The sequence below is a fragment of the Oncorhynchus gorbuscha genome, linkage group LG13, assembly GCF_021184085.1.
Source record: "Oncorhynchus gorbuscha isolate QuinsamMale2020 ecotype Even-year linkage group LG13, OgorEven_v1.0, whole genome shotgun sequence".
Taxonomy (NCBI): domain Eukaryota; kingdom Metazoa; phylum Chordata; class Actinopteri; order Salmoniformes; family Salmonidae; genus Oncorhynchus; species Oncorhynchus gorbuscha.
In genome coordinates this window covers 69,549,037-69,692,240 of record NC_060185.1, presented here as the reverse complement: position 1 = coordinate 69,692,240, position 143,204 = coordinate 69,549,037, and the positions used below count along the sequence as shown (strand labels likewise).

The window sequence follows — 143,204 nt, the reverse complement described above, 5'->3', positions numbered from 1 at the left end:
TGATAACAGTCTCCAGTATCAACATTTCCAAGCAAACAAAAACAGGGAGAAGGGAGAATCTGAAATACTCTGAAAGACATACTCTGCCAGAATTCAGCCAACCTTCACAAGACCATAACACATGCAAATATGTCCCCTTTTGTGTTTTACACCTCCAGCAGAGGAATACAATTTCTGAGTGCATGTAATTAAGTTACACTGGTATATAAACTCAAGCGTCCCCTTTTCAGGACCCTGTCTTTCAAAGATAATTCGTAAAAATCCAAATAACTTCACAGATCTTCATTGTAAAGGGTTAAAACACTGTTTCACATGCTTGTTCAATGAACCATAAACAATTAATGAACATGCACCTGTGAGACGATCGTTAAGACACTAACAGTTTACAGACGGTAGGCAATTAAGGTCACAGTTATGAAAACTTAGGACACTAAAAGAGGCCTTTCTACTGACTCTGAAAAACATCAAAAGAAAGATGCCCAGGGTCCCTGCTCATCTGCGTGAATGTGCCTTAGCCATGCTGCAAGGAGGCATGAGGAATGCAAATGTGGCTAGGGCAATAAATTGCAATGTCCGTACTGTGAGACGCCTAAGACAGCGCTACAAGGAGACAGGACAGACAGCTGATCGTCCTCGCAGCGGCAGCCCACGTGTAACAACACCTGCACAGCATTGGTACATCTGAACATCACACCTACGGGACAGGTACAAAATGGCAACAACAACTGCCCGAGTTACACCAGAAACACACAATCCCTCCATCAGTGCTCAGACTGTCCGCAACAGGCTGAGAGAGGCTAGACTGAGGGCTTGTAGGTCTGTTGTAAGGCAGGTCCTCACCAGACATCACCGTCAACAACGTCGCCTATGGGCACAAACCCACCGTCGCTGGACCACAAAGGACTGACAAAAGGTTCTCTTCACTGGCGAATCGCGGTTTTGTCTCACCAGGGGTGATGGTCGGATTCACGTTTATCGTCGAAAGAATGAGCGTTACACCGAGGCCTGTACTCTGGAGTGGGATCGATTTGGAGGTGCAGGGCCGTCATGGTCTGGGGTGGTGTGTCACAGCATCATCGAACTGTGCTTGTTGTCATTGCACACAATCTTAACGCTGTGCATTACAGGGAAGATATCCTCCTCCCTCAGGTGGTACCCTTCCCGTAGGCACATCCTGACATGACCCTCCAGCATGATAATGTCACCAGCCGTACTGCTCGTTCTGTGCGTGATTTCCTGCAAGAAAGGAATGTCCGTGTTCTGCCATGGCCAGCAAAGAGCCCGGATCTCAATCCCATTGAGCACATCTGGGACCTTTCGGATTGGAGGGTGAGAGCTAGGGCCATTCCCCCCAGAAATGTCCAGGAGCTTGCAGGTGCCTTGGTGGAAGAGTGGGGTAACATATCACAGCAAGAACTGGCAAATCTGGTCCAGTCCATGAGGAGGAGATGCACTGCAGTACTTAATGCAGCTGGTGGCCTCACCAGATACTGACTGTTACTTTGTTCAGGGACACATTATTCCATTTCTGTTAGTCACATGTCTGTGGAACTTGTTCAGTTTATGTCTCAGTTGTTGAATCTTGTTATGGTCATACAAATATTTACAAATGTTAAGTTTGCTGAAAATGAACGCAGTTGACAGTGAGAGGACGTTTCTTTTTTTGCTGAGTTTAGTACATTACTGCAGTAATTTATGTCTGAGGTTATATGAACATGACCGAGCATTCAAACCTATTCATTCATCATCGTCACACCCTGACCATAGTTTGCTTTGTATGTTTCTATGTTTCGGTTGGTCAGGGTGTGATCTGAGTGGGCATTCTATGTTGGATGTCTTGTTTGTCTATTTCTATGTCTGGCCTGATATGGTTCTCAATCAGAGGCAGGTGTTAGTCATTGTCTCTGATTGGGAACCATATTTAGGTAGCCTGGGTTTCACTGTGTGTTTGTTCCTGTCTCTGTGTTTGCACCAGATAGGACTGTTTAGGTTTTTGCACATGTATTGTTTTGTTAGTTATTTCATGTCTAGTTCCTTTATTAAAGAACATGAATAACTACCATGCTGCATTTTGGTCCGCTTCTCCTTCACCACAGGAAAACCCTTACAATCATCAATGGCTTCTACCAGGTCCTCCTCACATTTTTGTTTTACATTCTTTGTGTCATCGAGAAAAGCCTTTAACAACCCTTGTTACAGTTTGGAGGTTTGTCAGCCTGCCTTAAAATAGTTTCAATATTTGAAGCATCTGGCTTGTCCTGTGTTTGCTGCACAGAGAGAATAACATGTATCTGCAAAAATTCACCTCGGCTCCGTTACAGACTGGTCTTCCCTGGCTGCCTGACCCTGCTGAGACACGTCACCATCGGATACTGCTAAGACATGATGAGCATAGTGTTGTGTACTGAGGGTGCACCATGACAGGGAAGCCTGTAGAGCTCTTTATTACTGTGTCAGTGTGAAAAGTAGGGAATTAGATAAGGAAACTGACTAATAATGTTATATTGCTATACTGACTAATAAAAACTCACATTGCACAAACAAAAGTCAGAATTATCAGTCTTCAATCGTTTGGCCACTGGTTTCATTTCATTCAGGTCTAGTGTGAATGAGGGAAAAATAATACATACTTTTGGCCATCTCTCTCTCTCTAATGGTACATCAACAGGCGAAAGCTAGCTAAGCTAATTTACTTCTGTTTGGACAGGACAAAAAGGCTACAAACCAACAAACAGCTGTTAGTAATAATAGAAACCTCATATCTCTATCTGACAGCTACAGGCTATAGGTAAACTGGCGGTGGTAGCAACTAGCAAGCTATTTCATTCACCAAAGTCAAGAAGGGATGAACCATTGGTTAGCATTGCATATCATTTGCACTACTAGCCCTGCACTGGGAATAAACACTAGTTTAGTTTTTTCTGTTAAGTTAAACAGACATCAACTAAAGAGTTGCCATTTTCTGCTCTGCTCGCATTTACAACTTGGAGAAAGAGTGCAACACATACAGACGAACAGCAGCTGCCTCTGTTCAAACCTGCCGTGCTAGTCCAGCCAGGCTTTCAGAAGCTTTGCCTTTACCACCGGCAGAAACCTCCAAACCGTCTACTCGACCGCTCTGAGGCGTACTCATGGTTCTAAAGCACACCGGTGCTGTTATTGGTATCACAGTGAAAGTTGTGCCCCTGACTTTCACAGCTTGCTTAAATAATGTCTTGTTCGAGACCAAGGTGGGTGAGATTCTCAAACTGTACAAGTCAAGTGCAGAGGCATCATGACCAAAGTGGGACACAGGGGCACATCCCACCTAAGATTTGACCTGTTTAGAAAATATATGTATTTTTATTCATTTTTTCTGTAATACTACTTGCCGCCTAGATATTTTATGAAGTAGGCTTTAGCTAGCCCAGATAGGTTCCGAATCCCCCAACCTCAAAACTAGCTACCAAGAAGCCATTTCAGACTATCGATGTTAGTAGTAGTAGCTAGCTAGTCTAACTATCTTAGCTGGCATGCCTGCTGGCAAGGGTGGCAGACTTTAGAAAAGCAAGCAATCACTAAATGTACAGAATAAGATTCACATTTCTTTCAATCGCTAACCCAGATTTTAGCAGAGATGCAGAGAAGCATTGGTTTCCAGTCAGGAAATACAGACAGCTCAAGAGATAGGCCAATGCTTAGATATGCAGAAAAATAAACCCATTTTTAACACGCTAGAGATGGTCATACCAAGGAACGTTTAAGTATTTGATTTGGAACTTTAGACCCCTTTGATGAAGTGTCGGTCCTATATCTGAGGTTTATACAGTTGAAGTCGGAAGTTTACATACACCTTAGCCAAATACATTTAAACTCAGTTTTTCACAATTCCTGAATATTAGTACAAATTCTCTATTTTAGGTCAGTTAGAATCAACACTTTATTTTTAAAATGTGAAATGTCAGAATAATAGTAGAGAGAATGATTTATTTCAGCTTTTATTTCTTTCATCACATTCCCAGTGGGTCAGAAGTTTACAAACACTCAATGAGTATTTGACTCAACAGCCTTGGTTTCTCAAATGATTGCCTCGCCTGGTTCACCAACTACTTCTCTGACAGAGTTCAGTGTGTCAAATCTAAGGGCCTGTTGTCCGGACCTCTGGCAGTCTCTATGGGGGTGCCAGTGGGTTCAATTCTTGGGCCGACTCTCTTCTCTGTATATATCCTGATGTCGTTCTTACCTCTACGCAGACGACACCATTCTGTATACTTCTGGCCCTTCTTTGGACACTGTGTTAACTAACCTCCAGACGAGCTTCAATGTCATACAAGTCTCCTTCCATAGCCTCCAACTGTTCTTAAATACAAGTAAAACTAAATGCATGCTCTTCAACCGATCGCTGCCCGCATCTGCCCACCCACCTAGCATTACAACTCTGGACGGTTCTGACTATATGTGGATATGTGGACAAATATGTGGACAACTACAAATACCTAGGTGTTTGGTTAGACTGTAAACTGTCCTTCCAGACTCACACAAAAAATCTCCAATCCAAAGTTAAATCTAGAATTGGCTTTCTATTTCGCAACAAAGCATCTTTCACTCATGCTGCCAAACATACCCTCGTAAAACTGACCATCTTACCGATCCCCGACTTCGGCAATGTCATTTACAAAATAGCCTCCAACACATTACTCAACAAATTGGATGCAGTCTATCACAGTGCCATCCGTTTTGTCACCAAAGCCCCATATACTACCCACCACTGCAACCTGTACTCTCTCGTTGGCTGGCCCTCGCTTCATACTCATCGCCAAACCCACTGGCTCCAGGTCATCTACAAGACCCTGCTAGGTAAAGTCCCGCCTTATCTCTGCTCGCTGGTCACCATAGCTGCATCTACCCATAGCACGCGTTACAGCATATCTCACTGGTCACCCCCAAAGCCAATTCCTCCTTTGGCCGCCTCTCCCTCCAGTTCTCTAATGCCAATGACTAGAACAAACTACAAAAATCTCCCTCACTAGCTTAAATCACCAGCTGTCAGAGCAGCTGACAGATCACTGCACCTGTACATAGCCCATCTATAAATAGCCCAAACAACTACCTCTTCCTCTACTGTATTTATTTTGCTCCTTTGCACCCCAGTATTTCTACTTTGTACACTCATCTACTGTGAAATCTACCATTCCAGTGTTTTAATTGCTATATTGTATTTACTTCGCCACCATGACCTATTTATTACCTTTCCCTCCCCTCATTTGCTCACATTGTATATAGACTTATTTTTCTACTGTATTATTGACTGTATGTTTGTTTTATTCCATGTGTAACTCTGTGTTGTTATATGTGTCGAACTGCTTTGCTTTATCTTGGCCGGGTCGCAGTTGTAAATGAGAACTTGTTCTCAACTTTGCTACCTGGTTAAATAAAGGTGAATTAAATAAATAGATTTGGTAGCATTGCCTTTAAATTGTTTAACTTGGGTCAAACATTTCAGGTAGCCTTCCACAAGCTTCCCACAATAAGTTGGGTAAACTTTGAGCCCATTCCTCCTGACAGAGCTGGTGAAACTGAGTCAGGGTTGTAAGGCCTCCTTGCTCGCACACGCTTTTTCAGTTCTGCCCACACATTTTCTATAGGATTGAGGTCATGGCTTTGTGATGGCCACTCCAATACCTTGACTTTGTTGTCCTTAAGCCATTTTGCTTTGGAAGTATGCTTGCGGTCATTGTCCATTTGGAAGATCCATTTACGACCAAGCTTTAACTTCTTGACTGATGTCTTGAGATGTTGCTTCAATATATCCACATAATTTTCCCTCCTCATGACGCCATCTATTTTGTGAAGTATATCAGTCCCTCCTGCAGCAAAGCACCCCACAACATGATGCTGCCACCCCGTGCTTCACGGTTGAGTTGGTGTTCTTTGGCTTGCAAGCATCCCCCTTTTTCCTCCAAACATAATAATGGTCATTATGGCCAAACAGTTATATTTCTGTTTCATCAGACCAGAGGACATTTCTCCAAAAAGTATGATCTTTGTCCCCATGTGCAGTTGAAAAACGTAGTCTGCCTTTTTTATGGCGGTATTGGAGCAGTGGCTTCTTCCTTGCTAAACAGCCTTATGTTGACATAGGACTCGTTTTACTGTGGATATAGATTATTTTGTACCTGTTTCCTCCAGCATCTTTACAAGGTCCTTTGCTGTTGTTCTGGGATTGATTTGCACTTTTCGCACCAAAGTGTGTTCATCTCTAGGAGACACAACGCGTCTCCTTCCTGAGTGGTATGACGGTTGCGTGGTCCCATGGTGTTTATACTTGCATACTATTGTTTGTAGAGATGAATGCGGTACCTTCAGGTGTTTGGAAATTTCTCCCAAGGATGAAGCAGACTTGTGGAGGTCTACAAATTCTTTTCTGAGGTCTTGGCTGATTTCTTTTGATTTTCCCATGATGTCAAGCGAAGAGGTACTGAGTTTGAAGGTAGGCCTTGAAATATATCCACAGGTACACCTCAACTTGACTCAAATTATGTCAATTAGCCTATCAGAAGCTTCTAAAGCCATCACATCATTTTCTGAAAATTTCCAAGCTGTTTAAAGGCACAATAAACTTAGTGAATGTAAACTTCTGACCCACTGGAATTGTGATACAGTGAATTATAAGTGAAATAATCTGTCTGTAAACAATTGCTGGAAAAATGACTTGTCATGCACAAAGTAGATGTCCTAACCGACTTGCCAAAACTATAGTTTGTGAACAAGAAATGTGTGGAGTAGTTGAAAAATGAGTTTTAATGACTCCAACCTAAGTGTATGTAAACTTCCAACTTCAACTGTAAGAAAGATCAGGGAATTATTTATGTATTTTTGGACAAATATTTAACCCCTTTTATAGGCACTAAATTACTTCCATACACATTGCATTCTGAAAGTATTCAGACCCCTTCACTTCTCCACATTTTGTTAAGTTACAGACTTATTATAAAATGTATTAAATAAATGTTTTTCCTCATCAATATACACACAATATCCAATAATAACAAAGCGAAAACCGTTTATTTGAATTTTTTTCAAATATATTAAAAACAAAAAAACGTATTTACATAAGTATTCAGACCCTTTGCTATGAGACTAGAAATTAAGCTCAGGTGCATCCTGTTTCCATTGATCACCCTTGACATGTTTCTACAACTTCCACCTGTGGTAAATTCAATTGTTCTGACATGATTTGGAAAGGCACACACCTGTCTATATAAAGTCTCACAGTTAACAGTGGATGTCAGAGCAAAAACCAAGCCATGAGGTCGAGGAAATTGTCCGTAGAGCTCTGAGACAGGATTGTATCGAGTCACAGATCTGGGGAAGGGTACCAAAACATTTCTGCAGCATTGAGGGTCCCCAAGAACACAGTGGCCTCCATCATTCTTAAGAAGTTTGGAACCACCAAGACTCTTCCTAGAGCTGGCTGCTCGGCCAAACTGTGGGGGAGAAGGGCCTTGGTCACCATGAACCTGATGGTCACTCTGACAGAGCTCCAGAGTTCCTCTGTGGAGATGAGACAAACCTCCAGAAGGACAACCATCTCTGCAGCACTCCACCAATCAGGCCTTTATGGTAGAGTGGTCAGATGATAGCCACTCGTCAAAAAGGCACATGAAAGGCACAACTCTTTGGCCTGAATGCCAAGCTTCACGTCTGGAGGAAACCTGGAACCATCCCCATGGTGAAGCATGGTGGTGGCAGCATAATGCTGTGGGGATGTTTTTCAGCGGCAGGGACTAGGTACATGACGCCCCTGGTCAAGCTTGTGGGAGTTTCAAATGGAGATCAGCCGTGTCAAGGCTGAAAACGAAGCCCTGAAGGTGAGGAAGTGACTTGCGGGACTTGCGATGCAGTGGAATGAACAGTTGAACCTAACATCATGCCTGCAAAGTAGTTGTAACAGTGTAACCACCACCAGAGAAACTTGCAGCTCCCCACTGGGCAAGAACTGTCTCAATCAACGTTGTTTCCATGTCATTTCAATGAAAATATTAAATGTGATGATATTGAATCAATGTGGAAAACTGATTGGATTTGCAAAAAGTCATCAACGTAAGGGAATTTCATCTTTTTTTCACCCAACTTTTAACCTAAATCCAATAACCTGGTGACATTTTTTGTTGACTTCACATTGAATTAACGTTAGTTGACAACTCCAAATGTAAATCGAAACCAGACAAAAAATGACGTCTGTGCTCAGTGGGTCACTTTCATGACAGAGGCTGTTCAATCAAAATGTACCTCGTACCTTGGGCCTCATGGCTACTCAAGGATGCACATGCACCAGTTTGGACGGGAGTCATCCCAATGGACTTCTAACCAATCTCGTCAAACTGATACTTTCCCCTCCTCATCTCCCTCCCTCCCTCCCTGTCGCTCAGGGGTTTCAAGGGAGCCTAGCGACAATGAACAGGTTATGGACTGCCCTCTCTTACCTCCGGAAAAAGAACAGAGTCATCCAGCTGGATGAGAGTAAAGGAGCGTGGCATGTCATCATTAACAGAGAGGTGAGGTCATCAGGAGGGCAAGGACTGTTCCGATACCAGAATTAAAGCCTTTATGCAGAATACAGTTTCAGAGAGGTTGTGATGCAGTGTTAACTGTTGTGCTTCAGGCTGATGATGCTGAGCTCTATGAGAAGCCAACACCAGCTGAAGACTCTGCTGTGAATCATGTAGAGGAGCAGGTGAATCCAGAAGATCTGTGTAAAACACCCCTCAGGCCATTCAGTATGTGTCAGTTGTCTCTCATTCTGTACTTGTTTGCTACTGAGAGAAGGGAGTTGGCTATCCCCCCCTGTCCAAATCAAATCAAATGTATTCCTCAAATGCGCTGAATACAAGTGTAGACTTTACCATGAACTGCTTACTTACGAGTCTTTTCCCAACAATGCAGTTAAAAGTAAGAACATTTATAAATAGATTTTTTTAAAATAGTATCACAATAAAATAACAATAACGAGGCTATATACAGGCTATATACAAGGAGTACCGGTACAGAGTCAGTGTACTGGGGTATGAGGTAGACACAGAAAGAAAGAAAGAAAGAAAGAAAGAAAGAAAGAAAGAAAGAAAGAAAGAAAGAAAGAAAGAAAGAAAGAAAGAAAGAAAGAAAGAAAGAAAGAAAGAAAGAAAGAAAGAAAGAAAGAAAGAAAGAAAGAAAAGAAAGAAAGAAAGAAAGAAAGAAAGAAAGAAAGAAAGAAAGAAAGAAAGAAAGAAAGAAAGAAAGAAAGAAAGAAAGAAAGTTAAAGAAAGAAAGAAAGAAAGAAAGAAAGAAAGATGACAAAAGCACGTTCCAGGATAGGATAGAATTAATAGACCAATTAATAGCCAGGGAAGAAAGAAAGAAAGAAAGAACCAGATTGGGCATGCTCATAAAGGACCTTGTTGATTTGTTGTTAGAATGTTGCAGTTTTTGTATTATTATTTAAAATGTATAACGTCAGGAAGAACCAGTTGAGTGGTTAGTGTTTACTCAGTTTATCTTTGAGTGGTTAGTGTTTACTCAGTTTATCTTACACCTGCAGAGCTACTCAGTTGAGTGAGTGTGCCAGTCCTGGTCTGACAACCTTAGGAAGTGCTGCCTTGACAATGGCTTTTTATTCCAGTCACAACCGGATTCACAACAGATATATATATATATATATATATATATGGGAGGATTTTCCCCCCTTTCTCAAGCTCATGTCAAAATTCATGTGATCAGCATTTATCAGTGACCTTGACACACAAATGCTGCACAACACGTGAGCAAGGTTTAATTTGTATTTGGAGACAATTCCGTTCACAGTTTTGGGTTTGGGAAGTTAATTAAAATGATAGAAATCTGTTATCAGTGTTTGGAATATGCCATTGTTATCAAAAATGTATGTATATTGTATCTAATTAAAAAGTACCTTAAATATAACATTCTTATCCTTACAAATGTACAGTGTGAACATTAAATGTTGTGTGTGTGTAAACTTAAGGGTAGGTTGTCACAATCCATTGTGACAGATAATAAACTTTCTGGCTGTTCTATAAAGCTTGACTTTAGTGTATTGAGACTGTTGTTCTATTTCAGTCCACTGGAGGGCGCTCAAACACAATACCCACCCTACACGTGTGTGTGCGTGTGTGTGCCTGTGTTTGTGTGTCTGTGTGTCTGTGTCTGTCTGTTATGACTGGTCTGCAAACTAGTTCAAAGATCTTAAATCACCAAATATATATGTTCCACTGTAGATTTTATTTTTCACTGAACAGGGACAGCCGATACAACAACCCATTACCTAACTACCACACCTGCCCACAGACAATGTGTGTGTGTGTGTGTGTGTGTGTGTGTGTGTGTGTGTGTGTGTGTGTGTGTGTGTGTGTGTGTGTGTGTGTGTGTGTGTGTGTGTGTGTGTGTGTGTGTGTGTGTGTGTGTGTGTGTGTGTGTGTGTGTGTGTGTGTGTGTGTGTGTGTGTGTGTGTGTGTGATGACTGGTCTGCAAACTAGTTCAAAGATCTTAAATCACCAAATATATTATGTTCCACTGTAGATTTTATTTTTCACTGAACAGGGACAGCCAATACAACAGCCCATTACCTAACTACCACACCTGCCTACAGACATTGATTGTGAAACAGGCTGATGTGGACGCCCAGTCTCTGCTGTAGAATAGTCTCCACAGTGTCCATGGGCATCCGCCTCACATCATACCCCCGAACCGAGGCCTTCGCCTGGGGGTCCACCGGCACAATCTCTCCACCACTATGGCGGTCATTCCGGCCCACAGCAGCATATGATGGGAAGTAGGGTCTCTGTGAGGCGGGGACACTAGAGTTGTAGGAGGGGCAGCAGTAGGCAGACCACATGTACTCTGGCACCGCTACCCGGTTGGCCATCCAGCGCTCAGAGAGGTATGACAGCGCCCCTGTTACCACATACGCCGGCCCAATGCAGTAGTTACCCATCCGGGCCCTCACCTCAGCCTCCAGCTGAGCCCAGGGGCCAGAGTTTGAGGCTGCCCGCTGAGGGACCACGTTGGTGAGGGTAAAAGTGGCCCGGCGGTCCTCTGGGGCCTGGTGGTGCAGGCTGGGGTTGAGGTGACCCTTGGTGTATGAAGAGTTGATGTAGTCCTGGAGCACCGCCTGGCTGTCCACCACATTCTGGTCCACGGGGCCACTCCGCGGGAAACTATGCATCTCTGGACTGGCACCGGAGAACGCCAACTTAGATCACAGAGAGAGAGAGTGAACACTGAGACTATAACCGACACAGAGAGAAAGTTAGTTCAACTTACACTACCGTTCAAAAGTTTGGAGTCACTTAGAAATGTTCTTGTTTTTTAAAGAAAGCATATTTTTTGTCTATTAAAATAACATCAAATTTATCAGAAAAACAGTGTGGACATTGTTAATGTTGTAAATGACTATTGTAGCTGAAAAAGGCTGATTTTTAATGGAATATCTACATAGGCGTACAGAGGCCCATTATCAGCAACCATCACTCCTGTGTTCCAATGGCACGTTGTGTAAGCAAATCCAAGTTGATAAGTTGTATAAGCGAATCCAACCCACAAAACATCAGTCTCAATGTCAACAGTGGAAGAGGTGACTCCAGGATGCTTACCTGCTAGGCAGAGCTCCTCTGTCCAGTGTCTGTGTTATTTTGCCCATGTTAATCTTCTATTTTTATTGGCCAGTCTGAGATATGGATTTTTCTTTGCAACTCTGCCTAGAAGACCAGCATCCTGGAGTCGCCTCTTCACTGTTGACATTGAGACTGGTGTTTTGTGGGTACTATTTAATGAAGCTGCCAGTTGAGGACTTGTGAGGCATCTGTTTCTCAAACTAGACACTCTAATGTACTTGTCCTCTTGCTCAGTTGTGCACCGGGGCCTCCCACTCCTCTTTCTATTCTGGTTAGAGACAGTTTGCGCTGTTCTGTGAAGGGAGTAGTACACAGCGTTGTAACAGATCTTCAGTTTCTTGGCAATTTCTCGCATGGAATGGTCTTCATTTCTCCGAACAAGAATAGACTGACAAGTTTCAGAAGAAAGGTCTTTGTTTCTGGCCATTTTGAGCCTGTAATCGAACCCACAAATGCTGATGCTCCAGATACTCAACAAGTCTAAAGAGGGACAGTTTTATTGCTTCTTTAATCAGAACAACAGTTTTCAGATGTGCTAACATAATTGCAAAAGGGATTTCTAATGATCAATTAGCCTTTTAAAATTACCAACTTGGATTAGCTAACACAACATGCCATTGGAACACAGGAGTGATGGTTGCTGATAATGAGCCTCGGTAGTGTGCACTGTAGTGTATATGTTTACACATGTTTCCCCCCATCTTTTTACAGTGCTTATTACAGTGCCTATTATATTGTAATAACCAATTCTACCACGGGTATTTACTCTGAGCTGTTGGGTACAAGAAAATAAAAACATAAACTGAGCTTCCAAGCTTCAATTATGATCCAGTCTTTTTGTTCCTGGAAATCACAATTTAAAAAGGGAAACAGAAACAGAATATTTCCCAGATGAGATAACTAGTTCTTTGTTTTAATTGCTTTGTTTGAGAGAAGTCACGCTGCTTAACCACTTTTCTAAGGACTCCTAGCTTCACACAAACCCACATCCACACCTATACACACACACACACATGCACACCATAAATAGTACTTTTTCTTGAATTGAGTGGAATAAAATGGAATAGACCCTGAATTTAATGCACAGTTACACACAGAGACATACTCCTCACCTGTGGTTCATACATCCACTTGTTCCTGGGCCGTTTGCCTCCTCCAGGGGTAAGTATGTAGGCAGAGTAGAGGGTGGCACGGCGTTGGCGCTGGTACAGGCTGGCAAAATGGTACTGGTTCCTGTAGCGCTGGCAGATGGGCTGGTACCCCTCTCCCCCCATGCCTTTTGGGGGAGTCTCCATGTAGAAGAAACGGAGGCAAGGGGTGAAGTCACCCACCTCCCCCCAGACCAGACCTCCAAGACTGGCGAGAAGCATGAGCAGAGCCCCCCTACACGAGACAGACATCCTCCTGCTGAGCACTGGACTGTGTGTGTTATAGAGAAAAGCCTGTGTATCTATCAGCCGAAACTAGTCACTGTCCAATATAGTTTAGCTCAGTCCACTCCTGCCCAACTCAGTTCAGTTAAATTCTCTACAGAGAGCCCTATTCTTCTGTTCACTGTCTGTTGAGGCACCTGTGTAATCGATGGAGAGTGGTCTTCTATCAACCTAGCTTCCAAGGTATTTTATACCCAGTGAGTAGAAACTTAGAGGGTGACACATCCATCTGACACCTCTCCTCCCCTTCTGTTTCCTTGAGATGCGACTGAACTTCCCCGTGCTGACCATAGTGTCTTCTGGGAAATACACATCCCTTCTGGGACACACATGGTCACTACATGATAGAGGTTATCATAGGAACAGAAATTGAAAGAGCCTCTGCATTAAATCTACACACTGGTCACTGAAACTGAGCTGAGTGAAACTAGAGTTACTGGCACCCAAAATGTGACAGAGAGCAGGTTTCATTTGAAGATCCATAGGTATTTCCCCGTTCCCCTTGGTGGAATGGAAAGCTGCTGACATCCTACTGATGGATATAGGTTAAGGTTCAAGTGTGTTTATGCTTTATCAGTTTCCCTTCTCCTTCCTCATAAAGCCTTTAATCAGAGTGCTGACTCATTTACCAGCCTCAGCTTTTCAAGGCAGTGTTCTGGAACGTTTCCAACCCTCAGGACAACACCTGGGTCACAGCCTAGTCACAGACTCCTCTGACACACTCCGGGATGAAAGTAAGCTACTACAGCCTACCAGCCTACTGCCAAAATAAATATTTTTGGAACGCCGTAATGGTAAAACGTGAGCCTATTACAATTACCACAAAATCCCGAAAAAAATACATACAAGTTATTAATCATGATTTATTTATTTTCAACAGTGGACGCGATTCAGGCTACGTGTAGGCCTAACAATCACACATCTCATTACAATACACGTAGGTGTTTTGTAAGACATTTTTCTTTCCATTCATGGAATTGCAGTTGCACAGTGCATTGTTGGGGGTTGGATGCTGGAATTATTTTGTAAATGGACGAATGTGCGCGGGTAGTCTACAGGTGATTGCTTAACAATCAGATATTAACATGACTGGTTGTGTTTTTGCCACATTGGCATAGGCAGAGCGTCCATAGGGCTCGGTAGGACAAGATTTCCCTATAGTCAATTGAATTAAAACTGCCAAAATGATATAGCCTTATTAGCTTACTCCTGCCTATACACAAAACAAAATAATTTAAAACAGGCTACTATACCAGAAAGCATGATTTGGCCACAGAGCTTACACCTGTTGTTTTGGGTCATCCCTGACCTATTAATTGATCATTATATTATTTAATAAAAAAATAAAAAAAAGCTGCAGAATGTATTAAATCGCATAGCATACAGACGGAAGGGCTCGCAGTTTGGGCAACGCGGGAGGCAAATACCAAATTGCAGTTTGTTGAGCTGTGACTGTCAGTCCAAATCAAAGAGACACAGACGGGCGTATCGCAATATTTAAGAATACAAGTGAATACAAAAAAACATTTGGAAAGTAAATGACTATTGCTGTAAAAAGAGTATCCTATCTTATTGGCACCAGTGGAAAACATCGGCCATATCCCCAGTGAGTGCATATTCACTGTCTTCATCATTGGGTCAGTGACACTTTAGTTTGTTTTTGGATGTCATTTTGTATTTCGCCTTGTCGGCAGAGTAGGCTACCGTATAAAGTTACCGTATAAAGTTACCGTATAAAGCTACCGTATAAAGTTACCGTATAAAGCTACCGTATAAAGTTACCGTATAAAGCTACCGTATAAAGTTACCGTATAAAGCTACCGTATAAAGCTACCGTATAAAGCTACCGTATAAAGTTACCGTATAAAGTTACCGTATAAAGTTACCGTATAAAGCTACCGTATAAAGTTACCGTATAAAGTTTGTAGTAGGCTATTAAAACATATTCTGCTAATGTTGCAGAATAGCATGTTCCGTCAGGAGCTTTTGATTTTAAAGAATGTGTAGATAAAAGGCCAAAAATAAATATATCTGATAGGCCATAGCCTAGGTCTACTCTTGGCCCCTACGCATCGCAATGAATAGTATTTTTTGAGTGTTTGAGTTATATTAGCCTAAAATATGACTATCCAATCTAATCATCACATTAGGCATAGTAAACTATCTTACATAAGTCTGCAAATGCGAGGATGCATGGAATGCTTTATTATAAGGGTGTTTTTTAATGGTGAAAATGAGCTTCCCCAAACTTGAAACCCACGAGCCGCGGGTGTTAAAAGGATTTGCATGTTAACGGCGATATGACTAATCTTTATTTTGCCCAGGCTACTAGGCCCAGAGATCATTTATAAAATTAATCGGGATTCTATATAAGTAATTCTATAAGATTACACTCCTAGGCTATAAAACACATGTGTGCGCGCACTTGGGTGTCCCATACCCGTAATAAATAATATCTACTTTCACCCCTGGGCACACATGTTACACTACATTTAGGCAACTCATATAGCCCAGATGCTCCATTTCAACTATCTAGTCCCTTTTAGATTCATGAACGCTTGAGGAATTTATAGAAGTAGGAGCAAGGAGCCTACATGAAACTGGGCCAGAGAGAAACCTGGTTCAGTACGCGGCTAACCGCGGGATCTGTGGACATGTAGACACACGTCTTCACACTCTTCCGTGAAATAGAGGAACTCAGACACTGTCAGGTCAAACAGACCACGCCCTCTCAAATACGGAAGAGTGAACTTTTCCACTGCATCAACCAGCAACTTGCTGAGCTCAACCCCCTTGTCCCTTCAGTGAGCAGACGGCTCGGAATGGCTACTGATGCCAGCGCGCTTAAGGAGCTACATAGCGAGCTCAGCTGTCCCGTATGCCTCGACCTCTTCCGTGAGCCGGTGATCCTCGAGTGCGGACACCACTTCTGCCATGTATGCATTACGCGGTGCTGGGAGGCCAAGTCCGACGAGCACCCGACTTGCCCGCAGTGCCGGAAGACATGCCCTCAGAAGCTGCGCCCTAACTCGCTTCTGTGTAATGTCGTGGACAGCGTGAGGAGAGCCCGATCCATGGATCTGAAACCCGGGGACACGGAGCGCGCGCAGGAGGATACAGAAGAACGACAACGGGGGGGCCAGTATGCCCAGCTCCGGTTTCAGTTTCACCGGTTCTTCTCAGCGCCACGAGCCAGACCTTTGCGAGGAGCACGAGGAGAAGCTGAAGCTATACTGTGAAGATGATCAGCTCGCGATCTGCCTGGTGTGCGGGATGTCCCGAGGCCACAAGACGCACAACGTCATCCCCATCAATGAGGCGTTCGAGAACTACAAGGTAACACTTTGGAACAATATTTAGTATTTATATATCTACCTATATAGGTGTTTTGCTATAGAAACACAGGGACCTGGCGCATTGGAATGCAATCAGGTATGCTAAAACCTGCCCATAAATCTGAAACTGCAAAGTTGACAAAGTTACTATATTAAATCAGATATTTTTTAAAATAAGTTTGGACCCAAGCAAAGAGTGTTATTTAAACATTTTTTTGAAGACAATTGGGTCTTTCACATGGTTAAGTGAAATGACAGTTATTTTAATGGTCAATATCATGTTTTTCATGGAATTGGATGATATTTGAAGGAAAACAGATCAAAGTATGATGACCAACGTATTAAAAGATACTGTTGCTTCTACACTGATCAAGTTTGATCATGAAGTTACTGGTCCCCTCCCCATGTCAAACACGTGGATTCATTATGAAGGGGACAAGGTGACATCACCTTAACTCTCATTTTAATACACCAATGCTTTATGCTTTGTAACCAACATTGGAGAAGGCATGTTTGCAGAGGGGCGTGGTTTATATAGCTAGATAGCTACTCCACTGGTGCCAAAATGTGACTGTAGGGTGTCAGCAAATATAATTGAAAGTCTAGGTCTTCCCTGGTTTTAGGTAGTTAATCTCTGGCAAAGATACTTATCTGTCTGGTGTTAGGTTTACTGGCCTAGGTCTTCATCTGTCTGGTGTTAGGTAGTTACTGGCTCAGCTAGGTCTTCATCTGTCTGGTGTTAGGTAGTTACTGGCTAGCTAGGTCTTCATCTGTCTGGTGTTAGGTAGTTACTGGCTAGCTAGGTCTTCATCTGTCTGGTGTTAGGTAGTTACTGGCTAGCTAGGTCTTCATCTGTCTGGTGTTAGGTAGTTACTGGCTATCTGTCTGGTGTTAGGTAGTTAGGTCTTCATCTGTCTGGTGTTAGGTAGTTACTGGCTAGCTAGGTCTTCATCTGTCTGGTTTTAGGTAGTTTCTGGCTAGCTAGGTCTTCATCTGTCTTCATCTGTCCGGTGTTAGGTAGTTACTGGCTAGCTAGGTCTTCATCTGTCTGGTGTTAGGTAGTTACTGGCTAGCTAGGTCTTCATCTGTCCGGTGTTAGGTAGTTACTGGCTAGCTAGGTCTTCATCTGTCTGGTGTTAGGTAGTTACTGGCTAGCTAGGTCTTCATCTGTCTGGTGTTAGGTAGTTACTGGCTAGCTAGGTCTTCATCTGTCTGGTGTTAGGTAGTTACTGGCTAGCTAGGTCTTCATCTGTCTGGTTTTAGGTAGTTTCTGGCTATCTGTCTGGTTTTAGGGTCTTCATCTGTCCGGTGTTAGGTAGTTACTGGCTAGCTAGGTCTTCATCTGTCTGGTGTTAGGTAGTTACTGGCTAGCTAGGTCTTCATCTGTCTGGTGTTAGGTAGTTACTGGCTAGCTAGGTCTTCATCTGTCTTCATCTGTCTGGTGTTAGGTAGTTACTGGCTAGCTAGGTCTTCATCTGTCTGGTGTTAGGTAGTTACTGGCTAGCTAGGTCTTGATCTGTCAAACTGGGGGTGGCTCATTCAAAACTAGGTTTATCGCTGGTGTTAGTTGTCATGTCAGGTCTTCATCAGTCAGTAGTTACTGCTAGGGTCTTCATCTGTCTGGTGTTAGCTAGGTCTTGTTACTGGCTAGCTAGGTCTTCATCTGTCTGGTGTTAGGTAGTTACTGGCTAGCATCATCTGTCAAGAGATGCCAAATGGGAGACTGGCTAGCTAGGTCTTCATCCTTCTGTAGCTCAGTCTGGTTAGAGCATGGCTAGGTCTTCATCTGTCTGGTGTTAGGTGTTAACTAGGTCTTCATCTGTCTGGGTTAGTGTTACTGGCTTAGGTCTTCATCTGTCTGGTGTTAGGACCACTAGGTCTTCATCTGTCTGGTGTTAGTAGTTAGAATGTATGCTAGGTCTTCATCTGTCATGACTGCTAGCTAGGTCTTCATCTGTTGGGATAGTTAAAGGTCTTCATCTGTCTGTTACTGGCTAGCTAGGTCTTCAATGGCATATATTATTATTATATTATTATTTATTTATATATCATCTGTCTGGTGTTATATTTACATTTAAGTCATTTAGCTAGCAGACTGCTCTTATCCAGAGCGACTTACAAATTGGTGCATTCACCTTATGACATCCAGTAGAACAGTCACTTTACAATAGTGCATCTAAATCTTAAAGGGGGGTGAGAAGGATTACTTATCCTATCCTAGGTATTCCTTAAAGAGGTGGGGTTTCAGGTGTCTCCGGAAGGTGGTGATTGACTCCGCTGTCCTGGCGTCGTGAGGGAGTTTGTTCCACCATTGGGGGGCCAGAGCAGTGAACAGTTTTGACTGGGCTGAGCGGGAACTGTACTTCCTCAGTGGTAGGGAGGCGAGCAGGCCAGAGGTGGATGAACGCAGGGCCCTTGTTTGGGTGTAGGGCCTGATCAGAGCCTGGAGGTACTGAGGTGCCGTTCTCCTCACAGCTCCGTAGGCAAGCACCATGGTCTTGTAGCGGATGCGAGCTTCAACTGGAAGCCAGTGGAGAGAGCGGAGGAGCGGGGTGACGTGAGAGAACTTGGGAAGGTTGAACACCAGACGGGCTGCGGCGTTCTGGATGAGTTGTAGGGGTTTAATGGCACAGGCAGGGAGCCCAGCCAACAGCGAGTTGCAGTAATCCAGACGGGAGATGACAAGTGCCTGGATTAGGACCTGCGCCGCTTCCTGTGTGAGGCAGGGTCGTACTCTGCGGATGTTGTAGAGCATGAACCTACAGGAACGGGACACCGCCTTGATGTTAGTTGAGAACGACAGGGTGTTGTCCAGGATCACGCCAAGGTTCTTAGTGCTCTGGGAGGAGGACACAATGGAGTTGTCAACCGTGATGGCGAGATCATGGAACGGGCAGTCCTTCCCCGGGAGGAAGGGCAGCTCCGTCTTGCCGAGGTTCAGCTTGAGGTGGTGATCCGTCATCCACACTGATATGTCTGCCAGACATGCAGAGATGCGATTCTCCACCTGGTCATCAGAAGGGGAAAAGGAGAAGATTAATTGTGTGTCGTCTGCATAGCAATGATAGGAGAGACCATGTGAGGTTATGACAGAGCCAAGTGACTTGGTGTATAGCGAGAATAGGAGAGGGCCTAGAACAGAGCCCTGGGAGACACCAGTGGTGAGAGCGCGTGGTGAGGAGACAGATTCTGGCCACGCCACCTGGTAGGAGCGACCTGTCAGGTAGGATGCAATCCAAGCGTGGGCCGTGCCGGAGATGCCCAACTCGGAGAGGGTGGAGAGGAGGATCTGATGGTTCACAGTATCGAAGGCAGCCGATAGATCTAGAAAGATGAGAGGAGAGAGAGTTAGCTTTAGCAGTGCGGAGCGCCTCCGTGATACAGAGGAGAGCAGTCTCAGTTGAATGACTAGTCTTGAAACCTGACTGATTTGGATCAAGAAGGTCATTCAGAGAGAGATAGCGGGAGAGCTGGCCAAGGACGGCACGTTCAAGAGTTTTGGAGAGAAAAGAAAGAAGGGATACCGGTCTGTAGTTGTTGACATCGGAGGGATCGAGTGTAGGTTTTTTCAGAAGGGGTGCAACTCTTGCTCTCTTGAAGACGGAAGGAACGTAGCCAGCGGTCAGGGATGAGTTGATGAGCGAGGTGAGGTAAGGGAGAAGGTCTCCGGAAATGGTCTGGAGAAGAGAGGAGGGGATAGGGTCAAGCGGGCAGGTTGTTGGGCGGCCGGCCGTCACAAGACGCGAGATTTCATCTGGAGAGAGAGGGGAGAAAGAGGTCAGAGCACAGGGTAGGGCAGTGTGAGCAGAACCAGCGGTGTCGTTTGACTTAGCAAACGAGGATCGGATGTCGTCGACCTTCTTTTCAAAATATATATAAAATATATATATACAGTACCAGTCAAAAGTTTGGACACACCTACTCATTCAAGGTATTTTCTTTATTTTTACTATTTTCTACATTGTAGAATAATAGTGAAGACATCAACACTATCAAATAACACATATGGAATCATGTAGTAACCAAAAAAGTGTTAAACAAATCTAAATATATTTGAGATTTTTCAAAGTAGCCATCCTTTGCCTTGCTGACAGCTTTCACACTTTTTGACTGGTACTGGTTTTAATTGATGCAATTTTAATGTTTGAGTTGCTTTGTGTATCACCAAATTTGCTTGCGATGATTTTACTGCAACACTGCTCACTGCATCCAAGTTGCTTGACAAAGGCATTTCAAAGAGCTGTCAGTCAAGGCGACCTTATGAATATAAGATCCCCGCCCACTCATCTTGTCTTTTCAAATTTCCTGGTAGTTGGCCATGAGAGAAAAAGTACTTTTCAGGATGACTGTTCAGGACCTTTTAAATCAGCCACTCAGGTCAGTGTGAGTTTATACTCGGAGAGGAATTCAGCATGCCGGTGTCAGGGCTTAGCTCCCAGACATATTAAACCGGTTTTATTTGCCGTGGATGTTTGCTGACATACCTGTCACTGTTTCTACAAATCTTTCCCGTCTAAATTGTAACTTTCTTTGGGTTCATTTGGGTAACTTGTTGAAATGGGTCCAGTTAGTTGTAAATGGATCATGTGAGTTACATTAAGCTTGTTGTCAGAGAGACCACAGAGGATCCAAAACAGTACATTTTATTATTGACAAGAGAGTTAGGCCTAATTCAATCTCTGTATAACGGAAACACACCCTGTTTTATGAGTCGTATTCTCTTAACTTCACTATGTCTCTCTCTCTCTCTCTCTGTGTGTGTCTTCTGCAGGACAAGCTGTCCATAGCCCTGGAGAGAGTACAGCTCCAGACAGGACAGGCTTCTCTCTATCAGGTCCAGACCAACAACAAGATCATGCTCATCAAGGTATACTGACTGCATGTGTGTGCGCCAGCGAGGATATTCTGGTTTGCGGTGCCCCTAGTCCGAACCAGAATTTCTGTTGACCATGCAACATTCTCCTGCCTTGTCTCACCCAAGCACATGCAAATTAGTTTAATTATAAAGGCTCTATCAATATGATTATTTTGACAGGTATCACATCAAATATTGGACTGTTGGGAATGTCTCATGCACAATTGTACTCTGAGATTATGATACAGATTATGGGATTAGTGTTCATCCATTCTTCTCAGAAACATTGCAGACACACACATGTATTCTTACACACCTAATGTAAGCACACACCATGAGTGGCATAAAATACTGGCCTTAGTTAGCACTTAGCAGTGATAAGGTCAATGCAAGAATTTAGAATGGGCCCGGGACTCCCCCTCTGTATTCTAACACAGACTTCACCTCACAAGGTAAAGTTTATAAGAGGGTTGTACGTGTGTCTGAGGCAGATATGGAATGTGCAGGATGTCTGGGTGGCGGTAGAGTCCTGCCTTTAAGATGAACAGAGCACAGTCATGTGGTCCCCATTAACGAGGAATGCCCTGTATGTCTATGTGTCTGTTTGTCTGTCACACACTGACAAACTTACTCTCCGCCATTCACTCGGTCTTTCACTTCCCTCCTCTGTCTCTCTGTAGGGCTCAGGAAGTGAGTAAGGATGTATGTCAACAATCTAGCCATAAAGTGTGTGTGTGTGTGTGTGTGTGTGTGTGTGTGTGTGTGTGTGTGTGTGTGTGTGTGTGTGTGTGTGTGTGTGTGTGTGTGTGTGTGTGTGTGTGTGTGTGTGTGTGTGTGTGTGTGTGTGTGTGTGTGTGTGGTGGAGGTGGTCAGCTGTTCTTGTGATGTATGACAATTTTCTTTGGATTATTTTCAGTAAACTGACTGAGATTTTAACGGAACACTGCGTTTCTCTCTTCCTTACATGATCACTTATTGAAATGTTGCCACATGTGTCTGTTTTGTGCTTCATGTTGTCTTTGTTGTGTATTGTTCTACAGTGCCTGGTTTGTAAAATAAAAAAATAAAAATAAAAATATAAAACTGTATTTTTTTGAAAGTTGGGCATGAAGTGGAATGCAAAATTATTCAGCCCCTTTACTTTCAGTGCAGCAAACTCTCTCCAGAAGTTCAGTGAGGATCTCTGAATGATCCAATGTTGACCTAAATGACTAATGATGATAAATACAATCCACCTGTGTGTAATCAAGTCTCCGTATAAATGCACCTGCACTGTGATAGTCTCAGAGGTCCGTTAAAAGCGCAGAGAGCATCATGAAGAATAAGGAACACACCAGGCAGGTCCGAGATACTGTTGTGAAGAAGTTTAAAGCCGGATTTGGATACATAAATATTTACCATGCTTTAAACATCCCAAGGAGCACTGTGCAAGCGATAATATTGAAATGGAAGGAGTATCAGACCACTGCAAATCTACGACCTGGCCGTCCCTATAAACTTTCAGCTCATACAAGGAGAAGACTGATCAGAGATGCAGCCAAGAGGCCCATGATCACTCTGGATGAACTGCAGAGATCTACAGCTGAGGTGGGAGACTCTGTCCATAGGACAACAATCAGTCGTATATTGCACAAATCTGGCCTTTATGGAAGAGTGGCAAGAAGAAAGCAATTTCTTAAAGATATCCATAAAAAGTGTCGTTTAAAGTTTGCCACAAGCCACCTGCGAGACACACCAAACATGTGGAAGAAGGTGCTCTGGTCAGATGAAACCAAAATTGAACTTTTTGGCAACAATGCAAAACGTTATGTTTGGCGTAAAAGCAACACAGCTTATCACCCTGAACACACCATCCCCACTGTCAAACATGGTGGTGGCAGCATCATGGTTTGGGCCTGCTATTCTTCAGCAGGGACAGGGAAGATGGTTAAAATTGATGGGAAGATGGATGGAGCCAAATACAGGACCATTCTGGAAGAACCTGATGGAGTCTGCAAAAGACCTGAGACTGGGACGGAGATTTGTCTTACAACAAGACAATGATCCAAAACATAAAGCAAAATCTACAATGGAATGGTTCAAAAATAAACATATCCAGGTGTTAGAATGGCCAAGTCAAAGTCCAGACCTGAATCCAATCGAGAATCTGTGGAATGAACTGAAAACTGCTGTTCACAAATGCTCTCCATCCAACCTCACTGAGCTCAAGCTGTTTTGCAAGGAAGAATGGGAAAAAAATTCAGTCTCTCGATGTGCAAAACTGATATAGACATACCCCAAGCGACTTACAGCTGTAATCGCAGCAAAAGGTGGCGCTACAAAGTATTAACTTAAGGGGGCTGAATAATTTTGCACGCCCAATTTTTCAGTTTTTGATTTGTTAAAAAGTTTGAAATATTCAATAAATGTCGTTCCACTTCATGATTGTGTCCCACTTGTTGTTGATTCTTCACAAAAAAATACAGTTTTATATCTTCATGTTTGAACCCTGAAATGGGCAAAAAGGTCGCAAAGTTCAAGGGGGCCGAATACTTTCGCAAGGCACTGTATATCATTCCTGTCTCCGCCTCTGGAAAGCCCGTCATTGTAAATAGTAACTGGTTCTTAAAACCTCTCCAGGGTACGTGGGACGGTAGCGTCCCACCTGGCCAACATCCAGTGAAATTGCAGAGCGCGAAATTCAAACTACAGAATTGTACAAATTTAACATTCTTGAAAATACACATGCAATATGTCAAATTAAAGCTTGACTTCTTGTTAATCCAGCCAAGTTGTCAGATTTCAAAAAAGGCTTTACTGCGAAAGCAAACCATGCGATTATCTGAGGACAGCACCCCATGAAACAAACACAGAAAAATCATATCTCATCCCGCCAGGCTTGACACAAAACTCAGAAATAACGATATAATTCATGCCTTACCTTTGAAGAGCTTCTTCTGTTGGCACTCCAATATGTCCCATAAACATCACAAATGGTCCTTTTGTTCGATTAATTCCGTCGTTATATCTCCAAAATGTCAATTTATTTGGCGCATTTGATCCAGAAAAACACTGGTTCCAACTCGTGCAACATGACTACAAAATACCTAATAAGTTACCTGTAATCTTTGTCCAAAAATTTCAAACAACATTCCTAATACAACTTTAGGTATTTTTTAATGTAAATAATCAATCAAATTTAAGACGGGATAAACTGTGTTCAATACAGGAAGAAAACAAAGTGGAGCTTTCAGGTCATGCGCCCCAACCACAACAGTACACTAGACTCGACCCTCGTTCTGAACAGAGCTACTACTTCATTTCTCAAAGGAAAAACATCAACCAATTTCTAGACTGTTGACATCCAGTGGAAGCGATACGATTTTCAAGCAAGTGCCTTAGAAATCTAGATCCCCGTAGAAAACCCATTGAAAAGGGTTAACCCAGGCCCTGTAGAGGTTAACCCAGGCCCTATAGCCCCCAGTTCCACCACTATTCCCCAGGCGCTAACATCTGTTGACTTCTGTAACCGTAAAAGCCTTGGTTTCATGCATGTTAACATCAAAAGCCTCCTCCCTACGTGTGTTTTATTCACTGCTTTAGCACACTCTGCCAACCTTGGTGTCCTAGCTGTGTCTGAATCCTGGCTTAGGAAAGACACCAAACATTCTGAAATTTCCATCCCCAACTCCAGGATTTTCACCAAGATAGAACTGCCAAAGTTGGGTGGAAGTTGCAATCTACTGCAGAGATCTGCCATGCTATCCAGGTCTGTGCCCAAACAGTTAGAGCCTCTACTTTTAAAAATCCACCTTTCCAGAAATAAGTCTCTCTCTGTTGCTGCTTGTTTACAGACCCCCCTCAGCCCCCAGCTGTGCCCTGGACACCATATGTGAATTAATTGCCCCCCATTCATCTTTAGAGATTGTACTGTTAGGTGTCCTAAACTGGGATATGCTTAACACCCCGGCCGTTCTACAAACTAAGCTAGATGCCCTCAATCTCCCACAAATGATCATGGAACCTATCAGGTACAACCCTAAATCCGTAAACACGGGCACCCTCATAGATATCATCCTGACCAACCTGTCCTCTAAATACACCTCTGCAGTCCTCAACCAGGATCTCAGCGATCACTGCCTCATTGCCTGCGTCCGTAATTGGTCCGCGACCACCCCTCATCACTGTCAAACGCTACCGAAAACACTTCAGCAAGCAGGCCTTTCTAATCGACCTGGCCCGGGTATCCTGGAAGGATATTGACCTCATTCCGTCAGTAGAGGATGCCTGGTTATTCTTTAAAAGTGCCTTCCTCACCATCTTAAATAAGCATGCCCCATTCAAAGAATTTAGAACTAAGAATAGATATAGCCCTTGGTTCACTCCAGACCTGACTGCCCATGACCAGCACAAAAACATCCTGTGGCCTACTGCATTAGCATCGAATGGCCCCCACGATGTGCAACCTTTCAGGGAAGTTAGGAACCAATATACACAGGCAGTTAGGAAAGCAAAAGCTAGCTCTTTCAAACAGAAATGTTCATCCTGTAGAACAAACTCCAAAATGTTCTGGGACACTGTACAGTCCATGGAGAATAAGAGCACCTCCTCCCAGCTGCCCACTGCACTGAGGCCAGGAAAGACTCACCACCGATAAATGCACTATAATTGAGAATTTCAATAAGCATTTTTCTATGGCTAGCCATGCTTTCCACCTGGCTAACCCTACCCCTGTCAACAGCTCTGCACCCCTCACAACAACTTTCCCAAGCCTCCACCATTTCTCCTTCACCCAAATCCAGATAGCTGATGTTCTGAAAGAGCTGAAATCTGGACCACTACAAATCAGCTGGGCTAGACAATCTGGAGCCTCTCTTTCTAAAATTATCTGCCGCAATTGTTGCAACCCCTATTAATAGCCTGTTCAACCTCTCTTTCTTATTGTCTGAGATTCCTAAAGATTGGAAAGCTGCCGCAGTCATCCCCCTCTTCAAAGGGGGAAACACTCTAGACCCAAACTGTTACAGACCTAAATCCATCCTACCTCGTCTTTCTAAAGTCTTTGAAAGCCAAGTTAACAAACAGATCACCGACGATTTCGAATCTCACCGTACCTTCTCCGCTATGCAATCTGGTTTCCAAGCTGGTCATGGGTGCACCTCAGCCACACTCCAGGTCCTGAGCGATATCATAACCTCCATCGATAAAAGACAATACTATGTAGCAGTCTTCATCGACCTGGCCAAGGCTTTTGACTCTGTCAAAACTCAACAGCCTTGGTTTCTCAAATGACTGCCTCGCCTGGTTCAATAACTACTTCTCAGATAGAGTTCAGTGTGTCAAATCGGAGGGCCCAGACCTCTGGCAGTCTCTATGGGGGTGCCTGAGGGTTCAATTCTTGGGCAGACTCTTTTCTCTGTATATATCAATGATGTCACTCTTGCTGCTGGTGAGTCTCTGATCCACCTCTACGCAGACGACACCATTCTGTATACTCCTGGCCCTTCTTTGGACACTGTGTTAACAAACCTCCAGACGAGCTTCAATGCCTTACAACTCTCCTTCCATGGCCTCCAACTGCTCTTAAATGCAAGTAAAACGAAATGCATGCTTCAACCAATCGCTGCCCGCATCTGCCCGCCCGTCTAGCATCACTACTTTGGACGGTTTTGACTTAGAATATGTGGACAACTACAAATACCTAGGTGTCTGGTTAGACTGTAAACCCTTGACTTCGGCAATGTCATTTACAAAATAGCCTCCAACACTCTACTCAGCAAATTGGATGCAGTCTATCACAGTGCAATCCGTTTTGTCACCAAAGCCCCGTATACTACCCAACACTGCGACCTGTATGCTCTCGTTGGCTGGGGCTTCATATTCATCACCAGACCCACTGGCTCCAGGTCATCTATAAGTCTTTGCTAGTTAAAGCCCCGCCTTATCTCAGCTCACTGGTCACCATAGCAGCACTAACTGCTGGAGCACACGCTCCAGCAGTTATGACCAGGTTCACTGGTCATCCCCAAAGCCAACTCCTCTTTGGCCGCCTTTCCTTCCAGTTCTCTGCTGCCAATGACTGGAACGAATGACAAAAATCACTGAAGCTGGAGTCTTATATCTCCCTCACTAACTTTAAGCATCAGCTGTCAGAGCAGATCATTGTACCTGTACATAGTCCATCTGTAAATAGCCCACCCAACTACCTCATTTCCATACTGTTATTTATTTTTTGCTCCTTTGCACCCCAGTATCTCTGCTTGCACATTCATCTTCTGCACATCTAACACTCCAGTGTTTAATAGCTAAATTGTAATTATTTTGCCACTATGGCCTATTTATTGCCTTACCTCCCTAATCCTATTACATTTGCACACACTGTACATAGACTTTTATGTTGTGTTATTGACTGTGCGTTTGTTTATCCCATGTGTAATTCTGTGTTGTTTGTGTTGCACTGCTTTGCTCTGTCTTGGCCAAGCCGCAGTTGTAAATGAGAACTTGTTCTCAACTGACCTACCTGGTTAAATAAAGGTGATTTTTTTATATGTTTTAAGTAACGGTCTCTTAGATGTATTCCATACCCAGTCTGTAACACCAATATCTTTCTCTGTTTCTCCCCACATCAGGAGCGAGCTGGGGACATGGAGGTGCAGGTGAGTGCAGAGTTTGGACGTCTGAGGGAGTTCCTTCTCCAGGAGGAGGAGAGAGTGAAGGAGAGACTGCAGAGGGAGAAGGAAAAGAGGCTCAACCAATTGGATGAGGCCCTCAAACGCACCACAGAGCAAATCAGCCAATTAGAGCAAACCGCCGACCAGCTTCACATCAAACTCCGAGAGGAGGAGAACCCGGCACAACTCAGGGTGAGAGAAGAGAAAGGAAGCGGAATGGAGAGGGGGGAAGGAGATGGGAGGAAATATGGATTTTAGAGGAGGGAGGGAAAGGGGTTAAGGGTGGTGGTGGAAAAAGAACCAGAGGGACTGTGGGAAAGGGAAAGAGGAGGGTAGAAGGTTTCTGAGTAGGAGAAGAAGAGCGTGTGCGTGTCTCGGCATGGCCACATATCTCTGTTTTTCTTTCTTACAGGGAATCAAAGATTTTATTGGAGGGTAAGTTATTAAATCCATGGTTGTTATTTGATGCTACAGCTCATAGAGCTCTTCAACATCCACATGACTCCACATGATTGAATTAAGTCTAAAAAAGGTAACCCAATGTTCCACAGTGTTTCATTCATCTTTATTTGTTCTATAAGGGTACTTTGTAAATTTGATAAAGACTCAGAAACAGGCCTTTCTAGGTAAATTAAACTCTGTCTCTTTCTTTCTCTCTATCTCTCTCTCTCTCCGTCTCTCAGGACAGAGAGTGTGTTTGAGCGCCACCCGGAGGTGAGTGTGGATCTGCAGGAGGGAGAGTTCCTGGGACCACTGCAATACCGCACCTGGAGGAGGATGAACTCTGGGCTTCAGCCAGGTATAACCACAGCCATATAGAGTTAGACAACACACACCGTACCCAAACCTGACCACATTGTAGACCACACCTGAATCCATTGGTCCACAGCTCTCACATATGTGACCACATTTCACCACCGGGTCCACCTGATTGCATTCTATCAAACCTGACTGCACTTAACAGTATCCAACCACACCTATGAGCTGGCCGCATACACCAGGATTAACACTCAACCTCACACCCAATAACTCACACCCAATCATTTGAATGCCTCTGTCTCTCCCTAGGTGTGACAGCAGTGACTCTGGATCCAGACACAGCTTACCCCAGGCTGTGGGTGTCCCCGTGCTGCACCCAAGTCAGTGTGGGGGACATCCAGCCCAACCTGCCCAACAACCCGGAGCGCTTCACCCGCTACAACATCGTCCTGGGCAGCCAAGCCTTCACTTCAGGGCAACACTACTGGGTGGTTGAGGTGGGCACGAAGACGGCCTGGGGGCTGGGGGTGGCGACCGCTTCGGTCAACAGGAAGGACGAGATCAGCCTGTGTCCGGACGATGGCTTCTGGACCCTGGTGATGAGAGACGGGCGGGACGGGAGTGAGTACGAGGCCTGCACAAACCACGAGGAGAGCCTGCTGCACCCCCCTCGCCCCCCCAGGAGGGTAGGGGTGTACCTGGACTACAGGAGGGGTGTTGTGGCGTTTTACGACGCAGGAGATATGAGTCACCTGTTCACATTCTCCGACGCCACATTCACAGAGCCGGTGTTCCCCTACTTCAACCCCTGGCCAATCATCAACGGGAGAAACCGGGAACCTCTTATTATTGTTAGCCCAGACCCGGAGGTGTGATAGAACTGTTAAGAATAGTTATGAACTGTCTGAGAAATAGCCGAGAACTGTTAAAATGTCAGAGAACACTGAAAACCAAATACAAGAAAGTCGAACAAGGTTCGAAAAGCTGTGAGAAACAGCATCATACTCACTAATGTACTAACGATGTTCACTGTTTTGTCAGTTATGTTACCATGGATAATGTTTTTGTGTTTGAAGAGAGCACATGCCAGTGGACTTTAAAGTAAGCCACATGGAAAAAAGAATTGAAAAGTACCTTAAATATAACACTCTTATCCTTACAAATGGACAGTGTGAACATTAAATGACAATTTCATAGTATTATTCTATAAAGTATACATAGTAAGATGACAGTGTATTTGACTTTTTAATAAAAGAGTATATACTGTACATGTGAAAAGGTATTCTACTCATGTACTAACTGACTCCAATAGTAACATAATGAGAGCTGTGTGTGTGTGTGTGTGTGTGTGTGTGTGTGTGTGTGTGTGTGTGTGTGTGTGTGTGTGTGTGTGTGTGTGTGTGTGTGTGTGTGTGTGTGTGTGTGTGTGTGTGTGTGTGTGTGTGTGTGTGTGTGTGTGTGTGTGTGTGTGTGTGTGTGTGGATAACCTTCGGGGTAGGTTGTCATAATCCATTGTGACAGATAATGAACTGTCTGGCTGTTCTTTAGAGCTTGACTTTATTGTATTGAGACTGTTGTTCTATTTCAGTCCACTGGAGGGCGCTCAAACACAATACCCACCCTATACGTGTGTGTGTGTTTGGGGGTAGGGTGGAGATAGGAATGATGCAGTAGCGTAAAGGACCTGGGGGAAACATTGGCTGACTAGAATAAAAAGGTGCTGTGCTACATCCACAATGTGGTCGTTCTACAGATAGATCACACTGTTAGGTTCTAATTTTCAGAGTACAAACTCAACGGACACCATGAAAGAAACCAGGTGTATTCTTAGAGGGTCAATACAGCTGCATTAGACAAAAACATGGTTTCACCTGTGGTAGTATACAGACCCCACTTTGGGTGGAGTCTCCTCCTTATCACTAAACATTGCATCGTTATTGCTAGGCAAGGAGCTGAGTGATATGGGCCTTAAACGATTCCTCCCTTTATCAGTACTGCTACACGTGATAGGTTTTCCCTGCACTCATCCCCTCCCGAGCTTACTTATTGCACCCCTCGTGTCTCTATTATACCTAATGATTAATAATATACCTAATGATTAATAATATAGAAAGCTCAGAAACCAAATCTATCAACACACATGTCATATGTCTGGCCTGTTGTTTGGGAACATGCAGATAATGAACTGTGGCTGTTCTTTACCAGAGCTACCAGAGCTTGACTACGGTGTTTTCAGACTGTTGTTCTATTTCAGTCCAACACAATGGCCAGCCTACACGTCATTCACACACTGGCGGCAACAAAAGAGAACGAGCTTTCGATGATCAAGAGCTGCACTTAAATCACTGATTAAAATCCATGTGTCACGCCGGGGATTTAACACCTAAAATATGGTCACACTACGCCATCTTCTTTATACACGAGGTGAGGTCCTCCGACTAATCTAAAATACACAGGTTCTTTGCGTCAGGGAGTGGAGTATGCCCGGGATATACAAACATGCACGTTTCATTCACAATCCCAATTATTCAAGCAACTCAACGAAGGCTTCTCACGGACACCACCTTCAGCGTCTAGCGCTCCGTACAATCACTGCTGACAAGCACTACCGGGTTCAATCAACCCCTGAGTTCCATCAGTACATAGGTTTTCAAACGTCTATCAATGTATTACATTTCAATCAATAGTCGTGTTATTTCTGGCCAACACACAAAATACATACCCAGGAAGGCATGCCATGGAAGAAGGGGAGCAGGTACCAGTGGTCACGGGCAACCTTGCCATGAACATACGGACAATCCATTGTCGCCACACCCATCCTCCCAAGGCACGCCAACCTGCACATAGTAATAGGATGCCCGGAACAAATGAAACAGACAAACATGTATACCTTGGGCCATACCCTTAATTGGAAATGAGACACCTGGCGCTGACAGAGGCTGCGTTCAACATTTCAACATTTCAACATGTTACACCTTGGCTGTGGCGCTAAATGATTAACCTACCGGACAGAAAGGGGTTCAGATTAGAGCAGAGGTTCAAGGTGGTGCTATAGTACTGAGAACACCACAGGGTCATGTGTCTTAAGTTCGTGTGTGTCTGCGTGTGAGAGTGTGCTGTGTGTGAGCGGGAACAGGTGCGGTATGCGCAGGAAGTGTGTGGTGTGTGTGGTGTTGTGTGTAGGATTATCACCGAGACATTGTTTCAACCTTCTATATCTGACACTTTCAACTTGATAAGCGAGAAGCTACCAGAAGTGTGTGGTGTGTGTGGTGTTGTGTAGCTACCAGAAGTGTGTGGTGTGTGGTGTTGTGTAGCTACCAGACTATTACCACAATACAATATGAAAAGAAGAAGAAGCTGTTAAATACTAATCCCTTCTATATTTGGCGCTGGACATGTATATGCTTGTGTTTTACATCATGTATATATGTGGTATTAAAAGTCTATTGCAACATAAGACCACAGGCTATTGTATCCTCAGATGGGCACACAACTATTCTTAAAGTTGACTTAACGTGGACAGTCGTTTGTTTTTACTTGTTAAGTATGTTAAGTCTACTTACAGTGCATTCAGGAAGGTATTCAGACCCCTTGACATTTTCCACATTTTGTTACATTGCAGCCTTATTCTAAAATGGATGACCTTATTTTGTTCCCTAATCAATCTACACACAATTCCTCAAAATGACAAAGCGAAAACAGGTTTGAAAGAACATTTTTGCAAATGTATTAAAAAATAAAAACTGAAATACCTTATTTACATAAGTATTCAGACTCTTTGAATATGAGACTCAAAATTTAGCTCAGGTGCATCCTGTTTCCATTGATTAACCTTGAGATGTTTCTGTGGTAAATTCAATTGAATGGACATGATTTGGAAAGGCACACAACTGTCTATATAAGGTCCCACATTTGACAGTGCATGTCAGAACAAAAACCAAGCCATGAGTTCGAAGGAATTGTCCGTAGAACTCCGAGACAGGATTGTGTTGAGGCACCAATTTGGGGGAAGTTTTCCAAAACATTTCTGCAGCATTGAAGGTCCCCAAGAACACAGTGGCCTCCATCATTCTTAAATGGAAGAAGTTTGGAACCAACAAGATTTCTGCTAAAGCTGGCCGCCCTGCCAAACCAAGCAATCGGGGGAGAAGGGCCTTGGTCAGGGAGGTGACCAAGAACCCGATGATCAATCTGACAGATCTCCAGAGCTCCTCTGTGAAAATGGGAAAAACTTCCAGAAGGACAACCATCTCTGCAGCACTCCACCAATCAGGCCTTTATGGTAGAGTGGCCAGACAGAAGCCACTCTTCAGTAAAAGGCACATGACAGCCCGCTTGGAGTTTGCCAAAAGGCACTTAAACACTCTCAGACCATGAGAAACAAGAATCTCTGGTATGATGAAACCAAGATTGAACTCTTTGGCCTGACTGTCAAGCGTCACGTTTGGAGGAAATCTGGCACCATCCCTACAGTGAAGCAATGTTTTTCAGCGACAGGGACTCGGAGACGAGTCAGGATCGATGGAAAGATGAACGAAGCAAAGTACAGAGAAATACTTGATGAAAACCTGCTCCAGAGCGCTCAGGACCTCAGACTGGGGAAAAGGTTTACCTTCCAACAGGACAACGACCCTAAGAACACAGCCAAGACAATGCAGGAGTGTAATGTCTCTGAATGTCCGTGAGTGGCCCAGCCAGACCCCTGATCGAACATCTCTGGAGAGACCTGAAAATAGCTGTGCATTGAAGCTTCCCATCCAACCTGACAGAGTTTGAGAGGATCTGCAGAGAAGAATGGGAGAAATTCCCCAAATACAGGTGTGCCAAGCTTGTAGCGTCATACCCAAGAAGACTCAAGCTTGTAATTGCTGCCAGAAGTGCTTCAACAAAGTACTGAGCAAAGGGTCTGAAAACTTGTGTAAATGTTATATTTCTTTTTTTTAATATGCATTTGCAAAAAAATTCTAAAAACCTGTTTTGGTTTGTCATTATGGGGTATTTTGTGTAGATTGATGTGGGATTTAAAAAATATAAATATATTTCAGTAAGGCTGTAACGTAACTAAATGTGGACAAAATCAAGGTGTCTGAATACTTTCCAACTGCACTGTATCGCAAGACTGAATCGGGCCCATAGTAAGTTCATTGTCCATCCCCTCATTAACAAACAAATTAATGATGAAGGTTCTTCTAGTTCATCTGTCTATCTTATCTGTAATTAGATAGCATTACTCCAAGGCTAATCTACATCCAGTAACACAAGCCTTCCGTTTTACATTACTGTTTATCCATCCATCACCTCCCTCCCTCCTCTCTCTCTCTCTCTCTCTCTCTCTCTGTTCAAGGAGAGATAACTCATCATAGGTATACAGGTAGATCTCTAGGAACAAGGAGAGATAACTCATCATACAGGTAGATCTCTAGGAACAAGGAGAGATAACTCATCATAGGTATACAGGTAGATCTCTAGGAACAAGGAGAGATAACTCATCATAGGTATACAGGTAGATCTCTAGGAACAAGGAGAGATAACTCATCATAGGTATACAGGTAGATCTCTAGGAACAAGGAGAGATAACTCATCATAGGTATACAGGTAGATCTCTAGGAACAAGGAGAGATAACTCATCATAGGCATACAGGTAGATCTCTAGGAAGAGATAACTCATCATAGGAACAAGGAGAGATAACTCATCATAGGTATACAGGTAGATCTCTAGGAACAAGGAGAGATAACTCATCATAGGCATACAGGTAGATCTCTAGGAACAAGGAGAGATAACTCATCATAGGTATACAGGTAGATCTCTAGGAACAAGGAGAGATAACTCATCATAGGCATACAGGTAGATCTCTAGGAACAAGGAGAGGACTTTGATTTATGATTGGACTAGTAAACAACCCTGGGTTTCATTTCAGATACATTTCCCAGTGTTTCATAAACATTTCCCAGTGTTTCATAATTCATTTAGCGCCTCACACCACTCCACCTGGGTCCCCTCAAACAGAGCGGCTCAAATCACCTCGCCTCTCTCTCTGGATAATCCTCCTGCCTCGGTCCTTACAACCCTCCAGAATTAAGATCATGGTGGTTTTCATTAGAAACCAAGTGCCACAGTCCAATCGAAATTAGATCACGCATATATGAATAAATATATATATATATATATAGGAACAAGGAGAGATAACTCATATATAGGTAGATCTCTAGGAACAAGGAGAGATAATCATATATACATAGATCTCTATATATATAGGAGATATAACTATATATATATATATATATAGGCATATATATATATATATATGGACAACTGGTTCCTCGTTCGCAGGTTCAATGCCAGCAAATATATATATATATATATATATATATATATATATATATATATATTTTTTTTTTTTTAAGTAAAGAACAGAAAGGCCTGTAATAGCATGTGTTGAAACGGGAGAACCCAGTGCCCATTTTATTCAGAGCGGTATTGGGTGAACATCCCCAGTTCATTCTGGACAGTGCTGTGGCAATATTGAGGGAAAGCTGCTGAGCGCTTTATCAACTGTTTGGTCATGTGAATAGTCTAATTCAGTTGCTATATCAGATAGTGTCACGTCCTGGCATTTGTATTTTGTGTTTTCTATATTATTTTGGTCAGGCCAGGGTGTGACATGGGTATTTATGTGGTGTGTTTTGTCTAGGTTTATTTTTGTAGGTTATGGGATTGTGGTTAGTATAGTTGTCTAGGAAAGTCTATGGTTGCCTAGAGTGGTTCTCAATCAGAGGCAGGTGTTTATCGTTGTCTCTGATTGGGAACCATATTTAGGCAGCCATATTCTTTGAGTGTTTGGTGGGTGATTGTTCCTGTCTCTGTGTTTGTTTGCTCCAGATAAGGCTGTTTCGGGTTTTCACGGTTCCTGTGTATTGTTCATTTATCATCTTCATTAAAGATGTATAAAGATAACCATGCTGCATGTTGGTCCTCTTTCTTTCGACAGAAGAAAACTGTAACAGATAGGGAAATAATACAGCGCTATAATACAGTGGCTTGCCTATGGAAATGTTATAACAGTCCCCTCTGGCTAGATGTAAAGGTACAGGTGGAAACGGCAATACACGCGTGGTTAAGTTTACATTCTGTAATGCTAGTATATCACTCATCTCTCAATGAGTGAAGGAGACTCCGTTACTGAATGATCAATGAAAGCCTACACCCAGTTTTCAATCATTGGATAACAAATACAGGCTGTGATGATCAGTATAGAACTATTGACTATAAAAGTGTGCTGTTTTCAGACAATTGATACAGCTTGTGTCATAAGGGAGCACCAATGCAGGTTGGATTAATTTGCACACAGGGAGGGACCAGGGAACTGGTCACAATATGGAAGCAGTGGGCAGATAAGAGGCACGTTTAATTACCCTGTGTGGACACAACAAATCTTGATCAGATCATCTTGATCGGATGACGACGACCACATGTTAAGGTGTAAACATGGCTTCTGCCTCTCCCTTATCCACCTCTCTAACTATCATTCTCTTTCCGCCGGGCCCTCCTGAGTTATCCCTTTGTAAAATACACCATTCTATTTTTGACCAGTGCAACTCTGGATGTTTTTGTCGTAATGGATCTCTTTTCTCCCGGTCTGAGTTTGTGCTCCCCAATCAATAACTAATGACCAGACAGATAGGGGAGGGAGAGAGACGGGCTTAATGTGATTAATGGAAACCTCATTAGGAACTGGAGAAATGTTTGTTACCATACGCTTATCCTTCAGCTTGAATACTATCAACTTATTTTTCAGCCGGAAAGAGGTTAAGAGCTGGCTAAGAAGGGAGGGGTGAATAGAGAAGGAAAGAGGTTAAGAGCTGGCTAAGAAGTGAGGGGTGAATAGAGGAGGAAAGAGGTTAAGAGCTGGCTAAGAAGGGAGGGGTGAATAGAGGAGGAAAGAGGTTAAGAGCTGGCTAAGAAGGGAGGGGTGAATAGAGGAGGAAAGAGGTTAAGAGCTGGCTAAGAAGGGAGGGGTGAATAGAGGAAAGAGGTTAAGAGCTGGCTAAGAAGGGAGGGGTGAATAGAGGAGGAAAGAGGTTAAGAGCTGGCTAAGAAGGGAGGGGTGAATAGAGGAGGAAAGAGGTTAAGAGCTGGCTAAGAAGGGAGGGGTGAATAGAGGAGGAAAGAGGTTAAGAGCTGGCTAAGAAGGAAGGGGTGAATAGAGGAGGAAAGCGGTTAAGAGCTGGCTAAGAAGGGAGGTGTGAATAGAGGATAAAAGAGGTTAAGAGCTGGCTAAGAAGGGAGGGGTGAATAGAGGAGGAAAGAGGTTAAGAGCTGGCTAAGAAGGGAGGGGTGAATAGAGGAGGAAAGAGGTTAAGAGCTGGCTAAGAAGGGAGGGGTGAATAGAGGAGGAAAGAGGTTAAGAGCTGGCTAAGAAGGGAGGGGTGAATAGAGGAGGAAAGAGGTTAAGAGCTGGCTAAGAAGGGAGGGGTGAATAGAGGAGGAAAGAGGTTAAGAGCTGGCTAAGAAGGGAGGGGTGAATAGAGGAGGAAAGAGGTTAAGAGCTGGCTAAGAAGGGAGGGGTGAATAGAGGAGGAAAGAGGTTAAGAGCTGGCTAAGAAGGAAGGGGTGAATAGAGGAGGAATGAGGTTAAGAGCTGGCTAAGAAGGGAGGGGTGAATATAGGAGGAAAGAGGTTAAGAGCTGGCTAAGAAGGGAGGGGTGAATAGAGGAGGAAAGAGGTTAAGAGCTGGCTAAGAAGGGAGGGGTGAATAGAGGAGGAAAGAGGTTAAGAGCTGGTTAAGAAGGGAGGGGTGAATAGAGAAGGAAAGAGGTTAAGAGCTGGTTAAGAAGGGGGGTGAATAGAGGAGGAAAGAGGTTAAGAGCTGGCTAAGAAGGGAGGGGTGAATAAAGGAGGAAAGAGGTTAAGAGCTGGCTAAGAAGGGAGGGGTGAATAGGAGGAAAGAGGTTAAGAGCTGGCTAAGAAGGGAGGGGTGAATAGAGGAGGAAAGAGGTTAAGAGCTGGCTAAGAAGGGAGGGGTGAATAGAGGAGGAAAGAGGTTAAGAGCTGGCTAAGAAGGGAGGGGTGAATAGAGGAGGAAAGAGGTTAAGAGCTGGCTAAGAAGGGAGGGGTGAATAGAGGAGGAAAGAGGTTAAGAGCTGGCTAAGAAGAGGTTAAGAGCTGGTTAAGAAGGGAGGGTGAGGAGGAAAGAGGTTAAGAGCTGGCTAAGAAGGGAGGGGTGAATAGAGGAGGAAAGAGGTTAAGAGCTGGCTAAGAAGGGAGGGGTGAATAGAGGACGAAAGAGGTTAAGAGCTGGTTAAGAAGGGAGGGGTGAATAGAGAAGGAAAGAGGTTAAGAGCTGGCTAAGAAGGGAGGGGTGAATAAAGGAGGAAAGAGGTTAAGAGCTGGCTAAGAAGGGAGGGGTGAATAAAGGAGGAAAGAGGTTAAGAGCTGGCTAAGAAGGGAGGGGTGAATAGAGGAGGAAAGAGGTTAAGAGCTGGCTAAGAAGGAAGGGGTGAATAGAGGAGGAAAGAGGAGGGGCCAGAGGTCAAGAAAACAGTGGGGCAAATAGGATAGAATACTTTATAATCTGTTTGGAAATGTTCCATGTGTCATTACATTACAAGCATGCAGACATAAAGTAACATAAGATACAGACAGAGTTCAACCCAATTTACACATAATAGATGTAGGTGGTAATACAAAACACAGGAGGCTGCTGAGGGGAGGACGGCTCATAATAAATGGCTGGAATGGACTAATGGAATGGTATCAAACACATGGAAATCGATTACCATTCCATTTATTCCGTTCCCGCCGTTACCATGAGTCCATCCTCCCCAATTAAGGTGCCACCAACCTCCTGTGGTACAAACAGTATGTGGCTAGGTTACATTGATAGTCCTTGTTTATTGAACTGAAACTGATTGGAGACCAGCCGAAGGGATGGAGAGTGATGCTCATCATTTATCCGGGAACTATTTGTGGTCCTTCACTATCCTATAGACTAAGGGCTAAGTACTGTTCTGGAATGAGAAGGAAGAGCAGAGGTGGTTATTACTTCTTTCTAGAAAGCAGATGCTTTCAGTGGAATTAAATATCTGTGGTGATGTCATACATGTCCATGTAAGGAAGAGCTTAGAGTTATGCTCTTAACCAAACTGTGATTGAGCATAGAGTCTGTGTGCTGGGTTAGTTCACGGCACACGGGTATAGTACCAGTCAAAAGTTTGGACACAGTCACTCATTAAAGGGTTTTTCTTTGTTTTTACTATTTTCTACATTGTAGAATAATAGTGAAGACATTAAAACGATGAAATAACAAATATGGAATCATGCAGTAACCAAAAAAGTGTTAAACAAATCAAAATATAATTTTAAATGCGAGATTCTTCAAATGTGCCTTGATGACAACTTTGCACATGTAACGAAATTCGTCTGTTGTTTGAAGAGAGTCAGACCGAAATGCAGCGTGTAGGTTACTCATGACTTTTAATGAAGATAATGTGGTACATGAAATAACTGAAAATACAAAAACAACAAACGAGTGAAACTAATTACAGCCTATCTGGTGACTAACACAGAGACAGGTACATTCACCCACGAAATACAACGCGCACTCAGGCTACCTAAATACGGTTCCCAATCCGAGACAACGAGAATCAGCTGACTCCAATTAGGAATCGCCTCAGGCAGCCAAGCCTAACTAGACACACCCCTAATAATACACACTCCCAATTAATACAAACCCCAATACGAAATACAACATATAAACCCATGTCACACCCTGGCCTACCCAAACATATAACAAAAACACAAGATACAATGACCAAGGCGTGACAGCACACTCTTGGCATTCTCACAACCAGCTTCATGAGATAGTCACCTGGAATGCATTTCAATTAACAGATGTGCCTTGTTAAAAGTTAATTTGTGGAATTTCTTTCCTTCTTAATGCGTTTGAGCCAATCACTTGGGTTGAAACAAGGTAGGGGTGGTATACAGAAGATACCCCTATTTAGTAAAATACCATATTATGGCAAGAACAGCTCAAATAAGCAAAGAGAAATGGCAGTCCGTCAATAACTTTGAAAATATCTTAAAGTGCAGTCGCAAAAACCATCAAGTGCTATGATGAAACTGGCTCTTATGAGGACCGCCACAGGAAAGGAACCCAGAGTTAACCTCTGCTGCAGAGGATAAGTTCATTAGAGTTAACTGCACCCCAGATTGCAGCCCAAATAAATGCTTCACAGAGTTCAAGTAACAGACATCAACTGTTCAGAGGAGACTGTGTGAATCAGGCCTTAATGGTCGAATTGCTGCAAAGAAACCACTACTAAAGGACACCAATAAGAAGAAGAGACTTGCTTGGGCCAAGAAACACGAACAATGGACATTAGACCGGTGGAAATCTGTCATTTGGTCTGATGAGTCCAAATGCGAGACTTTTGGTTCCAACCACCGTGTCTTTATGAGAAGCAGAGTAGGAACGTATGATCTCCGCATGTATGGTTCCCACCGTGAAGCATGGAGGAGGAGGTGTGATGGTGTGGGGATGCTTTTTTGGTGATACTGTCTGTGATTTATTTAGAATTGAAGGCACACTTAACCAGCATGGCTACCACAGCCTTAAGCAGCGATACGCCATCCCATCTGGTTTGGGCTTAGTGAGACTATCATTTGTTTTTCAACAGGGCAATGACCCAACACACCTCCAGGCTGTGTAAGAGCTATTTGACCAGGGAGAGTGATGGAGTGCTGCATCAGCTGACCTGGCCTCCACAATCACCTGACCTCAACCCAATTGAGATGGTTTGGGATGAGTTGGACCGCAAAGTGAAGGAAAAGCAGTCAACAAGTGCTCAGCATATGTGGGAACTCCTTCAAGACTGTTGGAAAAGCATTTGTCATGAAGCTGGTTGAGAGAATGCAAAGGAAAAGGGTGGCTACTTTGAAGAATCTTGAATATAAAATAGATTTTGATATGTTTAACACTTGTTTGGTTACTACATGATTCTATATGTGTTATTTCATAGTTTTGATGTCTTCACTATAATTATACAATATAGAAAATAGTAAAAATAAAGAAAAACCGTTGAATGAGTATGTGTGTATATACTTTTGACTGGTACTGTTTTGTGTGTGTGTGTGTTTACACCCGCAACTGTGTTTGTGTGTATGTTTAGTCATGCCTACATGATGTATTTATCCATGCATGCATGTTCGTGTTTGATGGTGATGACATGTCATGTTTGAATCTGTACTCATCGCCCCTTCCCTCCTCCTGAAAGGCTGACCTGAACACCTCAATGAAAATCCAATTAGCGTTCCAACAAAGGCCAGGGCCGAGGCAGACACAACTTATCACTACACAAAACAGATCACAGACATACAACATGAGACAGGGAAAAGGGGGATGGACAGAGGCAAAGTGTGTGTGTGTGGGGGGGGGTGATGGAGAGATAGGACGAGAGAGATAGGACGAGAGAGAGAGCGAGAGCGAGAGCGAGGAAGTGGAGAGAGAGAGAGAGAGAGAGAGAGAGAGAGAGAGAGAGGGGCAGGAACTCAATCCCTGAGTTGCAGGACACATGATGATAAAACCCCCCTCACCTGGACGAACAGGACGAGAGATAGAGAGAGGCACGCACTAACAACCGCTGAACAGGGATAGATAGAGACAGGGGAAAGGGAGAAAAGAGAAGGGAGGGAAATTAAGGGAGTACAAAGGGAGAACAATTTTATTTAGGAAAAGTTAGCTATTTTCTAATTTTAAACTTGGGAGAGAGAAAGCAAGTCAAAGCAGAATTTAGAAGAGTCCAGACAAAATTACTTTAATAGATACAGAACTAGTCAGTTTGAAGTGTCTGTAAAAAGAAATCCACTCAGGAAAACTAGAAAGGAGAGGGAGGAAGTGAGAGAGAGAGAGTGAGAGCGAGATAGAGAGGGAGCGAGAAAGGGAGGGGGAGAAAGAGATAGGGCGTGTAAGAAAACAACACCGAGATGTTCATGATCATTCCGAAGGATTCTTCCGCCGGAGGAGGTGGTTCTACAGGGATGAGCTCGCCGCACGGGAAAAGCGCAAAACAGGTGTGTGTTTGTGTATGGGTGTGTTTGTGTCGGTTTGTTTTCATGTGAATTAATTACACAATGTATAATTGTATTATCTTCTATATTTGACTAATACCTCTCTACCTCGAGTGAACAACCATAGATGTTATGAGAGGTTTTAGCATCTCTTGGAGTTTAAGATGATATTGGGTGTATATAAATGAGTGTGTGTGTGTGTGTGTGTGTGTGTGTGTGTGTGTGTGTGTGTGTGTGTGTGTGTGTGTGTGTGTGTGTGTGTGTGTGTGTGTGTGTGTGTGTGTGTGTGTGTGTGTGTGTGTGTGTGAGAGAGAGAGATCTTGTTCTTCTATCCTCGTGAAAACCTGTGTTAGGGGGAGTTGAGGGTGAAAAGATTAATGGATTGATATAGAATGGGGCGGGGATAGGGATAACCTTGCAGGTACGGTATATGAAAAAAGAGAAAATTAAGAGAAAATGATTAATTGATGGAGAATACTTGTGAATTTACCAGTGAATTTTACCTCAAACACCAATTTGTTCGTTACTCAATTATTGTTCATTTTTCCATTTGAAATAATTATATCTGATTCATTTCTTAGTTTGTTTGAAACACTTGTATGGATCTGACTCAGTTCCTGACTATCAGTAACAACGTTGTTATAATTGATCTCGCACCTGTACTTTCCCCATGCAGGTAAAAGCAGCGATCAGTAAGAAGGTTCAGAAACAGCAGATTAAGCAGAGTGAGACGGTCCAGTGAGCAGAGTGGAGACTCAGAAGTGTCAGCAGCTGGAGTCAACCCCCCCCATGGTAGGAGGTACAGCCAGACACCCACCCCCTTCCCCAGAGATAGAGAGAGAGGTACAGAGGATGAAGAGGAGGCAGAGGAGGACCTGGATGTGGAGGACCTGGGTGTGGCAGATATGATGAAGACGAGTGGTCAGAAGCAGGAAGAGAAGGAGTCCATAGACCTAGTCCCTATAATGGACCCAGCATTTGGACCGGTAAGAGCCAGGATGACCCGGGTCTGCCCTGAGATAGGCCTTCTTTAGCCATGTGTGTGTGTGTGTGTGTGTGTGTGTGTGTGTGTGTGTGTGTGTGTGTGTGTGTGTGTGTGTGTGTGTGTGTGTGTGTGTGTGTGTGTGTGTGTGTGTTGTGTCCATGTCCATCCATCCAAGGCACGATTGCAATCTACCAAGGTCCTGATTGAAATTCGAAGGACCCCTGCTCCAAATAAAAACGCTGACTCTGTCCCCATACTTTACGGTAGCTGCTTATCCTATACCCTATATCCCATGTTTAAGTGTTAGCCTTGATGCTAACAGAGTTGTGTTGTTTATCTGTGTTCAGGGTTCATGTGGTAGCGTGTGTGAGGGTATAAGCTCCTTCATTGGTATCTGCTACATTAGGAAACTGTAATTCGTAACAGATATCATTTTAAGCCCCAGTAGTAATAAACACCAAACAGTACTCGTCCCCATCCACATTACACCGACACAACAGCACAACATTACATGGCTTCAGAGTCTTGGGGCGAGGGCAGTAGGTTTGCCCTCAGGAGTCTGGTTCCTCCCCTCTCCCCTGGTCTGGCCTGTCCTGGCCTGCTCTGTCCTGGCCTAGCCTGTCCTGCCTGGCCTGGCCTGCTCTCCCCTGTGCCCGTATTCGGCTCTGGTTCTGAATCACTGCAGAGTTCCTGTAGTTGACAAGTTGAGTCACTGGACACTAGTATCAGTATCTGACACCTGATCAGAACACAATACATCTACAGAATTACCGGCTCCTACACGCATATCACCATAGCGACCAGAGCCTTACTTCCAGTCAGGGGTAAGAGTCAGGTTACATGATGCGAGTCTACCCGAGTCTGTCTCAATACACACACACTGACCACACACTCCGTCCTCTAGGCATGCAGAGCAAACAAAGTGTGTGTGTGCGTGTGCTTGCGTGTGTGTGTGTGGTTGTGAGCTGACACCTGGTCTTGTCATACTGGTCGTGTGACAGAGAGGTCTAATACTGATACCTGATGCAGATCAGAACACACAGAACCAGAAGCCCAACAGAGTGACATGATTAATTGACATGATCAATAATAAAATATCAATTAGATAGGTAATCAGTCTTAATGGCAGTGGTTGCAACAATGTTTATCCTATCAACAGCATGAGTGTTGTTTACCAGACTTGTCCTGGGACTAGTCCTGATTTACCGTGTGTGTGTGTGTGTGTGTGTGTGTGTGTGTGTGTGTGTGTGTGTGTGTGTGTGTGTGTGTGTGTGTGTGTGTGTGTGTGTGTGTGTGTGTGTGTGTGTGTGTGTGTGTGTGTGTGTGTGTGTGTGTGTGTGTGTGTGTGTGTGTGTGTGTGTGTGTGAGAGAGATCTTGTTCTTCTATCCTCGTGAAAATCTGAAATCCACTAAAGGATAGTTAAAACCTCTTAAGTAATTTTCAATTTTCGCCTAAAATTACCCAAATCTAAATGCTTGTAGCTCAGGCCCTGAAGCAAGGATATGCAGCATTTGAAAGGAAACACTTTGTAATGTGAAATTAATATAGGATAAAATAACACATTAGATCTGGTAAAACATAATAAAACATAATACAATTGTATAATCTTCTTTGAAATGCAAGAGAATGGCCATAATGAATTATTCTAGCCCAGGTGCAATTTAGACGTTGGCCACTAGATGGCAGCAGTGGTTGCGCAACATTTTAGACTGATCCAATGAACTATTGCATATCTATTCAAAATGTTGTATCAAGACTACCCAATTATGCCTAATTGGTTTACATTTTACAAGCTCATAATTGTGCACCCTCCTCAAACAATAGCATGGTATTCTTTCACTGTACTAGCTGCTGTAAATTGGACAGTGCAGTGAGATTAACAAGAATTTAGACACATCAGATATATTTCTGTGCTGGGAAATGTTCTTGTTACTTACAACGTCATGCTAATCACATTAGCTCAACCGTCCTGAGGGTGGGACACCGATCTGTAGAGATCCTATTTATTAAACAAGGAGAATTCTCCCTTGTGGCCATATAGATCATATACAATGTGGTTTTAAAGGGGCAATCTGCAGTTGCTACATACATTTTGTGACTTATAAATTAATTTTATATACCCATTGATTCTTGAATAATACAACTTCTAAATGCCTCATGAGCTTCAGAACCCAAAATATAAGCTTGTTTTACTCCAATGTTTGTTAACAAAGTAAATGTAAACAAACACTATATTGCCTGAAAACATGTTTAAACCAATCATTTTGATACCGTGGATGGTCAGTCCTTGCATCCATAGCTCGGTCTATGAATTTGAGAGTGGTTACATTTCTCCAGCCCCATCCCTCAGCTTTTTACCCAAACAGGACGGGGATTACACTTTTTTGTTGTTTCAGCTGCTGATTGCTGCTTTAAATTCTGCCAAATACTTATGGAACACTATATTTTGTATTATATTTTGTACTATATTCTGGACAGAAGCTGTCCTCTAGTGGTATTAAATTGACACTGCAGTGTTGAACTGCCCTAGTACTGACCTAGTACTTGTTAAAGATTTTGTCATGACATGAGCCAAAATGTTCATTTGATCTAAATCAGAGTCTGTCTCCAAAAGTATAGAGGAAAAGCGGTCGGTTGATCTTGTAACAGACATCTGTCACTCAGTTAATCTTGGCACTCATAATTCTTATCTGCTACTATAACATACGTCTGGGTTTGAATGGGTGTGAAGAGAGAGAGAGAGAGAGAGAGAGAGAGAGAGAGAGAGAGAGAGAGAGAGAGAGAGAGAGAGAGAGAGAGAGAGAGAGAGAGAGAGAGAGAGAGAGAGAGAGAGAGAGAGAGAGAGAGAGAGAGAGAGAGAGAGAGAGAGAGAGAGAGAGAGAGAGAGAGAGAGAGAGAGAGAGAGAGAGAGAGAGAGAGAGAGAGAGAGAGAGAGAGAGAGAGAGAGAGAGAGAGAGAAGACAGAGAGAGAAAGAAAGACAGAGAGAGAAAGAGAGAGAGAGAAAGACAGAGATAGAAAGAGAGAAAGACAGAGATAGAGAGAGAGAGAGAGAGAGAGAGAGAGAGAGAGAGAGAGAGAGAGAGAGAGAGAGAGAGACAGAGAGAGACAGAGAGAGAGAGAGAGACAGAGAGAGACAGAGAGAGACAGAGAGAGAGACAGAGAGAGAGAGAGACAGAGAGAGACAGAGACAGAGACAGAGAGCCGGAAGGGGTAGAGAGGGACATGACCAAACCACAGTATCAAATATTAAATAGATATTTGGCAGAATTTGAGGTAAGGTAATATCAGGTAAGCCTCATCTTTGAGTGGTCATGGAGTGTCACAAAATGTATATCCTACTACAAATGTTATTTATACAACACACACATGTACACGTACACACACACACAGACACACACACACGTACACACTGATGTGTTTGACTACCCAATAGCCTGGAAGTTGCCAAAGTACTTTGTTCACAGCTGTGCATCATAACAAGTCCCAGCTGGAGGACCAGGCCTATCACAGAGTTCATCCCTCTGACCTACGAGGGTATGGAACTCTCTGGATAGTAGTTGGGGCCCGCTGGGCACCAATGGGCATAGATCTGGCATCACTTTACCTTCTCCCAATCCTAACCTTAACCATATGGGGGGGAAACACAAATCTGACCTTAGACCAGCGTCTATGGAACCTAACCCTTAGCCTTATGCCCCCAAGGTCCATCACAAGGACAATGGCTTAGAATGGTATGCATTAGTAATAAGCTCTACAAAGTCAGGCTACCGTATATTAACATCTGCCCCTGTTGACAATAAATAAATCCTAAAGGTCTCGATCTCTCTCTATATAAATATATATATATATATAGCATGTAATTCCCATCAGTAGTCATAGTATTTATTTTGTCATTTGAGTCAGTGTTGAGTCACAGTTTAGTCACAGTCATGTCATGTGAGTCACAGTTAAAATGTTATCCTGGAGTGTCTGATATTATGTCCTGTGTCTCTGGATTAGACAGCATTACAGCTCGGATTAGAACCTCTGTAATGCGTTTATCATTCACCAATCAGAGAGAACATTACATTTGACATCCAAGGAGAGCATGAAGATGTGTTGATTGATTTTAAAAACAGACCAATTAGAGCAGTCGACAGTTAATGGTGTGTGTGATTCTAACATACACACATACACACATCTAATGGTCGTCCAAAACAGCAGCTTGCTTCCCGGCTGCTTGAGCTTCAGTCTCACTCTTGGCTCTTTTCTTCCTCGCTCATTTGTTGTTTCTTTCCCTGTTTTGCTTCTTGTCTTGTTCTTTTCCTGCTTTCCCGTAGATTTTTTATCTCATGACCAGTTTGATTTTCTTTCTCCCTGTTTCTCTGAATTGTCCATCCTTTTCTCTCCATCATTCCTCCTCATCCTCTCTTTTCATCTTGTATCACCTCTCTCTCCAACCTGCCCTCAATTTCTCCCTTTCGTTGTTTCTCTCAATCTCCATACTCTATCAGTTTCCCTTCTTACCCCTCCATCGCTCCCTTTAATCTGAAATGGAGGGATAGGGATTTTTAAATCCCTTGTGTTTGTCCCCTCTAATTCTCTCTCTCTCCTCCCTCTCTCTGTCTGTCTCTCCCCCTCTCTCTCTGTCTGTCTCTCCACCTCTCTCTCTGTCTGTCTGCATCTCACCCCCCTACGTAGATGTAGTCATTTGAATGCTGTAACAAGCCTTGCTCTAGGGACAGAGAGGAGGAGAGAAGGAGAGGGGTAGCGAGATAGGGAATTTAAGAAGGGGTCAAATTGAGAGTTGATGAGTGAGTAGGAGCGAGAGGGAGAAAGACAGAGTAATGCACGCATTAACTCTTTTCTGTTCAGACACAGAAGTGGACTAGGTTAATGTTTGTTTTAGGCGACCTTAAACGCAGATCAGGATGTTGTTTATGGGATTTTGGATCTTCTGAGTGTGGCTTAGAGGTTCTACTATATGTTTCATCTCTGATATGAACATCACTTCAGACCACGATGTGACTGGGTGATGGGACCTCCTGGACCCCTCCTCAGAACTCTAATCTCGGGTGGGACCTTTGGAAATCCAAAGAAAGGGGGAAGAGAGAGAGAGAGAGAGAGACAGAGACAGAGAGAGAGAGAGAGAGAGAGAGAGAGAGAGAGAGAGAGAGAGAGAGAGAGAGAGAGAGAGAGAGACAGAAGAAATAGGAACAAGAGAAATAGAATAGAGAGGGAGGGAAAAGAGAAGGAGGGTCAAGAGTGTTACTTCACACTCCGAGGATAGGGGATGGGAAATTGTACTAAGTCATCCATGAAAAACAAAATGAAGGTAAGAGCAGTTATTTGCTTTTTTTTAAAGATATGGGACGAGAGAAGCCTTTGCTTGCTATTTCCTTGTCTGTGTGTTTATGTGTGTAGTACCCTGGAAATATTGGCAAAATGTTTTTTTTTCTGCAAAGTACTCAATTTAGAATAGGTCCTGTGCATTTTTAAACAACATTGATCTGCAGGATTGTCACAACATTGATCTGAAACCATTCAACGTGATTATTCTGAACAACTCCAGCAGAGACAATCTATGACGTTTCTTTTTCACTTATATGCTCTGCATCTCTGTACAATGGAGATCTTTCTTTGATGATCTCCGAGCCTGACAAGCAGTATTACTCCCCAGAGATCTTTATCCTTGTGTTCCCTAAAGGGCAGGCCCAACAACCAGATCAATCTGGTACCAGACATGGATTTTGATACTACAGTTATTCTCAAGTGCATTCAAAAAAAATTTTTTTATAGATCAATGTTGTTGATTTAAAAAAAAGTGTTCTCAAGACACAGAAAATCACAGAATATTTGCTTTGCAGTCACTAAATCATGATGATCAAAACTGGAAATACAACTATCAAAAGGTGCTTGATTATGGAAAGTTACAATATTATTCCTGATCAAAAGGAAAATAGAAAATAAGCACACTGTGCAGGAATCCTTCATCAATATCTTCACAGTCCAATTCCATGTATTCAGTACTGTGCATAGGCTTAGACCTTCCATCGGCTGCAGAAACACAATAACCCAATAGAAATAAAGAAGGTGAATACAATGGCAACTGATATGAATGTCTAGGCCTCAATCCACACCACTGTAAAGCTCTATAATGGAAGATCACAACCCACTGGGCATAGTTCAACATCTAGTTTTGATTCACATTTGGTTGAGATGTCAACTAATGTGAATTCAAAGTGGAATCAACAACAAAACATTACCCTCGTCATTGGATTTAGATTCAAAGTGGAATCAACAACAAAACATTACCCTCGTCTTTGGATTTAGATTCAAAGTGGAATCAACAACAAAACATTACCCTCGTCATTGGATTTAGATTCAAAGTGGAATCAACAACAAAACATTACCCTCGTCATTGGATTTAGATTCAAAGTGGAATCAACAACAAAACATTACCCTCGTCATTGGATTTAGATTCAAAGTGGAATCAACAACAAAACATTACCCTCGTCATTGGATTTAGATTCAAAGTGGAATCAACAACAAAACATTACCCTCGTCATTGGATTTAGATTCAAAGTGGAATCAACAACAAAACATTACCCATTGGATTTAGATTCAAAGTGGTCATTGGATTTAGATTCAAAGTGGAATCAACAACAAAACATTACCCTCGTCATTGGATTTAGATTCAAAGTGGAATCAACAACAAAACATTACCCTCGTCATTGGATTTAGATTCAAAGTGGGGTGAAAAAAAACTATTGGCAAATTGATTTACCACGTTGATTCCACATCGTCACATAGATTTTTTGGGGGGGTTGAAATGATGTGGAAACAATGTTGATTTAACCACTTTTTACACAGGGGGGGATGTTTAGGAGTAACCCAACGTCACTTAGAAGTAACTCCACTTTATTTTCTGCATGTCTGCAATGCTGTAAAAACAATCGTACAAATTTGACAGTCCCTGTTGCCTAGATCTTTCCCTATATTGTACCTTCCATTTCCAATATTGTGTAGTAGTATTTACTGATTGACAGAAACAGTTTGCAACCTTTTCTCTTCTGATGAAAACAACATGTTAATATTCTGTAAACAAAACACTTCGCATTGAATTTTGCATTCATTGATGACAATTGTATTTACAGTTTCGTAAAGATGGGCCTAATACAGTATATGCAATCCAGGCATAGAGACAAGAAACGTATCAGACATTCTGCAAACGTACTTAAGCATTTGATCATCGTTGGTTTGCTGTAGGTTAGTTTTACCACACTTCCAAAAAATGTTTGTAAACAGGTTGAGAAAAACTGTAACTAAACACAACTCTGGTATTATCGTATTGACGAGATGTAATCTGTAAGTGTGTTATGTAACACTGTGTTGAGTCTCTGAGTTGAGCAGAGTGTCTGAACACTTACCAGAATGAACGCCCCAATCCAACTCTGAGCCAAGACTGAGCCTCGGAAAACAGAACAGAGAAAGAGATAGATGAGAGAGAAAGAGTGAGAGATGGAGGGAAAACATAGCTTCTTGTAACCAATACACAGACCAGCACATAAACAGACAGAGAACTAGACTTATTAGGCTGATGGTCTGCTGGCTGATAGGGCTTGTCATGTAGATAGAGTTAAACTTCTAAAAGTCTGACAGAGATTGCCAATCCTGTCCTGTCCTGTTTGCTGATGTAACATCGGATCTCCCTGAGGACTAGTGCTGTGGACAGCTGGCTGTCAGACCTCAGCAGACAGAGAGGGAAACAGAGTGTGAAACCTACGACTGTTGGGTTCACTAGTTCTGGATGATTCTGGTTCTAAGGGGGCCGTCGGGCCCCTGGGGGGCAAGGGGGGGGCAGGGGGCCAGGAGGGGCCCCGGTCGGAGGGCGAGGAGGAATCGGGTGAGGACGAGGAGTTTAAGGCGCCACTGTCTGCACTGGTCCAGAACTGCACCGTGTTACACAGCATCGTGGGACCCGCCTGCATCTTCCTCAAACAGGGCTTTGCAAGCAGCCAGATCGTACGTACACACGCTAGTGAACACATACACACACATAATGAGACACATGCATGCAAGCGCATACTCAATCACACACACCTACACTTACAATTACATACTAAACTATTCACACACACACACACACACTCACCCACACATCATGATCATCTTCACGTCCTTCTCATCACATAACATTCTCTCCACAATCATTTCATTTTCATCATGGGACAACCAATCAAACATGCTATTTAAAGTACATTCTGCAGGCAGAGAGGAGTCCAACCAAACCTTGATGTGGTGTTGCACTGTGTTTATCACATACAGGGAGATTCCAAGAAGAACATCCATAGTAAAGAGAAAGACATCTACAGGGATTGTCTCTCCCTATATTTCTCTGACATCAAACAAACTCAACCTAATGACCTACTACACCAAAACAGGCACGACCTACAGTGTGTGGACGTGTGTGTGTGTGTGTGTCTGTAAACAATTCACATTATATGTCCAAGGGTCTTACTTACAATAAACCACCTACATTTCCTAAACCCCCCCCACACACACACACTACCCGATAATCTGGTTACTACACTGATTTATGTTTTGTGAAAGTATTTTACCGGGTCCATAATACAAACATGGCTCATACAATGCAATCTGTGTAGATTTCGGTTCAGATATACAGTACCAGTCAAAAGCTTGGACACCCACCTCAAGGATTTTTCTTCATTTGTATTACTATTTTCAACATTGCCGAACTATGAAATAACATACATGGAATCATGTAGTAACCAAAAAAGTGTTAAACAAATCAAAATATATTTTACATTTTCGATTCTTCAAAGTAGCCACCCTTTGCCTTGATGACAGCTTTGCACACTCTTGGTATTCTCTCAACCAGCTCCACCTGGAATGCTTTTCCAACCATCTTGAAGGAGTTCCCATACATGCTAAGCACTTGTTGGCTGATTTTCCTTCACTCTGCGGTCCAACTCATCCAAAACCATATCAATTGGGTTGAGGTCGGGTGATTGTGGAGGCCAAGTCATCTGGTGTAGCACTCCATCAATCTCCTTCTTGGTCAAATAGCCCTTAGACCAAAGGACAGATTTCCACCGGTCTAATGTCCATTGATCAAGTTTCTTGAACCAAGCAGGTCTCTTCTTCTTATTGATGTCCTTTAGTAGTGGTTTCTTTGCAGCAATTCGGCCATGAAGGTTTGATTCACGCAGTGTCCTCTGAATTGTTGATGTAGAGATGTGTCTGTTACTTGAACTCCGTCAAGCATTTATTTGGGCTGCAATCTGAGGTGCAATTAACTCTAATGAACTTATCCTCTGCAGCACAGATAACTCTGGGTCTTCCTTTCCTGTGGTGGTCCTCATGAGCGCTGTCGTCAAGGCAAGGGGTGTTTAAAAAAGAATATCTCAAATAGAAAATATATTTTGATTTGTTTAACACTTCTTTGGTTACAACATGATTCCATATTTGTTATTTCATAGTGATGATGTCTTCACTATTATTCTACAATGTAGAAAATAGTAAAGATAGAGAAACTCTGTAATGAGTAGGTGTCCAAACCTTTGACTGATACTGTGTTATATCTTTAGAGGCAATGTACTAGATATAGATACTATTTAGTCTAACTTTGCAAAGCATACTGGTTTACTCTTTCTAATCATGTGTGTCTACTGGCACGCTACATATCACATGTACCACCTCTGCTATTAATCATACCATAACAAAAATATGTAGATTTTATCAAGAAAAAACAAATGGCAGAATTTCTCTCTTCTTTTCTCTTCTCCTTTCTCTACCTTTGGCTGATTGGTTCCCATTGTCTTTGCGATTGAGGCCCATCGTGTATTTTCCAATATCAGCGGTTGAACATTTTGTGTTTGTTGATCTTTAGATTTACATCTGTGTGTTTGACGACGGTTTTTGTATCCACATGAAAACATGCGCGTACGTTGTTTGTCTTGTCGTGGGTACATGAGCAAACAGATTTTGTCGTCGTCGTACGTCTCGTGGGGTTGTGATGTAGCGCGTGTGTGTGTGTGTGTGTTGCGATGTGTGTGTGTTCATGTGCCACCACCAGTCTGCTTATGTGAGTCCCTCTGCTACCTCCAACAGGACAGGGACCTACGACCAGAGGAGATTGAAGGTAGATTTTCCCTTTCTATCTCACACAGTCAGAATAGTACCATGACATGTTTTACAATCCACATTCTCCAATTCTTAACCTGTGTGTGTACTTCTATGTTTGTGTGTGTGTGCGTGCGTGCATACGCGTGTGCCTGTGTGTTTGCAGAGCTTCGTGAGGCGTTTGTGGAGTTTGATAGGAAGAAGAATGGTTATGTCAGCTACAAGGACCTGGGAGAGTGCATGAGGACCATGGGCTACATGCCCACAGAGATGGAGCTCATCGAGCTGGGCCAGTCCATCTGTGAGTTGGATGTCATCATCACGAGACAGAGGAAACCACCGAGTCATGGAATATCTGAAATATCTTGAGAGCTATGGCGGAATTTAGGTTGATTATTGCAATGAATTATGAACCAAGGAAACACAAAATCAAGGATTATTTAAGCAATGAAAGACATATTGTCCATATTGTAACCATGAGTAATAGTAGTAATGTTTTTATCTGGTCTGTAGGTGGCGGCAAACTAGACTTTGATGACTTTGTGGAGCTGATGGGCCCAAAGATGCTGGCAGAGACAGCAGACATGATCGGAGTGAAAGAACTGAGAGATGCATTCAAGGAGGTCTCTCTCTCTCTCAGATTGTGTGGTTTGAAAGCTGACAGAGATGATTGCTGTCTTTCTCAATGTGAGTAACTGTCACTATAGCCTCCTTTCTCTCTCTGTCTCTCTCTCACACACAGTTTGATGCTAACAGTGATGGTCAGATCAGTATAATGGAACTGAGGGAGGCCATGAAGAAGCTGATGGGAGAACAACTGACCAACAGAGAGATCGACGAGATCCTCAGAGACGTGGATCTCAACCGGGACGGACTGGTCGACTTTGAGGGTGAGAGATGTGTGTGTGTGTGTGTGTGTGTGTGTGTGTGTGTGTGTGTGTGTGTGTGTGTGTGTGTGTGTGTGTGTGTGTGTGTGTGTGTGTGTGTGTGTGTGTGTGTGTGTGTGTGTGTGTGTGTGAAGCAGTGGCGGGTTTTCTGTCGGTCTGTGTATGGGATAATCATGTCTCCATTTCATTTAAATCTCTGTCATTATCTCTCTCTCTCTTTTCAAAGAATTTGTTCGAATGATGTCACGCTGAGATAACCATATGGTTGTTGTGCAACAACTGGAAAAGGGACCACTACATTTGTAGTGAACAACTGGAAAAGGGACCACTACATTTGTAGTGAACAACTGGAAAAGGGACCACTACATTTGTAGTGAACAACTGGAAAAGGGACCACTACATTTGTAGTGAACAACTGGAAAAGGGACCACTACATTTGTAGTGAACCACTACATTTGTAGTGAACAACTGGAAAAGGGACCACTACATTTGTAGTGAACAACTGGAAAAGGGACCACTACATTTGTAGTGAACAACTGGAAAAGGGACCACTACATTTGTAGTGAACATTCTTGTTCTACTGACTGGACCTCGGTTTGTTATTTTTTGTTAAGCAGCACTTAAATTGAGTGAACACTTAATAGTAGTTCTACAAATCTTGTAACTCAAGCTGTGACAGTTAAATTGAACATTGATTGGTTGTAACATCTCAAAATCCTAATGCTTGGCTGTCTCTTATGAGTATCTCTTATCTTTTTAAAGTGTCTTTTTTTAAGTGAATGTTTTTACTCTGATTGTATGTGTGTTCAAAGGTTTAACCTTGTTTGTAAAATGTGACGTTATTTTCAAATAAAAAGTTGTCTGTGTTGTTTTTATGTGTTATCTTAAATGTAATAATTTCAAAGAAAATGTTCGACTAATTCATTTATTGATGATCAATTGATAATAAAGTTAGACACATTTTAATGCAACGTTAGACTAAATAGGGACAGGAATTTAGTTAATGAAAATTATAATTCATGAATTAATCTTCTGTTCAAGGCAAAGAACACACGGTGGCATGGAAAAGATTCGTTTCAACCAACTCAACTGAGCAATTTCATGAACTTCTATGACAATGGAAAAAATGGAACCAAGTCAAACGTGGTTTCCATATGTTTGATAATTCCATGTATTCCATTGCAGCCATTACACAATAAGCCGTCCTCCTATAGCTCCTCCCACCAGCCTCCTCTGCTATGCATATGCAAAGACACTATGTTTATGAGCAGCACTGTGGCAAGTTTGAGTCCGGGCTGATCACCTTGAGCTGCTGGGTGTAACAGAAATAAATCAGAGAAAGGGTCGTAGTTCATATGGTGCATGGACACGAACCGAAGCGGAATTGAATGGAACCAACAGAGAGCTGAAGGTTTTCAGCCACGAAGGGAGTAGAACAGAGTCGAGTTTGGGGGTCATTTTTCTATGTGTGGCCACTGCTCAAGCTCTCAAAATGTTGGCGCCCGGAGAATACACATTTCCAAGGTGAGCAGGATGATTATGAGATGGAGTTACGTTGGACTGCCACTGGGCCGCAAGCAAAGTCGGGAGAAGAGGAATGTTGGGACGGAGACACAGAGAGATGGATTTCTGAGGAGGAATGGAGGGGGAAAAAGAGGAAGAAGAAGAGGAGTGGTGAAGAAGAGTGGTGAAGAAGAGTGGTGTCAAGTGAAAACAGATTGAGCAGTGCACCAGACCGAGTTCTGAAGGTGAAAAGGAAGTGAATGAGGGAGAGTTAAGTGAGGTAGAAGGTGTGGTGAAGAGCTCAGAACCCGAGCCTGGCAATCAATGGACATGATAAAGAAGAATCTTGTCCAGCAGGATTTACATTTTTTGAGAAAGTGTATCCTTGTCTTTTGGCAGAGCCATTTGTGGTTTCAGGGTGGGTGAGAAAGGAGTTGGGTGCAGTTGAGTCAGTGAAGGAAACCTGTAGTGGACTTGTGATATTTGTTTGTATTCTTCTGACCAGAGGGAGTGGGCGCTCCATGTCACGCAACTTGAGTCAAGGTCTGTTTCTTACTTTGTTTGCTCTAAGGAACAGAGCACCATTGAAATGAGTGTTTTCTGGGGTAGCATTAAGTATGGAGATGGAGCAATTGAAGTTGAAGATTCCTGGTGTTTGTGATGCCTGCCGTTTGGTGCTAAGTAGATCTGGTGGTGAGTGTGGTGAAACAGAGGAGTCACTGTCGGTCCTGTGTCAACTGTAGGGGTGCCCACGTTGCTGGGGATCAGATGTGTCCGGTGAGAGAGAGGCAGGTTGAGATGGCTAAAGTCAGAGTAGTGCAGAAGGTGACGAATGCTGAGGCAGTGAAGAAAGTAGGAGGATGGGTCAAGGGTGAGGGATCCTGAGAGGATCCCTGTGAGTAGTAGATCTGTGCCAGCACAGAGGGATAGGCCAACAAGCGATATATGCATCAGTATGGTTGGCTTCTTAGCGTTCATAGGTTTTCAACTGGAGCAGAAATGGAACGTAAATCACCGAAAATAGATGTTGTAGTGGCAGCTGCAGAGAAGTATTGGGTGTACAAAATTTGATTTCAGAAAAGTTAAAGGGTGTGCTGACTGGTGGTGTCCCGTACTCCCAGGCCATTGGCATGGTGCAGGAGTAGACAGGGTCAAAGTAGTGGAATGGGGTAGTGTGTTAAGGTTGGTTGTTTTATATTTGCATATATATATATATTTTGTGGGATTTCGTTTATTTATTTTTCCACTTTCCCCTTTTTGTATCACTAAGTAAAATGGATTTATATTATAGTCCAGTTGGGGGCGGTAATGCAACATGTTGGATGCCAACCTCCGTTTTTTAATCCAAAGAAGAAGAAGCATTTTCATTCAACACGTTACTGGTAATGGCGGCGCCGACGACAAAAGTGTTTTATCAAAGACAGGCAGCGCAGAAACTGTGGTTTCACTCATTTATAGGGGTCTAAACGACTGATGGATGAGAAATGCATTGTTAAAGCATACATTACCTAGACATTACCAAGACACTGGAAGCACAACGGTCAAAGCTACCGTCATACCACAATCGGGCCTCGATAACATGCAATATTTTGAAAGCCATATGTAAGATTGCATAGACATGTCACAGATCATCACATTCACAAAGCACTTCTCTCACTCATAAAGGCACTCACGGAGAAAGCTCTCCAAGGGAGAACAAACTTTAAATTCAGTTATCCATTTCCATTTGTCATTTAACTGAGTCTTGCGAAAATAAAATGACTGAAAATATATATATTTTTTAGGTATTGATGGGAAGCAAAATACAAATATAGAGTAGATCATCTCTTCCTCTATTATATTGATTTTTCTACACAGCTTCTCAGTTCATACGCACTGTTTTTCATGTCATTATTTTCTCTCGAATCATGAAACTTCCCACCCCCTAATCCTGCGAAAAATACCTTCAGTAAGGAATCACCGAACTCTCCCAGCGAGCTCTCTAGTCACCGGCCGTTAAGTCGCCATCCATATTTGATAGTTTGATCGCTGGAGGCAGTACTTGCTGAAACGGGACTGTAATTGTAGGAACCATTTTCATTTATAAATGTCATGTTTTTCTTGTTGCAGAGCAGGCTCCAGATCTGATGTGGCGGTCCAGACCTCCTTTCTCTATGTAGGTCTTCCCACAGTCTTCACATTCGGACTTGGGCATACTGCCGTGGATGTGGGCCCTGTGCCTGCTGAGATTCCCCCTCTCTGAGAACCCCCTGCCGCAGTCTGGACAGAGGTGGGGCCTTTCCCCCGAGTGGATCAGCATGTGTTTACGCATGTTCCCACTGTCGTTGAAGCGTTTGTCGCATCTGGGGCAGGGAAACGGCTTCTCCCCGCTATGAGTGCGAATGTGCCTCTCACGGTCACGGCGGGATATGAAGGTCTTCCCGCACTCCTGGCAGGAAAAGTTTTTGGGCTTCTTTTTGGGTTCTGGAAACAAGGAGACACCACCTCTACCTCCCTCTCGAACTCTTTTGCCTCGACTTCGTGACGATGATGTTATTTTCCTGTGCCACAGTGGGGACGCCTCTCGGAGAGCGGGGATGTCAGCATCTGGGTCGTCCTGGAGGGTCTGGGGGTCGGCAGGGGCCCAGGTGGGGTCCTCTTCACTCTCCTTGTCGTCTGACTCTGAGTCGGAGCCCAGGATGGAAGAAAGGGAGCGGCTGGCGGACTCAAAGCCCCCTCGACGCTGGGACTCACCCAGGGCCTCGTCGTCCTCCACGGGGGCTAGCCAGTCTCCAGGGCCCTGGTCCTCCTGTACCTCTGGTTCCGTCTCATCTTCCTCCCTACTCACAGGACTGGAGCCTGCAGCTGCCGAGGGCTGAGAGGGGGCCTGAAGCTTAGGGAGACAGGAATTCTTTGGATGGAACACTCCTCCGGACTTCTTCAGCTCGGCCTTCTCCTCCTCTCGGGCTGTACATGATTGGCTGGCTGGGTCGTGAAGCTCAAGTGTCATTGGTTTAGAGTCAGGAATCTCCTTGTCTTCACTCTCCTCTTTGGTAAGTAATAAAAGGGGCGTGACTGTGGTCTCATACTCCTCCTCTTTGATGTGCGTTGGCCTCGGAGGCACAGGGTTCGTAACAAATAATTCTGTACGCTCCTGTTTGACACATGAGGTAGGGAGGGATTCCTGACCTCTGGAGACCAGTTCGACCTCGGAATGTTCCGTTTTGGGCAGAACTCTTTGGGGTGACCCTGGTCCGTGTGAGCTGTCCATCTCCCAGGCCATCACCACTAGGACAAAACAAATGGTTTTAAAACACATGACATCAGCATCTTGTTTACATTTCATAACCACAATCAGCGGTCAATCTTTTTATTTATTTAACCTTTATTCAAATGGTGGAGCTCAGTTTGTTTTGCATGGCCAGATTACCAGATTGGGTGGAGATTTCACTTAAAGGCCAATGGAATGGTCCCACACGGGACAGGGCCTGCAAAACAAACTCTACCTTTGTAGAAAACCTGTGGTAGCACCAAGTATGTATATAAACCAGTGGAGGCTGCTGAGGGGAGAACAGCCCATATTAATAGCCGAAACAGAGCAACTGTAATGGCATCAAACACCTGGAAACCATGTGTTTTATGTATTTGATACCATTCCACTGATTCCGCTCGAGTCCTTATAACAAGCCCGTTCTCCCCAATTAAAGTGCCACCAACCTCCTGTGATATAAACCAGTGTTGGGTTCAAGACCACCTAAAACCAAGACCGGAGCGAATCAAGACCGAGACTTGGAGGGGGACGAGAGGTTCGAGACAGTCAAGACCAGAAAACCGTGAGTTCAATTCAAGACCATGACTGTAATTTTGTCAAAGGCATTTGACATTCAACATTTTAGAGTGACAGTTGAATCTACCAATTACATTGTACATGGGATGATTTTACAAAACGTATGGAAGGCCAAAAGGTCACTGTGCAATAGCAAGCAGTAGTTTTACCACGGTCTAGCTAGCTGTCTTTTGTTGTAGGATAGTTTGCAGCGGCTACAGCAGGTGTTATCGAAGAGAATGTTGTTGTTAATTTGTTAGCTTCCCCCTTTAAAATAATAACTTTCAACATGAAGTTAAATTTGAAATGATCATCTGGTGAGTGGAACTGTGTTTTTTATTGCTGCGCGCTTGCTGTTGTTAGCCATCTCGTGAAACATTGTTTCATTTAAACTTTAGATCACGGGTTACTTTGTGTGCCGAGCGTGAAATGTTTTTTTTTTTGCAATGGTAAGTAATAGTTGTAAATTTCGATTGGGAAATGCTTAGCCTAATGGTTTTGTTTTTGTATTCTTATGATTGGGACCTACTGGCTTAATATGTCAGAGTGAATGGACTGGTGTCTTTCCATCGGCCCTATGTAGTGGTGCCTGACGAAGTGGGTCCTGTGTGACAGAATTGCACCACTTTGTTAAATATCTAAAATCACACTTTAAATACATTTTAAAAAGGACACATTATGTTCTAAGTCCACAACAATGCTTAAACCACATCAGGAGACTATTTTTTAGGTCTGGGAAAAATCTACAAAATATATGGTTGCCCTTTAAATCAATTGAGCAAAACAAATGCTTTCCCCATTGATACAAAATCAGCATTACATAATTTTGTCAGGTAGGCAAGTCAACATTTAATTGGAAAGCTTTTATAAATGTTCATGCAAACAGCGTATGATGACTGAATTGCGCATCGTAAATAGCTCACTAACCAAGACTAAGGACCAAACCTTTTCAATACCTGGTTTGCATACCCATTGTTGCCTTAGTGAGCACTTACTGCTAGATATCATGAATTGAAATGTCTTTCCTACCCTACCGGCTACAAATGTAATTATTCTGTGAGCTGCTCCATGCAAAAACGAGTTGGGAGCTGCGCGCTCTTGCTGCCTGCTGATTATATTCTGCTGAAACTAGGATATGTGTAATGCGCGCATGTGCATGCATTTCACGTGCTTTGCGATTGTGTAGCCAATTTTGTGCATGATTTCTCTATTGTACTACATAATTAATACGCTGTATACCTCCAGTACACTACTTTGATATGCAACCAAAGGGATTAAGAAGTGAGTTTAGGCAATGCCCACTGAAAACCCCTTACAAAATGATTGCAGTTTTGAAACTGCGGTCAACTGTGGTATTTTGGACACAGTAATTGCAGAATAACTGCAGTTATACTGCACTCTGACTGCAATATTTTTTCCTAAGGGACAAAGTTGGTATAGGGCGTGTACCTGCATATAGCCTCCACTACATCATTGGCCCTTTGTGTTTGACAAAAGTGCACTCTCCTACATGAGTGACCTGGTATTACGGTTGTTGTCCTTTCAGCATCACCAGCCTGTCACACACTGAAGGCCTAGGGGTCCAATAGGTTTACCCCACTCTTCCCGACCAGAGTCAAGGAAATCCAGACAAACTTTGAGGATATTTTTCAATGCAAGTAAAGTACAGTAATGTTACAAGTAAAGTAGGAATCCCAGGTTTCAATAGGCAACAAGATATTGTTTCAAAAAAGGAGTGTATATATTTGGCCTGGCAAAGCGTTTTAATGCGCTGACTGAATGGAAGCTGTTAATGGTGGTCTTTTTACTCCGCTGGTCTGAAATTACAAGTCCTCATTGTCCGAGACCAGGTAAAAATGTATCTGACAACTAGACAAGACCAAGACACTCAATGTGTAGTACTACAACACTGATATAAACCCTGGACTGCTGATTAAATGTATTGTCCCAATGAGAGGCTTTGAAGACACCGGTCGGCCATATTGTCACTCTCAGAAGGAGTGGTCCTCCATCGGAATGAATGGAACTCAGTACAGTATTTCAATTAAATGTTTCAAGGACAAAATTACATGTATACTGAACAAAAAAATAAACAAAACATGCAACAATTTCAAAGATTTTATAGATTTACAGTTCATATGAGGAAATCAGTCAATTGATTAGGCTCTAATCTATGGATTTCACATGACTAGGAATACAGATATCCATCTGTTGGTCACATAAACCTTGCAATTGTGTTTGTTGTCCGTAGCTTATGCCTACCCATACCACAACCCCAACATAATAATAATAATAATAATATATGCCATTTAGCAGACGCTTTTATCCAAAGCGACTTACAGTCATGTGTGCATACATTCTACGTATGGGTGGTCCCATCCACGGGGGCAGCAAAGCGCTCGCCCACAGGACTCCATAAACATGGTCTGAGGTTGTAAGGCCGGTTGGAGGTACTGCCAATTCTCTAAAATGACGTTAGAGGTGGCTTATGGTAGAGAAATGAACATTAAATGATCTGGCAACAGTTCTGGTGGACATCCTTGCAGTCAGGATGCAAATTGTACGCTCCCTCAACTTGAGACATTTGTGGCATTGTGTTGTGTGACAACACCGCACATTTTAGAGGCCTTATTGTCCCCAGCACAAGGTGCACATGTGTAATGATTATGCTGTTTAATCAGCTTCTTGATATGCCACACCTGTCAGGTGGATGGATTATCTTGGCAAATGATAAATGCTCACTAACTGGGATGCAAACAAATTTGTGCACAACATTTGAGAGAAATACGTTTTTTGTGCATTTAGAACATTTCTGGAATCTTTTTTTCAGCTCATGAAACATGGGACCAACAATTTAAATGTTGCGTTTATATTTTTGTTCAGTGTATTTAAGTATTTTTGTTGTTGTAGTGGGGACATTAACATTAGTAATCAATAAAAAATGTGCTCATATAAAATAATTTACAATTATGCATTAAAGTGTCTGTAATATAAAAACGAATGTAGACGTTAATAATATGTTTTACAATGGTGAGGAAGTGCGAAAAGGGAGGCACGTACGTTGGCTTGAACACAGTGCCCCCAATCAGTATTCTAGTGTATATGTAAATATTTGGGTGAGACTCACATGGTTCTGGCTTCAAGTGGACTCGTTGTGAAATATAGAAAACGCACTTTCTCCACGTCTTGCTGAGGCTGCCGAGAGAGGGCGGGGTCTTCTAACAACATCCAAATTGCGTGGAACTGCGCGAAAAGTAGTAAAGTTGTAAACTACTATTATCGCGCATGTACTTAATTTACTAATACGACAGAAAGCCATAACCGTTGTATATTTGTCATAATGTCGCTTAGCTAAATGTTTAGAAACTGCTAGTAAAATAGTTTATTATCGACTCACCGCATCGTCAATTGACCTTGTTTTGATCAGCTGGAAGATAGTCTGTTGAGAGAGAGTCTGTTGACTTGTTAGTTGCTGGCTAGCTAGATTGGAAAAAAAGTCCACACGGGAAGCATCAAGCGTAAATAAAACTGACCAGATCCGCATGACGAAACCACTTGTCAAAGTTGATTGTTATTGTTTCCAGTGAATGGTTAGCTATCAAATTCAGGATTTCTGAACCTTCCGCAGCCATGAACATTCCGGAAACGATACTGTTTGGTGGGTGGACACGAACCAAAGAGGAAGAGGCCCAACTCCGCCCAAAAAAAAAAGTCTCCCTCCAGCAGGTAGCGTTGTTTCGCCCACCAAGCAAGGAGTTTTTGTGTGGAGTGTCGAATTCGCCATCAACAACAAAATAATGGCTTATTTTCTACATGAGGTTTATTTGATTGGATTAGAAGTTAGTAATGTTTAAATTGCTACGAGTGTACTGATATAAATAGGACATGTGACAAACCGGCAACTGAGAAAAAAAAACTATTTCGTAGTTGTCTCGAGATGGTTATTCATGTCATGAGGCTAGTAGCATCTCTCTCTATTGAATACAAGAGTTTGACGTGGAACAACCTCATCGAATATTAAAAAATATTTGCAATAATGAGATGTATCCACCAATCCTAAGAAAGGATGGGTGGGAGCTAGACAACCCGCTGTGCCCTTTTGTGGACAACGTCTCCAATTGTTTGGGCGGAGAGACATGTATTTTGTCAGTATATCCAACATCTTTCCTGGGCTTTCTTCATCTTTGGTATCATGGCGTTCGCTCACTTTGTTTGTGCATGCCGCCACCTACTGTACGGTAGTGTGTGGTCGATCACGTTACATTTTGTGACGCAACAATTTAAAAGGAAGGGGGAAAGGACAAAATCGCACCACCAACGAACTCTATGTCTATATATCAATATTTTAATAAATAATACGAAGAGCCCCACCTATTTTGAGTACCACCTGTTTAGCATGTTATTTTGGCATTAATACATGTCACATATTAAAAATGTAATCTAGAATCGGCTTCCTATTTCGCAACAAAGCATCCTTCACTTGTGCTGCCAAACATACCCTCATAAAACTGACGATCCACGACTTCAGCGATGTCATTTACAAAATAGCCTCCAACACATTACTCAACAAATTGGATGCAGTCTATCACAGTGACATCCGTTTTGTCACCAAAGCCCCATAAACTACCCACCACTGTGACCTGTACGCTCTCGTTGGCTGGCCCTCGCTTCAGATTCATCGCCAAACCCACTTGCTCCAGGTCATCTACAAGTCTATGCTAGGTAAAGCCCCGCCTTATCTCATCTCACTGGTCACCATAGCAGCACCCACCCATAGCACGCGCTCCAGGAGGTACAGTGGAGCTAAAAAGTATTTAGGCAGCCACCAATTGTGCAAGTTCTCACATTTAAAAAGATGAGAGAGAGGCCTGTAATTGTCATCATAGGTACACTTCAACTATGACAGACAAAATGAGGGGGAAAAACCCAGAAAATCACATTGTAGGATTTTTTATTAATTTATTTGCAAATTATGGTGGAAAATAAGTATATCTCACTGGTCACCCCCAAACCCAATTCTTCCTTTGGCTGCCTCTCCTTCCAGTTCTCTGCTGCCAATGACTGGAACGAACTGCAAAAATCACTAAAGCTGAAGACCCTTACCTCCCTCACTATCTTTAGGCACCATCTGTCAGAGCAGCTCACAGATCACTGCACCTGTACATAGCTCATCTGTAAATAGCCCATCCAATCTACCTCATCTCCATACTATTTATTTATTTATCTTGCTCCTTTACACCCCAGTATCTCTACTTGCACATTCATCTTCTGCACATTCCACCATTCCAGTGTTTAATTGCTATATTGTAATTACTTCGTCACCATGGCCTATTTATTGCCTTACCTCTCTTATCCTACCTCATTTGCACATGCTGTACATAGACTTTTCTACTGTATTATTGATTGTATGTTTTTTTATTCCATGTGTAACTCTGTTGTTATATGTGTCGAACTGCTTTGCTTTATCTTGGCCAGGTCACAGATGCAAATGAGAACTTGTTCTCAACTAGCCTACCTGGTTAAATAAAGGTGAAATAAAAATAAATAAATATCAGTTTGCAAACAATGTAGAAAAAAAATTGAGTTAATAAAGACCATACAAACATGCTCTTTTTTGCTTTCTTGAGTAAGGCAGCTCCAAAATGAAGGTGTTTCAGTCTACAGTAGCTCAGTGCTTTCTGCGGTGGTGGGGTAGCCATCGGAAAATACGGAGTGTAGGGGTTGGTAATGTGCTCTAGTTGCACCATGATTGGCTCAGTGTTCTGTCACTCATGGGGACACTATGTCACTGCCAAATCTAAGGGTAGAGCTCAAATTCAAGCCACTTGGGTGCTACCATAGAGTTACATTAGAAGTGTTCATTCAAGAAGGCTCAAGGTCATTGGCCACAGATAAAATTATGTCAAATCACATTATATTTACTGTAGCTTTGATTGGACTGATCATGTCAACATCATACTTTCAAAATCTTTGCAAGCAATCTCACAGTCATCATCATCATGAATCAAGTCAACAATCTACTGGCAAATACTTTTCCATCCTTGTCATATGAAGATAAATTATAGATAAAACATCGGTGATCATTGGCCATTGGACATAAGCATTACACAACAAGTTAGAAACCGCAAATTCAACAATGAGTGGTTTGGAAGGAATCAGCAGCTAACTGCTAGCATTGCAAAGCAATCACTAGCCTACTATTCAGTGGAATGGGTGTGTGGTCCAAGTCTGGGTTTAAGGGTCTCTTTTCCAAGCTTAAAAGGATAAATGTTCAACATTGGCCATGCTGTCAATACAGCATGACGTCTGTCACATTCAAAAGAACGGGAATCTCGGAACTGGGAAATCTCAGACTTCAGAGATTGTTTTTCCAGAGTTCATAATCTCAGACTGGGAATATACGTTTTAAACTGTCATCCAACTCAGAATTGCAAGTCGGGAACATGGGCCTCTTTCTAGAACTCCGTCCTGAAGATCACTTACATCATGATTCAACCTTGTTTTTTCCCGCAGTTGCCTTGAAAGCACCATAAATCCAAAGAATGATAGTTTGATGACAAAATTTCCCCATGAAGGACCACCGCACCACCTTGTTCAATTGTTACAATACATCTTAACAATATGTGTTAACATATACAATAACAGTCAAAGTTTGGAAACACCTTATGCCAGGTCCCCCCCCCCCTCTCTATTTTCTAAATGTTAGAATAATAGTAAAGACATCAAAACTATGAAATAACGCATATTATTATTATTATTATTTTTTTTTTTACCTTTATTTAATATGGAAGTAACCAAAAAAGTGTTTAGCAAATCAAAATATATTTGACATTTTTCAAAGTAACCACCCTTTGCCTTGAGAGTTTTGCATACGCTTAGCATTCTCTCAACCAGCTTCATGAGGTAGTCACCTGGAATGCATTTCCATTAACAGGTGTCCCTTGTTAAAAGTTAATTTGTGAAATTTCTTTCCTTCTTTTAATGCGTTTGAGCCAATCATTTGTATTGTGACAAGGTATGGTTGGTATACAGAAGATAGTCCTGTTTGGTAAAAGACCAAGTACATATTATGGCAAGAACAGCTCAAATAAGCAAAGTGAAATGACAGTCAATCTGGAACATTTCAAGAACTTGTGTCATCGCAAAAACCATCAAGCGCTATGATTAAACTGTCTCTCAAGAGGACTGCCACAGGAAAGGAAGACCCAGAGTTACCTCTGCTGCAGAGGATAAGTTCATTAGAGTTAACTGCACCTCAGAATGCAGCCCAAATAAATGCTTCATAGAGTTCAAGTAACAGACACATCTCAACATCAACTATTCAGAGGAGACTGCGTGAATTAGGCCTTCATGGTCAAATTGCTGCAAATACATAACTACTAAAGGACACCAATAAGAAGAAGAGTCTTGTTTGGGCCAAGAAACACGAGCAATGGACATTAGACCGGTGGAAATCTGTCCTTTGGTCGGATGAGTCCACATTTTTGGTTCCAACCGTTATGTCTTTATGAGAAGCAGAGTAGGTGAATAGATGATATCCGCATGTGTTATTCCCACCGTGAAGCATGGAGGAGGTGTGATGGTGTGGGGGTACTTTGCTGGTGACTTGGTCAGTGAGTTATTTAGAATTCAAAGCACACTTAACCAGCATGGCTAGCAAAGCATTCTGCAGTGATACGCCATCCCATCTGATTTGCACTTAGTGGGACTATCATGTTTTTCAACAGGACAATGACCTAAAACACACCTCCAGGCTGTGTAAGGTCTATTTGACCAAGAAGGAGAGTGATGGAGTGCTGCATTAGATGACCTGGCCTTCACAATCCAATTGAGATGGTTTGGGATGAGTTGGACCACAGAGTGAAGGAAAAGTAACCAACAAGTGCTCAGCATATGTGGGAACTCCTTCAAGACGTTTGGAAAAGCATTCCTCATGAAGCTGGTTGAGAGAATGCCAAGAGTGTGCAAAGCTGTCATCAAGGTTAAGGGTGGCTTTGGAAATTATCTGCAGTGCTCAACTCTGACTTCATATTCTCCTATCGATATGTGTATTTTGATTACCTTTTCATCAAGATTGACTAGTCTGTACTGATATGATTTTCATGTTATGACCTGTTATAGCACTTTTATTTATACAGTGTCATCTTGGTCATGAGGGTTATCGGTCACAATGCAAAGACAACGTTTTGAAATCAAGATTTTCATTTTTATTGAAAAGTTGGCCAGGATTCTGTACAGCAGAGAGGGTGTGCGATACACAGGTTTAGAAAGTGGGGGGTGGATATTGAAACTTCTTTTCCCATGGTGCATCATACCCTGAGCCGAGAATCATGTGTAAAACAGCAAGATATTTCTCGTTCCCTCTTTGGTGCTGCAATGGACTGCAGGGGAAAGGAATGGGGGACGAAAAAGGAAGGGGGGGGTGTAGGAGGGAGGGGGGGGGGGTGAAGGAAGGAAGAGCTAAGGTCGGATCACAGGAGAGAAAGAGAAGAGTAGAGAGAGAGTGATGGAGGGGTTGTCTGATTTTCAGGTGTTCTGTAGCCAGGTGGTCCTTCAATTGAGGTTTCAAGGAGTGGGGGATTTTTAATGTCACCACTCTCCCTTGCTGTTTCAGATGGTAAGCTTCAGCCAGGGGTTCGGCAAGGCCTCAGACATCTCTCCCCCTCTCTCTCTTCCTCCGCCCCTCTCCCTCTCTTCCGCTCTTTCTCTTTCTCTCCTTCCCTGAGCCTCACTTGCTGGCCATGGTGTAGCATCCCTGCTGGTGCCACTGCATGTCGCGGATACGCCTCACGGACTGGAACTGGGGGTGACGGGCGCCGTACTCGTTGAAGTGTTTGAACTCGCCCTTCTCCAGAAGGTACTGGGAGCCACGGTATCCGGGGAACTGGTAGCCCACCCAGCTGAGGGGAAAAAGGAGAAGACCAAATTATGTCACTAGGCAAGTCACTACGTATGTCACTAAAATATCAGCCGTTCTCCTACAATCTTTACATTCTAGATCTATGTGTTCTTAGTTGTGAGTTTAACTCTGTCAATTCCTTTTTCCATCTCTATAGCAACACTTACGTTCCACAGCTGACCATTATGCTGCCGACCCTGTCGGTGAAGCCGTAGGAGAACAGAGACGGAACGTCATCGTCCATGATCTCCATCTTACGGCCCTTGAATTCCCCAACCTCGTACAGGCAGATCTTGTGCTTCTCGGGGTCCTGAAAGAGAGGGGAAAGGAGAGAGGTGTGTGAGAATGAGGGAGATGTTCAGAAGGAGAGAAATGTACAGGAGAGAGACAAAAATGGAGAGAGAGTAAAGAAAGACAGAGTGAGAGATCAGGGGGTAGGTAGCAAGTCACAAAGAGAGAGGATGTTATAAGTGAGAAAAATTAGAGAACAGATGACAGAGAGAGATGGTGAAAGATGAGAGGAGTGTCCCCACCATGCGGACGGGCCTGAAGGACAACAGGTAGTCATTCTTCTGGCAGTTGCTCCAAGAGTCCCAACGGGGGAACTCTCCCTTCTCCAGAATGTAGTGTTCGCCACAGAAGTTCATCTGCTCGAAGCCCACAAAGCTATACAGGATAGAAAGGCAGCATTACTTTATTATACAGCTGTGTTGACATATCTAATTCTGATTTATTTTTATTTTTACTGTAAATGATACTGCTACATCTACCATTATCCTACAAATCTACAGGGATAGCAGGATATGAATAGACACTAATATATAGTTTAAAAAATTGGAGAGGTTGACTTACGGTCCACACTCAACGCGGAGGGAGCGGACGCGGTCCATGCCCATCTCACACACGTTCATGCACTCGTTGCTGATCTCGACCATGCGACCCTGGAAGTTCTCCTGGTCGAACACAAACATCTGAGGGGCAAACAGAGAAAGAGAAACAGACATAAGTACATCATCAACACAGATAGTGTCTGGCTGTATCAGTGAGCCGATGATATTCCATTAGATTGGAGCCAGGAGACGTCCTGTTAGTTGAGGACTACTTGCCTTGTAGGACATCATGCCCATCTCAGACTTCTTGCTCTGAGCAGCCTTCCCGTCGGTCTGGGAAGCAGCCTTGGACTTATCACTGGACATGATGACTGGAAGGGAGAGAGAGGGATGAGAATGAAACAGTCTCAAAACAGTCAAGAAAACACATCCAAGGTGTTGGGAATACATATAATGTATGGAAATACAATACGGGATGAAGATGGAGTGAATGGATGCTATCAGGGGAAGAGTGGTATTTGGGCTTGGGGCTGCAGTCTACATGTGTAATATAGTGATGTACAATATGAATGTTACATGTATTATTATAGCGACTTCTAATTACTGATTTCAAAGTCAGACTGCTGCTGAACAGCTGCTACTCCTCTTTCTCCCCCTCCTCCCTTTACCTGTGTATGCAGGTGCCAGCATGTGTGTCATGCGTGTCTGCCGCTCTTACCTGTGTGTGTGTGATCTGCCTCACTCAGAGAGTGTTTGTGACTCAGAGTGCGCCCCGCCCTTTTATATGCTGGCGCCCAGAGGAGGAGGATTAGAGACAGAGAAACAAACCTGCTGAGGTCAGAACCACGAGACAATAGAACCACCGCATCATCAGAGAGGGACAGCCAGAGAGGGGGGGGGGCAGCCACGGGGACCAACCATGTTCATTGAGAAGGATTGGAGGGGGGTTGATAGTGGAATACTGTACATGATGATAGGGTCTAACCACAAACAGATACAGTATCTGAGTGATAACACTGTACCAGTATCTGTGATAAGCAACTAATGACGTTTTTCACACTCTGGTATAACCTGTGACAAAGACCTGTACGTATACTGTGTTCATGATCATAATAATATTGATCCTATGTCATTTTGAGGAGCACATTTCCCACGCTCAATGTGCATAAGGTAGACAACTAAAGAATAACAGCAACAATACATAAAAAAAGTAGAACAAACTATCACAATACATAAAACCATTACCTACTAATGTCAAAATATATAAGGGGTCAAACATTCAAATCTAGCTTGAATAGGTGGAAGGATAGTTACTGAATAGGCTCACTATTTACATGAGAGGACATGTGACGTGCGCTAATCACCTGCTCACAATCAGTACCAACTTCTATTACAAACAGAACATTTCAGGTCTTGTCTTCTCTCTGAGTCTCATCTCATCTCCATCGGTTTTGAAACAGTTGAATGGGAGCTCAAGCCTGAAGCAAGTAATTAACACATACTTTTTAATAGATGCATTATTGGACCTCACATTATCAAACCTCAGGGTTTTGATTAAGAGAGTGTTAAGTCTATAAGGTGTCAGTACGATTTCGTTGAGGTGTGAGGAGTGTGGTGCAATTTTCTTTGGGGGGGGGGGGACTTTAGTGTGCTTAAGGGGGCAGGGTACCATGTATATGACTCAAGGATGGATGGGATGGCATGATTTAGGTGTGTTTGTGTGTGCTACCCATGGCATCTCTGTGTTGTCCTATGTGTTTAGTGACTAAGGAGATACTATTACATGTAGATGTCAAACACATGTTTCTATCCTGTCCATATTCTATTATAAACATATTTGTATTTGTATACTGACTTTTTCTCTCTACCCAAACGGTGCACGTGCCCCTTTAATCTCCACATTCTCCACCTCTATCCCGGCCTTTGTGACTGCCGCACACCGGACTGCTGACCAGCACGAACTGACCGGGACGTTATTGTTTCTCTCCCATTCAGGGCAAACCCCGAACGCTGCGCACAGAGAGGACTGGCGTTCCATAGTATATGCTGAGCTGGCGTATCGCGCAGTTTCGATGGAATGACCGGAAAGAACAGGAGCGCGCTGTTGGCCAGTGTTTTAGGTGGGAAAAGGTTATTGTGCGCGTACCAAAGGCCTGCGCCATGGACGCGCTCCAGAAGGGGGGGCGCTTCTCGTCACTCCGTATAAAACTGAAGCGCCAGGATCTCTTGAAGCTCAACGCGAGATAGCGTTAGGCGCGTGCCACTACCGAGCTCATCACGAATAAGTGCCAAACTAGGTAAGGTGCCAACTCCGTAACGCATTTAATGCAAATTATAGGGACAGTCAGTCAGATAGGCCATTGCAGGCTTATTCAAGACGCGTTTACACATTCATTTAAAACTCACCAAAAAGCACTAACCCTGAAACAACACGTTAACCTGCAGTGCACATTGCATAGATTGGCTACATAATGTATAGACTCGTTTAACTGATCCGTGTCTCCATATTGCCTATTCTGGTGTAGCCTACAAACTTGGATGGACAATAAACGATGTGATTTTTTACCGTTAGTTCACAATAATTTCGATTTGTTGCGTATTATTTGTTTAATACGATTGGCTAAAACAGGGAGCGAGCTTGTTAGATACAATATCGTGTAGCTTTATCATAGATTAATTGATCGGCATTAGTATGAATTCAACTCATTAGAGACTGTGCAGTGACATTTTTTTTCTCCAAATAGTGCATAGCGGATAGGAGAAGTGTTAAACGGGAAACATTTTAGAGAGGTTGTTTTCCAAGGCATGTTCACTTGAATACCAGTGTGAAGCCTTGATTATAGAATAACATAGAATGTAATAAAACATAATAGAATGTTACTCTGTCTGTGTGGATTGTTGGCGTTGAGGTGACTTATAGAGTGTAGGAGAGTTGAGGAGATTGTGTAACGGAACGTTTGACTCCTGCCTTTTAGGTGTAAAGATGTACAGAACCACTAGATCCCCAATGATGCAATCCCTTGTCAACTCGGGAATGGGCGTGGCTCCTTTCTTCAAGGTAACACACCTTAGAGGAGCCACATACCTTTGCATGAGTGGGATGGGCTCTGTCACCTTAAATGTCCCTCTTCTCATCTTCCATTTATTCACCCTCTACCCACCCATCTCTCTCTGTAGGTGACTGTGTTCGAGCAGGAGCACTTCCAGGGCAAGTGCCAGGAGTTCACCTCTGAGTGCTGCAACATCCACGAGTGTGGTCTAGACATCATCCGCTCCATCAGAGTGGAGAGTGGAGCGTGAGTTTCACACTGTGTGTTTACGCCATCTGTTTAGTGGGAATGTGTATTTATGGACAGAGGAATCCAGGTGTGTAATCTGTCTATCTGTGCGGATGAGCAAGTTATTTTGTTTATAGTGGCTGGTTCAATGTGGGTGTATAAGATGACAGTTCAACGTGTAAAATATCCCCCCCAACCCCCTGTAGCTGGGTGGGCTTTGAGCACCATGACTTCCAGGGCCAGCAGTTCATCCTGGAGAGAGGAGAGTACCCCCACTGGGACGCCTACAGCGGTTCCCTGTCCTACCACGTGGAGCGCCTCATGTCCCTGCGTCCCATCTACTGTGCTGTGAGTACCACAGTGTGTGAGATAGAGAAAGAGGAGATGTGAAAGAGAATCAATGCAGTTTTTTTATGTCTGCCAAACGGATACATTCTATTAAGGCCTTCCTTGAGAAACTCCCAAATTCTTGGAATATGGTCATATTTGTGTGTGTGTATAAGTAACCTTCATCTATTTTTCTCAGTCCCACATGAGCAGTCGTATGATGATCTTTGAGAGAGAGAACTTCATGGGCCGCAGTGTTGAGCTGTGTGACGACTACCCCTCCCTGCAGGCTATGGGCTGGTCCATGCCCGAGGTCGGCTCCATGCACGTGCAGTGTGGCGCGTAAGTTAACCTCTATTATTCACTACACACACACGCTACGTGTTAGCAAACAGCTGTGGTTTAATACTTTGCACACACGATCGATATACTAAACCTCAGTGTTAAATTAATATCCCCTATCGCTATCCCCCAGCTTTGTGTGCTACCAGTACCCCGGCTACAGGGGCCAGCAGTACATCATGGAGTGTGAGAGACACAGTGGAGACTACCAGCACTGGAAGAACTGGGGCTCCCACTCCCAGACCCCCCAGATCCAGTCTATCCGCCGTATCCAGCATTAAGAGGGGCTAGAGGCTGAGAGGCCCAAGAACCGCAATCCCCAGCCCAGATGCTGCTCTACCCCTTACCCCCCCAATGGAAGACCAGCTGCCCCTAACTACTGACTCACCACATAACACTGACACACACAGCCGCTCCGAGGTACGATGAGACTATATTGCACCGGTAAAGCACAAGAACACACACACACTGACATGACTGACATAAACCAGTTTATTTTTTATCAGGGTAGAGCACCCACACACAGACACACACCTGCCCTGTACTAACTGAACCCCTGTCCAGGTCACCTGGGCTGAGCAGGGAGCCACACATCCTGCTCGAACCAGAGGTCAACGCATCAACAGGCACCAGTTTCAAGATGGCCACCACCGTAGTGCAGCCTTAATGTGATGTGTGTAGGAGGTTGAACAAAAGGTTAACTAATAAACTCATGTTCACTTCAGTCGCTCAGGCCTGTCCTATCATTATGCGGTGTGTGTGTGTAGGATAATCTATAATAAATACCATATGGGATTCAACATAGCAGCGTCTCAAGATGTGCTATTTGGGTCCAATGTAATAAGCCGCTTGTACACTGCATGTCAAACCCTCTGATAAACATACAGTGACTTGCGAAAGTATTCGGCCCCCTTGAACTTTGCGACCTTTTGCCACATTTCAGGCTTCAAACATAAAGATGTAAAACTGGATTTTATTGTGAAGAATCAACAACAAGTGGGACACAATCATGAAGTGGAACGACATTTATTAGATATTTCAAACTTTTTTAACAAATCAAAAACTGAAAAATTGGGCGTGCAAAATTATTCACATATTGATTGTTTTAACAGCTTTCTTATTCGAAGAATGTTGAATGGTCTTAATGTACTGCTCGAATTCCTTATAGAAAACATGGAATAGTGTTTTTTTTATTAGTGAATTTACATTTATGAATTTGAAATTTTGCCATTAGCACAATTAGATTTGAGGTACAATAGTTTTTCTTTATCTTTATTATGGTTAAGGAAATCCGAGTGTAACGGATGTGAAACGGCTAGCTTAGTTAGCGGTGCTCGCTAAATAGCGTTTCAATCGGTTACGTCACTTGCTCTGGGACCTTGAAGTAGTAGTTCCCCTTGCTCTGCAAGGGCCGCGGCTTTTGTGGAGCGATGGGTAACGATGCTTCGTGGGTGACTGTTGTCGATGTGTGCAGAAGGTCCCTGGTTTGCGCACGGGTATGGGCGAGGGGACGGTTTAAAATTATACTGTTACATTGGTGCCGTGACCCGGATTACTGGTTGCTGCGGGAAAAAAGGAGGAAGGTCAAAAGGGGGGTGAGTGTAACGGATGTGAAACGGCTAGCTTAGTTAGCGGTGCGCGCTAGATAGCGTTTCAATCGGTTACGTCACTTGCTCTGAGACCTTGATGTAGTAGTTCCCCTTGCTGTGCAAGGGCTGCGGCTTTTGTGGAGCGATGGGTAACGATGCTTCGTGGGTGACTGTTGTCGATGTGTGCAGAAGGTCCCTGCGCGCCCGGGTATGGGCGAGGGGACGGTTTAAAATTATACTGTTACACGAGCAGCACATTCTCCCATAAAAAAACAAAAGTCATCAAGAATATTAACAATTGTAAAACTGTGAATATCTTTCCATAATTGTTTTACATGTAGACAATGCCAAAATAAATGTGAAACTGTTTCTGGATGCTCAACACAAAAAGTACAATCAATGTTAATGTATTTTTTGAGTTTCTTCAGGTAATGATTCGCAGGGTTCTACTTATGGATCATTCTGAAAGAGACCTCTTCGACCTCTTCGACAACCAGACTTTTTCCCAACAGATATTAGTGACCAATGTATTCCAGTAACTTGTGACATAAGGTATGGATACAATATCCCTTTGAAATAAAGCACGTATAGATCTGCTCTTCTGAGGGAGAAAGGAGAAACATAATTTCCCCATTGGATTAAGCGAGGGTAGGTCAAGAAGGTGAGGTCTGGCCACACCTCTAAATAACATGAGAGTTCCAGATGGAATAGCATCGAAGACTATGGCGAACTCTCTATGTGTTACAGGAATATTGTAACGACATAAAAAAATAATACTCATAATTGAGTAACAATCCTGCATTAAAAGGTTGACTCAGGACACCAGTTCTTTAAAAAAAAATACTTGTTTCTATACAAAATGTCCTTATTATTCCAAATGAAATACCTATGCAGGGGGGGGGGGGAAATAATGTATAAATATTAACGACCACGCTAAGAATACTTGTCTATGAAAAGCAGATAATGTTGCAGGAATCTTGTCAATGTTATAGTTACAAAGTAACATAAAATTGAGGCCACCAAAACGGGAGAAGATATGAGGGATGAAATTCCAATTTGAAGTTGGAATCGTTAAAACATGTTTAGCCCAATTTATCTTAAAACTATTATTCAAAGTAGGAAAATCAAAACAAATGGAGACCACCATATTCATGTGAGTTCATAACGACAGATTTCCTAATATAATGTGTATGATATAGGGACTGGGCTGCATAAATACATCTGGAGATACCTTCAGTTTTAGAAAGCAACACTCGATCTTTCAAGGATAAATCCCTCTGCATCCAATGTTTCAACTTCTTTTTTTTCTTCTTTCAATAATAGGTATAAAATATAATGAGCATCTCTCCTGTTGATCCTTGGATATATGGTAATCCCAAGGTATGTTACTTTTTCCTTGACTGGAATATTGCATATAGAGGGTATCACACAGTCTTTAACAGCAAATAATTCACACTTATTAAGGTTTAGGCAAAGACCAGATGCTTTGGAAAATATATTTATCACATGGAGTATGTGGTACTGTTGAGTATGCTGCAGCTCAGCGGAGCCACGTCAGTCAGGGTTAACAGCGCGGGCGCACATCATGACAAGTGACGTGAGATTCAACAAGGAACAGCAGCACTAGCTAGCTAGCTTTATAATTCTATAAATCCTACCAATCATTACAGCAAGGAAGAGACATCCATTACGTCCAACAGTTTAAGAAAGAGGATCCATCAATGTGCTTTCTATCTTGAGTACGTAGCTCGCAGACTAACATATTTAACACGCTAGTTTGCTGTCTAGACACGATTCTACTGTCAGAATGCCAGGTAAATGGGCGAACATTTTGCAAAAACTAGGAAATAGAAAGGGGTATAATGTAATGTATTAGCATCGTGGGAGATGACAGAAAAGGTTGTAGCTATTGCAGATGAAAAATGCGAGCCCACCACGCCGATCTTATTTCTCATTCACAAACGGAGAAACAAGAGAAATGCTGCTCCATTTTCTAATGCAAGAACATTGTTTGATTCGGGAACTACATTTGTATGAGAATAACAGTTAAACAATCATCCTTACAGATCGCTGCACATTTTGCATGCCACTCCATCATTGCAACTAGATCACATGGGATGCATTGAAGACATTGCAAAGAAAGGAATCAATTTCCCCAGAACAAAATGCACAGCGCTCATGAATGAAGTTACAGGGCCCGCAGTGCATGAGGAACTAATAAATAAAATTGTGAACGAGTCTTACTCGTTGATTATTGATGAAAGTACAGACGTCACAACCAAGAAGCAACTGCAACTTCTATGGGGATCACCAACATGTACCTCCTTTGGCCCCTCACTGGCAGGAACCATGTTTCTGAGTGTCCCATAAAGTCCAAGAAATGGCTTCAACCTGGTAGTGGGGCTCCTGGTTGGCCGAACCCAGCACTATCTGTCTGTTCCTCTCCTCTCTGTAGAGCAACATATGGGTAATGGCAGCAGCAGCACCAACTTGTGTGGGGATCACTTCATCCTAGATGGATGGCTACTACCAAAATAGCACTACTGTTTTGGTGTACTTATCTCTGCACATTAATTTAAATTTATTATGAAATAAAATCCCAAAAGCAAACTGTTGGGGATTTTAGTTTTTCATTCTCCAGTTTAAAGGAATACAATTATTTTAGAGCAATGTGACTTGTATTAACACTATTTCACAATGATTAACATTGTGTTAACACCATTTCACAAGAATGTTTTCTGGAAAAAAAACATTCCTCTTAACCATTCACTATCAATCATTTCAATAGTTCAGATTAAATAATTTAATGTGATGAACCAATAAAAAGGGAAACATGCAGAAAAGCAATTTGACCATAAGTATTTAGATTGCACATTTATCCAATAGTTGTCTCCATAATGACAAACCCCTCTAGCTGCTGAAAAAAAAGTTGGGCAAGTTCAGGCCTTTTGGGTGGGTTTTGAGTAGTCATTGGATTACAAATTTTAGCTTGACCTGGCAACACTGCTAAATGGGTTGCCACAAATGCATCTGTAGAGAAAATCCATACGGTCTATGAAAATTCTTTATTTGTGTAGTGTGTACTGGACTGTAAACTGTACAGACGAGTACATTTTTTTTGTTAAACCAAAACTTTATTCCCCCTCAATTTGCATTTTTCTCCCAAATTACGATTGTATTAATCTAAAACAATTAACTGTAGATCTAGGCCAGACCTACTGGAATTTAAACCATTAAATACATTCACCGTCACTGACAGACACAGTTATACAGGGCTAATAAATCTAGATTAAGACATTAGAGCATTGTAGACTAATTATAGCCTAGTAATGGTCCAGACTCCAGGTTCTCATAATCTGCACATTATATATACATAGCCCAAGAGGCTGTTGAATAGAACAGACATAGGGACACAATTGAGTCAAAGACAGAAGCCCCTGGGAGTCACATGCAGATCTAATCATGATCTGATAATGAACTTCACCGCAAATTCCACAGGGAGATTCTAAAAACCTTTGATCCACCTTCAAATAGAATCCTATGGCACAGGCAGAATTCATCCGAATTCCACAACTCAAGTTCAAAGGGTTCCATTCCCAGCGTATTCCATAGGGTCAGTGAAAAGGACTGGGTTTGAGGGTGAGGTATCCTTGTGCGGTTTGGGTCTCGGCCAACGTTCCTCGAATTTCTCAAAGAAGAGTGGATCGGTGAATGGCCCAGAGTAGATAATGTGCTGGATCAGGTAGATGATTGCCACGACCATTGCACTGATCAGAAAGAACGGTATGAGCGGCCGCAGGTGAGCCCACACGACCCCCACCTCATATACCAACGATCCCAACCCACCTTGGTTACCAGTGTGAGTGGTGCGGCGAGACGAGTCTGGGAACATGGTGGGTGAACCATCCTGCGTGTTGGAAGACGGGGAAGAGAGGTTATCCATAGTGGAGTAGTAGAATGAAGAGTGATGCAAAAAGCTTTCAATATTTAAGTTATTTTTAGCCTGTGATGTCTCCAGTTAGGCTAATCATCCATGGAAAAAATAAATGCAAAGAACATTCTGTAGTTCGAGTCACTAATCTCTTGCACCACACACTTCCTGTGCTCAGTGGCTGTTGCTCTCTCACACAGACACTAGTTACCCCCAGTGCTTGTCAATAGTCCATGGCTGGTAAGGTTTTGCTCTTTGCTCCAAGTTTGACTTGAAGACTTGAATCTTCATGGGTCTGAAGTCAACATGTTTAAATCCTTACTAACATGCCATCTGGAGCAGGTGGTGTTCCCTCTTTCTCAATCTGCTCTTTAGTTTTCCTTCTCCTGCCCTGCTGTGTGGATTCTGGAGAAACATGACACTGCGCATGATTGAGAGAGCAAATGAAGGAGAGTGGCATCTTTAAATAGCTCTAGTACCAAGTGACAGGAGAGTGTGCAACAGGGGAGCAAGGAGAGAGAATCTGCTGTATTAAGTGCCCTCAAATTTAGGAAGAGACACAGGCTACATGCATACCGTACACACACTAACAACACTTATTCGCCCTCGTACGCTCATACAGGGGCAGACCTAATGATTTGGAGGCCCTAGGGGGAAGAATAATTTTAGGACCCATGTCGGTATATTAAAAAACATAGTAATTAAACATTGATTTTGGCCTTACAGCTAGTCAAAAGGAAGTGTTTAGAAGTGTCCTATACCCGAGATATAAGCGCAGAATATTTTTATTATGCCATGGAATTAGCTGTATACCTTTGACGGGGAAATGCCCTATTCACTTCCATTCATTTTTCGAGACACAGCCCATGTTAAAACAACATCTCTATTTTAAACAGATTAAGGGGCTCGAGCTGAGAAAGGTTCTATGCCCAGCTCACGAGGCCCCCTCCGCCTAATGGTACGTACGTCTGCCAGTGCACTCACACACACTTGAGGCTTCATGATCCATCCTACAGCTGTAGTTAAACTGCATAAGCTGTAAGGAAAAGAGATGTCTGGAATACTGATAAGGGTTTACGAGGGGACATTGAGACACTTTAAAAGCGCTCATGTTCATTGGTCACATCCACTCTGGTATCGTCTCACAGCATGAGACATGAGTCAAAGGCTGAGCACATATTGAACACTCAAATTTCATCAGTGGTCAAAATGTTCCCCAGGGTCACGTTAGCCTGTTAGGTCACATTCAGCAATGTCTAGGACTTACTGGCAAAGGAGTAGACTCAAAATGCAGAGGGGTAGAAACACCTTTCATGCATCTCAAATGTAGTGGATGCATATTAACTGTGAGTGGGGCACAAGACTGAGCAGACCACCCCTAGCTCAAGCCTTCATGGTTATTAAGGCGTGAATGTGTGTGTTTGAGTTAGGGTGTCTGGTTACCCAAACAAACTACAGAGTACTCCTTTAATTAGACGTGTTTATCCCAAGTTCATCTCTAGCTGTTACACATGCACACAAATCTAATCTGGTCTGAGAAAAGATCTTTATTTTATAAAACAGTATTGCCAGTTACATATTCTTAGTGAAAAAGAAACTTTTCAGAGCCAAGGCAGGTATGTTCATCATCATTGTACATGAATAAGCAATAATAACAAGAAATTATGCATGTGGAATTGGTCTCTTGCCATTCAAAGAAAGTGGTAAAAACTGAATAAAAACTATAACAGGTTGCATATGCTTCACCCATCACTCAACAACCATTCCCAAATCAGAAAACAAAATATTAAAAACACAGGCACAAAATTAAGTCAAAGCACAAAGAACAGATCTTCTATACCAAAATGTGCTTTTAGTGTTTTCCCCTTAGCCTGATCCCGCTGTGTCTACACCCGAGTCACCTCTGAGGAAACCAATACTCTGAATACGTAACAAATGTCATTTATAGAGAAGACCAACCCCATTCTCCTTTTCAACCATTGTCATTGGTCCATATCAGCGGCACATTGCTCTGTCCGGTGTAACAGTAAGTACTGACTGTGCGATTAGCGTTATAGGTGGTTCAGAGAACTGTCTTTTATTAAAACAGACACTAATAATGTCTAACATGCAGAATAAAGAATCATGTGAGTTCTATGCAATACATTTCTAACAACCCATCCGATTGAATAAGCCCCAGGTCTGTAGTGGGGTTCTGTATAGTAGTGTGGGGAATGAATTCCGAGTGTTGTAGTTTAGTGTTGGAACATTATCTAGTGTATGGGCAATGTAGGACTAAGAGCTGTGGTGCTTTTTAACAGTGTGTGAACTGTAGTATTCCAGCTACCTGCACAGCAGAAGCTAAATCCACACAGCCATAGTTAACATTTCAGGAGGGTAAGACGGCAGTCTAACGGTCATATCTTTACATTAGGGGAAACAGACACGGGAAGAAAAAAATATAAGGTCATTACTCAACAAAAGATGCAGTTGGTAAATCTGTAAAAGCCACAATTGAAAAGAACAGACAAATAAAATAAATATTTGCCACAGGAGTAGAAAAACACATGAAAGCACAAAATGAAATCTTTTAAAATAAACGGTCATATGGGGTTTGTTCGTTAACGAAGCTCTCACACACATCCATCTCACACAGATCTCCTGTATGGCACTCACACACAAACACAGACCTTAAACTCTCCCAACTAACCCAAAACCGACCAGACGAAGATAACTAGAAGAGATTAAAATAACTCCTATAGAAACATTCTGAATCTATGAGGCCGAGCCCCATTGGTTCACCAGTCACTTCCCACGCACCAATCCCAATCTGGGCACTATTTAAATTAAAATCAACCTTGAAGGCAAACACCTCCCTTACCAATCAAACATGTCCTCTTTTTATATACATACCCTACAGATATTTAAAAATAAATTCATCTCAGGATGCAGGTGATGGCAGCAATCTGATTCACGACAACACACATGGATGAGTATGAGGACGATAAATCTAACGAACGACAGGGAACGCTCACTGAGCCAAATGTTGGATGTAAGTAACCATAGAAACAGAAATAAACAATGATTGTCAAACAAAGATTGCCTTGAAAAAGGGAATATCAATAAAAAATTTAGATATATTTCTGATGCTACTATGATCCGTGTGTATGTGTGTGTGGTGTCAGTTTGAGTGTTAGATTTCTGATTGCAACACAACTGCTTTCTTTGGATCCCAGCCCTCATCTTCATAACCACAGACTTGTGATGGAAGGAGCGAAAGAGGGGGATGAGAGCAAGTCTGTGGGTCTCTCCTCAGTAGCAGTGGTAGGGCATGGGCAGCTCACTCTGGGTGATGCACACTATCAGTTTTTCTGGAGGGAGAAGAGAATGATAGGCAATACATTTGATGAGTGCATGTGTTTATACTTCAAAGAGTAAAATGCAAACAGTACACTGAAGTGTACTCTGTGGTGCAAGTATGTGAGTATACACAATATGCCAAAATGCAAGTGCCTACGGTATATTGTTTAGGTATATGATACAGCGTAATACACAAGTCCACATAGCATACCAGTGTGAAAGCCTCTTGGGTATTCAATGTTTCCCCTGTATTTATCATTGCGCTAAATAGTATACACTGAGTGTACAAAACGTTAAGAACACCTTCCTAATATGGAATTCCACCTCCCCCTTTTGCCCTCAGAAAAGCATCAATTCGTCAGGGCATGGACTCAACAAGGTGTCAAAAGCGTTCCACAGGGATAGTTGCCCTTGTTGACTCCAATGCTTCCCACAGTTTTCAAGTTGGCTGGCTATCCTTTGGGTGGTGGACCATTCTTGATACACAGGCAACAGTTGAGCGTGAAAAACCCAGCAGTGTTGCAGTTCTTGACACTCAAACCAGTGTGCCTGGAACCTACTGCCATACCCTGTTCAAAGGCACTTTAATATTTTGTCTTGCCCATTCACCAATACACAATCCATGTCTCAAGGCTTAAAATCCTTCTTTAACCAGTCTCCTCCACTTAAATTACACTGGTCAAAGTGGATTTAACAGGTGACATCAATAAGGGACATCATAACTCACCTGGTCAGGCTCATGAAAGAGAAGGTGTTCCTAAGGTCTTGTACATCGAGATATATACACACATATATACATACACACAAAACAAAAATAAACACAACATGCAACAATTTCAAAGAATCTGAGTTCGTTCATCAGTCAATTTAAATAAATTCATTATGACCTAACCTATGGATTTCTCATGACTAAGCAGGGGTGCATCCAGCCAATCAGAATGAGTTTCTCCCCACAGGAGAGCTTTATTACAGACAGAAATACTCAGTTTCATCAGCTGCGGTTGTGAGGTTATGGTAGAGAAATGAACATTAAATTCTCTGGAAACAGTTCTGGTGGACATCCTTGCAGTCAGGATGCGAATTGTACGCTCCCTCAACTGGAGACATGTGGCATTGTGTGTGACAACACCACACATTTTAGAGAGGCCTTATTGTCCCCAGCACAAGGTACACCTGTGTAATGATCATGCGGTTTAATCAGCTTCTTGATATGCCACACCTGTCAGGTGGATGGATTATCTTGGCAAAGGAGAAATGGTCAATGATAGGGAAGTAAACATGATTTCTCTCAAATTTGGTGCACACATCTGTGAATATGGAACATTTTGGGGATCTTGTATTTCAGCTTATGAAACCAACACTTTAAATCTTATGTTATATTTTTGTTCAACGTGTGTGTAATATCTAGTGTCAAGTAAAGGTATCTGAACCCTTTGGAATTACCTGGATTTCTGCATAAATTGGTCATCCAATTTGATCTGTGATCATCTAAGTCACAACAATAGACAGTGTGCTTAAACTAATAACCCAAATGATTGTATTTGTCTTGTCTATTGAATAGATCATTTAAACATTCACAGTGTAGGTTGGAAAAAGTATGTAAACCCCTAGGCTAATTAATGACTTCCCCAAAAGCTCATTTGGAGACGTTGTTTAGAGCTGCCCTATTTAAAAAAAAACTCACAATTGGAGTTTGCTATTCACAAGAAGCATTGGCTGATGTGAATCATGCCGCGATCAAGAGATCTCAGAAGACCTAAGATTAAGAATTGTTGACTTGCATAAAGCTGGAAAGGGTTACAAAAGTATCTCTAAAAGCCTTCATGTTCATCAGTCCAGGGTAAGCCAAATTGTCTGTAAATGGAGAAAGTTCAGCACTGTTGCTACTCTCCATAGTAGTGGCCGTCCTGCAAAGATGACGGCAAGAGCACAGCGCAGAATGCTCAATGAGGTTAAGAAGAATCCTAGAGTGTCAGCTAGAGACATACAGAAATCTCTGGAACATGCTAACATCTCTGTTGACGAGTCTACAATACGTAAAACACTAAACAAGAATGGTGTTCATGGGAGAACACCACAGAAGCCACTGCTGTCCAAAAAAAAAAAAACATTGCTACACGCATGAAGTTCGCAAAAGTACACCTTGATGTTCCACAGCGGTACTGGCAAAATATTCTTTGGACAGATGAAACTATAGAGTTGTTTGAAAAAAATAAATAAGCACAGCACACCAACATAAAAACCTCATGCCACCTGTAAAGTATGGTGGAGGGAGCATCACGGTTAGGAATGCTTTGCTGCCGCAGGGCATGGATAGCTTATCGTTGACGGAAAAATGAATTCCCAAGTTCACCAAGACATTTTGCAGGAAGAAGAAAAAAATACGCCTTCTGGAGTGGCCCAGTCAGTTCTGCCCTCAACCCGATTGAGATGCTGTGGCATTACCTCAAGAGAACAGTTCAGACATACCAAGAATATTGCTGAACTGAAACAGTTTTGTAAAGAGGAATGGTTCAAAATTCCTCCTGACCGTTGTGCAGGTCTGATCTGCAACTACAGAAAACGTTAGGTTGATGTTATTGCTGCCAAAGGAGGGTCAACCAGCTAAATCCAAGGTTCATACTTTTTCCACCCTGCACTGTGAATGTTTACACGGTGTGTTCAATAAAGACATGAAAACATAAAATCGTGTGTGTGTTAAAGCAGACGGTATATTTTTGTGACCTAGATGAAGATCAGATACCTGATTTTCTGAATAAATTGGTCATAAATGTATTTCCAAAGGGCTCAAACTTTCTTGCCACTGTATGCATGTACAGTTGAAGTGGGAAGTTTACATACCCCTGAGCCAAATACATTTCAACTCAGTTTTTCACAATTCCTGACATTTAATCCTAGTAAAATTGCAATTAGGTCAGTTATGATCACAACTTTATTTTAAGAATGTGAAATGTCAGAATAATAGTAGAGAATTATCTATTTCAGCTTTAATGTCTTTCATCACATTCCCAGTGGGTCAGAAGTTTACATACAATCAAATAGTATTTGGTAGTATTGCCTTTAAATAGTTTAACTTCGTTCAAATGTTTCAGGTAGCCTTCCACAAGCTTCCCACAATAAGTTGGGTGAATTTTGGCCCATTCCTTCTGATAGAGCTAGCGTAACAGTCATGTTTGTAGCCCTCCTTGCTCGCACACGCGTTTTCAGTTCTTCCCACATTTTCTATAGGATTGAGGTCAGGGCTTTGTGATGGCCACTCCAATACCTTGACTTTGTTGTCCTTAAACCATTTTGCCACAACTTTGGAAGTATGCTTGGGGTCATTGTCCATTTGGAAGACCCATTTGCAACCAAGCTTGAACTTCCTGACTGATGTCTTGATGTTGCTTCAATATATCCACATAATTTCCCTCATGACACCATCTATTTTGTGAAGTACACCAGTCCCTCCTGTAGCAAAGCACCCCCACAACATGATGCTGCCACCCCCATGCTTCACAGTTGGGATGGTGTTCTTCAGCTTGCAAGCCTCCCCCTTTTTCCCCCAAACATAACGATGGTCATTATGGCGAAACAGTTCTATTTTGTTTTTAATCAAACCAGAGGACATTTCTCCAAAAAGTACAATCTTAGTCCCCATATAGTAGTGTGGCTTTTTTGTGGCTTCTTCCTTGCTGAGCGGCCTTTCAGGTTGTGTTGATATAGGACTTGTTTTACTGTGGATACAGATACTTTTGTACCCGTTACCTCAACCATCTTCACACGGTCATTTGCTGTTGTTCTGGGATTAATTTGCGCGTTCATCTCTGGGAGACAGAACGCATCTCATTCCTGAGCGGTATGACGGCTACGTGGTCCCATGGTGTTAATATTTGCGTATTATTGTTTGTATAGACGAACGTGGTACCTTCAGGCATTTGGAAATTGCTCCCAAGGATGAACCAGACTTGGATGCCCACTATTTTGTTTCTGAGGTCTTGGCTGATTTCTTTTGATTTTCCCATGATGTCAAGCAAAGAGGCACTGAGTTTGAAGGTAGTCCTTGAAATACATCCACAGGTACACCTCAACTTGACTCAAATTATGTCAATTATCTTATCAGAAGCTTTAAAGAAATTAGATAATTTTATGGAATTTTCAAAGCAGTTTCAAGGCACAGTCAACTTAGTGTATGTACACTGACCCACTGGAATTGTGATAGTGAATTATAAGTGAAATAATCTGTCAGTAAACAATTGTTGGAAAAATGACTTGTCATGCACGAAGTGCATGCCCTAACCTACTTGCCAAAACTATAGTTTGTTAACAAGAAATTTGTGAAGTGGTTGAAAAACGAGTTGACTAACCTAAGTGTATGTAAACTTCCGACTTCAACTGTGTGTGTGTGTGTGTGTATGTGAGATATATAATGTATGTGGACATCTGCACGTCGAACATTTCATTCCAAAATCATGGGCATTAATATGGAGTTGGTCCCCCTTGATTCTATAACATCCTGCATCCTTCTGGGTCGGCTTTCCACTAAATGTTGGAACATTGCTGCAGGGAATTGCTTCCATTCTGCCAAAAGATCATTCGGGAAATGGGCACTGATGGGCAATTAGGCCTGGCTCGCAGTTGGCGTTCCAATTCATCCAAAAGGTGCTCGATGGGGTAGAGGTCAGGGATATTTTTTGGGCATTACTGACAGGGCACATGCCCATTGCTTTTGTTATGTTTGAGCATAAGAACACAAATGGCCATGGCAAATGTGCAGAAATGGAAATAGGAAATTAACTTTCACACAGCAATATTCTCTCTCAGCGCCATGGGAAAATGTATACAATTAGAGAATATTTTATTTACTTTTTAAACTAGGGGAAACACTGATGGTATTGTATACAACTAGAGTATTCATACCGCTGAACTTCAGTTTTCATTGCACACTATACTGTCTACAAAACCAAGGTACTGAAATAATACAATATTGACAAAGTGTTACAGCAAAGGTAGGTAATAGGTATCGGAGACAAAGGATGGCGATAGAGTCCATGCAGGACAAGAGGTGAAACGTACCATGCTGATACATGCAGAGGGGGAGAGGGGGGGGGCTAACCATCGTAGGAGTCCAACAGAGGCAGTGAACCCTTTCTGCCTCCATACACCCCACGCTGAGACAGAACGAGAAAGACAGAGAAAGAGCGGGAGATTGTGAAAGTGAGAAAGATACCGTGAGTAGAGACAGTGGTCGTCAACCAAAAGAAAATAGAGACGTTTTTAAAAAGGTGTGAAGGAGAGAGAAGGGATTAAAAGACAAGTGTGTTTAAGTTCAAGAAACAATGTGTACAGGGCAGGGGTGTGTCTTACCTGTAAAGTGTCTGTGGCGTTGAGGGAGTTGTCCAGAGTGTGTCTCCTCTCCCTCTGGTCCAGTGTAGAGTAGGCTTCTAAGATGTAGAGAGGAAGAGCATAAATCACTGCTAAAAATAAAAAAGTATGAGCTGGACTTAACTTTGTCAGGGTTTTTATGGATCCTCACCAGGCCCGAGGTCATTCAGTGGAATCATGTCCCTCTTCTCCCCTGTAGAAAAAAACAAAAGCCATTACATTCAGTTTGCTTCCCTAAAATTCCTACATTTTATGTCTAGCTTTAACTTGCTGTTAAGGTGCAAGTCTGGTGCAAATACAAACTCTATTCCAAGAGTCACCTCTGTCTAGCAGTGGCATGGTAGTGTCCTCGTAGGTCCCATTGGTGCGTGTAGAGGGGCCGTTGGCGGGGGGGTTGAGGTTCACCATGAAGTCGGTCTTCTTCCAGCCGTCCTTCTCCAGGGGGCGCCGCAGATCCTTGTGCCCCCAGACCAGCTGTAACACCTGGCCTGCCCCACGCACCTCCCGCTCAGACCGCTTACTGCAGGACCAAGAGACATACACTCCGTTAGACATGTAATGTATGAACACTGACCTATCAGTCACAAACGGCAACTATATAACATGTTAATGAGCAGCTCAGTTCCACACGCAAACACACTCTCACCCATCCTTGTTGATGAGTACCAGTCTCTCGATGCCTTGGGAGGCCCTAAGGGTCTTGGCGGCCTCCAGGCTGTTGCCCAGCACCTCAGTGAGCGTGCTCAGTACAGACACCACCGTCTCCTCAGACAGAGGTCGTGCCGACTGGCTCTGGCCACCCGGCAGGTCTGCCACCAGGTGGGGCACAGCGTGCTTACCTAGGGGAGGGCAATGCATCCACTCTTTAGTGTATCTGGGGAAAAATTATAAATTCTATCTGCTGATGAAAAACGTATTTCCTCATGAAATTGTCATAACATACGATATCTGATACACCAACTTACCGAGCAGCTCGCGGTTGCGATTGTCGATGGCCAGGTTCCTCAGGGCTCCCGACATGGCTCTGACCACGCGGTCGTTCCCATGAGCCAGCAGCTCTGCCATCATGGGCAGGCCCTTCTCCAGACGCACCGTGGCCCGGATATAGCGACCATACTGAGGGACAGAGAGGGAGGGAGAGGGAGTAATCTGCGACCAACGCCATTGGGGGGTCATGCTATGGATCAGAAAATTATAGGCAAGACAAGGAGATTCAGGGAAAGGTGAGAGGTCAAAGGCTGTCCACTCACAGTCCAGCGTCCGGCACACAGGTTCTGTACAGCCCCGGCTGCGGCCTCCAGCACTGAGGGGTTCTGGCTCTCTCTCAGCAGCGACGTGTACACACGCACCACCTCTGGCTGGAACAGCAGCTCATAGCCTGGTAGGAAGAGGGATTTCAGTAACTGATTCTGTGTCCACTGTGTTTTCGTATGGTGTTTTGACTTACCTTTGGCAGGCATTGTCCTCTTTGGAATATCAACCTGGTCCACACTCCCGTCATCCGCATCCTTCTTACCTGGAGAGAGAGAGGATGATGAGTGGGGATGAGGAGAGGACAAAACAATCTAGAGCTCATTCTGATTGAGGTAGATTTAAAAATACATTTTATGCGCATTTGAATCTGTTCCACCTCAGCCCTTTCTAATAGATGCAGAGTCTCCTCAGAACGACATCATGGTATCATGCACTAGTTGAACAGCATGCACTCCATTTGTCACGTCCCATTTACAGTAAAGGCAATGTTAAGACCAGCCAGCGTTAGGAAAAGCTCTTATTTAGCCACAGTACAATAGAGCACCAAGAAGGCTGCGTTTACGGCAGCACAATTCTGATATTTTTGACCAATCACATCAGATATTTTTCAGCACTGATCTGATTGGTCAAAAGACCAATTAGTGAAAAACAAGATCAGAATCGGGCAACCTGCATAAACGCAGCTGAAGAGAATCTTACCTTTGGAAAACCACTCATCTAAACAGGACAGGAACACAAGAAGAGAATGGGTGGAGGACAGAGGGAGGGAAGGAGAGAGTAAAAAACTGAAATGGTAACCCAGCCACCAACAAGCACAAACCCATCAGCACCACAAGAGCAAAACCCAGCCCATGGCACCCATTCATCACATACAAAGTAGGATTATGTTTCCACTAACCACAGATCTAAGGTCAGTCTAAATCTCACACCCCTTTTAATGAGTGAGGAATGGGGAGAGGGTGATCTGATCCTAGATCTGGAGGTGAGGGAAATGCTCTACTTCTAGCCACAGAGAACTATGGCCTTTAACCCATAAGAGTTTAAGCCCTGCTCATAGAACATGTCATTCCAAAATCATGGACATTAATATGGAGTTGGTCCCCCCTTTACTTTTTTGGGAAGGCTTTCCACTAGATGTTGGCACATTACTGTGGGGTCTTGCTTCCATTCAGTCACAAGATCATTAGTGAGGTCGGCACCGATGTTGGGCGATTAGGCCTGGCTCCCAGTCGGCATTCCAATTCATCTCAAAGGTGTTTGATGGAGTTGAGGTCAGGGCTCTGTGCAGGCCAGTCAAGTTGTTCCACACAGATGGACAAAGCATTTCAGTACGGACCTTGCTTTGTGCACGGGGCATTGTCATGCTGAAACAGGAAAGGGCCTTCCACAAACTGTAGCCACAAAGTTGGAAGCACAGAATCGTCTAGAATATTGTATGCTGTAATGTTACAATTTCCCTTCACGGGAACGAAGGGGCCCAGCCCGAACCATGAAAAATAGTGTATTTAAACCCTTATTTTTGTCATTAAACAGTCTCCATATATACTGACATCAGTGGTACTGGGGGGCCTTCAGACGAGTCTCGAGGCCTGTGGGCATCCTAGAGATAAACGACCAACATTTTCATGAGTCTCACCTTTAAACTGTTGGACGCTTACAGACAGAATTTGACAGATCTTCTGTACCGACTGACTTCAGACGAGTCCCAAGTGGGGTTTGGCCGCTACAGACGATTTTGTGAAAAGACCGGTCTGACAAGCTCTAGCTCTGATTGAGATGCATCCAATGGGGGAAAAAAAACAGCTCTCTCTAACTTAAATAGATGTGTTTATTATGCTAATAAGATCTCCGGGGTGGGGGGGGACATCGACCTTTTGGGGTTACAGGCCGGTTACTGACCTTTGCCCTTCCGTGAGCCGAAGCAGCCGGCCTTGTTGGAGCCGGTGGCGGGGCCCTGGTTTAGAGGTGCGGCCTCCTGGTAGCGCTCGCAGCCGGGAACCTCTCTGTGAACCTGATAGGACAGATTCCTCAGCAGACAAACGCTGTTCTCCACCAACTGCACAGAGACAGGGAGATGGGAGGTTTCAAAGGGTCATTACTCCAGTAAGTCAAATTCATCAGCAATCGATTAGAAGCTATGGGTTGGGTTAAACACCTTGTTGTCCACATCTTTGCGGTTGATCTGTGATTGGACAATGTACATCAGTGAGTCCACCAATCCTGCGCACTCTCTCAGCTTCCGCCTGGCCTCACTACGTTCTGAGCTCACGTTTCTGAACAAAACAAAAAATATATAGTTACAATGTTTAGGGTTCAACATCCCCAATACATACTCCCTTTGTCCAGTCATCTCCTGCTGTCCGCTTCCTCCACGTACCTCAGACAGCCAGCTGTGTTGGTGAGGGCCGTCTCCCACTCCAGGTGGCGTGGTTTGAGGCTCTCCTCCCCTCCGTCACTCCCTCTCTCCCAGCCAGAGTGTGGCACCATCACCTCATCTGAGAGGGCATGTAAAGCGTGGTCCACGATCTCCATCTTCACCGAGTCGTGAGACGATAGGTTCCACAATGTGCCTGAGGAAGAAGAGGGAAATGCATCCATCATCTTCATGACTCAGTTCTCTGGTTGGGACCAATAATAAGGAATTATAGTAGAGGTTATAAGGCTGAAGTAGAGTTGGAATAATACACGGTATTGTTTTACTGTCCCATAACTAGTACTGTAACAGAGTAGTCAGTCCCTCCAGAATTCCATGATTACAATTTTGGGGCCAAATCAAATTTCTGCATATTACGAGGGCTATTTCCACATAAAAAGTAAAATCTTAACACATAAAAACGGAGCCATCACCGCAGTAGACAAAGAGTACTCGTAATTGCAACTCTGAGACTGAACAGTAGTATTTACCTGTAATGGTGTCAGTGAGGTCTTGGTCTCTGGCCTTCCTCAGTAGCCGGACTAAAGCGGGGATGCCGTCACAGTTCTTGATGGCGATCTTGTTGTCGTGGTCTGGTCCGTACGAGATGTTCTTGAGCGCCCCGCAAGCAGAGTGGTGTACATCCCTCTTGGGGTTGTCCAGCAACGAGACCAGAGAAGGGATCCCCTTTAAACGACGCACCTCCGATTTCACCTACATAACCAACATGGTCACACACCAAACCCATCCTAAAACACTGATAGCAGTACATTAACACTTGTAATATTTCAATACAAATCAGTGTGTTTGCCGGTATACAAGGTTTGTGTGTGTGTGTGTGTGTGTTACCTTGTCGTTCTTGAAGGTGAGGTGCTGGAGGAAGGCAGCAGCGTTGGTTTTGACCGGGTCCAGCCTGTAGTTCAACATGGCGATGACCTCAGGGAGCTCTGGCTGTCTCCAGGTTGTGGGCGGACCCTTCCTCAGGGTGCTGTCCAATGACGCCATACTTCCTCTCTCCATGTTGACGCCCCAGGTGTAGGTGTCGACTCCTCCCATGTCCCCTTCCAAAGTGTCCTCACAACTCCTAAGGGACAATTGGACAAATTAGATGCAAATTAATTGGTGTGTGTGTGTGTTGTACATACATATCAGAGTGGTGTGTGTACCTGAGCCTGCGTCTGTCCAGTCCTCCTGGGCCTGGGCCTAGTCGTGGCATGGTGCCGTATCCTGGATGCATGGTGGGAGGAGCCATACTGTACTCCACATCATCATATCCCAGACTCCTCTGGTCATCCTCCATGCCATAGTGGCCCTGGTGGGCGTAGCGCATGCCCCCCAGCTCCAGGGCACTTCCCATGCCCCTCACCCCTCGCCCCACCTGGGGCTGGGCTGCGTAAGGGTCCAGCTGCTGTCTACTGGGGGCACGGTACCCAGAGTCAAGTGTCCTGTACCCATCCGCAGGTCTGGAGAGAGACAGAATATCAATTATACCAAAGATAGGAAATCTTCAAAAGAATACTAGCATTTTTTTCTTTACAGTGCTCTTCGGCATTTTCACAAACTTTAACGACAGTGGCAGTGGTCTGACCTGTAGCGGTCGTCCATGCGTGTGCCTCTGCTCAGGCTAGCGTAGGCCTCAGAAGGCGGAGCGCTCCTGTAGTCGTCGTAACCCCCCGCGGGACCGTAGTGGTAGTTCCTGGGGACCGTGGCTGTGGGGTAGTCCCCCCCTCCACCCTGCCTGTAGGAGCGGTCCAGAGTGGCACTGTAACCGCCCATGCCCGAGACGGACACTCCCCCGTCAATGGACATCGAATCAGAGGGCAGGACAGTACGTGAGGTGATCACCTTCATCTGCAGAAGAGGAAGTACATCACCATGAGACAGGAAGTTGTAGATAATTGTCATCCATGGAGGAAATTATTTTCAGTTACAGTACAAAGTGTGTTTATACCGCATTCCCTACCCGCCGTCCATTGGTTCCATCGTCTGAGAAGGCGGAGTGTACTTCCTGGGAATCACCTTCTGGTGTGTAGCTCTCGTCTAGAGAGCCATGTGCTGGGTCCACCATCATGTACTGTTAACACAGAGCGTCACACACAGAGCGTCACACACAGAGCGTCACACACAGAGCGTCACACACAGAGCGTCACACACAGAGCGTCACACACAGAGCGTCACACACAGAGCGTCACACACAGAGCGTCACACACAGAGCGTCACACACAGAGCGTCACACACAGAGCGTCACACACAGAGCGTCACACACAGAGCGTCACACACAGACCTGTGTCCCGTTAATGTATCCCTCACTCAGTTTCAGTCGTTCTATGTCCGCATCCCCCAGACGCCCGTTCTGAGGAGAGAGAGAAACCGTTAACCAAGAGAACACTCATATCCACAGGCGTCTTTAGAGACATTATAGAGGATCCAACTGGGTTGTAGTCTAGGCTACAACATCTCCCTACAACCACTCGAACACTGCTGGAGTCATGACAACCAAAGAGACCATGTTCTCTTAATACCTCAGTCATCTACCACATTCAAATACTTTGAAAATGTATCCTTCCTTTCCTTCTCCCTTTGACGTAATCAATGACCAAACCATTGCTTCTTCCACCACTCGTTTCACGTTAGATCACTTCAATGAAGGATGGAGGACAAAAAGAGGTGGGTCCATGGCTGTAGTGCAGGCAGACGCACTCATTCTTTTATAACTAACCCAAGATAGACCCCAATGTCGTTTCCAATGGGAGCAAATTAAATCAGTGGGTAAGGACTTGGGCAGAGCCAAGCACAAGCTAATGAGATTATATTGGCTCGTTCTAGCATGCATTTGCATATTTCTGTTGGACAACACCTACTCTGTGAAGTGCGCTTGTGCAATAACTCAATTCTCCCGTGCACTCAAACTTAGTCAACTGTTTGTAACAGATCAAGTTCAAAAAGAAAATGAGCAAAATGCCGGCCAAAATCCATCTTGCTCCATCCAACTGCCGGCCACTGTGCTTCCCCTCACCTCCTTATTTGGTAGTGAGTGGAAACACCAAGCGGATGCTTCACATTTATACATCCGATTAAATATCTGCCTCATTGTTCCATCTGTGCTATAGCTGTGTGGCTGTGTGTAGTGCCTATTCTGTCCTCAAGGGGTCAGGCCTGTTCATCCACGGTTACAGGAGGAAATGCATATTTCCCTTCACATTCTAAAGCGGTTGTTAACTAGTTAACAGTAAATGTGTTAAGCACCAAGTTTTTGTCCAAATGTGGCATTATACTTAAATTAGATAAACAAAGACACCTGAACCGGGAGAGGCAAAACCCACCCAGTGACAGTCATGAAACATTGCTTAACACACAGACTAAGCATGGTAGAGTGTGACAAGGACAACCTTAAACAAATTAGCCCTGCTAGGATTATTTATGAAAAATAGGCAACCACTTCACCTTCCCAATCAGTCTGTTTACACAGTAAAATAAAATAAATAAATACATTTAAAAAAGGCTTCTCCACGTCCCATCACAGCTCTAAATTCATGATAAAGCATAGTGACTTCACTGCTGTGGACAAACACATGATTACATAACATAGGACATAATCATATTCGGAGTTCTTGAAGCAGTTCCTCTTTTAGTTGATACGGTGTATCGTTTAGAATGATGATCTTAGTGGTAGTATGAGGCTGCATGCATGAGAACTGACTGCAGCATTTCAGGTGCAGTTCTGACCACAACATGCTGGGGCAAAGATGACAATAGCTGTAATTACATGACAGAGGCCTGCAAAAGGTATGCAAGGGTGGTATGAAGGTTGTGTGTGAATGTGTGGGGGTGCATTAAGTGTGGTGGTGAGTGACGGCGTTATGCAGAGGTACGTGATGGAAAATGCATGGCCTGTTAAAGCTGTCGAGATATGTAAACACACACAGTGTGTTAAAGGATAAGGGCTGAAATGCAACGCACAGGTACCACACAATTCACGGCGCCAGTGGAGGAACGGAGGGATGGATTATGGGGTTGGATGCGATGGATGGAGGGTGATAACAGCAATCACTGGATGATGGCGGGATGGATAGACTGAAAGATGAGGGATGCCTGGTCTTTTCGCCTGCATCTAGAAACGGCCCCAGGAAATCTCCCCTGGGGAGACGTGGATGGGGGCTGGGCTGTTACCTGTGTGTGGGGGAGGGGGCGGGACGGGGGGCTGAGCAGGCTCACTCTCCTCCTCTCCTCCTCCAGCGCTCTGGTCAGCTGTTCAAACTGCACCTCCTGCTCCCTCACCGACTCCAGGAGAGCCGCAGCGCTCTCACACTGTTCCATACACTCTACAGAGAGAGCATATACACACACACTGTTCCATACACTCTACAGAGAGAGCATATACACACACACTGTTCCATACACTCTACAGAGAGAGCATATACACACACACTGTTCCATACACTCTACAGAGAGAGCATATACACACACACTGTTCCATACACTCTACAGAGAGAGCATATACACACACACTGTTCCATACACTCTACAGAGAGAGCATATACACACACACTGTTCCATACACTCTACAGAGAGAGCATATACACACACACTGTTCCATACACTCTACAGAGAGAGCATATACACACACACTGTTCCATACACTGTTCCATACACTCTACAGAGAGAGCATATACACACACACTGTTCCATACACTCTACAGAGAGAGCATATACACACACACTGTTCCATACACTCTACAGAGAGCGCATATACACACACACTGTTCCATACACTCTACAGAGAGCGCATATACACACACACTGTTCCATACACTCTACAGAGAGAGCATATACACACACACTGTTCCATACACTCTACAGAGAGAGCATATACACACACACTGTTCCATACACTCTAGAGAGAGCATATACACACACACTGTCCCATACACTCTACAGAGAGCACACACGCACTGCTCCATACACACTACTAGGCTTGGGCAGTATACCGGGGTATTTTTCAATACCGTCAAAACTATTAAAAAGTTTAAAAGTTTCTCAATACATATTTATATTTGTAACTAGTTAAGTAAATGTCTGCAGACAACTTGTGCAATTCGTTAGGAGATAAGGCAGATTTATTTCTTCATGTCATCAGTCACAGTGTATATTAAGATTACTGTAGTTCCCCAGAACAGTCACACATGTGTTTGTAAATAGCACAACGGGGGAAAGGGGAAGCTGTGTATTGACAAGGGTCACATTTTATATTGCAAGTCAGTGTTATGCTTCAATAAAGTGATCAGGGACGGGCAACTATAGTTTTCCTTTCGGCAGAAAATAGCTTCATTTTCAGAGGACAACGGAAGTGGAACTATTTGGCTGGCAGCCACACAAGTAAATGAGCTTACAATGAAAAAGCAAAGGTCTTTTTAGCAAAAACTATGCATGGCCATATTTCTAATGTTTATCATAGGAAATATAGCTGGCTATATTCTAATGTCATACTTAAAATGAATCTGGTATTTTACTGGTGAAAAGTAGGCTGGCTGTACACGGACAAAAGAAGCTACACAGTCAGAGAAATTCCGCTGATAGAATGCCGGTTGGTGAATTCTCAGGGTAGAGAAGTGCAGCTGAAGCACAAAATGAGTGATGCCAAACAGAAATTAAAATAAGGATTTTAGATCAGTGTTCACAAAAACGCAGCAAGATATTTCTTATGCATTCTTTTTCCTGTGTGAAAAAAAAACAGAGTTTGGCCTTAACTCAACGCCTAAGTTTAACTTGCTCTTATCTAATTAAGTGGAATAATTAATAAGGTGTATGTATATGTATACATAAGGTGTATGTATATGTAATATGTATCACTTTAGTTTATTTTAAATTTGCACTCATTACCATATTTAGCTAGTAGCCTCCATGGAAATTCACTACTACTTATGGTCATTGTGTTAGCATTCTTTAATAGATGTTTTTGGCACCCCCTTGAGTACTAAGCCAGTAATACCGTAACTTCCGGGATGAGAAAAGGACAGCATGAAGATATCTGGATACTGCCCAAACATTTTCCGACACTCTACAGAGAGCCATGTTACACACACACACCCTCCATAGTAGTATGAAAAGCACTAAAGCAAAGAGCAGGAAAACTCACATCTCATGAAATCCCTAAGGTTTGACCAGCTGTCAAAGGTAAGCATGGTGTCATGATAACAGAACTTCAAAACCAGGTTTATCACTATACGCGATTCCAAAACAATGTATGAGCCGGTCACAGAATAGCATTTGAGCCAGAGAGAAACACAGCTACTGCTCTGTTCAATCACTGGGCATCTTTTGAGTTCAATATCATCACAATTGAAAAATGTTAAGTCAATAGTTTAAAGAAAGTCATTTATGAATCAATCATACAATCATAATCAATTTGACTTATGTAAAAACAAACAGTAATAATTTGAATGGTAAATCTATTGATAAACTGGGTAAATCAAGATGTAGCCTAGATCTATTCACAATATAGTTGATTGCATATTATTCAACAGTAGTGTGTGCATGCACTGAGTTGAACTTATTTTAGCTGATTTCATGGGGCTAGAGGAATTTTTATTGGCAACTGATCAACAACATTTGTATAGAAGAAACTATTTTATAATAAAGTAATGTAATTTGTGAGTGAGAATATGATTCTGGCTATGAATCTAGTGGAACCCAGATGGGAGGGAGACTAAGTGAATTAGTAACATTGTTGGTGACAATCAGTTTTAAAAAGCTGCATATGTTGCATTATTGTTTGCATAATATCACAAACAAAGTACTAGGTCAGTGAATTGATGTTTGCGACAGCTGTAAGCTAGCACGGAAAGTTAGCCTAGTACAATTATAGCTGGAAGATACTGGTATCATCTTGCATTGTAAAGTATTCTCGCCTGTATGGACGTGGTATTGCGAACAGTAATGAACATTTTCAACATTTCGTGTTGCATTATTCAAGTGTGTTAACTTCAGTGCAGCATGCGTGGGGTGCTAACAAAGCAGGCCAGACAGCTCGTGCAATGAATGAGTACTTTCCTCTTCGTGCTATAAAAGGGGGTGCACTGAAACAGACTCACATGAAATACATTTGACAGAAGTACCGAACGTAACAAATTCTAGTAACGAACAGGAGGCTTTTTTTGTATCGAAAAAGTAGAGGATTCTCAGTATTTCTGTGCAACACTAAATAGAAAGTGCAAAAAAGCAGAGATATACACACCTTCGCCAAGGGGTGTGGCTTTGGAGAAGAGGTGAGAGGTCAGACCAAGGTCAAAGGTGAAGCCCTATTTGCAGGGGCTCATGGGTAGAGTAGATTAAGTTTGCCAAACCACAAGGCCCAGAAAGAGGATAAGGCAAAAGATACTGCAGAGGGGGACAGAGAGAAACAAAGAGTAAAAATGCAGATTTAAAAGTTTAAGAAAGGAAGATGATCGCTAAACACTTGAGTATGTAGAATTGAACATGCACGTTGTCAAAGTTAGCATGCATACCTATATAACGTAATGACGCCACATAACATTGTGCTATATGTGCAACACAGCATTCCTAACCTAGCCCACAATGTCTGCTGTGTGGCTCAAGCAGTCAACAAGTCTAGCAGTCATTTGAAAGAGTAACAGCGAGACAACTCAAAGGTGAAACCCATCAACCCCGAGATAATGGAATTCATTGCACTTGACAATCAACTGTTCTCTGTCATGGGTGATGTTGGCTTTCGCGACTGGTCAAGCATCGGTACACACTAACATTACCAAGTGCGCCATTGTTCAGATGTTGCCCTACCGTAGTTACACAGAAATAGCGTCACTGCTATTAGCTTCACAACATACTATGGAACACCGTTTGGGTCTGTGTGTCAAAAAAGATTGACAATAACACTAAGTGTTCTTTGACCTATGACACGTTAAATAAGCTTTTAATTTGAAATTTCAAATAACCGTTCTATTATAAGATGTTGTGTGTTCTGAATTTGCACATGGAAGCCTAGCGCTACACTATCAGTAGCACTGTCGAAGCTGTACAAAAAAAGTCAGCAAACAAGCAAAAACCAGCCACAAACTGTGCGTTTATAATACCGCGTTGGTAATAAAGCATTATTTGTTTGACCGCAACTTCTGGGGTAGATAGCGAGCTTAGTACAAAGCTAGCGCCAATACAACCAGCCTGAAAATAAGAAACTGCAGTCATTTTCACTATTCTTAGCAATGATTTAGGAATCCTTGCTAGTAACTATTAGCTAGGTAGCCACTTGTTGCCTATTGAAATTGAACTTCAGTTCATGAAAATAAATAGCAAGCCAGCTACTTATTAACCCTGTTGCCCAAAGCTAACATTATAAACAGGCAGCTAGTGTCACCTGGCTAGTGAGGCTCGACTTGACCGGGTTGAGTAGCTAGCCACAATAAGGATTAGGCACAATAGTGCACTTTGCGGTTAGACTTAAAAATAAAAGTACCTCTTTGAAAGTGATGTAGAAGGTTAAAATTGGTGGAATCATGCCATATTTAGACTAGATAATGTTAAACAAGGTTGGAATGTGAAGCAATGAAATGGGGTATCAGTTAGAGGTCGGCCGATTAGATCGGAATGGCCGATTAATTAGGGCAAATTTCAAGTTCTCATACCAATCGGTAATCCGCATTTTTGGACACAGATTTGCCGATTTTTATTTAACTAGGTAAGACAGTTAAGAATACATTCTTATTTTCAATGACGGCCTAGGAACAGTGGGTTAACTGCCTTGTTCAGGGGCAGAACGACAGATTTTTACCTTGTTAACTCAGGGGATTCAATCTTGCAACCTTACAGTTAACTAGTCCAACGCTCTAACCACCTGATTACATTGCACTCCACGAGGAGCCTGCATGGCAGGCTGACTACCTGTTACACAAGGGCAGGAAAAAACCATGGTAAGTTGCTAGCTAGCATTAAACTGATCTTATAAAAAACAATCAATCTTAACACTATCACTAGTTAACTACACATGGTTGATAATATTACCAGTTTATCTAGCGTGTCCTGTGTTGCATATAATCGATGCAGTGCCTGTTAATTTCTCATTGAATCACAGCCCACTTCGACAAACGGGTGATGATTTAACAAGCACATTTGATTGCACTGTTTATGACTTCAAGCCTATCAACTCCCGAGATTAGGCTGGTGTAACCAATGTGAAATGGCTGGCTAGTTAGCGGGGTGCGCGCTAATAGCATTTCAAACATCACTCGCTCTGAGACTTGGAGTAGTTGTTCCCCTTGCTCTGCATGGGTAACGCTGCTTCAAGGGTGGCTGTTGTCAATGTGTTCCTGGTTCGAGCCCAGGTAGGAGCGAGGAGAGGGACGGAAGCTATACTGTTACACTGGCAATACTAAAGTGCCTATAAGAACATCCAATAGTCAAAGGTACAAAATACAAATCGTTTTGAGAGAAATTGTCCTATAATTCCTATAATAACTACAACCTAAAACTTCTTACCGGGGAATATTGAATACTCCTGTTAAAAGGAACCACCAGCTTTCATATGTTCTCATGTTCTGAGCAAGGATCTGAAACGTTAGCTTTTTTACATCCACATATTGCACTTTTACTTTCTTCTCCAACACTTTGTTTTTGCATTATTTAAACCAAATTGAACATGTTTCATTATTTATTTGAGGCTAAAATGATTTTTTTGATGTATTATATGAAGTTAAAATTCATTTTTAAAAATCAAATAAATCGGTATCGGCATGGGAAATTCATAAGTCGGTCGACCTCTAATATCAGTCTACTGTGACACACACAGAACACAACTGAAGAGTTTAACCAAATATTAGCGTTGTAGCTCTTACCGCAGGACTGCGACTGTGAAATAACCTCCCCAGTCAGCCTGTTGTGTGTATTAACATTCATATTGCACTGTACAGCTTTACCTAAGGATTGGAGATCAATGAAATAAGCTAACAGTCTTCTCAATATCCAATATATTTTTTCCCCCCCAATGGCCTCAGAGTTATCAGACTCCAAAACAAAACATTTATTTAACTAGGCAAGTCAGTTAAGAACAAACAATAAATGTGCCTCAATTCATAGTTGTTTGAGGCACGCAATAAGAGCTACAATGCTAATTTTCTCTGGGTGTCACTGAGTAGACATACCATGTCAATGACCAACAATCCATAAGTAAGGCTGTACAGTGAAATAAGTACGCCCCAATGCAATTTTAAAGTATAATACATCAAAAGCCCAATGGCTATCATGCCAGACAATACACACACCTATTTTACACTAGCTTTAACAGTACAGTAGCGGTGGCTCAGTTGAGACTGCAGCTTGTCTGGGCCAGGCGAAACACACCGTCAGCAGAGAGACAAGAACACCAACTCCCAGGATCCATCTCCTCTTCTTTGTTTAATGTCCTCCAGTACTGTCCGTCCATCCCTCCCCCAGCCCATTTCTCACTCACTCTCCCAACCTCGCCTTAAGCCCCTTCGCTCCTTTTTCTCTCTACCAATCTCTATCCATCCTCTCCCCCTCTGTCAACGTCCCCTCTTTCATCCCTCTCCCTCACTGTTTTTCGTTCCAGCCTCTTCAGAGCACACAATAGAACGGAATACAGTATTATCAGAGCCAGACAAACAGGCTCAGACAGTAGTAATTACTCTTATCTGCTGATAAAACATTCATCCACCCATTGGTTCCTGGTTTAAAAAAAAGGTTACTATACCAAGGCTCCACACACAAACAAGCACAGACATACACCTGTCAAACCGGTTATGCTAGGGAGGGGCATGGGGAGAGACGGAGGTGACCACATTTCTTTGTCTCTTTCAGTCTGACACAAAAACAGACACAGGACTCTTGGTATACTAGTGCCTCTCTCAACAGCTACTGAAAACCAGGAGTAAGAACTGTGGTTTAAGGGTCAGCCATATCTGGAAATCTGACTGCCGATGGGTACTTAGCACCTGTACCCAGAGAATCGTCAGTTAACAGTTTTTAACCCCGATTTGCTTCTTTTAAATACTCAAGGCCACAAGGTGGCAGTAGCTTGTTTGACTTGTGCCTGATGCAGCTAATGTACGCTAACTGGCAAGTTACACTAACGTTGCTAGCTAGCCATTTTGTAATAAGCCGTTGTTGACACTAACCAGATAGCCACAACTAGATAACTAGCAACATCATTAAAACACAATGGATTTGAAAAAATTAAATTAATAAAAGCAGCTACCAGTTAGCTGTCGAGAGTCAATGGAGTAGCTAGCTAGCTATGTTGTACAAAATGGCTATTCTAACCATTTAGCTAACATTAGACAGCAAGAGAAATAGCAGTTTGGGATAATGGAGAGTGAATTAAATTATTTCTTCATCTTGAGATGGCTAGCTTGGTAGAGCATTTAGTGTTGTGTGCATTGTACTTCCTGGCTCAGTAAGAAAGCTAATGTTAGCTAGCTAAGTAATGAAAAGGTGCACATTAACAACCTAACAAAATTCCTTCTATGACAAAACTCCTTAGCTAGAAGTAAAGATTTGCTTTAGAAAACAAAAATGCAACTTTGTTGTAGTTTGAACAATTGACGAAAAGGGAGTGGTTTACACTGAGAAAAGTGCCCTCTGTCACTTCTGTCAGCGCATACACTGATTGACTCCAAGTCAAGTTCTCGGCCATGTTTAGGCCACTGACGAGCATTGCGATTCTACAAGTAGAAACAGCAGGGGTGTAATCAATACGCAGATTGTGTTGCTAAACATTTTACAACAGACACCATTTAATCCAAAAGAAAAACGCAACCAAGAGTTTTGCCAAATTACCGTACGACAGGTCACGTATTCACCCTGCACACCCTAACTAATAAACAAAACAGCAATATCTTCATGCTTTGATTTAAAAATATATATATATTTTAAAAGGCTAATTCAATTTGGCCCTGTGGTCTTTCCACAGGACCAGGTGGTGAGACAGGGATGAAGCCCCACCCTCAACATATATCAAAGAATTGGAGGGCACAAGAATAGTCAGCAGCACCCAGCCTCACCCTACTAGAATCTGAAGTCAAACGTCTGTTCGCTGATGATCTGGTGCTTCTGTCCCCAACCAAGGAGGGCCTACACAGCACCTATATCTTCTGCATAGATTCAGTCAGACCTTGCATAGATGGGCCCTGACCATAAATCTCAAAAATGGTGTTCCAAAAAAAAGGTCCAGTCGCCAGGACCACAAATTCCATCTAGACAACTACAAACCTCGGCCTAAACATAAGCGCCACAGGTAACTTCCAAAGATGTGAACCATCTGTGTGAAGGCAAAAAGCGCCTATGTCATCTAAAGAAACATACCAATTAGGATCCATCTAAAAAAATACTTGAATCAGTTACAGAATCCATTGCACTTTGTGGTTGTGAGGTCTGGGGTCCGCTCACCAACCAAGAATTCACAAAATGGGGCAAACACCAAATTGAGACGGCATGCAGAATTCTGCAAAAATATCCTCCATGTACTACATAAAACAACAAATAACGCATGCAGAGCAGAATTTGGCAAACACCCGCTAATGATCAAAATCCAGAAAAGAGGCAGTAAATTCTACAAATGTCTAAAAGGAAGTGATTCCCAAACCTCCCATAACAAAGCCATCATCTACAGAGAAATGAACCTGGAGAAGAGAACCCTAAGGAAGCTGGTCCTAGAGCTCTGTTCACAAACAGAACCAAAAGAGATCCAGGAACGCAAAACACAATTAGACCCAACCAAAATCAGGAGAAACAAAAAGACAATTACTTGACACATTGGAAAGCATTTACAAAAACTGAGCAAACTAGAATGCTATTTGGCCCTAAACAGAGAGTACACAGGGGCAGAATACCTGACCACTGTGACTGACCCAAACTTAAGGAAAGCTTTGACTAGTAGACTCAGTGAACATAGCCTAGCAATTGAGAAAGGCTGCTGAAGGCAGACATGGCTCTCAAGAGAAGACAGGCTATGTGCCCACTGCCCACAAAATGAGTTGAAACTGAGCTGCACTTCCTAACCCCCTGCCAAATGTATGGCCATAGAGACACATATTTCCCTCAGATTACACAGACCCACAAATATATTAAACAAATCCAATATCTATTGGATGAAATACCAGAGTGTACAATCACAGCAGCAACATTTGTGACCTGTTGCCTCAAGAAAAGGGCAACCAGTGAAGAACAAACCATTGTAAATACAACCTATGTTTATTTTCCCTTTTGCACATCATGACAACGCTGTATATAGACATGACATTTGAAATGTCTTTTCTTTTGAAACTTGTGTAATGTTTACTGTTAATTTATAGCTTATTTCACTTTTGTGTTATCCATTTCACTTGCTTGGCAATGTAAACATTGTTTCCCATGCCAATAAAGCCCCTTAAACTGAAATTTAACTGAAAGAGCGAGAGGTGCTGACAACGGGGTAAAAAGACGAAAGGAGGAACAGAGGTGTATTGTGAAATGGGAGGGGTGGGGGGGGGGGGCTGACTCACAGTTTCACCTGTGGGGGACTGAGTGTGTGAGAACGAGAAAGAAGCGGAATGAGAGAAAAATAGTGAGAGAAAGTGTCCGAGCCACAGAGCAAGGGTAGAGATCAGGCCAGCATGGAATGTGATGACATCACTGAGTAGAACTGCCCTTTAAACAATAGAAATAGTACCTCTAGCTGCCTCGTCGGCTCCTGTCTGATGACTCACCACACACACAAATCCCATTCCACGTCTATTACAGGCCGATTCCCACTTCCTTGTTGCTTTTTGCTCTGCTTCTCCAGAAGAGAAATGGTGGAGGTGAAAAAAAAATATATATATATAAAGAAAGAAAAAAAGAGGTAGGTTGGATGACAGACAGGGGCAGAAAAGGCAGCTAGAGATACAATTTCTATTGTTTAAAAAAGGGATGAATATTTCAAGCGGTTTGCTTTATTTTGGAATAGAGGGGTTCAGGAATCAGAGATGAGGGGTGTGATGAGGATGGATGACATCATTTTAACAAACACACAGCCAAAGGCCACTGCCCACCTGCACAAACTCTTGTCCAGTAACACATGCCCTTATATGGGAAGATGCAGTACAACAGCACTGAACTGTTGTTATCTACCCTACAGCCAGGAGAGAAAGAGGGGAGGAGTAGAGAGAAGATAAGGAGTGCGGAATAAAATAAAGTGAAGCTTACATTCCTCAGACTGTGTCGGCTCAAATCGCTACTAAAGTCCCTAGTTAAGACACAACAAACCGTAGTAGGAGAACTGTGGGTTCAATATGGAGACAGTAACATCTCAAGGCAAGCCTGGGTCACAGTGACCCATTCACAAAGCGAGCAAAACCAAGTCTGGCATTCCACACAGTCTCATTCATTTAGTGAAACCTATCATTACCACTCAAATCCAAATGTTTGTCATTTACAAATAAGGAATGTGCGAGTGTTTGAGCATGTTTTTTTTTTGTTCATTGGTGTGTGGGTCTGCGTGTCTGAGTGTAAACCACAGAGTGGGGAATTCACAGCTGTTGGTTTGGGAGGCCACTGGAACAATGAGAAGTTTGTGTGAGTGAGCACAAGCGTGAAAGCGTTAGAGTGTGGTTTAGGCTGTGTGTGTTTAAGGGGGGCTGAACTTACTGATTTTGCCTCTGCTTCAATCATCCATCATGTTGCACACCTTTCAGTTCCCTTAAATGTTTTCAATATTTGTATTGAATTTATAAAATGTTGTGCAATTGTTCAATAATTTCCCTTGTAGAGGCCAGATTTAGACATAACACCAAGTTTATGTAGCTGAAGACAGGGATGCAAACTGGTGAGGGCCCAAGAAGGCAACACTGTTGCTCCAAAACATGCAAAAACAATCCCTGTTTGGGGGAAATGCAGGTTAACTAATTAAACAAGAAAAACATCAAGTGGTTCATGGGAACCTAACTCAGAGTTTAAAAAATGTAAAGAGAGCAATCCAATGTTATTAGTTGCCTAGACTTTACTGCAAATGACAATTAAGTAGAGGAAAAAACCCACTAATATTGCAATTAGCCATGACAGCCTTTATAATAGAACGCTTGTGACCACACACACCAACCTAAATATTGCACTTGGGAAAAAACATCTTAAAGTAGAAATATAATTAAACAAAAGGGCATTATTTTTGCTCTATTATAATGGCCACTATATAGACGACGATCAAGTGCACAAGGCTACATGTGTGTGTAAAAAAAAACAATGACTGAGTAAAAAAAAAAAAAAAAAAGAGTAATAATCCCCCCTCACTCACACGTGTTACTGTCAAGTGCAACACGACAAGCCATATCTTTGGGCTACACTGCACATTATTACATTGTATCTTCTGCCTGTGGACATCTGTTCTACAATGTGCCAGCAGAGCATGATACACTTTGGTGGCATAATTGATCTATTTCAGGCAGAGAGTACACCTAGCATACCCCTTTTCATCCACTGTATTGAAAAAGTGAGAAATAGGGGAAAGTATGTGGTGTTCCTTTCACCTCTATAGCTCATGAGGTGCTGATGCTGTAACGAGCACAGTGGTTGTCTATTCGTTCTTCAGTAGTGTGCTGCATTCAGGTATATGAACAGCCAGTATTTTTCCAAACGCACAGCACTCGTTTGCTTACAGCCAGAAGTGTGATTCAAAGCCAAGCCCCCTGCCCAAACTTCTCATCAGATCTACACGAATCACATAGGTTAATGACGCACTGATATGACATTTTTGGCAGATGCCCCATATTTTCTTTAGAAAGAGTTTCCAGCTGTTTTTTTGAAAACATTAGCCAGAAACAGTAGTTTTTCTAGGTGGCTCCCATTTTGGCTGTAGTGTTTCCAAGCGCATGGAAGAGAGCACGTTCTTTGGTATTTTTCTCCGGGAAAGACCAAAAGGACCATTTGTGATGTAACTGGGACCATTTGGAGTGCCAACAGAAGAAGATCAAAGGTAAGTCTTTATTTATATCGCTATTTCTGGCTTTTGTGAAGTTTCTAAAACTGTTTGAATCATGTCTGAGTATAACAGAACTTATTTAGCAGGCGAAAACCTGAGGACAAACCATTCAGATTATTTTTTTGGGGGGTCACTGTCTCTTCAGTGAGTTTTCATGGGGAATCCAGATTTCTAATACTTTCCTGCAGTTCCTACCACTTCCACTGGATGTCACCAGTCTAGAAATTGGTTGAGGTTTTTCCTTTGTGCAATGAAGAAGTAGCACAGCTCAGAACGAGAGTCAATTCATGTGTAATTTTTGATCGAGGCGCGTGACCAGAAAAGCGTCAGTTTGGTTTCCTCCTGTATTGAACACAGATCATCCAGTCTTCAATTTGATCGATTGTTTAAGTTTAAAAATACCTAAAGTTGTATTATAAAAGTAGTTTGAAATGTTTTGGCATAGTTTACAGGTAACTTGAGATATTTTGTAGTCACGTTGCGCAAGTTGGAACCAGTGTTTTTCTGGATCAAACGCGCCAAATAAAATGGAAATCTTGGATATATATATATATAGACAGAATTAATCAAACAAAAGGACCATTTGTGATGTTTATGGGACATATTGGAGTGCCAACAAAAGTTCATCGAAGGTAAGGCATTAATTATATTTTTATTTCTGTGTTTTGTGTCGTGCCTGCAGGGTTGAAATATGCTACTCTCTCAATGTTTACTGTTATGCTATCATCAGATAACAGCATTTTATACTTTCACCGAAAAGCCTTTTTTGAAATCGGACATGTTGGCTGGATTCACAACGAGTGGAGCTTTAATTTGCTATCTTGCATGTGTGATCTACTGAAAGTTTGATTTTTATAGTAGTTTATTTGAATTTGGCTATATTTTCCCTGGCTATTGGCCAGGTGGGACGATTGCATCCCACCTATCCCAGAGAGGTTAATTAACAAGAAGTAAAGCTTAATTGTGATGTATTACACTTGTGATTTTATGAAAGTTAAATATTTATAATACTGTCGTTTGAATTTCGCGCTCTGCAATTTCACCGGATGTTGGCCAGGTGGGACGGTGCCCATCGCAATTCAACGGCTCAGACACAAGAGGTATGTGGCAGGGTCTACAGTCAATCACGCATTACAAAAAGAAAACCAGCACCGTAGCGGAACAGGATGTCTTGCTCCCAGACAGACTAAATAACTTCTTTGCTCGCTTTGAGGACAATACAGTGCCACTGACACGGCCCGCTACCAAAACCTGCAGACTCTCCTTCACTACAGCCGACGTGAGTAAAACATTTAAACGTGCTAACCCTCGCAGGGCTGCAGGCCTAGACAGCATCCCCAGCCGCTTCCTCAGAGCATGCGCAGACCAGCTGGCTGGCTGGTGTTAACGGACATATTCAATCAATCCTTATCCCAGTCTGCTGCTCCCACATGCTTCAAGAGGGCCACCATTGTTCCTGTACCCAAGAAAACTAAGGTAACTGAGCTAAACGACTACCGCCCCGTAGCACTCACTTCCGTAATCATGAAGTGCTTTGAGAGACTAGTCAAGGACCATATCACCTCCACCCTACCGAACACCCTAGACCCACTACAATTTGCTTACCGCCCCCAATATGTCCACAGACGACGCAATCGCAACCGCACTGCCCTAACCCATCTGGACAAGAGGAATACCGATGTGAGAATGCTGTTCATCGACTACAGCTCAGCATTTAACACCATAGTACCCTCCAAACTCATCATCAAGCTCAAGACCCTGGGTCTCGACCTCGCCTTGTGCTACTGGGTACTGGACTTCCTGACGGGCCGCCCCCAGGTGGTGAGGGTAGGTAACAACATCTCCATCCCGCTGATCCTCAACACTGGGGCATCACAAGGGTGCGTTCCGAGCCCTCTCCTGCACTCCCTGTTCACCCACGACTGCATGGCCATGCACGCCTCCAACTCAATCATCGAGTTTTCAGACGACACTACAATGGTAGGCTTGATTACCAACAACGAGGAGACGGCCTACAGGGAGGAGGTGAGGGCCCTCGGAGTGTGGTGTCAGGAAAATAACCTCACACTCAACAAAACAAAGGAGAGGATTGTGGACTTCAGGAAACAGCAGAGGGAGCACCCCCCTATCCACATAGACGGGACAGTAGAGGGTAGTGAGTTAAGTTCCTCGGCGTACACATCACGGACAAACTGAATTGGTCCATTCACACAGACAGCGTGGTGAAGAAGGCGCAGCAGCGCCTCTTCAACCTCAGGAGGCTGAAGAAATTTGGTTTGTCACCATAAACACTCAAACCTTTACAGATGCACAATCGAGAGCATCCTGTCGGGCTGTATCACCTCCTGGTACAGCAGCTGCTCCGCCCACAACCGTAAGGCTCTCTAGAGGGTAGTGAGGTCTGCACAACGCATCACCGGGGGCAAACTACCTGCCCTCCAGGACACCTACATCACCCGATGTCACAGGTAGGCCATAAAGATCATCAAGGACATCAACCACCCGAGCCACTGCCTGTTCACCCTGCTATCATCCAGAAGGCGAGGTCAGTACAGGTGCATCAAAGCAGGGACAGAGACACTGAAAAACAGCTTCCATCTCAAGGCCATCAGACTGTTAAACAGCCACCACTAACATCAAGTGGCTGCTGCCATACATGTAAAAAAATGCATCCCTAGCCACTTAATGTTTACATACCCATCTCATGTATATACTGTACTCTATATACCACCTACTTCATCTTGCCTATGCAGTTCTGTACCATCACTCATTCATATATCTTTATGTACATATTCTTCATCCCATTACACTTGTGTGTGTGTGTGTATAACGTAGCTGTTGCGAAATTGTTAGGTTAGATTACTTGTTGGTTATTACTGCATTGTCGGAACTAGAAGCACAAGCATTTCGCTACACTCACATTAACATCTGCTAACTATGTGTATGTGACAAATTAAATTTGAGTTGAGAAGTTAATGGTATCCGGACCCATCTATGTGAAACTAGCCACAATAAGGATAAGCAACAATAGTGGACTTTGCGGTTAGCCTTCAAAATAAAAGGTATGGCAATTTTACTATTTGTGTTAATTTGCATCACTGTCAATTACATAGCTGTATTTTAAAAGCTAACCGCAAAGTCAGCTATTTTGGCTAGCTTCACAACACATAACCCAGTCAGGTTGAGCATCACTAGCCAGATGAAGCAAGCTGGCTGCTTATAACATTCGTGAGGTAGGAAAATGATGTGGATATATTGAAGCAACATGTGAAGACATCAGTCAGGAAGTTAAAGCTTGGTCGCAAATTGGTCTTCCAAATGGACAATGAACCCATGCATACTTCCAAAGTTGTGGCAAAATGGCTTAAGGACAACAAAGTCAAGGTATTGGAGTGGCAATCACAAAGCCCTGACCTCAATCCTATAGAAAACATTTGACCCAACTATTTAAAAGGCAATGCTACCAAATACTAATTGAGTGTATGTAAACTTCTGACCCACTGGGAATATGATTAAATAAATAATTCTGACATTTTACATTCTTAAAATAAAGTGGTGATCCTAACAGACCTAAGACAGAGAATATTTACCAGGACTTAATGTCAGGAATTGTGAAAAACTGAATTTAAATGTATTTGGCTAAAGTGTATGTAAACTTTTGACTTCAACTGTAGATAAAAAAAATGTAAAAAACATCTATGTCGCTTTAAGCAGATTCCTAGTCGACTTACCGCTGCATCATACCCTTTCCAAGTAAGTAGTAAGATATTTTAGCCTTAAAGCCTATCGGAAGTCAACTGTGAGTATCGCTGAACAATAACATTGCTGCCCCCCCCCCCACCATTCCCTTCCTAAGAAACAGGATGTTATGGATTCTCCTTTAGGGATGAATGAAGACATGAGTGGTATTTGAGTGGTATTCACTGAAGATAAGCAGCAGGGTGCACACAAGCCTTTGTTCCACACCCGATTCAGCTCTTCAAGCTAAGTTCTCTTAATTCACTGACCTTGGCTGGACTATGGGGTATAGCAACAGTACAAAGTTGCCACTATCTGTGGTCACTGTTCTTTCGCTTCCATCTATGATTTTGAGGCTTCTACCTTCACCCCTAACCGCCCTCCCACTCGTGTTGAGGAAGTAAACTAATCAATAAAACCTGTAAGAGGAAGAAAAAGCGGATGCTACTGCAACAACCAACCATTACCTCAACTGCACTGACGTCAATATCTCTAGGTCACCATGTCAGCAGATAAAAGCAGAGCGCCTTAGGCTCAATGATAAAGAATACATGTGCACTCAGACGCACATAGGCCTGATACAACACTGACACACCACGGGTCATATCATCCTGTCTGATTCTGCAGCAGTCAATGTGACTCACCCTAGCCAGGAGACATCAGAATACAGCGTAGCATTCATGCATTAGTTATTAACCCGAAATCTTGGTTACTTTTTGGGTGAAACAACCAATTAGCCTGACGTCCGTTTAATTATTTGATTTCCATTTTGCTCTCGTTTTTTTCTGTGTGATCAATGCAGTTTCTGTAGAGATCTCACATTTCAGGCTTGATCTGATTGATGTAGTAGTTTCCAACATGCAAATTCTCCACAATTAATTACCATGTTTTCTGCACTAAACTACAATCACCATAATCATTGGGTGCCCGCCTACTTGTCCAGTCTGTGCTGAGCACTAAGCTATAATAATAGGTGTGGACTAGAGATGAGAACGTGCAATCTAGAGGGCTGGAAAGCAGTTGCTTTGTGAGCGCTCTCTACCTGAAAAAACATGACCTACATTGCCTTCAGAAAGTACTCATACCGCTTGACTTATTCCAAATTTTTTTGGTTACAGCCTGAATTCAAAATTGATTAAATATATTTTTTCCTCACCGATCTACACACAATACCAAATAATGACAAAGTGAAAACGTGTTTTGACATTCTAGCAAATTTATGGAAAATGAAATACAGAAATCTAAATGACAGAAGTATTCAAAACCTTGAGTCAATACTTTGTAGAATCCCATTTGGAATCGATTACAGTTGTGAGTCTTTCTGGGTACGTCTCTAAGAGCTTTCCACAACTGGATTGTGCAACATTAGCCTTTTTTATTTACAAAATTCTGGTTATAGATCATTGCTAAACCATCATTTTCAGGTCTTTCCATAGATTTAAGTCAAAACTAACTTGGCCACTCAGGAACATTCACTGTCTTGCTAAGCAACTACAGTGTAGATTTGACATTGTGTTTTAGGTTATTGTCCTGCTGAAAAACGTGAACAACATCTCCCAGTGTTTGGTGGAAAGCAGACAACCAGGTTATCCTCTAGGGTTTTGCCAGCGCTTAGCGCCATTCCGTTTCTTCTTTATCCTAACAAACTCCCAAGTCCTTAACGATTACAAGCATACATGTAACATGAAGTCGCTACTACAGTGCCTTCGCACGAATAGGTATTCAGACACCTTCCCATTTCTCACATTTGTTACATTAGTCTTATTCTAAAATGGATTTTAATTCTCAAACTACACACAATACCCCATACTGAGAAAGTGAAAACAGGTTTAGAAATGTTTGCAAATGTATTAAAAATAAACACCTTATTTACATAAGCATTCATATCCTTTGCTAAGGTGCATCCGGTTTCCATTGATCATCTTTGAGATGTTTCTACACCTTGACTGGAGTCCACCTGTGGTATATTCAAATGATTGGACATGATTTGGAAAGGCACACACCTGTCTATATAAGGTCCCACAGTTGACAGTGCATGTCAGAGCAAAAGCAAAGCAATGAGGTTGAAGGAATAGTCCGTAGAGCTCCGAGACAGGATTGTGTCGAGGCACAGATCTGGGGAAGGGCACAAAAACATGTCTGTAGCATTAAAGGTCCCAAAGAACAGTGGTTTCCATCCCTACAATGAAGCATGGTGGTGGCAGCATCATGCTGTGGGGATGTTTTTTCAGGGACTGGGAGACAAGCCAGGATCCCGGGAATTATTAGACTAAGTCGGCGAGCATCTAGACCTCCATTGCCCTCTGATTTGTAACTGAACTGTAATATCCTGTTTCTCGTAGTCGTGGCTGAACATGGACATTATACACCTACCTGGCTTTTCCATGCATCGTTAAGATCAGACGGCAGCCTCGGGTAAGATGAGTGGTATGTCTCTTACCAACAGCTGGTGCAGAATCTCTAAATGTTAAAGAAGTCCCAAGTTCTTGCACACCTCAAAATACCTCAAACTGCAGATCAGACTATGTAACAAAAGTGTTCTATATTTTTCTGTATAGGGCCATTAGAAAACAAGAAAATGCACATCCAGAGGCAGCATTTCTCATGGCAAGTGATTTTAATGTAGAGAAACAAATCCGTTTGACCTCATTTTTACCAGCATGTCACCTGTGTAACTAGATGCCAAAAAAATATTTACTCTATGTCACCTTTACTCCACACACAGAAACCATACAAATCTGACCATAACATGATTCCTGTTCACAAGCAAAATAACTCAAAACAGGAAGTACACTCTCAATTACAGAAGTGATCCAATGAAGCACAGACTGGAATATGTTTACATGTTTCACATCAGTCACCAGCTTCATTAATAAGTGCATCGACGACATCGTCCCCACAGTGACTGTACGTACATATCCAAACCAGAAGCTATGGAGGCAACAGCCACACAGAGCTGCCGCTTTCAAGGAGTGGTATACTAATCCGGACGTGTAAGAGAAATCCCGCCATGACCTCATCAAACAGGCAGAGCTTCAATAAAGGAGTAAGATCAAATCGTACTGCGCCGACTGACGCTCGAAAGTGGTAAAATTTGCAAACTATCACAGAATACAAAAGGGATATCCAGCCTCAGGCTGCCCTACCAGACGAGCTAAATGCCTTCCATGCTCGCTTCGAGGCAAGCGACACTGAACCACGCATGAGAGCACCAGCAGTACCGGACACCTGATCGCGCTTTATGTAGCCAATGTGTGTGAATAAGACCTTTAACCTTTTCCCACGTGAGTTCCAACTATCTTTACCGGTCACCCCAGCGTGAGTTTTGTTATGCGCGTGATGTCAGAATGCACTCAATGTTCCAAAATGTGATTGTTACAGGACAGTTAACCCATGCTGCCCTCAAACCTGGGCATGCTGCCTGCAAATTATAGGCTGTTTCAACTTGTCAATATCAAATTACTTTTAACCAGTTTTATTTTCTACCAAAAGTTTGAATTGAGGTATGTTCTGCCTCATCATTCACATAGAAGTGACCAATTCCACTGATGCGGACCATTTACATTTGAGGCGTTACTGAACCGGACAAACCTCTATTCGACGAGAGCCCAAGAACAAACTTTTCCTCCCTGGCACATTTTCCGGTTGGCGCCTGCATTGCCTTCACTACTAACAACTTTGGACATGTGTGAGTTCCTATCAAAGTAAGTTCCTTATCACGTTACCATTATAGTTTCTGTATATAGTGTCGTCATTTCTACTGTAGCACACCGTATGCATGTATGGAGCATTATGTATTTACTGTTATATTCACATTTTCAAGTACTGGTGACAAGTTATATATTGCATAGATTCTAATGGACACGTGTAAAATACTTTTTTGAAGGTTGTATTGATTATGATGAGCTAATACTAAGCTAATTGTCAGCTATGTTTTTAGATATCATGAAATGCATTCTGGTTGTCACACCTGTTAGACCAAAGACGTAATAACAAAACGAGGTTAAGGGTTACACTTTCAGAAATGAATGATGGTAGATCACACACCCCATTCAACATGCATCCTGCAAACAGACCCGAATCATCTTGTAACCTTTCCATAATCGCTTGACACTAAAAAAAACACGCTGCGGCGCAAACAAATACCCATCGTCTGTTAACTTACTGTAATTGCTATAAGCTAATTAATATCATGGTTTCTGTCAGCCAAGAGTTAACTAAATATGACCGCTTGTATTAGGTCATGCTTTCCTCAGTTAGTGGTACATTTTGCAATGTAGCCTACATTTTCCCGGTTTGGATGAGAATGGTGTTATGCTGTCGCTACTTCTGTGAATGTCTGAACATTGCATACCAAATACAAGCTGCTCACATTCATGACATTACGTTTTAAAAACTGTTGGTGCAAAATGCTTGTGAAAAAAAAAAAGGATGGCCAGCTCAAACACTGACTGTTGCCTCAATCCTAAAAGGACATTCTAAATAAGTGTTCTAATCACACCGGTTTGAGCGTACAAGGCCAGGACCACTGCAAAATGATCAGACCCATGTGTTCATACATGTCAAAGGGTTAAAACAAGTAAACATTCCACAAGGCTGCAGTGCCAGACTGATTACCAGGACACGTACGCCAAGCATGCCATGACAGTCTGGTGGGTGTCTTCACTCTTCCTCAACATCAGCAAGACAAAGGAGCTGATTGTGGACTACAGGAAACGGAAGGACGAGCACACCCCATCCACATCGATGGGGCTGTAGTAGAGCAGGTTGAGAGCTTTAAAAACTCAGTCCACATCACTAAGGAATAAAAATGGTGCACACACACCTTCGAGAAGGCACGGCAACACGCTTCACCCTCAGGAGGCTGAAAAGACTTGGCATTGGCCCTCAGATCTTCAAAAAGTTCTCCAGCTGCACCATTGAGAGAATGTTGACTGGCTGCGTCAAAACTTGGTATGGCAACTACTTGACATCCGACCGCAGGGCGCTACAGAGGGTACAGCGTACGGTCCAGTACATCATTGGGCCAATCTCCCTGCCACCCAGGACCACTATACCAGGTGTCAGAGGATGGCCCTAAAAATGGTCAGACTCCAGCCACCCAAGTCATAGACTGTTCTCTCTGCTACTGCACGGCACCGATGCACCAATTCTGGAACCAACAGGACCCTCTACAGCTCCTACCACCAAGTGTAAGACTACTAAATAGTTAACCAAATAGCTACCCGGACTACCTGCATTGACCCTCTTTGCACTAACACTTGACTCGCCACATTCGCTGCTGCTACTGTTCATTATCTATCCTGTTGCTTGGTCATTTTACCCCTACCCTATCTATATGTACATATCTACCTCGTACCCCTTCACATCAACTCAGTACTGGTAACCCATGTTTAAAGCCAAGTTATCATTCATTGTGTATTTATTCTTTATGTTATTATTTTTCACATATTTCTCTGTGTTGGGCTCGTAAGTAACCATTTAACTGTTCGTCTACACCCGTTTACGAAGCATTGACAAATATAATTTGATTGCTTTAAAGACTATAACCTCTAGACAACTCATCTGGTCACACAAACATCGCCTGTAGAATATCAACAACCTCAGCTACTTCACAACAACTAAAACATGGTCTGTTAAGAGTACACAGACACACTCGGTGCTCTCCTGTTCCACCTGCACTGCGTCACAGTGAGAGTCTCAGGGAGTTCCCTTGTTGACTGTTATCAGACTGTGAAACACCTGCACCAGACTTGACTGATATACCCAAATTAATTCCAACATCACCTCACATGAACAAGCAACAAACAGTGACTTAACTGGCTTCCTTGGCTAGACATGAAATACAAATGCCAATAATTACAACCCAATTAGATCCTTGGGGTTGGATCCTTCTTATTCAAAGCACATGTCGACAGTTCATCCCGCCCAACCTTTTCCCTAAAAAAACAAGTCCACTCAGGAACCACCAGAACAGGTTAGCTGACAGGGGGAAAACACCTGTTGGGGGAATTCAACTTGAAGACCACCCGAACCACTACAACAGTTCTATGCAGCCATACACCTTGTATAAATAACTGGTAATGACAAAAACAACCAAAGGCAATAGCAAACACATCTAATTAAATATGGTCGAGGGAGAACTTGTTCTTAGTTCAGGCTTTGGTTTATCTTATAATCCTTCACATGGGGAGAAAATATGGGACAACTCAACCACCCATACCTGTGTCAGGTGTAGTCAATACTGTATGCTTGCTTGTCCCCTCGTTTGAAGTGGGGCTGTTGTCACCACACTTCAGACACTAAAACGACAAGAACATAGAAGTTACCGCAAAGGTTTAACAGTGAAAATTTTAACACTCCAGTCTTGCATAGTGACTAGTAAAATTAATGAGTTGTACAAACCAAACCAAAAAGGTATTTTTGATCAACCAGACATAGTAACACGAAAAACACTTCGCTAGCCATTATTGTTAGTCAGCAAGGACATTCACATGGAAATCGTGCCAAAATAAGTGTTTAGATTTTTTTTGTACCTACAAAATGTTATTTTGCTTAAATTGATAGGTTTAACAGCCAGTTGAATGAGGTCGATTGAGGCCAGGATTATGTCAAATTCAAACAAAAGATCAGTCGGTGCATGGGCATTCGGGGAACGATGGCGACCTGGATTTTCAGATGGGTTTTCTTCCAAACATATCTAGTTCACAGTAACTAGCTACGTTGAGCTAATAAAAACAATGGAATACCGTCAGCTAGCTAGTTATGAATTAACGTTACAAGGATGCAGCAAGTTTATTTCTAAAACTCGCGGGCTAGTTCGTTTAGTTGACCAGTTAGCTAACAAGAGGATTAGCTAACAAAGTTATCGTTAGCTGGCTAGCTTGTTTGACTAGCTAACCAGTTTACTAACCATCCATGGTGTGCCTAGATTAGCAGAAACTAGCTGGCAAGCTAACGTTAGTTGCTAACACACCGAGCAGTCTTGAGTTTGAATTTAAACGAACCTTTGCACGCTGGTTAAAATGTTTGGTAGCTAGCTAGATAATAGGTCCTCCGCCTTCACTTGTGGTAGACACTGGTCTCCTAGACAGACTTCAAGCTGGCTATCCGTGTAGAGCGGAATTTGGGCGTTTTAACCCCAATCACGGGCATTGGAAAAGTCGTGCTTATCTGTGCCCCAGTGACCACTCCTTGACGACACTGCGGTTTGCGAAGTAAAACACTGCCAAACGATCCATTCTATAGGCTTGTATATTTTATTTTACTTACATATCCGTCTCGAATTCTCGGCCTCTTCCTAACGTATTTATTTTATCCCCGTTTCTTTTTCTTCTTCTTTCCTGGTTTCTCGGTCAAACTCGGTCGGAGCAAAGCAACGGGACGAATACATAGGGGCTAGAGGGCGGGCATAACAGATTTTTTTTTATATATACCGTAAATACGGATAACAGTTGGCCGAACAAGATTCCGCCCAAGTAATGGTGTCACAGGTTGCAGAATGAACAGTCAGGAGCACAAAGCACACTATAAATCTCCACAAATATTCAACTGAATGGACATTAAACATTTGTATTTATTTATTTATATATATATATATATAGTGGGGTAAAAAAGTATTTAGTCAGCCACCAATTGTGCAAGTTCTCCCACTTAAAAAGATGAGAGAGGCCTGTAATTTTCATCATAGGTACACTTCAACTATGACAGACAACATGAGGGAATAAAAATCCAGAAAATCACATTGTAGGATTTTTAATTAATTTATTTGCAAATTATGATGGAAAATAAGTATTTGGTCAATAACAAAAGTTTATCTCAATACTTTGTTATATACCCTTTGTTGGCAATGACAGAGGTCACAAGCTTTTCACACACTGTTGCTGGTATTTTGGCCCATTCCTCCATGCAGATCTCCTCTGGAGCAGTGATGTTTTGGGGCTGTTGCTGGGCAACACAGACTTTCAACTCCTTCCAAAGATTTTCTATGGGGTTGAGATCTGGAGACTGGCTAGGTCACTCCAGGACCTTGAAATGCTTCTTACGAAGCCACTCCTTCGTTGCCCGGGCGGTGTGTTTGGGATCATTGTCATGCTGAAAGACCCAGCCACAGATCCCTTGCTGATGGAAGGAGGTTTTCACTCAAAATCTCACGATACATGGCCCCATTCATTCTTTCCTTTACACGGATCAGTCATCCTGGTCCCTTTGCAGAAAAACAGCCCAAAAGCATGATGTTTCCACCCCCATGTTTTACAGTAGGTATGGTGTTCTTTGGATGTAACTCAGCATTCTTTGTCCTCCAAACACGACGAGTTGAGTTACCACCAAAAAGTTATATTTTGGTTTCATCTGACCATATGACATTCTCCCAATCTTCTTCTGGATCATCCAAATGCTCTAGTAGTGTGTTACTCACCGGCTTTGTTACTTTGGTCCCAGCTCTCTGCAGGTCATTCACTAGGTCCCCCCGTGTGGTTCTGGGATTTTTGCTCACCATTCTTGTGATCATTTTGACCCCACGGGGTGAGATCTTGCGTGGAGCCCCAGATCGAGGGAGATTATCAGTGGTCTTGTATGTCTTCCATTTCCGAATAATTGCTCCGACAGTTGATTTCTTCAAACCAAGCTGCTTACCTATTGCAGATTCAGTCTTCCTAGCCTGGTGCAGGTCTACAATTGTGTTTCTGGTGTCCTTTGACAGCTCTTTGGTCTTAGCCATAGTGGAATTTGGAGTGTGACTGTTTGAGGTTGTGGACAGGTGTCTTTTATACTGATACAAGTTCAAACAGGTGCCATTAATACAGGTAACAAGTGGAGGACAGAGGAGCCTCTTAAAGAATAGGTTACAGGTCTGTGAGAGCCAGAAATCTTGCTTGTTTGTAGGTGACCAAATACTTATTTTCTACCATAATTTGCAAATAAATTCATTAAAAATCCTACAATGTGATTTTCTGGATTTTTTTTCTCTAATTTTGTCTGTCATAGTTGAAGTGTACCTATGATGAAAATTACAGGCCCCTCTCATCTTTTTAAATGGGAGAACTTGCACAATTGGTGGCTGACTAAATATTTTTTGCCCCACTGTATATATATATTTTTCAATTGGGATGGGTTCAAAACTTGATGTTGAAATTGTGAAATGTCCGAGACTCACCCCCCAACAATGTAAGGAATGTCCCAATTTCCTGAAGATTCCTGAAGAGACCCCCATGATGGTGAAGTCTCTAGGCTAAAAACCACAGTACAAAATTGCTAAAAGGAGGCAATGCTGCACTCTAGAGGTAAAACTACAAACAACTGTTTGCTGTTATATACAGTGACTACGGAAATAATTCAGCAGACAGCTTGATTTCCACATCTTGTTACTTACTCTAAAATTAAATGTTTAAAGATCCTCAGCAATCTACACACAAAACCCCATAATGACAAAGCAAAAACACGTTTTTGTAAATGTTTTAAAAATAAAACATTAAAACATACCTTATTTACATAAATGTTCAGACCCTTTGTTATGAGACTCAAAATTGAGCTCAGGTGCATCCTGTTTCCATTGACAATCCTTGAACTGTTTCTACAACTTGATTGGAGCCCACCTGTGGTATACTCAATTGATTGGACATGATTTGGAAAGGCACACAGCTGTCTATATAAAGTTCCACAGTTGACAGTGCATGTCAGAGCAAAAACCAAGCCATGTGATCGAAGGAATTGTCCATAGAGCTCTGGGACAGGATTGTGTCGAGGCACAGATCTGGGCAAGGGTACCAAAACATTTCTGCAGCATTGAAGATCTAAGAACACAGTGGCCTCCATAATTATTTAATGGAAGAAGTTTGGAACCACCAAGACTCTTCCTAGAGCTGGCCGCTTGGCCAAACTGAGCAATCGGGGAAGACGGGCCTTGGTCAGGGAGGTGCCCGAGAACCTGATGGTCACTCTGACAGAGCTCTAAAGTTCCTCTCTGGAGATGGGAGAACCTTCCAGAAGGACAAACATCTCTGCAGCAATCCACCAATCAGGGTTGTATGGTAAAGTGGTCAGACGGAAGCCACTCCTCAGTAAAAGGCACATGACAGCCCACTTGGAGTTTGCCAAAAGGCACCCAAAGGACTGTAAGACCATGAGAAACAAGATTCTCTGGTCTGATAAAACCAAGATTGGCCTGAATGCCAAGCGTCACGACAGGAGGAAAGCTGGCACTATCCCTACAGTAAAGCATGGTGGTGGCAACATCATGCTGTGGGGATGTTTTTCAGCTGCAGGGACTGGGAGACTAGTCAGGATTGAGGGGAAAGATGAACAGTGCAAAGTACAGAGACATCCTTGATGAAAGCCTACTCCAGAGCGCTCAGGACCTCAGACTGGGGTGAAGGTTCACCTTACAACAGATCAACGACCCTAAGCACACAGCCAAGACAACGCAGGAGTGGCTTCGGGACAAGTCTCAATGACCTTGAGTGACCTAGCCAGAGGCCGGACTTGAAACCAATCGAACATCTCTGAAGAGACCTGAAAATAGCTGTGCTGCGATGCTCCCCATCCAACCTGACAGAGCTTGAGAGGATCTGCAGAGAAAAATGTGAGAATCTCCCGAAATACAGGTGTGCCAAGCTTGTAGCGTCATATCCATGAAGGCTCAATGCTGTAATCGCTGCTAAAGTTGCTTTTTAACAAAGTACTGAGTATAGGGTCTGAATACTTAAATAACTGATATCAGTTTTTAATAAATTAGGACAATTTTCTAAAAACTTGTTTTTGCTTTATCACTATGGGGTATTGTGTGCAGATGCGGGGAAATCTAATGAATTTTAGAATAAGGCTGTAACATAACAATGTGGAAAAAGTCAAGGGGTCTGAATACTTTCCGAAGGCACTATATATAGGAGTATTGGCTTAGTAGTGCAGCCACTGAGTCAGAAAAAAAGCATTTGCTCATTCATTCCTTCATATCAAAACACACTGTTTATTTATTTCGGCCAGAGTAGGTTACTTACTAAAATCTACTCATACAGTAACTTTATGTAGTATGTGCATTAAATCAGAGACAGACAACAGAGTATAAATCAGGGAGATGGGAAGAATAAGAGCGACGGGACAGATGTGGGTTCCAGTCTGGGGCAGGAAGTGTGAGAGAATGTATTAATTGTTTTTGTTGATATACACTGAACAAAAATATAAACGCAATGTGTAAAGTGTTGGTCCTATGTTTCATGAGCTGAAATAAAAAGATCCCAGAAACTTTCCATATGCAAAAAAATCTTATTCTCAATGTTGTGCACAAATTTGCTTACATCCCTGTTAGTGAGCATTTATCCTTTGCCAAGATAATCCATCCATCTGACAGGTGTGGAATATTAACAAGCTGATTAAACAACATGATCTGGGGACAATAAGGCCAAACTAAAATGTGCAGTTTTGTCACACAACACAATGCTGACTGCAGGAATGTCCACCTTAGCTGTTCCAAGAGAATGTAATGTTAATGTCAAAGAACGTAATGTAAATTTCTCTACCATAAGCTGCCTCTAACGTCGTTTTAGAGAATTTGGCAGTACGTCCATCCGGCCTCACAACCGCAGACCACATTGTGAACCACGCCAGCCCAGGACTTCTGGCTTCTGCACCTGCGGCATGGTCTGAAACCAGCCACCCGGACAGCTGATGAAACTGTGGGTTTGCACAACTGAAGAATTTCTGCAAAATGTCAGAAACAGTCTCAGTGAAGTTCGTTGTCCTCACCAGGGTCTCAACCTGACTGCAATTCGGAGTCGTAACCGACTTCAGTGGGAAAATGCTCACCTTCGATGGCCACTGGCACGCTGGAGAAGTGTCCTCTTCATGGATGAATCACAGTTTGAACTGTACCAGGCAGATGACAGACAGCATGTATGGCTTGTGTGGGTGAGCAGTTTACTGATATCAATATTGTGAACAGAGTGCCCCATGGTGACGGTGGGGTTATGGTATGCGCAGACATAAGCTACGGACAACAAGCACAATTGCATTTTATCGATGGCAATTTGAATGTGCAGAGATACCGTGACGAGATCCTGGAGGCCCATTGTCGTGCAATTCATCTACCACCATCACTTCATGTTTCAGCATGATAATGCACGGCCCCATGTCACAAGGATCTGAACACAATTCCTGGAAGCTAAAAATGTCCCAGTTCTTCCATGGCCTGTATATTCACCAGACATGTCACCCATTGAGCATGTTTGGGATGCTCTGGATCAACATTGTCGACAGCATGTTCCAGTTCCCGCCAATATGCAGCAACTTCGCACAGCCATTGAAGAGGAGTGGGACAACATTCCACAAGCCACAATCAACAGCCTGATCAACTCTATGCAAAGGAGGATTTGCACTGTTTGAGGCAAATGGTGGTCACACCAGATACTGGCTAGTTTTCTGATCCACACCACACCCTACTTTTAAAAAAAAATCAGTGACCAACAGATGTATATCTGCATTCCCAGTCATGTGAAATCCATAGATTAGGGCATAATGGATTTATTTCACTTGACTGATTTCCTTATATGAACTATAACTCAGTAAAATCTTTGAAATTGTTGCATGTTGCGTTTATATTTTTGTTCACTGTATATGATTCTTTTTGTTCAAAACGTTGTTAATTTATGTAATACTTCATATACTTTGCTTTGGCCACAGTGGCAACAACCCATTTATGCCAATAAAGCATATATGGAATTGAATGAGAACAAGAATGAGAGAATGCTGAAGAAAAATAAAGAACCTAAAGCCCCACTGGCCACCGGTGAGTTTGGGTGTCAGAGTGTCAGCGTCCCTGCCTGCTCTGGGTGTGTGACCATGTGTCTGCGCAGGTTGCTGGGGTTGTTGAAAGAGGCTCCACAGTGGGAGCAGCTGTAGGGTTTCTCCCCAGAGTGGGTCCTCAGATGGATGGTCAGGCTGCCATTCTGGGTGAAACCCTTCCCACACAGGGAGCACATGTAAGGTTTCTCCCCTGTATGAATACGCATGTGGACCCTCAGTGTCGTCTTGTTGACAAACGAGTTCCCACAGAGGTTGCATACGACAGGCTTCTCTCCTGTGTGGACCGCTCGGTGGCGGATCAAGTCAAGCCGGCGAGAGAAGCGCTTCCCACAGTCGCTACAGAACAACGGTTTGGTACCATGGGGGACGTGGTGGCGCTGGAACTGGTTTACAAGACTAGGGCGCCTCACAGTCACACCCCCTGTTACCATGGCTGTTGTTGGGGTCGTTGGGGTGGTTTCTAGGGAAGCTACCTGTACGATTTTCAGACCCCGTCCTCCTGTATCCCCTCTCGGCAAACTCCCTCTGTCACTCTGCAAGCCCCTCATTTGGGGGTTGCCTTGCAGTGGTTCCCCAATAGAATGAGTGTTCAGCTGTATCTGATGGCTGATTGTGTGGTCTGGCAGCAGACCAGAGTGTGAGGGCAAACTCTGAGGTATTTCTGGGGCTCTGAAGAAAGGGTAGTTCTCAGTACTGGTCACGCTGCACAGCGCTCCTTCACCTCGACCATGACCGTGAGGGTCATTCATGCTGTATGGTCCCTCATCGTGACCTAGTCTCTGGGTGGCATGTTCCGGCTGTGGTGTCACCATGGTAACATTCTCACCACAAATATCGTCATGACCTACGGGAAACAAAACGATAATATCATCTGGTAGTTATCTGGCTGTCAATTGTCTATATACCATCCCATCATTTTCTTCCTTCTCTTCTTCGTCCTCTACACACCTGCATCTGGCCCACATCCTCCAAAGTCATCGTCAGGACCCTCCTCATCTTTTATCAAGATGACATCTGGACTCTCCAAATCTGCACACTGAACCATAAACACACACATTTACACAGACATGTAAACATTTCTAAAGTAGTAGTAGCCTGTGTCAGAAATGTGTGATGAGTTGTTAATATTGCCACTCACCTCTTTTTTGACTGTGGATGGTATCTCCTCTTCCCCTATTGTAATTGGGGCATCATCCCTGCTGTAAATGGATGTCTGGTGCTCAGGTGTCTTATCTATGAGGGAGAGCAAAGGTCAAAAACCATTCCCCTTCCAACATATTATGTTCAATTGACTGGAGTGTATTCATTAGTCGGATTCAGTTGCAAAACCTGTTGTCCTAGAGAAAACAGTTTACTTTAGGAAGCAAATGGAAGAAAACTTTTAAAAACGAGAAGGGTCCAAACTAAATTTGGCCAATATAAACGGTTGTTTATGTTGCAAAATGTTTTTCGTTTGGAGTAAACGGATTCCACCCAGAGATGATGAGGCGATGCAAGAGGGATAACTTGGCCCAAAATCTGTATTTTCCAGCAGGTGGCGATTTTTTCTCACCAAGCGAAGTCTTTGTATGGAGGTGAATGAAAGTGTCGAATTTGGTTAACAATTTTTTTTTCTTATTTGCTATGTGTGGCTTATTTGATCGAATATAAGTGTTGTAATGACTCGGTTGTTTAGAGTGTACGAATATAAGTAGGTCACGTGACATCCCGGCAACTTTGAGAAAAAACACTTTATATCAGAGTTGTGCCTGGTCGTCACTAGTTACCTCAGACAAAGTCCTAAACCCCGCCCATTTCTACAACCTATCTTCTTAAAATGTGATTTTAAACCAACCCCTAACCACGTGTATAACCTTAAATTAAGACCAAATAGCAAATGTTTGTTTTCGTGAATTTTTATGATGTAGCCTATTTTGATTTAGTGACTTTGTGCCGGTTGTTCACATGCGTATCTGCCCTCTCGTTGGCTAGAACGGTCCCACCTGACAGAGTCTCCTCCCGAATGCCTTCCATTTTTTAAGACGTTTTGTTAGACCGGCCACTCGAGTCTCTGGTTAATATAATGGATCATCTGTGATACACCCATGTCTCCCAGATAGCAGTGTGAGAGCCTCAACCAACCTGCGAGTTTCCCCCGAGGCCTGCATAAAGTTCTGCTGAAAGAAAAGCGACTGCCCCGCGGTGTACTCGCCCTTTGTAGTCGCAGAGTGAAAAGCTCGTTCTTCATCACCTTCATCCTCATTTTCAGAGCTTCGTTTTCTTTGTAGCTGCGAGAAATCTCCAACTGCAAATCAGCCGAGCTCTCGGAAAAGAGTTGACTTATCTCGTCAACGGCTGCTCTAGCAAGCACGTCCATTATCGAGGCAAGTTGTGTCTGTACAGACAGATGAGCCTGCATGTTTGTTGACATCGATAGCTGGCGAGATTAACGAAAGAGGGAGAAATTGGAAAAGATCAGACAAACTGTGACGCGTCTGTCTGTGTACACAAAACGACTTCCGGTGAATAACGCAGCTCACCGTAATTATACGAAGATGTCCGCTGACTTTTTTGGGAGTAGCAAATATGGTGTACTAAATCACCACAGGATCGTTGGAATGAAAGATCATTGATTAGTGACATTGGTGGGAAAAGTACTCAATTGTCATATTTGAGTAAAAGATAACTTAATAGAAAATGACTGAAGTGATAGTCATCCAGTAAAATACTACATGAGTTAAAGTCTAAAAGTATCTGGTTTTAAATGTACTGTGGTGGGAAAAGGTACGCAATCGTCATACTTGAGTAAAATTAAAAAGTAAATGCTATACAACAAATTCCTTGTATTAAGCAAACCAGACTGAACGGTGTTCTTGTTTTTATTTATTTTACAGACAGCCATGGGCACACTCCATCATCCCAACACATCATTTACAAACACAGCATTTGTGTTTAGTGAGTCCGCCAGATCAGAGGCATTTGGGATGAAAACGTATTATTTTGGCAGGTGTGATTTTAAACCAAACCCTAAACACACTGCTAACCTCATGCCTAACTTTAAATTGAGACCAATTTTTACGATATAGCCATTTTGACTTTTTGCCGTGACAACTGTACAGTCGTGGCCAAAAGTTTTGACAATGACACAAATATACATTTTCACAAAGTCTGCTGCCTCAGTGTCTTTAGATATTTTTTGTCAGATATTACTATGGAATACTGAAGTATAATTACAAGCATTTCATATGTGTCAAAGGGTTTTATTGACAATTAAATGAAGTTGATGCAAAGAGTCAATATTTGCAGTGTTGATCCTTCTTTTTCAAGACCTCTGCAATCTGCACTGGCACGTCAATTAACTCCTGGGCAACATCCTGACTGATGGCAGCCCATTCTTGCATAATCAATGCTTGGAGTTTGTCAGAATTTGTGGGGTTTTGTTTATCCACCCGCCTCTTGAGGATTGACCACAAGTTCTCAATGAGATTATGGTCTGGGGAGTTTCCTGGCCATGGACCCAAAATATCAATGTTTTGTTCCCCAAGCCACTTAGTTATCACTTTTGATAACTGTTCGTCACCAAACTGTTGTTCATCACCAAACTGTTCCTGGATGGTTGGGAGAAGTTGCTCTAGGAGGATGAGTTGGTACCATTCTTTATTCAATGGCTGTGTTCTTCTGCAAAATTGTGAGTGAGCCCACTCCCTTGGCTGAGAACCAACCCCACACATGAATGGTCTCAGGATGCTTTACTGGTGGCATGACACAGGACTGATGGTAGCGCTCACCTTGTCTTCTCCGGACAAGCTTTTTTTTCCAGATGACCCAAACAATCGGAAAGGGGATTCATCAGAGAAAATGACTTTACCCCCGTCATCAGCAGTCCAATCCCTGTACCTTTTGCAGAATATCAGTCTGTCCCTGATGTTTTTCCTGGAGAGAAGTGGCTTCTTTGCTGCCCTTGTTGACACCAAGCCATCCTCCAAAAGTCTTGCCTCACTGTGCTTGCAGATGCACTCACACCGGCCTGCTGCCATTCCCGATCAAGCTCTGTACTGATGGTGCCCCGATCGCGCAGCTTAATCAACTTTAGGAGACGGTTCTTGTGCTTGCTGGACTTTCTTGGGCACCCTGAAGCCTTCTTCACAACAATTGAACCGCTCTTCTTGAAGAGCGACGTAAAACAACAATATAGCAAGGTCAGATGATGTCAATCCTTCTTGACTTCTTTTCAACTTGTTAAGTGCCGTTTGTTAAGTGTGTTTTGTCCTATATTTATATATATTTTATTTTTAATCCCAGCCCCCGTCCCTGCAGGAGGCCATTTGCCTTTTGGTAGGCCATTATTGTAAATAAGAATATGTTCTTAACTGACTTGCCTAGTTAAATAAAGGTTCAATAAAAATAATACATCCACATACAAACATGGTCTCTTTCTTGAGTAAGGCGGGTGTTTCAGCCTAGCTCAGTGCTTTCTGTGGTAGAGGGGCAGCCAGCGAAAATACAGAGTTTAGGCATTGGTAATCTTCTCTAGTTGCGCCGTGATTGGCTCAGTCACTCATGGGGACACTATGTCTCCGTAGAATCTACAGGGAGAGCTAGGCAATTCAAGCCCCTTTGGGTGCTGCCACAGATTTACATTAGAAGTGGTGGTCCATGAAGGCTCAATGTCATTGGCCACACATAAAATGACGTCAAATCATATTTTTCTAAAGTAGCTTTGATTGGACTGTTCATGTCAACGTCATACTTTCACAATCTTAGCTAGCAAATTAGACAAGCAGTCATTATCATGAATCACATCAACAATCTCCTGGCAAATCCTTTTCATATGAAGATAAATTATAGATAATACTTATCAGCGCTCATCGGCCATTGGACATAAACATTACACAACAAGCCGAAAGTCACAAATGTAATAATGAATGGTTTTGAAGGAATCAATGGCTAACTGCAAGCGTCACAAAGCAATCACTATTTTGCTTCCCTTGCCTGCTATTAGGTGGAGACGGTGTGTGGTCCAAGTCTGGGTTTAAGGATTTAAAACATCTGTCTGAAAGGGTCTATTTTCCAAGTTTAAAAGGATAAACATTCACATGCAACACCATGGACCAGAAAAGGTTGAATACAATGGCCATGCTGTCAATCTGGCATGATTTCTGCTGCGGTCAAGACAACTGGGAACTCAGAAAAAAAACTAGCTCCGACTGGGAAAATACGTTTTGAACGGTCATCCAACTCGGGAACTCGGGCCTCTTTCTTTTTTTATTTTTTATTTTTTTATATATATTTTTTTTTATTAACAACAAATCAATACATAAAGCACATGAGGGAACACAAGCATACATAGATTACAAACAATGGACAATCGAGCTAGGGGGTACAATATTACATTACAATTACACAAGGACCTTAAGGGACATGCATATACTTACAATTCTAACAACTTTTTTGTTAGTAGAGCATTTAATCGTCTTAAAATACAGTTCAATTTCTTTTTTGTAGGATACCAAAATGTGGTTTTCTGTTTGTAAATTTACATTTGTGTATATGAAATTTGGCCAAAAGAATAATGAAATTAATTAAATAAAAATGATTCCGCTTATTTCTATTGTATGTAAAGAATCCAAACAGTACATCTCTCCACAATAGTGTAAAATCTTCATAAATGTGTTCAATTATAAACCTACTGATGTCTTGCCACAGTTTTCTTACATGCATACAATGCCAAAAAAGATGCACAACTGTTTCTGGGTGGTCATTACAAAAGGAGCAATTTGAGTTGATGTTTTCCTTAAACTTCTTCATATAGTGGTTGGCAGGATAATATTTATGAATAATTTTAAAGGAAACTTCCTTAATTTTGTTAACAAGTAGGTATGTTTGTGGCAACATCCAAACTTTTTTCCAACAGATATTATCAATAAATCCATTCCAATAAGGCATGACATAAGGTATAGATACAACATCCTGCTGAAACAAGGATCGTATCGCTCTGTTGTTGAATGGACCAAAAGAGAAACAAATCTTTCCTACTGATGAGTCAACAGGGTCAATAGAAGGTAGACTCGGGCCTCTTTCTAGAGCTCCGACCTGAAGATCACTGACGTTATGATTCAACCTTGTTTTTTCAGAGTTCTCAGTTGTCTTGAAAGCACCATAAATCCAGAGAATGACTAAGTTTGCACACAAGGACCACGGCTCAACATTCAAGTTAGCACTGTCATGTTTTGTCATATATTGTCATGTCTTGTCGTTGTGCTTCCCCTTCTGTTCGTTTCCCCCTGCTGGTCTTATTAGGTTCTTTCCCTCTTTCTATCCCTCTCTCTCCCCCTCCCTCTCTCCCTCTCTCTCTCTCTCTCTCTCTCTATCGTTCCGTTCCTGCTCCCAGCTGTTCCTCATTCTCCTAACTACCTCATTTACTCTTTCACACCTGTCCCCTATTTTGCCCTCTGATTAGAGTCCCTATTTCTCCCTCTGTTTTCCGCTTTTGTCCTTGTCGGATCATTGTTTGATGTTTGCTGTGCTGTGTTCTTGTTCCGTCGTGTTTTTGCCTTCTTCAGATGCTGCGTGTGAGCAGGTGTCTATGTCAGCTACGGCCTGTGCCTTCCCGAAGCGACCTGCAGTCTGTGGTCGCGTCTCCAGTCGTTCCTCTCTACTGACGAGAGGATTTCAGTTTTCCTGTTTGTATTTTCCTGAGATAATTTCCAGGATTATCGTTTTTGTTAAAGACTGGAATAAAGACTCTGTTTCTGTTAAGTCGCTTTTGGGTCCTCATTCACCAGCATAACAAGCACAGCATAACTTTTTTATTTAAGTAGGCAAGTCAGTTATAAACAAAATATTATTTACAATGACAGGCTAGTGGGTTAATTGCCTTGTCTGTCTACAATTATTTTCTCAGTGGTTTAACTGCCTTGTCTGGCCCCACTGGTAGAACAACAGTTTTTTACCTTGTCAGCTTGGGGAGTCGATCCAGCAACCTATCAATTACTGGCCTAACGCTCTAACCACTAGGCTACCTGCCGCCATAAGAACAGTCCAAAAATGTACTGTATGCTGCTGCATAAATTGTGTCATATGCCAAGGAGGTATGTATCCTCTAGCTAAGAAAGTAATACTAAGTGTATGTTGTGTAGTAAGCTGTTAATAGCCCATGTGCCTCACCTTAAGAATTTGGAATCTGTCCCCCTCAGAATTTAGCCTACTGTTCTGACTTGGTGGTGCACAGAAATGTATTCATCGAATATTGTAAGCTCCTTCATTGTCTGCTTATATGCACAAGTTATTTGTCCTATGTTTCTGATTTGATGTACAGAATACTGTAAGAACAGCCCATGTTCAGCCCAAAAGTGCTGAAGAAATGGTTATATCAACTACTCGCTCATTAATGTCTTAATCGAAATTACGGCTTGCCTCGTATCCACGCATCGTTCCCTTAAACCATAGTTTGTACAATTATTATATTGCTTATATAGGTATATCTCATTCGTATCTTAGAATTTTAGTCAATGTTGGAATTATTTCATTGTTTTGCTTACTTTGTGTATTATAATTAGCTCATGTTCTTTTCTTCACGAGATGGAGATACTATTTAATGTTGTTTGGTCTGTAACCATGTTTGCCAGTGACAATCTCTTCCCATTCATTTTGTTAAACAAAAAGTTAAGTAATAGACCCTGTTATTCCAGTTGATATTTCAAGGGTTGTAATGTTAGCGCAATGTGTGTCTGTATATTGTCTATAAAAGTGGATCCTCGTGATTATATTTTCCTTACTTTTTAGACCACATAGGCCTAATAAAATAATAAAATGTTGTGTAGTGGTTTTGCTGGCATGCACCTAAAAAACTTGGTTGAGTTGCCCCATCAAGATTTACATGTTAAAATCGCCACTGACAAGGACAGACGACTCTTCTCCTTCCTGCCATTAACCACACGATTCATCAAGCGTACATTGACCACTCCAGGAATTTAATTTAACATTTCAATGTCAACTTCTTCCAAAACTCAAGAAATGACTAATTTAATAGGTGCCCTGCGCCGTAGCTCAAAGCACAACACACGATAATCTCCAAATTGAGAGAGATCCATGTAATTCCAGTTGATACTTCTCGTGATCTTCACAGATTTGACTTTTACTTTGCTTTCTCCACCACTTTGGATATTTTCATTGGATTCACCAAGTCGTGTGTACATAATCCCAGAAAACGTACTCCTACCAGATACGATGGGGAATCATCAACACTTTGTTTTCTTTTTAATATGAATTTAGCTTATTTTCCCATTCAACATTTCCAATGCCATCCAATTCAAGCTCCATCTTCCATTATCTCTTATCAACCAGACCATCATCCTTTTCAGTATAAGGTGCAAATACGACACAACTTTAAATTCTTAAATGTCAGGTTGTATGATATATTGCCACAAATCTAATGCAGATTGATGCTATTCCATCTTTATACAAAAGTTTCTGAAAAAACGTATACACTTCTATTTTTGCAATTTGAATTAGATTTATCAAAAACTCATATGCCAACATGGGGAAACTTAGTCAGTTGTCCAACCGAATGCATTCAACCGAAATGTGTCTTCTGCAATTAACCCAACCTCTCTGAATCGGAGAATTACCTTAATCGACATCCATGTCATCGGCACCTGTGAATTAGTTGTTGTTAGCAGACTTTTTCGCCTTACCGGCTCGGGGATTCAGAACAGCAACCTTTCGGTTACTGGCCCAATGCTCTTTGCCTAGCGACCATAGATTGCTGTTTATGTATCTAGTCATGTATATTTTGATAATCATTATCACTAGAATTGCTAGCATATCTGATGTTAGCTAGCTAGTGGCAACTAACGTTAGCCTACCTCAATACAACTCGGATTTGGCTTGGCAGCACGATAACATTAAAAAAAACGGCAAATAATTAGTAGGAAAACCGTTTGTCATGATAATGATGTTGCCAGATTGACTTCAGATGCAGTATAACTTTAGCCAGCTAACTAAGATTGAGGGGACCACCATATTTTAACATTAGCATTGCTAGCTATTTTTGATTAACTTTGTTAGTGTGATGGAACATTTTATGTTGGTGCTTTTCTATTTATACATTTCTGTGTTCTATGTTTGTGCTTTTCAGGTGACTGATTTTTTTTTCTTCTTCAGGTGACTGATTGAAAGAACGCTCACTATCAGTATCTGCAATTTGGCAGTATGCCCAGACTGTCATGTTTGTCATTTATTGTCATGTCTTGTCCCTGTGCTCCCCATGCTATACGTTTCCCTCTGCTGGTCTTATTTGGTTCTTTCCCTCCTATCCCTCTCTCTCCCCCTCCCTCTCTCACTCTCTCGCTCTCTCTTCTCTCTGTCAGTTAAGAGTTCCTGCTCCCAGCTGTTCCTATTCCCCTAATCATCGTTTGGTCTTCCCACACCTGTTCCGATCCTTCCCCTGATTAGAGTCCCTATTTATTCCTTTGTGATCCGTTCCTGTGCCGTCGGTTCCTTGTTTTGTATTCACCATGCTGTGATTGCAGTTTCCCCTGTCCTGTCGTGTTTTTGCCGTGATTGTGTATCACCCTGTCCTGTCGTGTTTTGTGCCTTCATCAGACGCTGCGTGTGAGCAGGTGTCTCAGTCGACTACGGCCTGCGCCTACCCGGGGAAGATACCTGCAGTCTGTGGCCGCTTCTCCAGTTGTTTTCCCCTCTACAAATCTAGAGGATTTCAGTTATTCCGTTTTGAACATTAATAAAAACTCTGTTTCTGTTAAGTCGCGTTTGGGTCCTCTTTCACCTGCATGACAGAAGGAACCGACCAAGGAATGGAACGACTTCAGACGCTCGTTACACTGTCTTTCGAGATCCAAGGAGCCATGCTCAGATGCAGACAAAGGAGCAGGAATTGTCCGCTGCTCGCCATGCCGTGGAGAACCTGGCCGCTCAGGTTTCCGTCTGGACAGTTCCAGAGTCTACGTCTCGTGCCACCTGTTACTTCCTGGCCTGCGAGCCTCCAGAACCTAGGGTTAATAACCCACCTTGCTACTCCGGGCAGCCCACTGAGTGAAAAAGCTCCTTTCTCACGCAGTGTGAGACATGTGGTTCTCTCTCCAACCCAACACATACTCACAGAGAGAGCTCAGGGTTGCTTACGTCATTTCACTCCTTACTGGCCGGGCTCGAGAATGGGGCACAGCTATCTGGGAGGAAGGGCTGATTGCTCTATCAAATTCCAGAACTTTAAAGAGGAGATGATTCGGGTTTTTGACCGTTCAGTTTTTGGTGGGGAGGCTTCTAGGGCCCTGGCTTCCTTATGCCAAGGTGAACGGTCCATAACGGATTATTCCATTGAGTTTCGCACTCTTGCTGCCTCTAGTGAGTGGAAAGCCGGCGCTGCTCGATCGTTTTCTGGAGGGACTCCACGCAGTGGTTAAGGATGAGATTCTCTCCCGGGAGGTTCCTTCAGATGTGGACTCTTTGATTGCTTGCCATCCGCATAGAACGACGGGTAGATCTTCGTCACCGGGTTCGTGGAAGAGAGCTCGCATCAACGGTGTTTCCCTGCTCCGCATTGCAACCATCTCCCTCCTCTGGCTTTGAGACTGAGCCCATGCAGCTGGGAGGGATTCGCATCTCGAATAAGGAGAGGAACGGAGGATCACCAACCGCCTGTGCCTCTATTGCGGAGTTGCTGGACATTTTGTTAATTCATGTCCAGTAAGAGGCCAGAGCCCATCAGTAAGCGGAGGGCTACTGGTGAGCGCTACTACTCAGTCCTCTTCATCTAGATCTTGTACTACTATGTCGGTCCATCTACGCTGGACCGGTTCATGAGGATAGCATACCCATGCAGTGCCTTGATTGACTCTGGGGCTGAGGGTTGTTTCATGGACGAAGCATGGGTTCGGAAACATAACATTCCTTTCAGACCGTTAGACAAGCCTACGCCCATGTTTGCCTTAGATGGTAGTCATCTTCCCAGTATCAAATTTGAGACACTACCTTTAACTCTCACAGTATCTGGTAACCACAGTGAGACTATTTCTTTTTTGATTTTCCGTTCACCGTTTACACCTGTTGTTTTGGGTCATCCCTGGCTAGTATGTCATAATCCTTCTATTAATTGGTCTAGTAATTCTATCCTATCCTGGAACGTTTCTTGTCATGTGAAGTGTTTAATGTCTGCCATCCCTCCCGTTTCTTCTCTCCCTACTTCTCAGGAGGAACCTGGCGATTTGACAGGAGTGCCGGAGGAATATCATGATCTGCGCACGGTCTTCAGTCGGTCCCGAGCCAACTCCCTTCCTCCTCACCGGTCGTATGATTGTAGTATTGATCTCCTTCCAGGGACCACGCCTCCTCGAGGTAGACTATACTCTCTGTCGGCTCCCGAACGTAAGGCTCTCGAGGATTATTTGTCTGTGTCTCTTGAAACCGGTACCATAGTGCCTTCTTCTTCTCCGGCCGGGCGGGGTTCTTTTGTTAAGAAGAAGGACGGTACTCTGCGCCCCTCGTGGATTATCGAGGGCTGAATGACATAACGGTTAAGAATCGTTATCCATTCCCCTTATGTCATCAGCCTTCGAGATTCTGCAGGAGCCAGGTGCTTTACTAAGTTGGACCTTCGTAACGCTTACCATCTCGTGCGCATCAGAGAGGGGGACGAGTGGAAAATGGCGTTTAACACTCCGTTAGGGCATTTTGAGTACCGGGTTCTGCCGTTCGGTCTCGCCAATGCGCCAGCTGTTTTTCAGGCATTAGTTAATGATGTTCTGAGAGACATGCTGAACATTTTTGTTTTTGTCTATCTTGACGATATCCTGATTTTTCTCCGTCACTCGAGATTCATGTTCAGCACGTTCGACGTGTTCTACAGCGCCTTTTAGAGAATTGTCTCTACGTAAAGGCTGAGAAGTGCTCTTTTCATGTCTCCTCCGTTACTTTTCTCGGTTCCGTTATTTCCGCTGAAGGCATTCAGATGGATTCCGCTAAGGTCCAAGCTGTCAGTGATTGGCCCGTTCCAAGGTCACGTGTCGAGTTGCAGCGCTTTTAGGTTTCGCTAATTTCTATCGGCGTTTCATTCGTAATTTCGGTCAAGTTGCTGCCCCTCTCACAGCTCTTACTTCTGTCAAGACGTGTTTTAAGTGGTCCGGTTCCGCCCAGGGAGTCTTTGATCTTCTAAAAGAACGTTTACAAACGTCCGCTCCTATCCTCGTTACTCCTGACGTCACTAGACAATTTATTGTCGAGGTTGACGCTTCAGAGGTGAACAGCAGGCGTGGGAGCCATTCTATCCCAGCGCTTCCAGTCTGACGACGCAGGTTCATCCTTGCGCTTATTTTTCTCATCGCCTGTCGCCATCTGAGCGCAACTATGATGTGGGTAACCGTGAACTGCTCGCCATCCGCTTAGCCCTAGGAAGAATGGCGACAGTGGTTGGAGGGGCGACCGTTCCTTTTGTCGTTTGGACAGACCATAAGAACCTTGAGTACATCCGTTCTGCCAAACGACTTAATGCCCGTCAAGCTCGTTGGGCGTTGTTTTTCGCTCGAAAGAGAGTTTGTGATTTCTTAATAAGACCAGCAAGAACACCAAGCCTGATGCCTTATCCCGTCTGTTTAGTTCTTCTGTGGCTTCTACTGATCTCGAGGGATTCTTCCTTATGGGCGTGTTGTCGGGTTGACAGTCTGGGGAATTGAAAGACAGGTTAAGCAAGCACTCACGCACACTGCGTCGCGCGCGCTTGTCCTAGTAACCTCCTTTTCGTTCCTGTTTCCACTCGTCCTGGCTGTTCTTCAGTGGGCTCACTCTGCCAAGTTAGCTGGTCATCCCGGTGTTCGAGGCACTCTTGCGTCTATTCGCCAGCGCTTTTGGTGGCCGACTCAGGAGCGTGACACGCGCCGATTTCGTGGCTGCGTGTTCAGACTGCGCGCAGAAGAAGTCTGGTAGTTTTTTTCTGCTTCTGCTCCTGGTCTTGCTGGGTCTCAGTCTGTTCCCTGCCATCGCATCTCTCCTGTTCTTGTCCCTGCCCTTGCTGTGTCTCAGTCTGTCCCTAGTTCTCATTTTTTTTAGAGTAGTACCCTAGTTTCCCTTTTTATCGTTTTCGTTACGGTCCTGAGGAGAGGAGTTGGGTTCTTTCTCGGGACGTGCTGGACAGTTTGATCTATGATTTCCTCCGTTGCTGCCAGTGTTCCTCCTCGAGAGCGCCAGGAGGCGCTCGGTGAGTGGGGGGTACTGTCATGTTTGTCATTTATTGTCATGTCTTGTCCCTGTGCTCCCCATGCTATTCGTTTCCCTCTGCTGGTCTTATTTGGTTCTTTCCCTCCTATCCCTCTCTCTCCCCCTCCCCTCTCTCACTCTCTCGCTCTCTCTTCTCTCTGTCGTTCCGTTCCTGCTCCCAGCTGTTCCTATTCCCTAATCATCGTTTGGTCTTCCCACACCTGTTCCCGATCCTTTCCCCTGATTAGAGTCCCTATTTATTCCTTTGTGATCCGTTCCTGTGCCGTCGGTTCCTTGTTTTGTATTCACCATGCTGTGATTGGTTTCGCCCTGTCCTGTCGTGTTTTTGCCGTGATTGTGTATCACCCTGTCCTGTCGTGTTTTGTGCCTTCATCAGACGCTGCGTGTGAGCAGGTGTCTCAGTCGACTACGGCCTGCGCCTACCCAAGAGCGACCTGCAGTCTGTGGCCAGCTTCTCCAGTTGTTTTCCCCTCTACAAATCTAGAGGATTTCAGTTATTCCGTTTTGAACATTAATAAACTCTGTTTCTGTTAAGTCGCGTTTGGGTCCTCTTTCACCTGCATGACACAGACCCTTATTTTGAGAACAAAAGATCTCAGTTTCAAGGTCTCAGCTTAGAGAGAAGAAGCCTCGTGTGCTATTGGTCTGTCACATGAATGAAGCAAACGTTAATGATTCATTCATTTTGATGAAGCTAAATCATGCAAATATGACTTTTGTGCAGTATATAAGAGAACTAATGGGACTGCCCCGTGAGAGACTTCAGACCGGTACTTTATGCATCGAAGTTTGACTGAGACCTCTCCAGCTTGCTGACAATAAAGAGTGCTTAATTTAATATTGACTTTGAGTGTCCTGTGTAAGAATTTCCACAACAAATTGTTGTCATGAACTGGATCAGTGATTCCACCTGTGGAGCATCCCAGGGAAGGTCTGCGAGGGAGACACCGGTGCTGCATTCCCTAGTGGGAAAGAATAAAGGAATTTCCCGTCTGACCAAAGACGACGTGGACCCGTCCAGACCAGACTTTTGCTGAGAGCTGCCCGGGGGAAGATACCAGATCCGCGAACTTCTGAGGGACATGTCTTCTGAATTCCAGTAAGTCAATTAATGTAATTCAGATGAGCAATGCATTAAAAGGTACCCATAGTCTTATAGAGAGAAGGATATTCACTAGTTTTATGAGAAGACTAGAGCGAGGAAGTAACTGCACCATGGAAAGCCCCGCTGACAGCTGTCTTTATATAAGGGCACAGGGCGAGACCCAGATGCAGACAAAGGAGGCAGATGGTTCGAGTCTCTGATATTTATCAGTATCCAAGGGGCAGGCAAGAGAATTGTCATGGACAGGCAAGAAGATCATAACAAGGTCAGAGTCCGGGCAGGCAAGGGTCATAACCCGGGAGGACTAGCAAAAGAAAGATAAGAAAAAGCAGGAGCACGGGAAAAACATGCTGGTTGACTTGACAAGATGAACTGGCACAGAGAGACAGGAAACACAGGGATAAATACACCGGGGAAAATAAGCGACACTTGGAGGGGGTGGAGACAATCACAAGGACAAGTGAAACAGATCCGGGCGTGAGACTGTAGGCATTTATAAGAAACGTCTATGTGGTCTGCAGCCCCTACAAATAACACAAGGTATTTTTGAATACGTGGTGTTATTAAATATGTACAGGAGTTACATATGGTGCATAGAAAGTAACAACAAGAGAATCGTTGAAGATGTACATGGGTAATAAGGGAGATTACCGATTGTGTTTGGGAATAGTACTAAGCAAATGTGGATGTGAAAGTTGTGTGATTGTGAGATATGGTATATTAAGCTGATTGAAATTTGGCTGATTGAAATTTTGATACTAAATGGATTGAAATTATTACTATTTAAGATTGGAATTTGGATAATAAGATTGACATTTGTATATTAAGCTGATTGAAATTTGTATAATAAGATTGATTGAAATTTGTATACTAAGTTGATAGAAATTTGGATAACAAAATCAAAATATGGATAATAATCTGATTGAAAATTGCATAATAAGAGATTGAAATGTAACAAAACAATTCTGAGTGAATGAGGTAGAGGATGACGTCTCAGAAATCTCATACATATCATGCCTCATAGGATAACATGTCTCGATTAGTAACGAGGATAACATGATAACATGTCTCATTGGAGATAACATGATTACACGTCTCATTAGTAACGAGGGTTCATGACCTTAGATTACATGAGGATAACATGATAACATGTCTCATTGGAGATAACATGATTACACGTCTCATTAGTAACGAGGGTACATGACCTTAGATTACATGAGGATAGCATGACTCATCAGTAGAGTTTGATGGTATAACGTTGTTATTGCAGACTTGTTTACGTGCTGCTGTGCGTTTTGTTGCTAACCTTACTTTGCTACCTGACAACTTTACGGTTTTTACTTTTTAATTATCATTTATATTTTTTGTTTTTCCCTCACTCAACTTTTTCACTCCGGACGCTTTTATCTGGACGTGGTTGGTCAGGACCTCCACCAGCCGAAGCTAAGTAGTAACATTAACATGATGCCTTCTAATTGCAGCCGCTGTACTCATAATACACAGGAGAACGATCGCCTGACAGCAAGGATAGCTGTGCTGCAAGCCCAGCTTCAGATGCAATCGTTAGGCAAGGGTAACTTCAGTGTAGGAAAGGATGAAACAGCGTCTGTGACACCAGTAAGTACAGATAGTAGTATAAATCCCCTCGCATGGTCCCCGCAGCCGGACAACTTTCTCATGGCTTCTGGAGGGAAATGCTGTAGGAATGCTCAACCGGTGTCGCTCATTCAGCCGACAGAAACTTTCAACCGGTTCTCCCCATTAAGCAGCGAGTCAGAGGCCGAGCCTTCTCTGGTCTCTACTCCTCCTGTTACGGGGTATGAGACGCCGAAGCCTCCCACCATTAGCTCTGACAAATTGAAAACCCTAGTCATTGGCAACTCCATTACATGTAGTATTAGACTTAAAACAAATCATCCAGCGATCATACACTGTTTACCAAGGGGCAGGGCTACCGACGTTAAGGCTAATCTGAAGATGGTGCTGGCTAAAGCTAAAACTAGCAAGTGTAGAGAGTATATGGATAATGTTATCCACGTCGGCACCAACAATGTTAGGATGAAACAGTCAGAGGTCACCAAGAGCAACATAGCTTGTGAAAGATGTGTCGCCATCGAGTAATTGTCTCTGGCCCCCTCCCAGTTAGGGGGAGTGATGAGCTCTACAGCAGTCTCACAACTCAATCACTGGTTGAAAACTGTTTTCTGCCCATCCCAAAAGATAGAATTGATAGATAATTGGCCCTCTTTCTGGGACTCACCCACAAACAGGACCAAGCCTGGCCTGTTGAGGAGTGACGGATTCCTAGACAGGGCTCTAACTCCCCTAGCTCCACAATGAAATAGGGTGCAGGCCAGGCAGCAGGCTGATAGCCAGCCTGCCAGCTTAGTGGAGTTTGCTAATAGCACAGTCAGTGTAGTCAGCTCAGCTATCCCCATTGAGACTGTGTCTGTGCCTCGACCTAGGTTGGGCAAAACTAAACATGGCGGTGTTCGCCTTAGCAATCTCACTGGAATAAAGACCTCCTCCATTCCTGCAATTATTGAAAGAGATTGTGATACCTCACATCTCAAAATAGGGCTACTTAATTAATGTTAGATCCCTCACTTCCAAGGCAGTTATAGTCAATTAACTAATCATAATTAACTAATCACTGATCATAATCTTGATGTGATTGGCCTGACTGAAACATGGTTTAAGCCTGATGAATTTACTGTGTTAAATGAGGACTCTCCTCCTGGTTACACTAGTGACCATATCCCCGCGTATCCCGTAAAGGCGGAGGTGTTGCTAACATTTACGATAGCAAATTTAAATTGACAATTTTTTTTGACGTTTTCATCTTTTGAGCTTCCTAGTCATGAAATCTATGCAGCCTACTCAATCACATTTTATAGCTACTGTTTACAGGCCTCCTGGGCCATATACAGCGTTCCTCACTGAGTTCCCTGAATTCCTATCGGACCTTGTAGTCATGGCAGATAATATTCAAATTTTTGGTGACTTTAATATTCATATGGAAAAGTCCACAGACCAACTCCAAAAGGCTTTCAGAGCCATCATCGACTCAGTGGGTTTTGTCCAACATGTTTCCGGACCTACTCACTGCCACAGTCATACTCTGGACCTAGTTTTGTCCCATGGAATAAATGTTGAGGATCTTAATGTTTTTCCTCATAATCCTGGACTATCGGACCACCATTTTATTACGTTTGCAATCGCAACAAATAATCTGCTCAGACCCTAAGCAAGGATCATCAAAAGTCATGCTATAAATTCTCAGACAACCCAAAGATTCCTTGATGCCCTTCCAGACTCCCTCTGCCTAACCAAGGATGCCAGAGGACAAAAATCAGTTAACCACCTTACTGAAGAACTCAATTTAACCTTGCGCAATACCCTAGATGCAGTCACACCCCTAAAAACTAAAAACATTTGTCATAAGAAACTAGCTCCATGGTATAAAGAAAATACCAGAGCTCTGAAGCAAGCTTCCAAAAAATTGGAACGGAAATGGCGCCACACCAAACTGGAAGTCTTCCAACTAGCTTGGAAAGACTGTACTGTGCAGTATCGAAGAGCCCTCACTGCTGCTCGATCATCCTATTTTTCCAACTTTATTGAGGAAAATAAGAACAATCCAAAGTTTATTTTAGATATTGTCACAAAGCTAACTAAAAAGCAGCATTCCCCAAGAGAGGATGGCTTTCACTTCAGCAGTGATTAATTCATGAACTTCTTTGAGGAAAAGAGGCTCCTGTCTCAGCCTCCAGTATTTATGCTGCAGTAGTTTGTGTCGGGGGGCTAGGGTCAGTTTGTTATATCTGGAGTACTTCTCCTGTCCTATTTGGTGTCCTGTGTGAATCTAAGTGTGCGTTCTCTAATTCTCTCCTTCTTTCTTTCTCTCTCTCGGAGGACCTGAGCCCTAGGACCATGCCCCAGGACTACCTGACATGATGACTCCTTGCTGTCCCCAATCCACCTGGCCATGCTGCTGCTCCATTTTCAACTGACCTGAGCCCGAGGACCATGTCCCAGGACTACCTGACATGATGACTCCTTGCTGTCCCCAGTCCACCTGGCCATGCTGCTGCTCCAGTTTCAACTGTTCTGCCTTACTATTATTTGACCATGCTGGTCATTTATGAACATTTGAACATCTTGGCCATGTTCTGTTATAATCTCCACCCGGCACAGCCAGAAGAGGACTGGCCACCCCACATATGCTCTCTGTAATTCTCTCTTTCTTTCTCTCTCTCGGAGGACCTGAGCCCAAGGACCGTGCCCCAGGACGACCTGACATGATGACTCCTTGCTGTCCCCAGTCCACCTGACTGTGCTGCTGCTCCAGTTTCAACTGTTCTGCCTTATTATTATTCGACCATGCTGGTCATTTATGGACATTTGAACATCTTGGCCATGTTCTGTTATAATCTCCACCCGGCACAGCCAGAAGAGGACTGGCCACCCCACATATGCTCTCTCTAAGTCTCTCTTTCTTTCTCTCTCTCGGAGGACCTGAGCCCAAGGACCGTGCCCCAGGACGACCTGACATGATGACTCCTTGCTGTCCCCAGTCCACCTGACTGTGCTGCTGCTCCAGTTTCAACTGTTCTGCCTTATTATTATTTGACCATGCTGGTCATTTATGAACATTTGAACATCTTGGCCATGTTCTGTTATAATCTCCACCCGGCACAGCCAGAAGAGGACTGACCACCCCTCATAGCCTGGTTCCTTTCTAGGTTTCTTCCTTGGTTCTGGCCTTTCTAGGGAGTTTTTCCTAGCCACCGTACTTCTACACCTGCATTGCTTGCTGTTTGGGGTTTTAAGCTGAGTTTCTGTACAGCTGTCACGCCCTGGTCTTAGTATTTTGTGTTTTCTTTATTATTTTGGTCAGGCCAAGGTGTGACATGGGTTATTTATGTGGTGTGTTTTGTCTTGGGGTTTTTGTAGGTCATGGGATTGTGGTTAGTGGGGTTATTTAGAATAGTCTATGGCTGCCTGGAGTGGTTCTCAATCAGAGGCAGGTGTTTAGTCATTGTCTCTGATTGGGAACCATATTTAGGTAGCCTGTTTGGTGTTGGGTTTTGTGGGTGATTGTCTCCTGTGTCAGTGTTTGTACCACACAGGACTGGTTTCAGGTTTTCACATTTATTGTTTTGTAGTTTGTTCATGTATAGTTTTCCTTATTATAAACCATGAACTTCAACCACGCTGCATATTGGTCCGCCTCTCCTTCGAAGGAAGAATCCCGTTACAGAATCACCCACCACAACAGGACCAAGCGGCGTGGTGACAGGCAGCGGCAGCAGGAGCAGCGCAAGGAGTACTGGACATGGGAGGATGAGTTGGATGGAAAAGGACCCTGGGCTCAGCCTGGAGAATATCGCCGCCCCAAAGAAGAGCTGGAGGCGGCGAAAGCAGAGAGGCGCTGATATGAGGAGGCAGCAAGGCGACGCGGTTGGAAGCCCGAGAGTCAGCCCCAAAAATGTCTTAGGAGGAGGCACACAGGGAGTATGGCGACGCCAGGTAGGAGACCTGCGCCAACTTCCTGTGCTTACCGGGGGGCTAGAGAGACTGGGCAGGCACCGTGTTATGCGGTGGAGCGCACGGTGTCTTCAGTGTGGGTGCATAGCCCGGTGCGGTACATACCAGCTCCTCGTATCGGCCGGGCTAGAGTAAGCATAGAGCCAAGTGTCATGAAGCCGGCTCTACGCATCGGTGTCCCCGGTTCGCCTGCATAGACCAGTGCGGGCTATTCCACCTCG

At 43.1% G+C, this 143,204-nt stretch overlaps 8 protein-coding genes across 22 annotated transcripts; 3 read left to right on the top strand and 5 right to left on the bottom strand.

Moving 5' to 3' along the window:
* Positions 1-10,545: 10,545 nt before the first annotated feature.
* LOC123994089 (endonuclease domain-containing 1 protein-like) lies at positions 10,546-14,350 on the bottom strand. Its single transcript, XM_046296588.1, has 2 exons — positions 12,758-14,350; positions 10,546-11,224 (listed from the first exon to the last, which is right to left on the bottom strand). Exons 1-2 carry the CDS (start codon positions 13,043-13,045, stop codon positions 10,616-10,618), a joined length of 897 nt encoding a protein of 298 aa, XP_046152544.1. The 5' UTR covers positions 13,046-14,350; the 3' UTR covers positions 10,546-10,615.
* Positions 14,351-16,216: 1,866 nt separating this feature from the next.
* LOC123993438 (zinc-binding protein A33-like) lies at positions 16,217-29,951 on the top strand. The gene is made up of 6 exons (XM_046295592.1): positions 16,217-16,414; positions 21,185-21,280; positions 27,877-28,110; positions 28,331-28,353; positions 28,602-28,717; positions 28,987-29,951. The coding sequence occupies exons 1-6, from the start codon at positions 16,223-16,225 to the stop codon at positions 29,550-29,552; spliced, it is 1,227 nt and encodes a 408-aa protein (XP_046151548.1). The 5' UTR covers positions 16,217-16,222; the 3' UTR covers positions 29,553-29,951.
* An 11,353-nt stretch (positions 29,952-41,304) lies between these two features.
* LOC123993436 (calcium-binding protein 2-like) lies at positions 41,305-54,189 on the top strand. Of its 2 annotated transcripts, XM_046295591.1 has the most exons (7): positions 41,305-41,752; positions 42,426-42,735; positions 52,850-52,880; positions 53,028-53,162; positions 53,375-53,484; positions 53,604-53,751; positions 53,975-54,189. In XM_046295591.1, exons 2-7 carry the CDS (start codon positions 42,655-42,657, stop codon positions 53,998-54,000), a joined length of 531 nt encoding a protein of 176 aa, XP_046151547.1. In that variant the 5' UTR covers positions 41,305-41,752; positions 42,426-42,654; the 3' UTR covers positions 54,001-54,189. The 2 variants fall into 2 exon arrangements, with proteins under 2 accessions (XP_046151547.1, XP_046151546.1); XM_046295590.1 differs by lacking the exons at positions 41,305-41,752; positions 42,426-42,735 and having other exon boundaries at positions 52,235-52,880.
* Positions 54,190-57,025: 2,836 nt separating this feature from the next.
* On the bottom strand, positions 57,026-62,939 carry LOC123993435 (myeloid zinc finger 1-like). 4 transcript variants are annotated; one of them, XM_046295587.1, is made up of 4 exons: positions 62,590-62,934; positions 62,454-62,510; positions 62,184-62,299; positions 57,026-58,518 (listed from the first exon to the last, which is right to left on the bottom strand). In XM_046295587.1, exon 4 carries the CDS (start codon positions 58,511-58,513, stop codon positions 57,341-57,343), a length of 1,173 nt encoding a protein of 390 aa, XP_046151543.1. In that variant the 5' UTR covers positions 58,514-58,518; positions 62,184-62,299; positions 62,454-62,510; positions 62,590-62,934; the 3' UTR covers positions 57,026-57,340. The 4 variants fall into 4 exon arrangements, with proteins under 4 accessions (XP_046151543.1, XP_046151544.1, XP_046151542.1 ...); XM_046295588.1 differs by lacking the exon at positions 62,184-62,299 and having other exon boundaries at positions 62,590-62,936; XM_046295586.1 differs by having other exon boundaries at positions 62,454-62,934.
* Positions 62,940-67,240: 4,301 nt separating this feature from the next.
* On the bottom strand, positions 67,241-69,577 carry LOC123994088 (beta-crystallin B1-like). The gene is made up of 6 exons (XM_046296587.1): positions 69,504-69,577; positions 69,062-69,156; positions 68,808-68,926; positions 68,489-68,621; positions 68,123-68,265; positions 67,241-67,956 (listed from the first exon to the last, which is right to left on the bottom strand). Exons 2-6 carry the CDS (start codon positions 69,149-69,151, stop codon positions 67,785-67,787), a joined length of 657 nt encoding a protein of 218 aa, XP_046152543.1. The 5' UTR covers positions 69,152-69,156; positions 69,504-69,577; the 3' UTR covers positions 67,241-67,784.
* A 1,427-nt stretch (positions 69,578-71,004) lies between these two features.
* Positions 71,005-73,456, top strand: LOC123994087 (beta-crystallin A1-2-like). Its single transcript, XM_046296586.1, has 6 exons — positions 71,005-71,082; positions 71,761-71,843; positions 71,963-72,081; positions 72,270-72,411; positions 72,590-72,732; positions 72,866-73,456. The coding sequence occupies exons 2-6, from the start codon at positions 71,769-71,771 to the stop codon at positions 73,011-73,013; spliced, it is 627 nt and encodes a 208-aa protein (XP_046152542.1). The 5' UTR covers positions 71,005-71,082; positions 71,761-71,768; the 3' UTR covers positions 73,014-73,456.
* A 6,325-nt stretch (positions 73,457-79,781) lies between these two features.
* LOC123993433 (catenin delta-1-like) lies at positions 79,782-117,728 on the bottom strand. 11 transcript variants are annotated; one of them, XM_046295574.1, is made up of 23 exons: positions 117,591-117,728; positions 116,542-116,620; positions 97,857-97,999; positions 94,793-94,944; positions 92,907-92,975; positions 92,574-92,696; positions 92,211-92,473; positions 91,789-92,085; positions 91,472-91,706; positions 91,114-91,336; positions 90,587-90,779; positions 90,365-90,482; positions 90,109-90,265; positions 88,909-88,926; positions 88,403-88,471; positions 88,206-88,333; positions 87,921-88,071; positions 87,602-87,794; positions 87,276-87,475; positions 87,107-87,148; positions 86,938-87,014; positions 86,647-86,741; positions 79,782-81,602 (listed from the first exon to the last, which is right to left on the bottom strand). In XM_046295574.1, the coding sequence occupies exons 4-22, from the start codon at positions 94,937-94,939 to the stop codon at positions 86,682-86,684; spliced, it is 2,763 nt and encodes a 920-aa protein (XP_046151530.1). In that variant the 5' UTR covers positions 94,940-94,944; positions 97,857-97,999; positions 116,542-116,620; positions 117,591-117,728; the 3' UTR covers positions 79,782-81,602; positions 86,647-86,681. The 11 variants fall into 11 exon arrangements, with proteins under 11 accessions (XP_046151530.1, XP_046151533.1, XP_046151532.1 ...); XM_046295577.1 differs by having other exon boundaries at positions 92,586-92,696; XM_046295576.1 differs by lacking the exon at positions 117,591-117,728 and adding an exon at positions 117,326-117,502.
* Positions 117,729-122,803: 5,075 nt separating this feature from the next.
* Positions 122,804-125,597, bottom strand: LOC123994086 (zinc finger protein 252-like). Its single transcript, XM_046296585.1, has 4 exons — positions 125,238-125,597; positions 124,255-124,349; positions 124,065-124,152; positions 122,804-123,960 (listed from the first exon to the last, which is right to left on the bottom strand). The coding sequence occupies exons 1-4, from the start codon at positions 125,524-125,526 to the stop codon at positions 123,113-123,115; spliced, it is 1,320 nt and encodes a 439-aa protein (XP_046152541.1). The 5' UTR covers positions 125,527-125,597; the 3' UTR covers positions 122,804-123,112.
* Between the last annotated feature and the right edge of the window lie 17,607 nt (positions 125,598-143,204).

Coding starts and splice junctions, on each gene's coding strand:
- LOC123994089 (XM_046296588.1), bottom strand. CDS start 13,045: ATGTCTGTCTCGTGTAGGGGGGCTCTGCTCATGCTTCTCGCCAGTCTT. Junction 11,225..12,757: donor AGTGGATGTATGAACCACAG/GTGAGGAGTATG, acceptor CTGTGATCTAAG/TTGGCGTTCTCCGGTGCCAG.
- LOC123993438 (XM_046295592.1), top strand. CDS start 16,223: ATGCCCAGCTCCGGTTTCAGTTTCACCGGTTCTTCTCAGCGCCACGAG. Junction 28,354..28,601: donor ATCAAAGATTTTATTGGAGG/GTAAGTTATTAA, acceptor TCCGTCTCTCAG/GACAGAGAGTGTGTTTGAGC. Junction 28,718..28,986: donor GAACTCTGGGCTTCAGCCAG/GTATAACCACAG, acceptor GTCTCTCCCTAG/GTGTGACAGCAGTGACTCTG.
- LOC123993436 (XM_046295590.1), top strand. CDS start 52,676: ATGCGCGTACGTTGTTTGTCTTGTCGTGGGTACATGAGCAAACAGATT. Junction 52,881..53,027: donor ACGACCAGAGGAGATTGAAG/GTAGATTTTCCC, acceptor GTGTGTTTGCAG/AGCTTCGTGAGGCGTTTGTG. Junction 53,485..53,603: donor TGAGAGATGCATTCAAGGAG/GTCTCTCTCTCT, acceptor TCTCACACACAG/TTTGATGCTAACAGTGATGG.
- LOC123993435 (XM_046295589.1), bottom strand. CDS start 58,513: ATGGCCTGGGAGATGGACAGCTCACACGGACCAGGGTCACCCCAAAGA.
- LOC123994088 (XM_046296587.1), bottom strand. CDS start 69,151: ATGTCCAGTGATAAGTCCAAGGCTGCTTCCCAGACCGACGGGAAGGCT. Junction 68,266..68,488: donor CCTTCAGGCCCGTCCGCATG/GTGGGGACACTC, acceptor CCTCTCTTTCAG/GACCCCGAGAAGCACAAGAT. Junction 67,957..68,122: donor ATAATGGTCAGCTGTGGAAC/GTAAGTGTTGCT, acceptor TTTTCCCCTCAG/CTGGGTGGGCTACCAGTTCC.
- LOC123994087 (XM_046296586.1), top strand. CDS start 71,769: ATGTACAGAACCACTAGATCCCCAATGATGCAATCCCTTGTCAACTCG. Junction 71,844..71,962: donor GCGTGGCTCCTTTCTTCAAG/GTAACACACCTT, acceptor CTCTCTCTGTAG/GTGACTGTGTTCGAGCAGGA. Junction 72,733..72,865: donor ATGCACGTGCAGTGTGGCGC/GTAAGTTAACCT, acceptor GCTATCCCCCAG/CTTTGTGTGCTACCAGTACC.
- LOC123993433 (XM_046295574.1), bottom strand. CDS start 94,939: ATGGAACAGTGTGAGAGCGCTGCGGCTCTCCTGGAGTCGGTGAGGGAG. Junction 92,474..92,573: donor GACGGCGGGTAGGGAATGCG/GTATAAACACAC, acceptor CCTCTTCTGCAG/ATGAAGGTGATCACCTCACG. Junction 92,086..92,210: donor CGCATGGACGACCGCTACAG/GTCAGACCACTG, acceptor GTCTCTCTCCAG/ACCTGCGGATGGGTACAGGA.
- LOC123994086 (XM_046296585.1), bottom strand. CDS start 125,526: ATGTCAACAAACATGCAGGCTCATCTGTCTGTACAGACACAACTTGCC. Junction 124,350..125,237: donor GCCTCGGGGGAAACTCGCAG/GTTGGTTGAGGC, acceptor TCTCCCTCATAG/ATAAGACACCTGAGCACCAG. Junction 124,153..124,254: donor CATCCACAGTCAAAAAAGAG/GTGAGTGGCAAT, acceptor TTTATGGTTCAG/TGTGCAGATTTGGAGAGTCC.